Source organism: Girardinichthys multiradiatus, chromosome 17 (genome assembly GCF_021462225.1).
Source record: "Girardinichthys multiradiatus isolate DD_20200921_A chromosome 17, DD_fGirMul_XY1, whole genome shotgun sequence".
Lineage (NCBI taxonomy): Eukaryota > Metazoa > Chordata > Actinopteri > Cyprinodontiformes > Goodeidae > Girardinichthys > Girardinichthys multiradiatus.
In genome coordinates, this window is record NC_061809.1 from 4,195,579 (window position 1) to 4,339,757 (window position 144,179).

Sequence of the window (144,179 nt, forward strand, 5' to 3'; positions counted from 1 at the left end):
TCACGGTTCTGGTGGGGATGATGTTATCCACACAGAAGTTTATATAGTCGGTTACACACTCAGTCATGGCATTGATGTCCTCTCCATGTGGCTGGCACAGTGCGTCCCAGTCTGTAGCCTCAAAGCAACCTTGCAGGGCCTCTTCAGCTTCCTGTGACCATTTTCTCACAGTCCTCTTTATTACAGGTTGCCTCTGAACAAGGGACTTATATTTCGAGCAGAGAAATACAAGATTGTGATCTGATTTGCCTAGAGGAGGTCTTGCTGTAGAGATGCAAGAGTCCTTGACATTTGCATAAAACAAATCCAATGTTTTGTTTTCTCTGGTAGAGCAGCTGACAAACTGTTGAAACGTTAGTGTAGCAGAGAGTGAAGCATGGTTAAAATCACCAGAAATTGCCACAAAGGCATTGGGGTTTTGTGTCTGTAGCTTTGCAACAACTGAGCTGATGGCATCACATGCAGTGTCGGCAACAGCGGAAGGTGGAACGTAAACTGTTGCCAAAATAACACTGGTGAACTCTCTGGGTAAATAATATAGACGAAAACTTACTGCCAACAGTTCAATATCTAGACTGCAGAGACGACACTTCACAGTAACATGTCCTGGATGTCACCATCTATTGTTCACAAGTACTGCTAATCCACCTCCTTTACACTTGCGCTCCTCTTTAAATCTCTGTCTGCTCGTATGGTTAAAAAGCCCGGCAGAGAGACGCTGGAGTCGGGGATATAATCCTGCAGCCATGTCTCAGTAAAACACATGATACTGCATGCCCGGTACTCTGGCTGGGTCCTTTGTAGGGCTTGGAGTTCATCCAACTTGTTTCCCAACGATCTCACATTGCCCATCATAATCGACGGAAGAGATGGTTTGAACTTCCTCCTTCTCTCTTTTCTCTTTGCTCCTGCTCTGCATCCACGGCGTCTCCTTTTCAACTCATTGGGGATTTGGGGTTGTAGTTGAAGTATTATTTGAGCTTTTGAGATATTAATCAGCTGCTCCCGGTTGTAAGAAACAACCCCGTTGCCGTGGCAATGCATCATAACAAATGTCCAAAAATAGAAAGTATTAGGAAAAATCCTCCAAGCTGCACAGCATCTGACACCGGAGAGGACAGTCGTCCAAAAAAAATCAACTGTATCCACCACAAGAGGAATAGTTCCCAAAAAAGAATAAATCAGAATCAAAAGTAACAGAGCTACTCCAACCTGCTGCCACCTTGAGCGGCACAATTCTAGAAATATATAATAATATATAAGTTTAATATATAAGTAAGAGTCACTGCACGTGAGGGGAGAGCAGTGTCTCTGCAGCATTGCTGTGGGAAGTAGTGTACCAACTTGGGAGATGAAAATGGTTGTTTATCACAACTTGATGCTATTGAGTATTGTTAAAGATTGTTTTGGTATAGATTATATTAAAATATAATTTTGTCAACCCTAGCAGCTATATTCCAAAGCTGAAGTAAAATTAATCCTGGATTACTTATAAAGAAACAATATTAAACACCAGCAGAACAAGAAGAGAAGATGTTACAAACTGACAACAACTCAGGTGAACATTTAAACCCACGGTATTTATTTGGATTCTAAAAACTAGAATGACACGATTGATATCCCGGCTCAGGTCATTTCTAAACAGAAAAATGGACCAATAAATTAAGGAATCTGTCAGATTGTGGTTAGCTGAGCTGTGTGAGGAATAAACTAGAGACAAGTTGACTTAGGGACTGAAGCTACACGAAGTAATACACAGAGTGCTTACAAAGGTGGGTTCTGCTAACCTGTGAATTTGCTCCAGCTACTATGCTGGGCAAGATTATCACACACAGCACAAGCTCACCTGAAACTGAGTCAATACATGTTGGACCGTTTTAGTTTGGATCAGCAGAACCCAATCAAAGGAAGATACACAGATGTTTCAGCTGTTGAGCTTCCTTCTATATTACAATATATCAGCAGCAAATCCTGAACTTTACAGAGGATGGCTTTCTACTTCTCTGTTTACAACTAACATGGTTTAGTGCAATGAAGTAACCTCTGATTGTGTCAGAAAAAAAATCAATTTAATATTCAAAACAAGAGCTCATAAAAAAGTATGTTTGCAGCAGTTTTCATCATTTTTAAGTTGATGCTACTGTTGTACTGACGCATGAGAAGTGTGTTACCACAGCCGGTCAGCAGAACAGAACCCAGCACTAGGAAGGATTTCATGTTGATGATTTATTTTTACTAAGGGAACAAAAAAAACCTCTACATGATGGCCCTGTAGGTGGGTGGATGAGCAAAACTGTCAAATCTAACCGAACCCAGAGTCTTCTACTTACACACCACTTCCACTCTCTGATGAACATTTCATATAAGGTAATAATGACGGTGTAAACAAAACAAAGAGCAATAAATGTTTACTTGCGCATTAAAAAAGTATTAGTCACATTAATACAAAAATAAATGGCACATTGAATTCCTAATTTTAAAAGAAAGTGGTGCTTTCATTACTGAGGAGACACGTTAAATAAATTACTACCATAAATGTTACATACAAATCTGGAGTAGTATATACAAAGGAGTTGTTAGACACAAATAAACTACAATTTTTAGTTTTATGTTCAGACAGCAGTAGAAGTGTATGATACAAAGTAGGGGGTTGTCGTGAACAACTGTGGGCCGGAGTGGGTGGCTGCTTGTGGGTGGAGGAGGGGCTGTCTTTACAAACCATCAACCGTCCAGGAAACATTACCGGTCCTCTACAGAATTACCAGCTGTGAACTGGTCCTAGCCAGGTTACATCCAAGATGACGGACGTCTGGGGAGCAAATTAACACTGGGTTCAGTTTCACTTTGTAAAGGAAAATTCTGGCATCTTTCTTCATCCCAGCTCCAACTCTATTAGTGGAGTTCTGATTGTTTCGTTTCTGTTTCACTGCCGTAGGGGAAACACTGACAATGACTGATTTGTTAACTTGATATACTTTATAGGAAGGATTGGAAAGTGCCACTCAGGCTGGGCCTAAAGTGCAAAAAAAAAAATATAAAAAATACTACTCTGGTCAAAATGAAAAGATAAAATACCACAATTTTCCTTTTACAACTTGTTTCCAACAGCTTATGTCCATCCCTAAATCTATCTCTGACACATCACATAATATCACAGTATCCCTCATCTCCATGTCCCATCTTCCTTACCTCCTATAGATTGCTCTGATGACATGATAGAAATCCCTCCTTTTTCCTTCAACATCCCTTAAAAATCTCCATGGTAACAGTGGTTGGATAAAAGCACAGGGGCCATAAACAGAGTGGAGCTGAACGAGGAAACTTTGTGTAAACACTTTTATGATTCTGAATCTCCCACTGGTTCTTCTGGTTTGATTTTCACAACGGGTTCATGGCTTTCAGAGAATGCTGCCACCTATTGAGAGCAGCTAATGAAGGATTGCTCTTTCTGATACAAACGTCTGACTGTAAAAAAAAAAAAAAAAACTTTAAAAGAAAAGGAAATCCTTCATGAACCGTTATACAGCTCTCCTGTTCTACTGTCTCCACAGCAACATACCATCAGTGGGCTGCATGAGGCAGTGAGAGCAGAGCTTTATGAGGAATGTAGATGTTCCTCAGAGCAGATTTGGTCCATCAACCCAGCTGTTAGTCCGTGGGATTCTATTTTGGGCAGTCTAATAAGTTCAGTGTGCAGCTTGGCTGCCTCCAGCTCCTCCGTCATTCCTCCTTAAAGTGTGAGTGGGGTTAGTAAAGAAGGAGCAGGTGGTGGTTAACAGGTGGAGGGTCTGGAAGGATCTTGATGCTGGTCCAAGCTGCAGTAAACCTCCCAGGAACATGTGTTGATTTTGTGCATCTAAAACACAGTGTTCAGACTCATGGGGAGCTAGTCTTTCTGGGACTTTTCTTCTCGTTTATAACAGAAACAATGTAACATGTGACATCAGGTTATTAGTTCAACACTAGTGAGCAGTGGTGAAAGGCCCCATTCCCTCTTTGTTCTGCTGAGGCATCCATCAGGCACAGCTGCACTCCCCATTTTTGTCCTGGTTGCATCAGCTACTCAGTCCCAGCTCCTCTCTAGGCATCTGACAGGCTGCTCTGAATACTGTCCATCCACAGCTGTGCATTTGAGCTCTCCTGGGCACAGAAGTTATACACTCGTTTGGCCGTTTTCAGCTGAAAGTGGAAGAGAAAGAGGCCAGTTATAACCACACATACACAATGCTATGTGCACTACCCCACATTCAATGTATTTTACTGTGATTTCATGAAATACACCAATACAAACCAGTGCATAATTGTGAAATAAAAGGTGAATGAAAGGCCTCAGATGTTTGTTAGAAAACATTAGTGAAGAAACAGCATCATAAGGCCTGAGATACACAGCAGATTGGTCAGCAATGAAGTCCAGTTCAGCTCATTTCAGGGTTCTCGCCAGCGCATTTCAGCATAGCGGCCACTACACTGAAATGTATGCCGACGCGCATTTTCATGAGCGTGTCGGCCCTTTGACCGACATCTGGGCTCCCTCCGTGTGGTTTTTATGTCGACTATAGCGCATGCGTTGAGTCTGTAAAGCTTTTTAAAAATCATGTCAGCTTTGAAGGGTGGGAATAAACGGCGTCATATCATGATGGGCCTGCCGAAGAAAATCTTTTCTCGTCTAGTTGTGATTAACTGTCTCTGCAAACCTGTTTACAGAATACTACTACTTCCAGATGAGGATAAAAGCCAAATGTGGGTGGGTAGGTGGACAGATGGATGGATTGTCTGAAAACTGTTTGAAAGCGTTACACATGAAACTAATGGTAGCTTCATGTAGATTTTTCTTGGTTTTAAGAGCTGATTTGGCCTCATTCTTTACTAGGATGCCAGCCTAAACTAAAGCAAAAGTGTATGTGTAGTCTAAACACAATATCCATCTTACTGAGCTGAAAAGATGTTGGACACAGCTAGACTAAGACATTTGTTGCTGTTGTTTGGCTAATGACAGCTTCATGAATTTCTGTTTCTGACTATTATCTAAATCAACCCAACAAATGAGTGTTCCTGTGTTTCAGGACCAAATGTTTGCAAACTCACATCAAAGAAGGCTTTCTCCTCAACGTTTTTCGGTGATCCCATGGTAGGTGTTCCCACTGTGACTGACTCAACCTCTGACAGTTCAATCACACCTTTGCACACTTTGTCCTGTCTGCTGTCGTAGTATCGCAGCTGGAAATGGAGACATATTAGAGCCAGGACGAAGTCAGTTTAGGAAGGATTCCTATGGATACAGTTTGGGTTAATAAGGCTGCTTGATAAACTTCACCTGGTGTTTCGTTTTATCCAGCACGAACCACCTTGGTTTCCATGGTTTCAGCAATGCTCCTCTTTTGTACAAAATGCCTTCAAAACTCCTGATGGCAAAGACAGGTAAAATTAGACTGGTTCTGCTGAGGTTAAGGATGATCTCTTCTATAAAGTTAAATGGGCAGTTAAAACTGCATCATCACTTCACTACAGGTGCCTCTTAATTATCGTTGAAAAAACTTATTTTAGGGATTAAATTCAAAGCGTGAATATCATATTATATGTATTTCAAGTGTTTATTTCTCTTCATTATGATGATTATAGCTTACAGCTACTAAAAACACAAGACGTGGTAGGCCGATGCACTGACTTTGGACTTTATGAAACAGTGGATCAAACCCAGCAGATAACATGACTTCCAAAATATTCACTTGAATATTGAATATTCAAGGACCATAACAGTTGTAGCCCATGTCTTGGGTTAGGGTGAGGGTGGATACGTCTGTGTGTTACGATTGTAAAAGCTCTGTCTCCAGCTGCAGTCCACACCGTGGACTCCTATTAACTCTTGAATTGACTTTTTCTTCACAGTCATCTCCAGGCCGCAGTTACCCTGCTGGCTGAGCACATTTTTCTACCAAAAATATTCTTTCCAGTGAGCTTTCCATTAAGATGATTGGATACACACTCTAAGAGGTCAGCTTCTTTAGCAATAATGTTTTGTGGCTTACCGTTCCGATGATTGGCTAACCCATGACGGTGTAGGCTATAACATGGCCTCTCTGTATTCATTTTTATAGGGGTTATGTAAACCAATCTTCAGAGAAACTGACTTATTAGTTTTATTAATTTTAATAACTATTGCTCACAGCTAAGAGGGATATATGCTTAAAATATATCACTCAGAGTAACAACTCAATTTACTAGTAGATTTACTTTTTAAACTAAATTACTGAAGTAAATATGATGATATGCAAGTTTAGATGCATCTGTATTTTAGTAGGTTCTAACCAAACAGTCAGATGACCCTGTAGCTGAGATGTTTGAAGCACTGTAACTTCCCACAGAGAGCAGCTGTCAGCTCTGAGGTTGTGGCACAGACCTGTTCTCGCTCTCCGTGCTCTGGAACTGGCTGTAAAGTGTGCTGGTACTTGGCCGACCCGCGACAGGGGTGGATGTGGTGCTAGCCTCACAGTCCAGACCTAGCTTGATGGAAGACCCAACACCACTCTCCTGCAGACAGACACCGTGGGAACGCCGCTGGTGGCTGAGGTTAGAGGACATCAATAGAGAACTGGAGAATGATGGCTGTTAAGGACAGAGAGAAAATATTCACTGAGGCTGTTGCTAGGTAACAGTAACAATATGAGTATCTGGGTGGGAAAATGAAACCCTCATCTTACTTTGCTTTCCAGTTTGGACTCAGTCCTCTGTGTGGTCTTGATTTTGTCCCATGTGTCCTTCCACTTCTCTGACGTCAGGCCGAGCTCAGCCTCCAGGTTCTGCAGGTCTTGCAGCAGCTTGGTGATGGCGTCAGGCATCACCTTGCTCAGGCTGTCGTAACACGGCCACACAATGTGCCGCTGAGATTTTGGAGCACCGGTGTCAGCTTTCTCTACCGTCTCCTCTGCCAGACGCTCATGCCTGCTCCTCAGCTCCCAGTCGTAGGGAGGTCCCTCCGACAGAGTTTCCTCCAAGTAGAAGTCCCACACCTTCAGGTTGGAAATAAAGGTGTATGGCCGCAGGACCTGCAACACAACATTTCCACATCATGCCTGCCTTGTCTTCATGATTTAAGAACTCAGACTCCTAAAAGGATTCAGGAATGTTCCAGAGTCTGGAGGAACATGTTAATGTTTATTTAACATTCTGAATCTAGATTTCATTCAATCTTGTAATTAAGGCAAGAGGTTTAATCTTTTCAACAAAAGTCAGAAGCTGTCCTCACCTCCTCATCTTCTGGGGAATACATGTAGTTGTAGAAGATGGGTGCTTTCTTGTTGAGTCGGTCGATGAAGTCCCAAACAGACTTGCACACCTGAGGATGTTTCCTGTCGCTTTTTTCCTCGTACAGAACTCCTACATCCACACAGTAATCAGTGACACATAATCGCACAGCGAGCAAATAAATGGGCAGATCCACTGCAACTTTGGCTCACCTAGTTCGATGCGGTCATAGTCCGAGTCGAGCAGGAAGGTGCGGAAGCGGTTGGACATATAGTGGTAGGCCAAGAACTTCAGGTAGTACTGACTGAACTCAAACTCCATGGGGAACTGAAGGTGGATCTGAGAGATGGAAAAATATTGTAAAGATGACCACACAGTTCTCCTGTCAGTCGGCTTTCAACAAAGAAGCAGTTTTTATGCTACTTAGCTCAGAGAATCTCGAGATGCGTTGTCACGTGGGATAACTTGAATATTTTGCTTTAGATGTGTCATAACGGACTCAGAAAACGTTACGGATACCAAGAGCAACATCTCTCTGTAGGCAAAAAACCCTCCAAAGGCTCACTGATTCACAGAGAGTTTCATCATTTTGACTGCAGGACAGAATCAAGCCAAGAGTGGCCTGAGACGGATCAAATGCTGGGTACCAGGTCCTTTATTTACAGGCATTGTGTTGTAGATCCACCTCTGTGTTTGGATGAATTGTCATGTTGATGACTAGATTTAGGCCAAGCCTTTGCTGTCAGACAAATGGCCTCACATTTGACTCTTAGAATACTTGGATAAACAGAGGAGTTCACGGTCGGCTCAATGATTAATCTGTTGTCTGCAGAAATAATCCAAATCATCACCAACCCTATTGTTGGAATAATTGTATATAGATTTATCTTATATTTCCTCGTCTTCATTAACTTTACTATTTGACCTTTATAACCTTTCATGTTGTATGTGTAAATAAACATGTCATGAGTTGTTTGCAGGCAAGGAGAAAAGGTGGAATCGAGATGATGCAGTCACAGTTGAGGACATCATAAAGATGAAAGCTGATTGTCCTGAATAGAGAGCGCACATATCCTAAGAATATGGAGATTGTGCAAGTGTGTTTGTACAAGATCATGGGGTACATGATCTATGTCACGTTGCTACTGTTTGTTCCCCACCCTTAAAGAGCAGCAACGTTTATGTAACTAGGGAGCACCCTAAAGATAATAAAAAGAGGATGTCGGAGAGACGGTTTTCAGAGCGGTAGGAGATTTGTAACTGAAAGCACATCTTTGTCCGTTCTCCTCGCAGCGAGTAAGAAACTAATTCTCTTGTCTTTCTCTTCTTTTTGTTATGTTATAGGTATTTTAGGTTGGTTAAACCTGACACCTATACAACATTTAACAGATGGCATTTGCATATAATGCACAGCACAACATCTTTACTTTGGTCACATCTGTCTAAAGAACTGTGTTTCAGGAGGTCAGTTGTTCATCAAGATGCAACTTTAGTAAAAAATTGCCATGTTTGACTTAGGTTTGAAAACTACCATATTCTTCCAAGTTCTTTTTAGAGAGCAGAGGCTTTCTCCTGGTGGTTCTTCCAAACAAGCTGGACTTTTTTGTATTTTTCTAATTGTAGTATCATGCACAGTCTGACCTTGGAAAGAATAAGATATGTTGACCCCACCTGGTGTACACAGTCGAGGAATTGCAGAAAGATGGGGGTAAAGCCACTACTCTGGCTGCCCAGCGTCTGTGCACCACGGTGGCTGAACTTGTGGCCGAACGACAGCCACTCCTTTTCTATTAGCAGTCGGAAACCATCGAATGTTCTGTAGTATGGGTCAGAAAGCAGCTGCACCAGGGACACCACCTACAAAAACAATTTTAACTTCTGTAAAAAGCTGAATACATAAAGCAGATTTTGTCTTAAGCCTCTTTATTCTGTGTTTTTGTCTAGGTCCAACCTGTGTTGTAACATCCCAGCCGTCCTCCAGGCTGACCATGACTGAGGAGCCTGTGTCCAGTAGCTCCACCACCAACACAGACACCTGCAGCACTCTGTGAAGCTGGAAATACAGTGAACACAAAGCCCGAGTCACTACATGTCCCGACTGAGCATTTAAATTTATTTAAAGCTGTAAAACCAACGAACGCTGACCAGAGCCATCCACTCAGAGTCCTCAAGAAGGCGCAGGAAGCTCATATTAGGGTCTGAGGTTGGCGAGCTTGGCACACAGGCTTTCATCAGCTTCTTGAAACTGTTCTTCACCTGCCGCACGTCGCACACCTCGATGGGAATCACCTCCCAGTACTGGAAGGACTCCTGCTTTCCTCCCTGATGACAAAATATCATTCTTAACAATTATATTTAAAGCAGAATGGCATATTTTTTGCAACTCAAATACATACATTTAGTTTACATACAAGTTTCTTAAAAGTAGTGTGTAATGAGCACAAACACACCACATTATAGCTTTCACTAGAAGAACAGCTCCTCTTTAAGTATCAAGAACATTTTCCTTGGACCTTTTAGATTTATGGCATTCGTTAAAATATTAATGTTTTTATGACCCTAAAGTGTTCTGCTCAGATATAAAGTCTTGTCCAAATCCTTAATACTTAGTGATCCTATTTAGCTAATTTAGAAATTCAAAAAGTTTTTACAATAATACATTATTAGTTCATTTTAAATATTGGTTCATATGTTAAATCCTTAATGGGAACTCCTTATGTTTATACAATGAAATGATTAAAGGTTTCAAGGCTTGAAACAGACTTGGGATCTGTCTGTATGTTCGGATCAAGCTGACACCATTATTCTTTTGGCACCATAGAAATAAACTGCATTGAATTGAATGTGAAAAAAGCTGTAGCCTGGAGAAGGTTTATGGACATTATGGGTCTCGAGTCTAAAGAATGTGGTACAAAAAAACCGAACCCATTTCTTTTTGTCTGTCAAGCTCACCATGGCTCATATGTTTCCCAAGTCCAGTTCTGTCTGGTGGATCAGACCCACATGGGGTCTCCTTCACCAGAAGCTCCTACGTTCTACAGCAGCAGATACCACATAACCCAGCTAGGAGCCTGGCCCTGCTGAGTCAAAACTGAACCTGATCAAACTGCCAGGTCCGTTTGAGGTAAATGTTTTGTGTGCATCTTATGGTTTAGAAATGTTCAAGAAATTTCTGCATGAAATTCTTCAATATTCTGTTTAGTTTTACCTCCACAACTCTGACATGTTTAACATCACTCAGTGAATTGATCGCATTTTTTCCTTGTACCCAACTTAGTTCCAAATCTAAAATGAGGACAACCCAGAACCCCATCCAGAAAACTGAATCAGAACCAGAGTGACCTTTCACCTGAAACAATAGCTCTTCTGCTAAGTCTTCCAGTCGGCTGACCTCAAAAATGGAGTTTGGTTCTTTGATTTAATAATGATACGAAAATGTACGGTCATGATTACTGTGTGCAGATTCATCACTATTATTAATATTGTGCCAGAAAAGCTGCAGGTGTCGCTCCTAAGCTGCAATACTTAAGGTCCTTATTCTATTTGCTAAAGCAATGAAAGAATAGCTGCATAAACATCTTTAAAAAGGAGTGATAATAAAGCCAGCTGTGGAAGCACTCTTGCTTCAGCACAACTGACAATAATCAGAAGTCTTTCAGCACATCAGTCACACTGCGTGATTTCCCCAGAAAATCTCTGCACTGATCACAGTTGGTGTAGGTCATCGTTGTTGGGGAGGGCGCTAAAATGGCGGTCTGTGTGTCTGTCACGCTGAATGACCACAGACCGTTTATTTAACTCGCAACCAGAGATTTTTTTGAAAAGAATTTGAGACTTGAAGACTATGCTTTACTATCACATAGTTCTTCTGTGGCATTCTATTACTGGGATTTTGCGGTATGACTGGTGACATTCTTTAGCAATTTTCCTCTCACCTTGAGCTGGGCCTTGTCCCCGATGATGTAGAGGTAGGTTTTCTGCTGGCGCAGGAACAATGGATCGTTGGGTCCTCCATTGGGCTGTGGAGACTCTTTACCAGCCAAACGAGTCCCGATGTCTGGGTTGTACGCGCTTAGACGGCCACTGCCCCGGATGCTGCCCCATTTACCTGCAACGCATCCACAAACACAAAGTCAAGTCTTCCAAGTCATCATGATGTAAACAAGCCCTTTTTGTGTTTAGTAGCCTCTAAAGGGTCATTCTAGTTTGCTGAAAAAGCTGGAACAGTCCTTTAATGTGTCAGCATCCCAATGCTATCACACCCACAGCTACTGACAGCCAAGCTGGGAAACAAGGCAGCGACGAGTAAAAACTATCCAGCTCACTTTGCTATATCTATCAGAGTCGACTGCATCATGAAGATTATTCAGCAGAGGCAAGAATTAAACAGAAACAAACAAGACGCCAGACAGTACAACTGCAGCAACGGCAGCAGCATGCACACAATAAACACAAGCAGTAACAACAAACCTTTAGTCTGCAGAGACACTACTTTTCCAAGAATGACACCACAATGAAGCTACAGGTCCTTCTCAAAATATTAGCATATTGTGATAAAGTTCATTATTTTCCATAATGTCATGATGAAAATTTAATATTCATATATTTTAGATTCATTGCACACTAACTGAAATATTTCAGGTCTTTTATTGTCTTAATACGGATGATTTTGGCATACAGCTCATGAAAACCCAAAATTCCTATCTCACAAAATTAGCATATTTCATCCGACCAATAAAAGAAAAGTGTTTTTAATACAAAAAACGTCAACCTTCAAATAATCATGTACAGTTATGCACTCAATACTTGGTCGGGAATCCTTTGGCAGAAATGACTGCTTCAATGCGGCGTGGCATGGAGGCAATCAGCCTGTGGCACTGCTGAGGTCTTATGGAGGCCCAGGATGCTTCGATAGCGGCCTTTAGCTCATCCAGAGTGTTGGGTCTTGAGTCTCTCAACGTTCTCTTCACAATATCCCACAGATTCTCTATGGGGTTCAGGTCAGGAGAGTTGGCAGGCCAATTGAGCACAGTGATACCATGGTCAGTAAACCATTTACCAGTGGTTTTGGCACTGTGAGCAGGTGCCAGGTCGTGCTGAAAAATGAAATCTTCATCTCCATAAAGCTTTTCAGCAGATGGAAGCATGAAGTGCTCCAAAATCTCCTGATAGCTAGCTGCATTGACCCTGCCCTTGATAAAACACAGTGGACCAACACCAGCAGCTGACACGGCACCCCAGACCATCACTGACTGTGGGTACTTGACACTGGACTTCTGGCATTTTGGCATTTCCTTCTCCCCAGTCTTCCTCCAGACTCTGGCACCTTGATTTCCGAATGACATGCAGAATTTGTTTTCATCCGAAAAAAGTACTTTGGACCACTGAGCAACAGTCCAGTGCTGCTTCTCTGTAGCCCAGGTCTGGGGAATGCGGCACCTGTAGCCCATTTCCTGCACACGCCTGTGCACGGTGGCTCTGGATGTTTCTACTCCACACTCAGTCCACTGCTTCCGCAGGTCCCCCAAGGTCTGGAATCGGCCCTTCTCCACAATCTTCCTCAGGGTCCGGTCACCTCTTCTCGTTGTGCAGCGTTTTCTGCCACACTTTTTCCTTCCCACAGACTTCCCACTGAGGTGCCTTGATACAGCACTCTGGGAACAGCCTATTCGTTCAGAAATTTCTTTCTGTGTCTTACCCTCTTGCTTGAGGGTGTCAATAGTGGCCTTCTGGACAGCAGTCAGGTCGGCAGTCTTACCCATGATTGGGGTTTTGAGTGATGAACCAGGCTGGGAGTTTTAAAGGCCTCAGGAATCTTTTGCAGGTGTTTAGAGTTAACTTGTTGATTCAGATGATTAGGTTCATAGCTCGTTTAGAGACCCTTTTAATAATATGCTAATTTTGTGAGATAGGAATTTTGGGTTTTCATGAGCTGTATGCCAAAATCATCCGTATTAAGACAATAAAAGACCTGAAATATTTCAGTTAGTGTGCAATGAATCTAAAATATATGAATGTTAAATTTTCATCATGACATTATGGAAAATAATGAACTTTATCACAATATGCTAATTGTTTGAGAAGGACCTGTACTGTTAGACATCTGATTGGTTAGAGAGGAGTGCAGGAAGAGTGTGGGGGCGTGGCCTACTGTACCTCTAGGAGAGTTCCTAGCTTTGCCAGAGACTCTGGGCTGAGAGAGGGAGACGACTTTCGCCTTTTGACCAAGTGCTAAGGTCAATGACAGAGACGGCTAGTTAACCAACAGCGTTACACAATGGAGGATGGGTAACTGGTTTACTCACAAATTGACTGCTTCTAAACATGAGCTACAAGGGCAGTGATTGACCATCAACCCTGATCAGTTCTAATTTCAACATGAAGACACAGATTAGCAGCTCACCTCCTCTGCTGAAAGTTCCAGGGACGTCTTCCTTGTTGCCCAGAACCTGCTTCATCAAATCTCCAATCTTGGGCTGTCTGAGTTTATCAGATGAATCTGTGAACAGCAAACGCCATCAGACAACCAACAGGGGTCCTCTAACAGCAACATGTGCCATCAGTGTGTGTGTGTGTGTGTGCACTGACCAGAGGTGTTCATATGTGTGGATGTGAAGCCACTCAGAGTGTTCCGGCCTGTACTCTCACTGTAGGAGGGCATGGAACTGATGATGGCTTGAAGATATTTCTCCTGCTCGAGGCTCGTTGAGTCTGCTTGAGATGGCACTAATGAAGGTGAAAAGCAAACCAGTAAAACGTTACGCTGGAGCTGATCTTTATGACCTATGAATAACTCTGTTGTGGAAAGGCGTTGGCCTCCATCTTTCTGGTCAAACAAAGAGAACCTGACTAAATACAAATGATGACTTTATTTATAAAAGGGAACAAGCTATTCAAAACAACATGGCCTTTTGTGAAAAAGTAAGTGCCCCCTTAAGCTACCAGGTTGTGCTGTCCATGGCAACAATAGCTGCCATCAAGCATTTATGATACCTGGCAGTTAGTCATTTCCATTGCTGTGGAGGAATGTTGGCCCACTCTTCTGCGCAGAATTGTTTCAGCAACATTGGAGGGTTTTCAAACACGAACGGCCTGTTTAAGGTCATGCCCAAGCAACTCAATATGATTTGGGTCTGGAATTTGACTAGACTAGTCCAAAAACTTTATTTTGTTTTTTTATTCATTCAGAGGTGGAGTTGCTGGTGTGCTTTGGATCCTTGTCCTGCTCCCAAGGTTCCAAATTACCCATAATTAATTGATTCTTCCACTTTTTATCATTAATTAATCATTGTTTTATTACAAGTAGTTTATTTATCCGTCTGTTTACTTCATTTGTTCATTTTGATTGTGTGTGTTTTTAGTAGTTAAATGGCTTTCTGTTTTTAACCTCTGTAAAGCACTTGGCGTTACATTTAACTGTATAAAAAATCTACTATAAATAAAGTCCGTTTGATGGATTGCTGCATAAACCAAGTGCGCTTAGCCTGAGGTCAGGAACTGATGGCCTGAGATTCTCCTTCAGAACTTTCTTGTCGAGAGCAGAATTCATGGTTCCATAAATTATGGCAAGTTGGCTGAAAGAAGCAAAGCAGTCCCACATCATCACACTACCAAGACCATGTTTAACTGTAGGAATGCTGCTAATTTTGTGGATGCAACATGATGCAAACCTTCCTAAAAGTTTCATTTTTGTCTTGTCAGTCCACAGAATATTTTCCCAAAGGTTTTGGGAATCAGCAAGACATTTTTTAGCAAATGTGAGATGGACCCTTGTGTGTCCTTTGGTCACCAGTGGTTTTTACCTTCTAACTGTCCCATGGATGCCATATCTGTCCAGTCTCTTTCTTACTGTTGAATCATGAGCACTGACCTTAACTGAGGCAGTACTCTACATGTTGTTCTGAGCTCCTTTGTGACCTCCTGGATGAGTCATCGATGGACTCTTGGAGTAATTTTGGTAGACCAGGTACTTATTTTCTCATCTGATTATGAATTTTCTTTAGATCAGGAAATGATGTGTTGCTTTAGAGATATTTTTGCCTGTTCATGTTGTTGGACTTTTTTTTTTTTTTTCTTCACTCTACGGGTCTGGCAGAAATCAGACCTGGTTGTGGCCATAGCTGAACTGAGTTTAAAAAGAGGGTAATCACAATTAATTCATGATTTAACAAGTGAGGCAATTACTTTTCACATGGAGCCAGGTTGATTTGCAGTGCTTTCTTCCCTTAATGAATGAAATCAGCATTTGAAAACTGATGTTTGTATTTACTTGATAACCTTTGTCTCATATAAAATTAGTTTGATGACCTGAAACATCTGTGTGGTAAAAAAAAGAAACCACAGAAGACATCAGTAAGGGTTCAAAAACCTTTTCACAGAACTGTAAGTGTGTAAAGTTGAGAATGTGTTTGTTTTATCTCTGATAAATAACCCCCCCACTGATATAGCATCCTATTTGTACTGTGGAAGAGGTCACAGAATAAGGGTTATGTACTTTAGTGAGTGCCAGAGGTCTCTAAAGTCTAATCGCTAATAAAATAGAAACACACATGATGTACACTAAGGGAACGTCATGTTGCTGTAGATTGTCTTCCAGGACATGACAGTGCCTAAATAAAAGGCAACTGGTCTTTCTCTCTTTTTCTTGAAAACCACTTCTTCAGTTCTCAGAGCTTGAGCTTTTTGGGATGAGAGATGAAACATCTTCCAGAAACCAAGATAAGAAGTTCAGTTTCCTTCTTTCCAAGGAAGAACCAGGAAAAAGCCCACATTTCCATTACTTCACATAGTCATCCTGTTATAAATGTTTTACCTGAAGTTGGTGCATTGGGAGACTTGAAGAAGCTGACTACTCCCTTGGCATGAAGGCCCGCTGAGCGCAGCAGGACAGCCTTGCTTCGTGAATGTCTCCAGCACACAACAGGGAAGCGATTCTGTCGGTAGCAGCGGCAGATTCTATGGATGCTGGAGTCCGGGATGTTCTGAGGAATGATCAGCAAGCCAGGGTAGCTGGAACAGAAGAGGTTAGGCCATTTTTGCTTGTCCGTCTGGTTCCTCCATCCATGCTATGCACTTTGTACAAACATTCATGCCCCTTAAACATTGTTACATTTTGTAACGTTACAAATACCCAACAACTGACCAACCCAGTGAATCAGAATCAGAATCAGAAAAGCTTTATTGCCAAGTACGTTTTTGGACATACAAGGAATTTGTTTTGGTGTAGTCGGTGCAATACAATACAAATTAAACAGTATAAACATATCTACAATATAATATAAATATATGTGCACAGTTTTAAGTGAGTGAGAGTAAATATAGAGCAGTATAAGATGCAAGAGCAATACAACAGTGCAGATGATCATTGTGCAAATATGGCAGTGCAAGTAAAGCAGGAGTCCATGCTGAGCGTTAATGTAACACATAGAGTTACAGGTTACAGGTGTCCTGTCAGCAAAAAAGGGGGGGGTGTGGGGGAAAGGGAGAGTGTCAGGGTGGTTTCTGGGCTTTGTTAACAAGGCTGGTGGCAGATGGGAAAAAACTATTCTTGTGGCGTGAGGTTTTGGTCCGGATGGACCGCAGCCTCCTGCCAGAGGGGAGAGTCTCAAAGAGTCTGTGACCAGGGTGGGAGGGATCAGCCAGAATCTTCCCGGCCCGCTTCAGGGTCCTGGAGGTGTACAGTTCCTGGAGCGACAGTAGACTGCAGCCAATCACCTTCTCAGCAGACCGAATGACACGCTGCAGCCTGCCCTTATCCTTGGCTGTAGCAGCGGCGTACCAGATGGTGATGGAGGAGGTGAGGATGGACTCAATGATGGCTGTGTAGAAGTGCACCATCATAGTCTTTGGCAGGTTGAATTTCTTCAGCTGCCGCAGGAAGAACATCCTCTGCTGGGCTTTCTTGATGAGGGAGCTGATGTTTGGCTCCCACTTGAGATCCTGGGAGATGATGGTTCCCAGGAAGCAGAAAGATTCCACAGTGTCAATTGTGGAGTCACAGAGGGTGATGGGGGCAGGTGGGGCTGGGTTCTGCCTGAAGTCCATAACCATCTCTACTGTCTTTAGAGCGTTGAGCTCAAGGTTGTTCTGGCTGCACCAGTCCAACAGATGGTCCACCTCCCATCTGTACGCGGACTCGTCACCATCAGAGATGAGTCCGATCAGGGTGGTGTCGTCCGCAAACTTCAGAAGCTTGACAGACTGGTGACTGGAGGTGCAGCTGTTGGTGTACAGGGAGAAGAGCAGAGGAGAGAGAACACAGCCTTGGGGGGAACCGGTGCTGATGGTCAGGGAGTCAGAGACGTGCTTCCCCAGCCTCACGCGCTGCTTCCTGTCAGACAGGAAGTCAGTGTTCCACCAGCAGGTGGAGTCGGGCACACTCAGCTGGGAGAGCTTCTCCTGGAGCAGAGCTGGGACGATGGTGTTGAAGGCAGAGCTGAAATCCACAAACAGGATCCTGGCGTAGGTTCCTGTGGAGTCCAGGTTCCGGAGGATGAAGTGAAGGGCTAGGTTGACTGCATCATCTACAGACCTGTTGGCTCTGTAGGCAAACTGCAGGGGGTCCAGGAGGGGGTCGGTGATGTCTTTTAGGTGTGAGAGCACAAGGCGCTCAAAGGACTTCATCACCACAGAGGTCAGGGCGACGGGTCTGAAGTCATTAAGCCCTGTGGTCCTTGGCTTCTTGGGAACAGGGACGATGGTGGAGGACTTGAAGCAGGCTGGCACATGACATGTCTCCAGTGAGGTGTTAAAAATGTCTGTGAAGACTGGAGACAGCTGATCAGCACAGTGCTTCAGGCTGGCTGGTGAGACAGAATCCGGACCAGCAGCTTTCCGGGGGTTCTGTCTCCTTTCATTGCAATTATAGCTGCAAGCTGTTTGCGGTACCTCTCTACCTGCTTCTACAGGGCTTGTGATCGACGGCTACGGAGAGCTGAGTGTTTAGTTAAAAGCTGACACAAATAGTCAGGAGCCTAGCAATTTAGAGCCCTGTAGATGAGGACTAGAATTTTAAAACCAATTCTAAAATCCACTGTGAGCCAGTGTAAGGAGTACAGTGCCTTGTGAAAGTATTTGGCCCTCTTGAACTTTTCAACCTCTTGCCACATTTCAGGCTTTAAACATAAAGATATAAAATTCAAATTTTTTGAGAAGAATCAACAACAAGTGGGACACAATCGTGAAGTGGAATTAAATTTATTGGATGTGTCAAACTTTTTTAACCAATAAAAAACTGAAAAGTGGGACGTGCAATATTATTCGGCCCCTTTACTTTCAGTGCAGCAAACTCACTCCAGAAGTTCAGTGAGGATCTCTGAATGATCCAATGTTGTCCCAAATGACTGATGATGATAAATAGAATCCACCTGTGTGTAATCAAGTCTCCGTATAAATGCACCTGCTCTGTGATAGTCTCAGGGTTCTGTTCAAAGCGCAGAGAGCATCATGAAGACCAAGGAACACACCAGGCAGGTCCGGAATACTGTGGTGGAGAAGTTTAAAGCTGGATTTGGATACAAAAAGATTTCCCAAGCTTTAAACATCCCAAGGAGCACTGTGCAAGCAAACATATTGAAATGGAAGGAGTATCAGACCACTGCACATCTACCAAGACCCGGCCGTCCCTCTAAACTTTCATCTCGAACAAGGAGAAGACTGATCAGAGATGCAGCCAAGAGGCCCATGATCACTCTGGATGAACTGCAGAGATCTACAGCTGAGGTGGGAGTCTGTCCATAGGACAACAATCAGTCGTACACTGCACAAATCTGGCCTTTATGGAAGAGTGGCAAGAAGAAAGCCATTTCTCCAAGATTTCCATAAAAAGTCTTGTTTAAAGTTTGCCAAAAGCCACCTGGGAGACACACCAAACATGTGGAAGAAGGTGCTCTGGTCAGATGAAACCAAAATCAAATTGTTTGGCCACAATGCAAAACGATATGTTTGGTGTAAAAGCAACACATCTCATCACCCTGAACACACCATAACCAATGTCAAACATGGTGGTGGCAGCATCATGGTTTGGGCCTGCTTTTTGTCAGCAGGGACAGAGAAGATGGTCAAAATTGATGGGAAGATGGATGGGGCCAAATACAGAACCATTCTGGAAGAAAACCTGTTGGAGTCTGCAAGAGACCTGAGACTGGGACGGAGATTTATCTTCCAACAAGACAATGATCCAAAACATAAAGCCAAATCTACAATGGAATGGTTCACAAATAAACGTATCCAGGTGTTGGAATGGCCAAGTCAAAGTCCAGACCTGAATCCAATCGAGAATCTGTGGAAAGAGCTGAAGACTGCTGTTCACGAACGCTCTCCATCCAACCTCACTGAGCTTGAGCTGTTTTGCAAGGAAGAATGGGCAAGAATTTCAGTCTCTTGATGTACAAAACTGATAGAGACATACCCCAAGCAACCTGCAGCTGTAATTGCAGCAAAGGTTGGCGCTACAAAGTATGAACGCAAGGGGGCCGAATAATATTGCACGCCCCAATTTTCAGTTTTGTATTTGTTAAAAATGTTAGACACATCCAATAAATTTCATTCCACTTCACGATTGTGTCCCACTTGTTGTTGATTCTTCACAAAAAATTAGAATTTTATATCTTTATGTTTGAAGCCTGAAATGTGTCGAATGGTTGAAAAGTTCAAGGGGGCCGAATACTTTCACAAGGCACTGTATAAGACTAGGGTGATAAGAGAGAATACTAAATTACATAAGAAGTCTGGCTGCAACATTCTGAATAGCTTGGAGACATGAAATTGACGATATATCCAGACCTATAAAAAGAGTCCTCCCCATGAGGAGCATAGAAGAATACAGAGGAGTTGAAGCAGTTCCTCTGAGCTTCTTCAGTGTCCTCAGACCTCTTTTCTTCTTTATACTGGGATGAAATCACACACAGCAGAGCTCTATGTAACAAATGTAAATCAGAGATTTCTAGGTGCACCTAGATGCACTGGAATTTTTTTAGAGTCATCTAAGTGCAGGGCCTGAATACAAATTTTTTATATTTTTAGAAATTTAGAAAACCATGTATCATTTCCTTTTGCTTCACAATATTGCACCACCTTGCTTGGTTTGTCACATAAGATCCCAAAAAAATACACCAAAACGTTCGTTCGTTCGTTCGTCGTCTTCCGCTTATCCAGGACCGGGTCGCGGGGGCAGCAGACTCAGCAGAGACGCCCAGACGTCCCTCTCTCCAGACACCTGCTCCAGCTCCTCCAGGGGGAGCCCAAGGCGTTCCCAGGCCAGCCGAGAGACATAGTCCCTCCAGCGTGTCCTGGGCCGTCCCCTGGGCCTCCTCCCAGTGGGACGTGCCTGGAACACCTCCCGAGGAAGGCGTCCAGGAGGCATCCGGTATAGATGCCCGAGCCACCTCAACTGGCTCCTCTCAATGTGGAGGAGCAGCAGCTCTACTCCGAGCTCCTCCCGGATGGCCGAGCTCCTCATCCTATCTCTAAGGGAGTGCCCGGCCACCCTACGGAGGAAGCTCATTTCAGCCGCTTGTATCCGTGATCTCGTTCTTTCGGTCATGACCCAAAGTTCATGGCCATAGGTGAGGGTAGGAACGTAGACCGACCGTTAAATTGAGAGCTTTGCTTTTCGGCTCAGCTCTCTCTTCACCACAATGGACCGGCACAGTGCCCCCATTACTGTGGCAGCTGCACCGATCCGTCTGTCGATCTCCCGCTCCATTCTTCCCTCACTCGTGAACAAGACCCCGAGACCAAAACGTAACATGTGGAAATGTTCAAGGAGTATGAATACTTTTCAAAGGTATTTTATATTTGTGGACTGACTACTTATTTTTTTACCTCCTGCAGACACTGTACATGCGATTAGCAGTAGAAATCCTGAACGGCTCATTCTTAGATCGAGTCAGGCTGCTACTGAGCGTGCCCAGACCAAGGCGCTGGTAGTCACGGCAGCAGGCGCGCTCCACAATGTTGCTCATAGTCTGTCTGTCTGAAGAGCGGATGGTAGAGGACAGGGTCAGGGCGCTCTGATCGACTTCCTCTGAGACTGTGGAAAAAATGTGTTATTCAAATTTTAGACCCAATATTCATTTAAACAGCTGCAATTTCTAAAGTACAAAAAACTGGTTTTGTGTCAAAACATTGCTAACACAAACTAACATACAGTGTCATTTAACAAACGCCTAGCCAAGTGCTTTAAAGTAACTCGTCTGCTCTAAGATGAAGCAGCTTGTTAGATTTGTTAACGTAGTGATTCTGCAGCCTAACTTAGCTTTATTAAATTCTAATATAAAAAGCTGTAATGCGCCACGTTTTTCTCATCTGAGCTTTTATTTGACCTATTTGATAGATTTGTATTTGTAATACCTGAGATTTCATCTTCATCCAGCTCAGACTGGAGGCTGCTCCTGTTCTCCCAGGTGGGTGGAGACTCCTTCTTTCTGGTGACATACTGCCGACTAATTGTCCTCTTTGCATTCTTCACCAGGTTTTTGGAAAGAGTTCTGAAGTGGATAATGATAAAGATTTTTTTTAACAGGTACTATTCTGAGTAAATTACAGCTATTTCTTTGTGTGTGTGAAGTGAAAATCAGAAAATCTAAAAGTGAATTTAAGCAGTGCTGACAAGTTGTTATATGGATACACACTAAGAGGTTTCGATAATTCAGACATTTATTAGGCCCGAGCAGCAAAAGGCCTGTAAAGGACTACTGTATCTTAAAGATTTCTTATTATTCTTCTGCCCCTTAAAACGGCTTTTTGGAGGCCTAAACATATATCAAAACTCACCAAACTTTACCCAAAATTGTCCTCTGTGTAAAATTTTGGGTTTTTAATGGAATTAAAAATGGGCATGGCCAAACGGCTTTACAGCGCCTCCAAAAGTGAGATAGAGGAACTGGTAAGTCCTAGAGATTTGGAATTTGGTACACTCTTCAAATCAAGAAAAAAAAAGTCTCATGGGGGTATGCCCTCAGACGAAGAGGAAGTCGCCCATTTTGGGTCAAAGAGTCATTTTGGGGCGTTTTTGACGTTTCATGACGTCATGCCGTGGCCATACATTTGGTACTAATTTCCACATATATCGTCTGCTCTGCACCAAATTCAGAATGATAGATCTTAGTCCGGCCCCCAAAAGATATTCAGTTAAGTATTTGTTTGCATGTCATAATTCCTCCACAGCACCCTCTAGAACATTTGAAAAAACAATCAGCCCCAAGGCTTTGACCGAGGATTATGAAATTTGGTACATATATGCAACTTCTAAGGACCTACAAAAAAGTCTCTTGGAGCCATGATCCAATCCCCACAGGAATTTGGCCATTTTGGAATAAAATTGCAATTTTGACCTCAATTTTGTCATTACTTTGTATTCAGTTGGTGGTACCAGATGTGCTTGGTGCTGATGAAGTAAAAATTGTTAGGAATAACCTTTATTAATATGACTCATAGCTGTTTTTTCCCATTTATACCATAGTGATATAAAGTATAAGTTCTAATGTTTCCCTTTTGTTAGAATAGGATAAGAATGCTCATCGACACACATTATAAGGATAAATGGCCCATGGGTTGTCATGAATGACCTGAAGCTGGGGCACTGGGGTTGATAGTGGAGCAGCTGGTATAACTGGTTTGATTAGAAAGCCACAGCACACTTAGATTAAGGATGTACACTCGCTACTACACAACCTAACAGATAGACACCACAATGATGACATATAGTCTACTGATAATCACCGAGGGAGGGCACATTCATTGCATCGGAGTGCCAGATATAAAAACTAGATGTGATCTATGGAGGCTCTTCGTCATCCTTACACAGAAGGCGACGGTCTGAGACGGGAGCCTCAGCACTGATCTCTGTAATCATTCCTCTGCCTTCATTTAGATTAAAGGAGCTAAAAGTTAGAAACTGGTTGAGATTTGTTCATTTTAATGGTGCGTTCACACCGAACGCAGATTCTGCAAATATTTCGTGTCATTTGTGTGCTTTTGCCCTCTTGACATTCCACGTGAACTCCGCATTGCCATTTGGCAACAAGAGGCAACGCTTCGCCGCGTCATCAAATAGGAGGAGCTTCCATCTGCTGCTTGCTGGTTTCAACGGAACATGGCGGGCATGGATTTCACGGACCTAATCACGGTGTTTTACCTGTGGAGAGCTGAAAAACGCCGTCGACGTCCCTGGGTTCACCAGATTCTTCAGGGACGGCATTCTCCGTCTCCTTCGCACCGCGACGCGCCGCTCCTGAACGCGCCTCTAGATAGGGATAACATGTAAATGGGCCGCTCCTATCGCAGAATCCGCGTTTGGTGTGAACGCACCATAAGAGTCTTTAGATAGAGTGTGATTGCTTCTGGGGACCAAGGACCGGAGGGGCTCCGAGGCGTCTGACCGCCAACAGAGTGCGGTAGCTCGGACAAAATCATTTATCAATATGTCACTTGCCTAACTAATCAACTAATCAACAAATCAAGTGTTTGGATCTTTGTTTTGGGACCATTACTGGGGCATATAAATCCCTCTGCAGAGCATCTCTGGGTATGTCAGACCACAATGTTGTTTACCTCATTCCGACTTACAAATCCGTCCTGAAGAGACAAAAGCTGTAATGAAGATTGGTTCCTGTCTGGTCAGAGGAGTCTATTAGGCAACTTCAAGACTGTTTTTTTCCCCACTGATTAGGATGTTGATAGGACTTCCTGTGTGGTTTTAGATGAACTGATTGAAACAGTGTCTGCCTATGTCTCATTTGTGAGGAAACAATTATTCCTACAAAATACCTAATTATTTATCAAAATACTAAGTCTTGGATGACTAAATCTGTCAAGGAGGTCATTATACCTAGGAATGTCAGATTTAATCATGGAAATATAATAAATATAGGGACCTCAACAGACAGGTGAAGAAGGAAATTAAATTGGCCAAGTTGGCATATAAAGATAAAGTGGAGGTCTTGCTGGGAACTGGTAGCCCCCATCCTGCATGGAAGGGAGTTAAAAACATGATGGGAAAGTAGAACAGAAATTTTGCAATCTCCTTAAATGGCTGACCTGGAGCTCTCTAAGGAACTGAATGTGTTTTATAATTGTTTTAATATTCATGATTTTAGTGAGTCTGGATTTAGAGGTTCTGTTCCCAGTTCGGCACAGAACTATTTAAGCACTGACAGAGATATAGTCTTAAAGCTTATTCGCGGGGTCAAAGAGAGGAAATGTTCTGGACCTGCTGGTATTGGAGGGCGTGTTCTTAAAAACTCTGCTTTTCAACATTATTTTCCAGACGTCCTTAAAACTGCAGAAGGTCCCTAGCCTGTGGAAAGACTCAGTAATTGTACTGGTCCCGAAATCAAACGTTTCAACGTTACTTAATATTTCAGACCTGTGGCTTTCACATCTCTTGTCATAATGCTATTTGAGAAATTGTTAAAGGAGAGATTGTTGGACATGGTGCAGAACAAACTGGACCCCCTCCAGTTTGCTTATAGGCCAAACAGGGGTGCAAAGGAGGGGTCCCCAAACCCCCGACTCTGGTCCAAATCCAGAATCCAGAGAGCTTTTTGTCCGGACCACAAAGCATTTTCTCATTTACTACGTAGATATAGACATTTTATTGCTGCAGGCTGCCGCATCTGGCTTTTGAACAGGCGCGACGGCCAGCTATGTGGGTCGGCGACATTCTGATCCACACTCCAAGCCAGCTGGTGGCGGTAATGTTGTTGGTTTTGTTGAATGTCAACCACCAGAAAACAACAAAGAAGAAGCTATGCGGGGTCCTTGAACGCAGCTTAGGAGCTCATGCTTGCTGACGGTACAATGACTTGGTGAGTAAAAGAAGATGACTTTGTCAAAAATACGTAAAGTGGACTATGAAAATCACACATATAAAGATGAACGGACAGAAGCACACAGTTTACTTTTAACTTCCATCGGGTGTACGGGCAGTCTGCCTTATATGTTTTGAATCAGTTGGACTTATTAAGAGTGGAAATCTAAAGAGACATGAAACCAAACATAAGAACTTCAACCAAAGCTTTCCACCTGGTTCTGACTGTAGGACAAGGAGAATAAATGACCTGAGGGCACAGCATGAGCGAGCTACACAGCTGATAACAGTCTCTTACAGCACAACACCGAGCATACGAGTGTTCACTGCAAGTACCATGAATTTTAGAAAAAAAAAAAAAAAAAAAGTATTTCGCTGACTGGGAATGATCAAAGAGTGAGTGGAAGCTGTGGCAGAAACATTTTTCGATGGAAAAGCAGGACAACAGGGAAAGGTTAAGCAAATTGCCACGTCTGTCACAAGTACCTCAAGGAGAGCAGAACTGTTCTACCAGGATGAACAGACCCAGCTCGACTGTGTCATTAAGTTTGGTACTTAATTGCATTCCACTTTTCTGTTCAGCAGATGATTTCATGGCCATATAAATAATTGATCAGTAGTGTTAGTGTTAATAAAAATGAATGAAAATATATTTGTCAGTTGATTTAAAATGTTCGGATGATGTGTTTGGATGATGGAGGTACTGGTCCTCCTGATATTTTAGTTGGGGACCCCTGGTGTAGAGGATCTACTAGGAACACTTTTAAACTTCCGCCCTTGGTCAGACTTTCTTTTATTGACGTGTTTTTGGCTTTTAATTGGATCCAGCCTTATGTTTTACCACATAAATTTAAGAACTTTTTAATATCGACAGTGGTTTTATTTCTTGCCTGATGGATTTTTTCAACAGAGAGAAGACGAGTCCGAGGGGATAGTGTTTTATCTGTCCCTCTTTTCTTCTACTGGGTCTCCCCAGAGCTGTCCTCTCACCTCTTTTATTTGTTTTATACATTAATGACTGCCAGAGCCATCAGAGTGGATGCCACATTAATATATTTGCTGATGATGCTGTCATTGTGTCACTTGTTAGCAGATAAGTCTCTGAACATGGCTTGGCTGTCAATGACTTTTTAACCTAGAGTGAGGAATCCTTTATAAAAATTAATGTGAATAAAACAAAAGAAATGTGCATAAACTTTGGGGAAATCCCCACACTAATCTCTTCAGTGATGATCAATGACCAAAGAATGGAGCTGGTGCCACAGTATAAATACCTGGCAGTACTCATTGATGAAAACCTGAGTTTTGAGTCGCAGGTAGATTGTGTGGTAAAGAAAGCACACCAGCGTATGCACTTTTATCATAAGCTTCGTACTTTTAATGTCAGCTCTGTTTTTATGAAGACGTTTCATTCTTATTTTATTGAATCTGTTCACAACTTTGGTTTTACTTGTTGGTATGGGTCATTTTTCATCAAAAATAAGAATCACCTGCAAGTATTGTCAAGGTTTACAGTGAAATTGTTGGTATATCTCTTAATGGTTTGAGTGAACTTCATAATTCTAAGTCCTTAAAGAAAGCTAGGTTAATTTTGGCTGGTCCTAGTCAGCCTCTGTGGGCAGAATTCTCCCTTTTACCATCAGGACGGAGGTACAAAATGCCATATTGTAAGACGAACAGACTGAAAAAATCCTTTATCCCCGCTGCTGTTAGCCTAGTCAATTCCAGGTCCACATTGTAACGACTTAATTTTTTTGTTGTTGTGTGTCTGTCTGTCTGTGTGTATGTTTGTCCCTTGAGGATAATGAAATTTACTTGACTTCTTTAATTTCTAATTTCTTTAATTTTGCTTTAAACGCTTTTTGTCTCTTACTTTAATGACTGGTTCTTGTCCTTAGTTTTGGGCTCCAACACCAGCTTGCCACTTTGACCAACTGTGAAGGCAAAGGTGCCCTGGACATGCTGAGGAAAGCGCAGCTTATGTAGGTGTTTCCTGAAACTCTCAGCCAGGTCTGATGCAACCTCTTCATCAAATGCAATTTTCATTAGCTGTAGGCAAGACAGAAAGAGAAAGACATTTAATTCCCTGCGGGTAACAGGCATAAACTTGACAGACGGTGGTTGATTAGAGGTACTTGGAATGTGCAGGATCGGAGCTGTAGGCCCTCCTGGACAAACTGGTCCAAGGGTAATGTGACCGAGATCCTCTTCTCCTTGGTCAAAGAGGCGACGGGAAAGGAGCGAGTCACTATCTGTTCACCCACTGAAGGAAAAGGCACTTAATTAACCTGGCCTAGAATAATGAACCAAAAAATCAGCAAGCCTAAGATGATCTTTACTTCCTCACCCAATGCGTCACTTGGGGTGCCCTTGAAGATCAGACGGTATGTAGTAAGAAAGATGGCGCCCTCTGCAGGAAGAAGAGGTGGGCCTCCCATGTGTCCCGTTGCCTCTTCGCGGCCATCAAGGATGAGGTGGACCCGCATGCCATCCATCACCAGCTCCTCACCGGGCAGTAGAGTCGGGCTTAGCAGCTTGGGCTGCAGATGAAAAAAAAAAAAAAAAAAAGGAGATACCAGATAAATTGTTTAAAAGACGAAAAGCAAGAAACTAAAGAGAAAAATAGCAGGCTTGCAGTTTTTTAATCTTTGGATCGGTCCTTTATTTTGCACTCTTTCAGGTCTGTGAAAATAAGACGGCACCTCCTGTAACCGAAAAGATCCCTTTGTGTGTGAGCTTAAAAGTTAAACTGCTGACAAGACAGTGCAACTGGAAGTCATAGCATTAAAACTTGTCATTATAAAGCAGCGATTATTTCAGGTCTTCAGACGCTCCAAATATCAATACCATGCTTTCTAAATCATGCTCATGTTACTGTGATCCACATTAATTAGTCAGCTCAACAATGTTAAACTGATATTCTGACTGCGGAACAAAAAGCAATCAGATATGCATGGATCCTTGTAAATTTGATTTTATACCGAAGACCAGCTTTATGCTTGTTATATCTGACAATTATTTCAAAGGGAGATGGTAAAAAGTGTGAAGCTGGCCTTGTCTCCTTAACCATTACATCATTCATGTCTTCTGGTGAAAAATAAACACCACCTATTTAACTGAACGTTTCAGCTAAAAACACAATCAGACCCTTGACATAGATCCTTTTCTGTCATATTACCACCATACAATGCGTTTTACTGCGGTTTTATGTGATAGACCAAGACAAAGTAGTGCATATATTTATAAGGTGGAAGGAGAATGATACACACTATTCAAATTCATTCATTCATCTTCTGTACTGCTTATTCCATAGAGGGTCACAGGGAAGCTGGTGTCTATCTCCAGCAGTCTACGGGCGAGAGGCAGTGTAGACCCTGGACAGGTCGCCAATCCATCGCAGGACAACACAGAGACACACAGGACAAACACTCATTCACACCTAAAGGCAATTTAGAGAAACCAATTACCCAAACAGTTATGTTTTTGGACCATGGGAGGAAGCCAGAGTACCCGGAGAGAACCCACGCATGCAAACTCCATCCAGAAAGATCCCTGGCCGGGAGTCAAACCAAGGACCTTGTTGCTGCAAGGCAACAGTACTGCCAACTGCGCCGCTGTTCCAATTGTTTTGTAAATAAAAATCTATTCATCCTCTTTTAACGTGATGCTATGAAATAACATCCAGTGCAACCAGTTGTCTTTAGACGTCATAAGTAAACAGAATCCACCTGAGTATGATCTAATCTTAGTATAAATCCAGCTGTTCTGTGAAGGCCTCAAGGTTTGTTAGAGAACATTAGCGAGCCATTTGCAGTTCTGTTTCATTCCTTCCTGACTGATAGTGGCAGTAAACAATGTAGATATATCTTCTCAGCGCGGGTCGAGATTTAATGTAAACAAAGTTGCCTATGTTTGTATTGTATGTACAGCGCTTTGAGTGTCTCGTTACTGAAAAGCGCTATATAAATAAACTTACCTTACCTATGTGACGATAGCCTACCTGTGCGTCATTGCTACAAATAGCTCAAGGGAGGCTACATCTGGTCTCTTTGGTTCTGGATTGGGGCTGGGCTAGTTTCTCCCGCAACTGTAAGCAGGATGTTGGCATGCGCTTCTCTAAGCGGAGGATGGCCATGAGCCGAGTCCCAAGTGCTTTTGTGTGTGTCACCTTAGGGAGGCTCTGACTGACCCATGCATGAATCGGCCAGGAAAGAATTAGGCTCCCCATAGGCTCCTCCTGCGGGGTTATCGGGGTGCAGGAGCAGAGTAACCCCCAAAATCTCTCCAATAGAGTGGTTCACTTCAATAGATTTGAAGGATGTGTATGTCCATGTTCCTATCCATGCATAGGGGCACACTACTGGGAGATGCAGCTCATCCAGGGATCACGAAGGCTGTGTCCTCCCCGACAAAGGCGTATGTGACTTCGCTTATTTCAAACCTCGACCTGCACGGAGCTCGAGGAGACATATCTACTTTGTTTACTGCCACTGGGAGTAAGGAAGCAACGAAACATAACCATAATTACCACATAACTTCTGTTTCAAGCCATGTAAGAGAGAGTAAACATGAGGAGGAAGATGCTCCACTCAGATGGGACCAAAATATTACTTTTTGGCCTCTTTGCAAAGTGATGCACTGGCAACCCGTCCAGGGTCTATATGGCCTATCGCCCATTAACCACCTGAGATAAGAACCAACCTTTCGGCGAACTGGAAGGACCTAAACCACTCTCTATCCAATATGACGGAGCTTGAGTTATTTTGCAAAGAACACAGAGTAAATATTTAACCTGTAGTTTTGCGACACTGAGAACACTTTCATATCGATATCTGTAAAAGGTTTGAAAACCATTTATTAGGTTTTGTCCACTTCAAAATTTTGCTCTACTTAATGTTAGTCTATCACATAAAATTACAATTCATTAAAATTTGGGGTTGTAACATGACAAAATGTGATATATTTCAAGCAGTATTAAATGAATACTCAATACTAAAAGGCATTGACTCTTTATAATTCACCTATGCCAAAGTCCATCCTCAAGGTCTGGCGTACTGCATGCTCAAGATGTTTCAACACACCCGAATCAAATGAACTGTTCATTACCTGGCCCTGCAGAACTTGATGACATGCTGAGGTACTTCAGCCATTTAAATCAGTTTTGTTGAAGCACTGACACATCTAAAACATGGAGGGCGACTGTAGGGCTACAGTTAGATGCTACTGCTGGACCTACTCTGAAAACTAAGGATAGACAATGCTGACATGATACCATCTTCCTATACAATATCTACAGAAATGACAGAAAATGTCAAACGAAGCTCAGCATAGTCCCTATCTATTTTCAACACAATGCATGCATGCACCCTTCAGCATGAAGGCACTCAGCTCTGTAGGGTCACGAGGAGCTGACTGGGCTTCTCTGGCCTCTACAGAGATCAATCAGCAGGGTGAGAGGGAGACATCGCCCAGCAAGCACTGCTGAGCCATGCTGTGAATCACATCGTTGGACAGACATACCTGCCATGAAACTGTGGGCCTGAGCTGAAAGGATTGGTGGAGAGGGGAGGGCTGGCAGGGGTGCTGCATGGTCTTTTTCCAGTAGAACGTAAAAACAGGAATTGGTTACCTTTTGGATTGGAGGCAGTCTCTTACTCTCCCTGTGGACTGCATCCAGTGTCTCGATGTGCATCTGAACAATATCTGCAGACACATTTACTTTTAAAGCTCACTGCAATGCTCCTGAATTGTTCAGTCAGAGATCAGTGAGTGTGGGACTATACCTGGTATCATGGTGTGAAGTGCCTTCAGGTGCTCGTTCGTCACACCGCTCTCATTACACACTTTATCTACAAAGCGGTTGATAAAGCGCACCACTGAGTTGGCCACGTCTGAGCTCTCTGCATCTTCAAAGCCACTCTCTGTATCGTAGCTCTCTGCCATACTTCCTGCAATACTGCAAGATGTAAACATTTGTTACAAAAGTCTAAACTACAAATTTATCAGAGTCCAACAAATACTGTAATGCATTGTAATTCTGTTCCTTGGTGGCTGAGAGAAGGATGCAACTGTTTACCTGTTTGTGACGTAGCTGTTGCTGACGCTCTCCACGTCACCGAGGCCAGAACTCCTCAGCAGCCGGTTTTTGCTGGTGTCCAGTGGCAGCAGCAGGTAGCTCATCCTGTTGGCGTAATGGATGGCCTGGCTAAACACAGTGCTCTCCTCCTTCTGTACACGCTCCATCTGCAGCTCTTTGTTGAGGGTCGGCCACAGACGGTTTTGCTCTGCTGCAAGCTCCAAGGCGCTGATTTCTCTTTTGTTGGCTGACCCTTCCTGTTGGTCCTGCTGAATAATCAACAAATATTAAAGAAACTGATGCATTGGTGACCAGAAGCCTAACTTTACCGATACAAAATGTTCTGTCACATAGAGACTGGAGTGTAGGTGCTCACCGAGTCTTTCTGCTGGCCTCTATCCTCCATGTACAGAGCTTTAATGTGGTTCTGAACATCGCCGTAGAACATGGCCTCCCAGAACTGCATGTTAGTCCACACCATGTGTTCCTGTACACAGCTGTAGGCAAACTGAGTGACGCCTGCCCCCAGTTTCTATCCAATAAAAAAACATGTTCTTGAGAAGATGAGACACTTTAAACAAGATTCAGCACTAGAGAGAACACATTCTGAGGAGTAGCTATAATCTAGGTTCCTCCACGCCAAGTAAGAAAGAAAAAAACGACAGTAGCTCACTGTTTTAGGCAACTTTATGGAGTTAAGACTTTAATTCATGTGTATAATGAAGGAATGTAAAGAGACTTTCTCAGTCATAGTTTGAAACTTACTCTGCAGAAGGCAGTGACAAGAGGAAGCAGAGCAGCTGCAATACCATGTTCATCCATATGTGAACAGTCCTGCAGAGAAACAGAAGACACAGAGGAGTGAATGCTGCAGGTCACTGACTCGATACACAGCTTTTTAATCTGAATAATAAACTGAATTTGATCGCATAGTTTGATAACTAGGATTAATTGGAATGTATGTGCTTGACTTCTGTATTATTAGAGAGAACTGACTTTATAAAGTGCCATGATATGACGTGTTGTGAATTAACGCTATATAAAAAACTGAATTAAACTTAACAGATTATACAACTGCAAATTTAAGATAATGTTTATTTCATTCATTGTTTAATATTAATACAAAAGCTCCCTAAGAATGTAGGGATGAAGTCTGCTAATATAAGAGGAAGACACACAGATAGACAGGAAAGACAGGTAGGAAGGAGAGAAGGAAGGAAAGGACTCAGCAGGTCACATCACACTGACAGGAAGATGTACCCCACATTACTTAGATCCACACCCACAAGTTCAATTCCATGACATTCAACTCAGTGGACTCCAATTTTGCAATTCTATCTGTATTTTCCACAACACAGCCATTATGTGACCCCATGAGTTACACGTCTAAGTAATAATGTAGTTATTAAAAGCTGTATGCGACCTTAACAGATAACAGTAGAACACACCTTTAAGAGCATTAATGCTGATATTTGGAGGTGTGTTGTGTATATGCAGGCTCACCTGTAAAGTGCAGTTCATCATGCGAACAATGTAGTCAAACTGCTGGTCATCTAGCACAGCTCGGTTCTGGAGAACGTGCTGATTTAACTCCTGGGTCAAACAGACCCTTGCTGTGCGACCTTTTAACGCCCGCAGCACAGCTGGCATCAGCTGAACAGTAGAGATACAAAAGAACATTCAGACTACAAAACCATCTAATAGGGTTGTGGTCACTTAACAATTTCACACTTCCCACCTGCATGATCTGCTGTGTTGCTGTGCATATTGGTACATACATATGGCTGCTATCTTGTTGTCGACTTATGTTTCTTTTTGTAGATTTTATTTATTATTCTTGTTTCATTCTTAACTGTTATTATTTTGACCTACCAAGGTACTATAAATATGAATTAGCTTAGAGCTATTTATTTATTCATTTTTTATTCTCTTTAAATATTTAATTGCCTTTATGCCACTGCAATGTACTTTTCCTATTATGTTTCTTTTCTTTTTTTCATGTACAGCACTTTGAATTGTCTTGCCTTCCCTTGCCTTACAATCTGGAGCGGCACATCAAATCATGACTTTTATAACTGACCTGTACATTGTGTCTTGTACCCTTAAATTAAGTACACAAGTGAAGTAATTTCTGTTCATTTGAATAATTATGGCTTATAGTCAATGAAAACCCAAATTCTGTTTCTAATAACATTTAAATATTACTTATTATTATTATTATTATTAATATATATATATTTTTTTTTTTCTTATTTCAGAATTGTGATATAATTTTCTTAATTCATCCTAAAATGGCCTATTAGGAGAAATGTCGCAGATGCTATTTGTGAACCCAAAACATTCCTTGGTGTTTAAGTTTTATTTTAAACCAATTGCTTAAATTACATTTTAAAATGCTGGTGTTTGTCCAGCAGATGGCACTATTGTTTTTATCATGCAGCAACATTTTTGCCTTGCTACTTAAATAAGCGTTTGTCACTAATGATATTGGGAACTGGTATGTGTACAAAAATTGTGTATGTGAATGTAATATAGGTTTTATTTTTTAGAAAAACTGATGAGCTTTGTATATGTACTGACCTTGAAGACTTTCCTCCTTGCATTTTTTAAATCTATTCTGTGGATATTTTGGTATTTTTGGTTTTTTATTTTAAAAAAAACAAAAAAAAAAAGAAGCTGTGAATAAAACTTTGTAATGCTAGAAAAATATATAAATAAATTTGATATTCGTGTCATATTTCCTGATAGGAATTTTCCAGGCTGAAGTAGTTTTAGGATAAGATAATCTTTTTACAGCAGAATATGGGAGGCATTTAGCTGGATGCCACTCACTAACCCATGTCGGATAATAACAATAATAATATAATAGTAATCCTTAAAATTTATTTTATGGAACTTTTTTTGCAGATGACGCTGTCCTGCCAGCCCCCTATAGCCAAGACCTACAGCATGCACTGTGGCGGTTTGAAGCTGAGTGTGAAGCAGCTGGGATGAAGATCAGCTCCTCCAAGTCCAAGGTCATGGTTCTCGACTGGAAAAGGGCGGCTTGTTCTCTTCAGGTTGGAGGGGAGTTCCTGCCTCAAGTGGAGGAGTTTAAGTATCTCGGGGTCTTGTTCACGAGTGAGGGAAGAATGGACCGGGAGATCAACAGATGGATCGGTGTGAATGCCACAGTAATGGGGGCACTGTGCCGGTCCATTGTGGTGAAGAGAGAGCTGAGCCAAAAAGCAAAGCTCTCGGTTTACCGGTCGGTCTACGTTCCTACCCTCACCTATGGCCATGAACTTTGGGTCATGACCGAAAGAACGAGATCCCGGATACAAGCGGCTGAAATGAACTTCCTCCGTAGGGTGGCCGGGCACTCCCTTAGAGATAGGGTGAGGAGCTCGGCCATCCGGGAGGGGCTCGGAGTAGAGCCGCTGCTCCTCCACATCGAGAGGAGCCAGTTGAGGTGGCTCGGGCATCTATACCGGATGCCTCCTGGACGCCTTCCTCGGGAGGTGTTCCAGGCACGTCCCACCGGGAGGAGGCCCACGGGACGGCCCAGGACACGCTGGAGGGACTATGTCTCTCGTCTGGCCTGGGAACGCCTTGGGCTCCCTACGGAGGAGCTGGAAGAGGTGTCTGGGGAGAGGGACGTCTGGGTGTCTCTGCTGAGTCTGCTGCCCCCGCGACCCGGTCCCAGATAAAACGGAAGATGACGACGACCGAATTCTTTTTAAATAGTTTGTATTTTGATTATTTTTAATAAAAAGAGTGCAGCTATGTCAACATAGTGTCACTTAAAGGGTAAATCCTCAAAATATTGCTAATATTAATATTTAAGGCAAATTTAGTTTAATAGACTTGTTTAAAGTGGAAACAAAATAATTTTATTAATAATTTAATTTTCTATAGCAGCTTTTGGGAATCAATCTTTCCAATTATTGATTCATCTCTGGTCCCTATAACTGCAACAAGTAAATACTAATTAAAACATATTTGTTATTATTATTAACGTATTAGTAGTTTTAGTTGTGTATAATATTGTGTATAATATTTTCACAGAACTTTTTTTTTTTTTTCAAGGTGGAGATTTTTTTGTCCAAAGGAACAAGTGCGTTTTATTAATGGACCTCCTAAATATTAATAGAAAGCTGAGTGGAAGAAAAAAGCTCAAGAGGCAACATGGATGACCGCAGCATCGAGAGGATTATGAGGCAAAGCCCATTCAAGTGTTGAGGGGATTGAAAGAGAATGGGCTGCTGCGGGAATTAGAGCCACCAAACACACACAAGTATCCATTCGTTTCTAAACCACAGACAACCTGTGGCTCAGTGGTCCAAAGAACGTTTTTCAGATCAAAGTCAATTTTCCACTGGTGCTAAAGAGTAATTCCCACAAAAGAGGCCTGAACATGAATGTACTGTATAGTTCATAAACATACTTTCCAGCAGGCCCACATATCTATGTAAAAAATCTGTTTTATTGGTCTTATGAATACTCATATTTTCTGAGAAAGTGAATATAGGTTTTTCATTAACAGAGATAAAAATAACTGTGTGTAATTAAGCTATATGACGAGTTTCACTTGAATTATATTACTGAAATAAATTAGCTTTTTAATTATTAAAAAAGACTTGCAAATCAAAACGTCAGCTTTTGATGCAACAGCAACTTTTTTGACTCCTAAAGCTTCCATTCAGACACATTTATATAAAAAGTTGTGATGTTCCGTTTGTCTTTTCCTAAGCTTAAAGTTTAAAAACGACTTGCAGAAATGAGTCTCGCTCACCTTCTTTGCCTCCAGCATTTTATTTTCAAAGATGTATGTGATGCAGTTCCTGACCACCTCCAGCCTGCGAGCGCTGTTAGCCATCACATTACCGTTCCTGTCAACAATGTCTCCTGTGGAAAAATACCAGTTAATCATCATCATGGTAACCTCAGCTCCATCAAGGCTCTCTGACTAAAATGAAATATAACACAGGAAACTTGAGATACACATCTGTGTTTTTATTCTATAAATTCTATATTCCTATTGTGAAATGCACATCTGGTCCTCAATAGTGGTTTAAGTGGCTTAAATGTATGTATTATGATTAGGTCCCTCTTTCTGTTTCAGTCCTAAGGAACAGATGCAGGACACTATGATGTTTAGCTCACCCAGCAGAGGTCCAGAAGGCACCATGCTCTTGAGCTCTGCCTTGACAACAGGAGGTGCCGTCTTGAGCTTGGCAACAGCATGATCGATGAAGAGCTGTACTGCAACATCATCCAGAACAGGAAAGGGAGTCTGACTTTTGCCTGTGTTCTGGCTGTTTTCTGATGGCCTCTGGACCTTGTGCATCGCAACTGCGGGATAGGGATTCTCCTGAAAGGATGACAAATAAAAGCAAAGAGAGGAAAATATAAGACAAAACTAAGTCACCTAACTAAAAATCCCCTGAATACAGCAGAGGATGGCAAAGTTACTAGATGAAAGGAATGATGATGTCCTGATTTATTGGCGATCATACATTTTTAAAAAGTTGCTCTGCCAGCTCTTTGATATGATTCATGACTTTGTGTGGGCAGGCCTCCTCTTGTCGTATTCGCTCCACCTGGTTGGCAACAAGCTGTGGAAAAAAAAAGAATGTATCAGAGTGCAGAATATAACACATTTTTCATGGATTACTGAATCAACCAATCCATGCACCTGATATGCACATGCATGCAAATTAGAATATCAGCAGAAAATGTATTCATTTCAGTAATTCAGTAAAAACAAACTCCTATATGACTAGCATCATGGGTATGGACACACTTTTCAGTAGGGCAAATGTTTCTTTGTTAAAATCCTTTTTATTAGTCTACAGTAATCACAAGTTTTCACAAATGAACTAAAATACATAAACTCTGATATTTATCGGGGTGCACTTGGGAGTTTTTAAGAAATTGCTATCAGCCTTTCAGCAAAGGTCTTTATTTAGCTGACAAGACTTTATATTTATGCAGGAAGACTCACATCATCGAAGAGATCAGTGGCTCTGTAAGGAGGACCCCTCTCTGATACAAAGCCTGCAAATGCCATCCCGTCCAACACCTTCATGAGGAAGTCGTCCTCCGTCAGGGATCTCTGACCCAGGAAGGCCGCCTGTGCCAATAAAAGTAAGTTCCACTTTTATTTTTTTTTTTTTTACAATTGAATGCAAAGGTTTTTTTTGTTTTTTTTTAACAATGTATTTATGTACCTTATGGAAGCGGATTACAGGTTCTGGGTGAATTCGGATAATATGTAAACACCAGCGATAGCCTTGAAAAAGCTGAGCAAAGAGCCACAGGAAGACTGCTCGGATTTCCTTATCCTGCAGCACAAACAATTCAGGTCAGTTCATTTTAATTCAGTTTATTCGTATAGCAGTCTCAGGGCGCTTTACAAAAAAAAGAAGAAAAATTATGTACATAAATATATAAAGTAGTATAATAGTCCATTCAACCCGAAGTAAATTACAGACATTCTATTTCAATTGTAGTTATAAAACAACAGTCGAGTTCAGTTTATTGCTTTATTTGGTAAAACGTTTTCTATCTGAGGACACCCAGCCGACTGCATCGAGTCACAGCAATCACTCCTTCTAAATGAGCATGTAGTGACAGTGGAAAGTCAATTGCATTGTGTGGAACTGTATTAGACCTAGAAGGAAGCGCAGCAAACAAATTACTTGTTATATTTGACCCGTAGATTATTCACTTTACATCATTTAATAAATAAATCCAACAAGCAAAAATAACACAACTATCAAATTATAAAATATTTCCCCTTATGATTACCCTCGGCATAAATTTGAAAGTAGGGTCACTTTTCATAAACTGAACACCAATCTGAAGTTCTGCGTTCATTCTCTTGTGTGAGAAGACAAGAGCTCTTTGGGGAGGGTGTATAAAAATCTATATTCACATCTTTACAACAGTCTTTCTTACCTGGATCTTGAGTGCAGAAGGCTGAATGGACTGTGGGGGAAACGCCTGATCTGCAAACTCCAGCTCTGGATCCAAAACCTGCAACAATTTCACAAAGCTGTCAAAAATTACACACAACCACATCTGCCTTTGCACCTCGGTTTCTTACGACATGCCACATGTGATGAACTGATTTTAGAATCCATTCTGAAAAACAAAGTAACACACTCTGAACACACCATCCATGCTGTGAAATATGGTGGTAGTAGCATCCTTCTGTGGAGATGCTTTTTTCCGGCAGGGACAGGAAGCTGATCAGAGCCGATGGGAATCTAAATAAACTGCTCAAAAAATTCATGGAACACTTTGAAAACACATCAGATCTCATATGGCCATGCTGGATACCCTTAGTGATATGGAATGGGTAACTGGTTTGAAACAAAAAAAAAAGCTACATCATTTAATGAAAATGATCCACCCATAGAGGGTCACTGAGAAATTGAAACGGAAAAACTGACTGCACAGGTTTCATGCAGAACAAAGTGGTAAAACTCTGATCACTTGGCAAAAAAAAAAGAATGAAGATAAATCCTGTTTAAAACAAAATGAACAGTATCGGCCTAAAACATCGGCAATTGGCCACCCTGAGTTTTAAATATTGGTATCAACAATAGAAAATGCCATATTGTTCCACTTCAGTCTGAAGGGAAGGTTCACTTTCAATATGAAGTACATTGCCAGCGTTTGCATTTGGACACATCCATCATCTCATAAGGAGTATGCCTCAATGTTGTCAGAATACATACAAGCACATGGGGGGCCATACAAACTACAAACTGCCCTGTTGAATTGCACTGAACTTGTATGTCCTGAATGTGAAATGTCAGAGAATACAGGAGGTTACTTTCTTCAAGACTCGCCATTAGTCAGGAAATTTGTACCACATTTCGGTTTTGTTAAAAATGCCGTCTTTCAGGTGGTTTTTCCCTCCAATTTTTGCCGTGCAGGGCTGAAAGGGGCACATGATGAGTCTGGGCATGTTGGCGTTAAGAAAACTTATGACCGTGTCCTTGGACATTTTCTTTGGCCTCATTTGAAGAGAGAAACTTCCTCTTATATCAGGACATGTCATGTGTGCCAGTTAACTGCAAAACCAAATCAAACTTAAAACCTGTTCCATTGTCCCCAATCCCCGCTGCACCTGAGTCATTTCAGTACCTTATTGATTGTGTGGAGCCGCTTCCAAAATCTAAGTTCGGCGTGCTATTCGCTTACTGTTATGGGTCAAAGCACTCGCTATCCATCTGCCTATCCATTACGCACAATAACAGTTAATATCTACATTTGGCATTCCTAAAATAATTTAGTCTGATCAGGGCACCGATTTTTCCTCACATCTATTCTCTCGTGTTAAAACAGCTTCGAGTGCACACAATAAATCTACGGCTTATCATGCAGAAAGCCAGGGTGCACTGGAGCGTTTCCACCAGACACAAAATTTGCTTCTACGTGCCTCTTGCACCGACCTGAAGAGAGATGGGGACAAAGGGTTGTTGTGGTTGAAGTTGGCTGTTAAGGAGGTTACTCAAGAGAGAACAGGCTTTAGTCCATGTGAACATGTATTTGCACACACTGTTAAAGGTCCTTTAGCAGCTGTGGTGGACGATTGGAAGAAGTCAGAGCCTCCTAAAAACTTAATTGATTATGTGAATGGCTTTAGACATAGGCTGAGAAAAACTGTCTGCTAGGAAAAATGAAGTCTTTGTTTGACCGTGGTGACAAGGAACGTTCAGTTATGGCTGAGGTGCAAACACACCCTCCATTTCTGCTATCTGTGCGACCCCTTCTCTTTTCCAATGATTATAATCAGTCAGACAGAGAGAGGTATCCCTATCCTTGTGATTTTTAGTATAATAATGGCCTTCAGTGGGCTCTAGATGGACAAACGTTATCAGTTTCTTATTTTACTTAGTGCCCCTACATGTGGCCCATTCTGGGGTGGCCAGGCTCTGGCACTCGGTGATTTGGTCTGGCCTCCTCGGCGGCCCCGCGCCGTTCCAGACCCTTTGTGGGGTGCCTTGAGACGACATTGTTGTAAATAAGCGCTATATAAAGAAATAAACTGAAACTGAAACTATCTGTGTAGTTATGCTGCTATAGGCTTAGGCTGCTGGAAGACATCATGACCACTTTCACCCTCATTGCTACATTCTCACACTACTATCCAATTTTGTATTATTTGCAGTTATTTCAGTTTTTAACTTTATATTCTCTCTCTTTTCTCTTCCTAGAAGCTACACCTGGCCTGACTCTGTGTCTACCTGTGACACCTTTCTGGAGAGGGGCATCGTCCAAGCTTCTACTGGGAACAACTTAATGCTCCCCTTCTACAGATGATCCACATGGCCTGGCCCTGTCTTTTAGTGTTTAACCCTTTCTCTCTCCAAGACATGGCTACTGACTGAACTTCTACTGTGACTAACTATGTGCTCTCTTTCAGACTCTAACCTTGAAAACTGGCTCAGAGTTTATCTGTTCTTTCTTTCTAGATGAAACGACTAAAGGAGCTACATCCATTAACATTTACTCTTCCTTCCCATAGAAAGTACTCCTAGATCAGTGCTTCTTTGTTCTCTTTGTGTCTCTGCTCTGTTCTCTCAAACCCCCGGTCGGTCGTGAAAGATGGCCGCTCACACTGAGCCTGGTTCTGCTGGAGGTTTCTTCCTGTTAAAATTGAGTTTTTCCTCTCCACTGTCGCTACATGCTCATCCAGGAGGAAGGAATGCTGCAAGTCACTGACTGGATGCAATCTGCTGGGTTTCCTTTTATAGAAAAACTTTTTATCCATTTTGAATAAATAACTGAATCTGACTGCACTGTTCAATGGTTAGGACTAATTGGAATGTATGTACCTGACTTTGTGAAGTGCCTTGAGACGACATGTGTTGTGAATTGGCGCTATATAAATAAACTGAATTGAATTGAATTTTTGCCAGGTGATAGGGTCTTAACCTTGAGTCCTAATATCCCATCTCCATTGCAGGCAAAGCTTTCAGGCCCTTACACAGTAGATAAAAAACACAGTTGTGTCATGTACATTTGTTAAAGCCTTATTACACTTGTGCGTCTAGTGTACAGTTGAGTCCTGACTAGATTTGTGCAGCATGTGCAGCTGATGCTGTTAATTTAGGGCTTAATACTGGAGATGACACTAGCACCACGGACAGCGCCAATAAGGACGGCTGACTAAAAATTAGACAAAAAAAGCCTTGTTCTTCAAGTTGGGCATCCTGGCAAGTCCCATTGACAAAACATGCACACAAAATACCCGCATTTGTAGCGCCTTCAGATAGATTCTCCTACACAGTTATGCCATTTGGGCTTCAAAACGCTCCAACAATGTTCCAACATTTAATGAATCTTGTTTTTGGCGACATGCAAGGTTGCGCTGTTTATTTAGATGATGTTGTGATTTATTCTGACACTTGGGAACAACATGTGGTGTGCATCTAGGAGCTGTTTACTCGGTTGGCGGGGGCGAGGCTCTCGGTCAGTCTTGCTAAGTGTGAGTTCACGAACGCAACCGTAATCTACCTGGGACGTGTAGTTGGGCAGGGTCAAGTACGCCCGTTGCAGCCAAAGTAGAAGCGGTTCTACCAAAAAAAAGACCTCATGTGCTTCCTTTGTTTGGTTACTACCGCTGTTTTTTTAAAAACTTTTCTTTGGTAGTGGCGCCTTTAACCGGTTTGTTATCCAAAGATGCTAAATATGAATGGTCTCCTCTCTGCCAACAGGCGTTCAAGCATGTTTAACAGCTCCTTTGCTGCGCTCCTGTCCTGGCTCCGCCGCAACTTGAATATCCCTTCCAGCTCTATGTGGATGCAAGCCATGTGGGCACGGTATTGACACAGCTGGATGAACCTGGGCCTCTGCAGGCCAGTTAGTTACTTTTCTAAAAAGTTTAACAAACACCAATTAAACTATTCTGTTATTGAGAAGGAAAGACTCGCCTTAATTTTGGCGTAATTTTGAAGTATATCTTAGTAGTGGTGCTCCTGTTTTTGTGCACACAAACCACAACCTGCTCAAGTTTATGACCATTTTAAAATGTCCTACCCAGCGTTTGATCCGCTGGTCGCATTTTTCTTTCTCTTGGACAGAAGGTATGGCAAAGGAAAAGATAAAGTTGTCGCTGATGCGCTTTCCCGCAGATTTGTACTGTAGGCCAATAACATTAATATCAGTTATGGTTTTAAATTATTTAGAGCGTTAAGTTGCCAACAACTTAATGCTCTCCAACCGATGATACACATGGCCCTGTCTTTCAGTGTTAAACCCTATTTTTCTCTTAGACATAGCTACTGACTGAGTTTTTACTGTGACTAACCCTATGTGCTCTCTCTCATCCTCTAAACTTGAAAACTGGCTCAGAGTTTATCTGTTCTTTCTTTCTAGATAAAACAACTAAAGGAGTTACATCCACTAACATTTACTTTTTCTTCCCATAGAAAGTACTCCTGGATCAGTGCTTCTGTGTTCTTTTTGTGTCTCTGCTCTGTTCTCTCAAACCCCCAGTGAGTCGTGGCAGATGGCCGCTCACACTGAGCCTGGTTCCTGTTTCTTCCTGTTAAAAGGGAGTTTTTCCTCTCCACTGTCGCTACATGCATGCTCAGTATGAGGGATTGCTGCAAAGCCAATGCCAGTGACTGTCCACTGTCTCTACATGCTCATCCAGGAGGAGTGAATGCTGCAAGTCACTGACTGGATGCAATCTGATGGGTTTCCTTAGATAGAAAAACGTTTTAACCAATTTGAATAAATAACAATCTGACTGCACTGTTCAATGGTTAGGATTAATTGGAATGTATGTACCTGACTTGAAATTTGTATGATTCGATTGAATTGACATAGCCCATTTTAAAGTTACCCTCCTTTCATACAATGCAACAGGAAACAACACTCCAATTATTTTTACCTCTTCCTTCCTCCCTTCCTGTTGGATGGAGTAAGGGGGAGTCAGGTTTAGCCTAAAACCGGCTCAGTTATGGTTGAGGTGCAAACACACCCTCCACTTCTGTTACCTGTGCGACCCCTTCTCTTTTCCAATGGTTATAATCAGTCTGACAGAGAGGTATCCCCAATCCTTGTGATTGTTAGTATAACAATGGCCACCAGTGGGGTCTAGATGGACAAACTTTATCAGTGTATTATTTTACTTAGTACCCCTACATGTGGCCCATTCTAAAATGGCCAAACTCTAACACTCAGTAGTTTAATCTAACCTCCCCAACAACCCTACACCATTCCAAACCCTTTGTGAAGTGCCTTGAGACGACATGTGTTGTGAATTGGCGCTATATAAATAAAACTGAACTGAATTGAATTATTTTTATTTCTCTTTCTGCCACTATTATTCCTCCTAAAAGGTATTATAAGTGCACCAGTTTCTGGGGATGGGTAGTTGGTGAGGAAATTATGCTGAACTGGCCAGACTGGGAACTGGTAGACATTAAGCATATGGGGGCAATGTGCATGTTTATATATTTTTGTAAATATGGATAAAATGATAATAAAAAAATGTTTTCACTTGTTACTCTTTTGTTCATGATTCCCAGGGGGAACCCGAGCTTTGTGGGCGAGGTGTGACGGCCCCTTCTCTTTAAACATAGGGAGGATCCACCTTAAATATTGTCTCCTATAATATGTTTTTTTTTTTTTTTTTTTTTACGAGGTGCACCTGGAGTGTCAGCCCGCAGGATCTGCTAGGGCCCAGCGCCTCTTGTCTATAAAAGAGCTGTGCTTCTGTGTGCGAGGGGTGGGGTTCCTGCTCCGTCCTGCTCGTGCCAACTGGTCCACCCTGCAGCCACGCCAGCCACTGTGGACCGCAATCTCGCCTACCTTATTATTTGATTTTTGCAATTTCAACACTGCTTAACATTTCAGTTCATTCATGGCTTGCATCTACATCCACCTACATTAGCTCAACATATATACCGCTTACATACACACTGATCATTAATCATTGTTTTGCTCTGGATCAATAAAGATCTTCATTGGATGCATCCATGTCTAACCATCCTATTATTATGGCTAAAAGACCCGTAAGACTAGCTCTGCAAAAGACAGGAGGGTACGATGCAATGTGTGAAAACAGCAGCAGCAGTACTCTGCTGTCCAAAGATTTGACTGTTCAAAACTGAGTGAAGTGTTTGTCATTGAGACCAATTGCCTTACTTAAATGTAAATAGCAGCAGATTATTGGCCAACCTCTACTCTGGGTTTGCTGTGTTTATATACAGACACATTTGTTGCTACTTTTACAACTTATTAAAACAGCACTTAGAGCAATTCAGTTAAAGGCAATTGTCTAAAATATCAGATTATAACAGCATGCAGGTATTAATATGTGTCCAGGCCAATTTCATGTGCCCTACTATATGACATACTCTGCTGGATCAATAATCCGAAGCAAAGTCTCAGCTGTAATAAGGACGGAATAAACAATCAAGGATGCCATTAAACTTTTAGGAGTTTTGAATTATTTCAGAAAGATTTATTTTTTAGTTGTTGTGAAAGGGCACTAGCAAATTCACATGCAATTTGTAACAGGGGTTGCTGTGACAGAACTTATTTAACTAACTAACCCATTGACCCAGGTTGCCTCCCAAATGCCTGAGATATTATAGATGAAAATGAGTATAAATAGAATTATTTTGTTGTGAAACTCAGGGTTCCTGATAGCTTGTTGTTGTTGTCTTTCTCTCTTTGGCTCTGTGTTTTGTGGCCTAAAACCCAGAGACTGTTGTGCTACTTTTCTACATCTGAGTCAATGTGAAATGCCTGTGTTTGACATTTTTCTTCAGACAGCAGGGTTGTGTATGTAGACCAAACTGTGACATAATGTAAACCTGGAAATAAGATCTGGAGCTAGTGCTGCAAGTCTTTATTTAAATTGCCTTGCTGGGATGAATTATCTGCATCGTTGATGTAGATTCTATTGATTGTTGGGCAGAAACTCACAACCAGGACTTAATGCTTTTTGACTTGTGTTCTATTAGACTGTGACTCTATTTAGAGGCGTGTCCAGACAATTTAACGGCATATTTTAATAATAAAGTCCTAACCTTGATCTTATTAACTGTAGGTACCTTTTTATATTAAATAATTTGAGCAGACAGAAAAAAAGACTCCTGACAATAAATGAGATGAAATTTGCCCTTTTTTCTAGCTTCTCTGCCAGCCAGACAGAGACCCTACACACACACACACACACACACACACACAGTGTTTACACATACACTGAGCTGAGCTGTTTCATGTGTGTATTTAGCTGCACCAGCAAAGGAACAGGAGAGCTTTCCTGCAGCCTCGGATGCATTGAGAGTCCAGGAAGCAGAAGACATCTCTCCTGTGTGGAGAGGCAAAGGTTGTGAGCTCTACTAAACATACCCTGATGTTGTGTATGACGTATTTGTATACAATTTTTTTTTAGGTAACTGTCTCTCCATCACAACAACTAATTATGATTACGTCTTATTACTAGTTTAATATTCCCATTGAATGTTGATTCACATTCACATTGAATACGTTTGATCACACCATTTTATTAAATCGTCTCCAGTCTTGTGTAAATGTGAGACCATTCTGGACTAGTTGCATCTTATCTAAGAGACAGATCTTTCTCTGTATCTACTGATAATGAATCCTCCAGTTTTGTGAAACCTACCTGTGGTGGCCCCCAAAGGTCAGTTCTTGTTCTATTATTATTCTCTATTTAAATGAAATCCCTAAATTCCTTGCAATTTTATGTTGAGAAATGTTCTGTTGGACTACTTGCTCTTGCAGTTGTTCACAAAGTGGTGAACCTCACCAAAACCTTGCTTGTGAACACCTGAGCCTCATGGGGATGCTCCTTTTATACCCAATCATGACACTCACCTGTGTCCAGAATGTTTGAGACAGGTGTTGTTTAACATTCCTCAAAAGTCTTTTGTTGCCCCTGACAAAGCTTTATCAGTTCAGAATGACAGTTGATCAGTTTGAACATTAAATATTTTGTCTTGGTACGTTTTACACAATGTTCCATTTTCATTAGAATTGAGGTTGTAGATTAATATAGGTTTCATACAATAAAATGTCCACATTAAACTGATGTTGGATTTGTTCCTTTCAATAGGAAGATTTTTCTGGTATGTTTCAGCGATTTGTGGTAAATGTCAAGCAGGTGTCAGTGACAACACTGTCAAAGCCTCAGCTAATCAGGTCCTAACATATGTGCACAAACAAAGGTTTTGTCTACTACCCCCCAGACTCCTCACAGCATTAAACATATATTTTTGTCATATCTCTTTTTAGAATGCGAACAAAAGCCATATAAACAACCCGATCCCTGCATGATTAATACAAAAGCAAAAGGTCCAGGCCAAGTGACAGAAAGCAGTTGAGATTGCACCATGACTGTTAATGTTTTACAAGAACAAGCAACCTTACAATCAGATGATATAAACCTCTGTTGGTTCTGGTATTTCAGAAAAAACTGTTATAGACGGGAAGCAAACGTTTTGTTCCGGTGCCATAACTCAAGAGTTTGTGCAGCAGTATGCAATAAAGCTTGTATTCAACACGTGTGATTATCTGCACACCAACTGATCCATTTCTTTAATTATTCCCAGTCATTCTTTTGTCAACACGGAACATATCATACAAATCTAACAGCTTTTCCAGTACACTGATATCAAACACTGGGGGGGGGCGGGGGCTGCAGCACTTTACCTGAGAGAGTGATTGCAATAACAACATTTGTTATCTAACATACACAAGCAGTTCTAACAAGAGGAAACTAGAATAAAATAATGTATTCTGTAAATATCAATAGAGGAATAAGGAAGCTGGGAAATCCCACACCGTAACAAAGCATTTCTCAGAATGGGCTGTCACTGGAATACTGGAAGGGGCTGTAGCTGCTGGACACACTAAATAGCTGTATAAAAGTCGCCTCTTATAAAGACATAAAGCGGCAGAGACGAGGCTTTAAAATAGGATAATATAGAAGATAAGGTGTCTGTTGAGTTGGCTTATGTTTTATAATACTTATAAAACATAAGCAACTAAAAACAAATCAAAATAAAGATACACAGAGAATTCCAACAATAATTATAGGTTTAGAAAAAAAACCATAAAAACATAAAATCCCCAATCATTGAGTTACCTTGAACAGTGCTTAGAAATAACGAAAAAGGTAAGAAACGTCTTTAGTATGTTTTTGAACCACACAGATTTGTTTAGGGTTAGGGCTAGCCAATTATCAATGATACAGAACTACCACTATTACAACTGAATATTGTTCAATACCTTTCTCCATTTGTTGTCCATCCCAGTCATGCAATAAATAGACTAATACTAGAAATGCACAAATCAATCTGTCCGATATCAGAATTAGGCCTTTTGTTTTTGATCACTCTGGGTCAGCAGTTCAAACCCTGAAAACCTTTGGGTTTTAAATTCTGGTAAATAACTGGATTAACCAATAGCCTGTGCTTTGATGCACCTTTCTGAGTTTAATGAAAAGTAAATAAAGCTTAGGAATGTATGGTTTGATTGACATTGTAATGATACTTTTTTGAAATCTGCAGGTTTAACCTTGAACAAAAGCGTAAATCTGTGGTTTCCAGGAAAAGCCTGGTCAGTGCATCAAGAAGTTATATATCATGAATGTATTAAGAAAAACGTGGGGAACACTTTTACACATGGACCCATAAAGCTGGAGAAATAAATAATTATTTCGCACATAATAATGTCTCTTTGTAGAAGCCTGCTGTTTTTAAATGGGCCCACATTCAAAATTAGCATAAAAAGGAAGAAAATCAATTATTGTGGTACCAATGTTTCTTGGCAATATATCGAATGCATCTTGGAAAATCTGTTTTGTTTTCCCTTAAATGGGCCCCCATTGTAAAAAAAAATGTATTTGTGGGTGGGGCGCTGTAAACTTGCCAAATCCCCTCTTCCAATTCCAAACTTGTTCTGCTACTGACACTTGTTTGGTGGCATTCACTGGATATTTACATTAGGGGAAAAAATGTATTTTTTTAACAAAAAGGGGTCTCTGTAGTCTGTGGGAGAGTAGTATATAACTAAAACAGCCTGGCACATTCTCCTCATACTGATCACTAGTTTGGTCCCACACTGCTGTAGGAGGATTTCTAAACCAGCATCTGTTGCAAGTCAGTCAATGTGGCTTAAATATGGCTCCATTTAAGGGGAAAATCTGGTTTTCACATGGTATAAGTTACAACAAAGAAAAAACAAAATAGAATAGATGAATAGCTCTAAAACTTTACTAAATACTGCCAAGTCACAGAAGGGGGAATGATCAGTGAGAACTTTCCTGTCATCTCCTCTCATAAACCAGTACTGTATCATTTAATACTTTGTTAAAACCTCCCATAACACATTCCTGAGTGTGTTGTATAATAATGGGGTTGTGAGCAGGGTTCAGTTTGTAGCTCTTACCATGGAGAGGGCAGTCTGGGTCTGCTGCAGAAGAGGTTCAGGCAGCAGAGAGATGTGGAGACATTCAGGGATGGTAACTGTGCCTCCATCCAGGTCAGCGATGATTACATCCAACTGAAATCACACACACACACACACACACGTTTCATCATCACATGTGGGGCTGCCGATGAACACAGAGGAGATAAACCTAACTGGTAGGCAATGAGAAAAGATAAAGAAAGCGGTTTCTCTCAGCAGCTGTTCATTACATGACATCAGCTATCAGACAACAATAAGCTGACATTCAGACAGAATGGCTGCGCAGCCGATAGCCTCTGACCATAATGACTATTCCGACATTGAAAAAGGCTCTGGGAGGGATCTCATTATAAGCTGAAAAAATGAATCAAGTGCTGCAGTCACAAACTTTGACATGAGACATCATTATATTTTCAACAAGCTACAATCAGAAAGTGGATTATTACTTTTTATTGATAAGATTAAAACACTAATGACTCATATAACGGCTCTTTGAGGAAACCTTCGTAATATGAGCTATAACAACATTTAATTTCCCTTTGGGATTAATAAAGTATTTTTGAATTGAATTGAATTGAATATACATTGCTAGGATTCATTTATCAAGGCTGAAAAAGAACATTTTTTAGTCTTATGAATCCAAATGGTAGCAAGCAGTCAGACAGCAGCAGGATTTTCTTTTTACTTATTGTCCAACAGGTCAGCAGGTGAATCATGGTTTGATTCTGGTCCAATAAGTCATTCACCTCATAATCCTGGGATTACAGCTCAAATCTCCCTTCCATAACTGGAAAAAAGCTGCAGGTGTTTTTCTGTCTCAGATCATTTCTAGTCACTTCCCTATAAAACTATTATGTAAAGCTGATCTAAGCTGTCATCTGACACATTATATCCGCTGACACAGACACAGGCAACGCCAATCTAAAGCAGAATATTATATTTTATACAGTTTGAACATACAGATGCAGTCCTCCTAATGAATCACGCTTAACAGGTAACAGCTCACAAAGGATGCTCCAGGATTTAAAAGGCAGAATGATAAAATTATTTAAGTTGGATAAAGAAATGTACAGATTTTACACAGACAATTTGCAAAAACTGTTTTAAAATATGGACATGACTGAAATGATTATTTTCCTTATCAAAGAGAAGCTCACCCAGTCTGTTTTTAAATATTAAGTAAACCCTTTTTGCCCTCAAAAGACTTTTCTGAAGAGCAGTCTCTCAAACAAGATGTGTTACCCCCAGAGATTTGACATTTTGACATGATTTGAGTCGTATAGGTCAAATAAGGGTTTTATTTCCTATACAATACAGACACAAGAGAAAACTAAAATCACACTGTAGCTATATAAATCGAATAAATCAAAATTACTCTCCTGTCAAACTATTGTAATTCTGCCTTGTGTTGTAAGGGCGTACAAAGATTTAATGCCTACAAGCATCCTAGTCCGCTCTACTCTCCGCCCTAACTGCAAAGATTGTGGGACAAAATACCTGTCATCTACTTTACACACTTTAGCACAGTAGGTTTCTAGTGGGCTAAAAAGAAGACAGAAAGAAAACTGAGTTTATTTAAGAAATATGGTCAGGAGAGATAGAACTAGATAGAACTTTCTCTGTAATGATTAATAATTCTACCTCTTCTAGCGCTCCTCTTCCATGCAGGGTCCCACAAGGCTCCATTCTTAGCTCTCTTCAATTTTCACTTTATATGTTGCCACTTGGAGCTGATATAACTCAGCAGCAATTATCCTTGCTATGCAGATGATCTAAGAATCTACTTGTCTCTGAAGCCAGGTTGCAGTAATGCTCTCCACTCTCTACTGGATTGCATTACTGTTATCAAACAGAATGTTTTGGTTTTGAACAAAATGTATTTTGTCTGGAGGCAACGGCAATACAGATGTCAGTGCTTTGACTTTTAACAGGGTTTTCACTACATGTAATTGACCGTGGCGCACTGCCACAGCAAAATAAAAGTCGCCACACCTTCAGAATAAAGTTATTCTTTTCTTTTTGTTTTTTTAATGTTCAGAATTGGACCCAGTCAAATGCGGGACATTGTTTCAATTTGTGGGACACTGGGACAGATCATAGATTCTCTTTACCAACACAAACATTTCCTTAAGACTAGCAAGTTTCTTTAGTCATATGTTTGAATGTTTTTTAACAATTTAAACTCACCAGTTCTTGTGTCTCAGACCGGAAGAATGAATTGACACCAATGATGAAGGGGGTGGGAGTGCTCAGGACCTCCAGTAGTTTCCCGGGTAAAATAGGAACATAGGTAAAACTAAGACAAGAATAAAAATAAAAGGTTTAATGTGCACATCACTGTCAGTTGTATGGGCAAAGTTATACATATGTTTCATTTAGTTCCCAGCTACACTACTCTGGAAAGTGTTAAAGCAAATTGGTCACCTCACTTTGAAAAACAATCTACAGTCAAGAGATGTGTCATTTTCCAAGTCAACGTTTCTAATGCCTGAAATTAAAGTAACCTTCTCCCTTCTAGTCTGCCTAAAACACACAACTGATGTACGTTATGAATTCTAATCGTTATTCTTAAGCTTAATTTACACTTACATTTCAGTACTCTGTGTTTTTCAGATCATTCAGTTCAATATGGTAAAATACAATCCTGTTACTGCTGTGAACCATTTTGAAAAATATTGAGGAATAATATTTACCCCACAAAAATATGTCTATGCATTCCCCTGTTCAGAGAAAACTAGTAGAAATGGAGAAAAACCTGTTATGTTGTTTAATGTTGTTAATTTGTTTTGCAGATTCATTAGCGTCTTTGTAACAATGTTGGCCGAACAGTAAAAAAAAGAGAAGGTACATTTATTTAATTTAAAAATAGTCATTTCCAACAGTTGTGTTTGCAATCATTGTTTCATAACACATCGGTGTGATATGATACAGCAAAACACCAGAGCAGGTTATTAAAAGTAAAAGCCCATGGTTCGAGAACGTCCCTGGTTTATAAAACATCAAACGAAGCTCTAACAGGAAAACTTTTCCATCTGTGTCTAAACTATAGTTTGTGTTTTACCTACTTCGATGCTTGCTCAATAGTAGCATCATCACAAATAACCCTAATAAAAACCCAGATAAAGTTACCATGACAACCACTTATTTATATACATGATGGTAACTCAGAGGAGACAACATTATGAATTGACAGGCATGTTTCGGACAAACCTGCTTATGTTCAGCTCTGATTACATGACATAAAGATTGCTCATTAGATGCCCAGACCTCAAATCAAAGTCAAGTCTGAAGTCTTTGTTCTGCAATACAAGTACAACTAGAGTCCTCATCTCGAACATCTTCTCTGGAAATCTGATCAAAAACTTTTAAATAACAATGTCCAGGCAGTAGGTGGCAATAACACTGAGATAAACTAAATCCAAATGTTGAAGACAACCTGAGCATGGCTAAAGCAACAGAGCAAAGATAACAACTGTAGCTCATGTTTTCTTTGACATCTTTTACCCTTAGCATGCCTTCTCCATCTTAGAGTTAGAGGTCAATGGGGGCAGAGTCAGAAACATATTCAATAAACCTAACCTAATCTCTCATCAATAAAATAGATTGTCTGCATGTGGAGAGGAAGTACAACAAGCAGGAAATATTTGTCTTGCTACATATCCGTGTCAGAGTGAACTGGGCCTTAGATACTGCAGAAAAGTGAGCTTCCATTGCAGCTGCAATGCAGAGTGTATTTGAACCTGTATTGGAGGGGGAACATGATGGCCAGCAGCCCTCGGCAGGCGTCTGTTAGTCTCTGGTAGCTGCTGGACAAAAACAGGATCTTGTGCTCCGTCAGAGCAGCACAGAACAGATACAACACGTTGACTATACCTGAGGGAAAAAAACAAAGAACAGAAAAAATATGAGAGGCCATCTCTGCGAAAGGACTAGGTTTCACCAAAAACAACATATAAAACTAGTCAGTTCAACCAATAAACCCTGACTAGTTTAGAAAAGAAAAATGTTCTAAATATCCTGGTGTAGTTAAATGCCTTCCAAATATTAATGAACCAGACTGATGCATTTGTGACCACATTTTTTGTTAAAAATATTAATTGATAAAGCTTTTTCTGAGAACACTATTTTTGCTTCTGTCCTAAAAACCCAAGGAAGCTGGTTTAAAAGAGACATTACAGATTAGTTCAGATTTTTTTGAAGATAACTTTTGTGAAACTAGCAGTAATAGTCTCCTTTCCTGTAATAGAGAGAAGTCACATCACAGTGAGGAAGTCTGAAAGGTAAATCCAACCTAGGAATGGAGGAAGCTAACAGTGCAGGTAAACCTGCAGCATCAGGTGATTAAACAGAATAGCTCATTTCGAGTCAGATGGCATATTTGAATCTACAAGCACTGGAAAACATAGGAACATACCACGATGGATGCTGCAACACAAGTGAGAGTCAGAAACAAAATCTACCTCAGAGCGGACTGAGGAGTGATACACCAAGTAGCCTCAGCCAAGATAACTCCACATAGGAACGCAGACATGGTGCAGCTCAAGCCAACAGCACCAAACTGTCACTCTCCTATATTGGTAGTTTACAATCTATATTATATATTCTATATAACATAGCTTTACATCCCACTGATTTGATCATTTTCAGTTTGTTTCAAATAACAACTAGCTAAAACAGACATTGTACGCCTGACTGGCTCTTTGCTTCCATCACCTGCAAGGATGTACCTACGTTTCCAACAATGTCACAGTGACATGTTCTACTAAATTCCTAATTTTCTTTCATTTACAGTAACTTGCAAGAACAATTCATTCCCCTTGAACATTTTCCCATTTTGTCAAATTACAACAACAAACCTCGATGGATTTTATTTGGTTTTCTATCTGATCAACCAAACAGGTTTTACAAATAAAAACCTGAAATAGTATCCAGGATGCGCACACTTAAATATTGCAGTGAAACCAAATCCAACTTCACTGAGCTGTTTTTTCGCTACGTTTTGTACAAAAATAAATAGTCAGTTCATGTTCAGCTTTAGGTCAATACTATTGCAAGGCACATATACTACATGAGGGTGTTTTAATGTGCAGCACTAAGACTGAGGGAAAAAAACTAAAATATATTGGAGAAAGAAAAAAACTAAAAGTCCATACCAAGCTGCCTAAAGAGCTGAGCCACACTGCTGCCGCTGACAGGAAGGGAGTCATTGATGGGAGTCTGGATAACTTGTCGGTCGCCAGCACCTAATGTAATTGTCCTCTACATGTTAAGAAAGAGGAGAGAAAAAACAGAATTAAAAGAAATAAGAAAACCAAACAAATGTGATTTTCAAGAAAATCGTTGTGTGCATCCAGAAAACAGCGTGACCCTGAGACAGAAAGATGGAGAATACCCAAAGCTTAGCAGGTACACGACAAATAAAACCCAAGCCATTCCAGCTGATCAGGTGAATGAGGCTGCAAAAGACTCCATGCCAGCAACCTTACAGAAAAAACACCAGCAGCACGACAACAAAAGGTTCCAATGGACAATGAAAATCCAAAGACATTGCAGCTGTCATGCGCTGGGACTTCCCACTGCCATCCAACAGGGACTGACTAAATAGATAATTAAGGTCTGTAAAACATGGAGCAGAGTAATATCACCAACATTTTATTCTCCAAAAACTCTTCATCACAAAATCATGTTTTTTACTTTTTAAACAGCAAAACCTCCAGTGCTGATATAGAAAGTTTGAGTTGCATTTACTGACTGACTGTAGTTTATTTACCAGTACATTTAAAAGGCAGCTAGCTATAATTCAGGTTATAGAATCATTTATAAACAACAAGCAGTTAAAAAAAAGCTTAAAATCAGTCCGACTAAAACATCAGTTGATTACCTAACAGAGTACACCACAGGTGTGTGGTTTAGAACATAGAAGTTCACATTTATTTAGCACAGAAGAAGCTCCAAAATGCTCTGGATAGCTTGGCTCAGGAGGCTCTCCAGAAAACAGTGCAGCCACATCCCATGCACTCTACAGCAGCAGTGTCAGTAGCCTTGGATAAGCCATTCAGTCCTGTGGTCCAACATCTGATCATCAGGTGTGCTTTGATTCAGTTTTATGGATAGAAGAGCCTGAACTACATCTTTTCAGCCATTGTTTTGACATAAGGCTATTCACTTTATCTGTGTTACTTTAGCTAAATGGTATAGCTGTAAACTAATAGAAAAGTTGTCATATACAGGTGAATTACATCATGTCATTAATTGATAATGTGGTCAAAAAGGTAATTTATTTCAGTATTTAGTTTAAAACAAATAAAAGTCATTTTAAATGGATTTATAACACAGAGAGACATATTTAATAATTTATTTCTGTTAATGTTTGGGATTATGGTCTACAGTTAATGATATCCCAGACTTTAGTTTCTCCAGAAAAACTAAATATTACAAAAGCCAACTTTAGGCCACCAGTTTGCTGTCTTGATTAACAATCGTTTATGCAAAATGAGCCCTGACCAAGTACTGGATGTATATGCTGTATACAACATGGACATCATTTTTAGTCAGCCCACATTTATGTATAAAATATTCAATTTTTAAGAAACTGAATTATACATTTTCATTATTTGTAAGTGAGGGTCATCAATCTTTACAGAAATGAAAACCTGAAATATATATTTCTGTGTATAATGGATCTATATAGGATGCAAGTGTGACTTGAACAGAATCACTGAAATAAATTTACCTTTCAATGATATTCAATTTTACTGACCTACAAGTGCATGAAGCATTAAGTTGACTAGATCTAGTTTACTGGCAGTTCACTGAGCCAAAGATAGCGTATTTTGGTTGTGTAAGAATCTTGGTACAACAGATTTTTATTTTTTAGGAAACTCAAGTTATGTGACCTACACTAATCTGAAACTGCTATAATGTAAACTTACTGATTCAAGCCTTTTTGATTTCATTTCCTCATGACAGCTACTGCTGTCAGCACTGAGAAAACCAAACCTAGGTTCAGTTGTCAGACTTGTGCTTTTGTAAGATCAGGTGTTGTTCACAGATAGAAAGCATCTCCATTAGTTCTCCTACAACAGTGGGTGTGCATGGAAATACTGAAGGGGGTGAGTGGGGAAAAAAAGAAGCTGATTGGTACAGAGAGAGTGGAGATATGAAATCAGGCTGGCATACCAAACTGTCCTCTCTCTGCTCTGGACCCCGCTGCACAAGCATTCAACACACACAAACACACACACAGCAGGATAAGACATGTTGGAAGGGACTGCAATAGACAGTCATGTATCAACATGGCTGCACAAACATCAACATCATAGGATGGATACAAATAGACAGAACATTGGAAGAGACACATGCAAAAACAGATATTTGGTATTTTGGCAACAATAAAACGATCATTACTTCCACTAAAAATCAAACTATACGCATAAACAACAGGGCTGTTGCTTTTCACAAGGGCCAGGTCGTTTTGGATTAGGGTTATATTTGTCTGATATTACATTTAATTTGATGGTGTGATGAGAAAGCAAAAAAGTCAATTCATTTTTTAAACACTTTGTTACAATAACAGTGACAACTTGCTTAGAGGGATTGTTTTTATTCTGAGGCATCTCAATTCCAAAAGTGAAACAGTTGCATCAAGCATAGGAGGTACAGGAACTAAAACTTAACCTATGTGTCACGCTATTAACATTAGTAAGCTCATGTGATTAGATCAAGCAGAGTGCCACTGACCTCCAGCACAATGACTTTGTTCATTTTAACTGTAAGTCAGAGCAACTGGGACTGTGACGAAGGGTAAAAATGGGACCAGAATTCCCAGATTCTGAAGGAATATCGGTGACATATTTGTATGTGCTCCTTTAATGGATCAAGTTTCTACAAATAAGCACTAGACATAGCCTAGCCCACGGTTACTCTCACATGTTTGGTTCCGTTTCCCCACTGGGAACTCTGTCTGCTCTTTACCAACCCTTGCCCTTTACCTAAATGTCACCACCTCCCTACTGAATAGTTAATCCACACTTTAACCCATATCTTAAAGCCAACAGCTTTTAGTTCAAAAAAAGAAAACAATAGGTTTGATTATTTATCTTTTTGTAAGACAAAACTTTTATGCAAGTGTCAAAGGGAGGCCAGACAGCTTGTAATCACCGACCCCTGAATTAGACTCATTCTTGAAAGTATAGTTAAATATGAAACAATAGCTTTATATACTCCTCAGAGTATTAAATACAACAATGTGGGATGAAGACTACAAATAAAATTGACATGTATGGCCACAATGGCCATTACATTTGGAGGGAAAGCCTGAGAACACTAACCCAACTGTAAAGTGTGGGGGAGGCAGCATCATACTGTGTGGATATGGTGCTGTAAGAGGGACTGGTGCACTTCACAAAAATATATCACTTTATGAGAAAAAGGTCTTATGTCAAGATATTGAAAAAACACCTCAAGGTATCAGCCAGCAGGTTAGGCAAAAATGGGCCCTCCAGATTTGGACAATGACATAACACCAAATTATTCACAAAATGACTTTGGGGCAGTAAAGTAAATTTTCTGTAAATTTATTTTGGACAAAATATTATATAGCTCTTTTCTAGTCATACCAATCACTCAAACCACTTTACACAAGAACCACATTCAATCAGACGCTAAAAAAAAGCCATACACACATTCGTACACAGATCAGTAGAAAACCTGGGATCAAGTTCTGTGCGATCATACAGTTATAGGAATTTTTAAATAGGGGTTTATGAAAAATAGCAGAAAATTCAAACTATGCTTTTCAGGAGCGAGTAGTTTGTTGTTCGGGCCTGTAAATGTTTAATGCTGATTAGGTGTGATTTTCTCTTTCAGATGCTGTGTTGCCCAGCAGGAAGCCATCTGCTAGGCCATATGGTCACCAAGCAACTGAACTATGAAGTGTAGAGCAACCGCTTTGGATGTGTGTGAGTGGGTGTTCTACAGAATAATGAAACAATTATGGTTCTTAATATCTGGAAGAAATCAAAAATATTAAATGGCAAAATAGCAAAAATTCAAATGTGAAAGAACTGATATGATCAGGTGCAATCTGAATACAAAACAGACAAAAAAGCAAGTCAGACATAGCTGAAGTCAATCAATTATTCTTGATTTTGATGAGTTAATAAAATTAAAACACTGATTTGTTTAATTGACACAATCAATAACATGGAGCTGGTTGCTGATCGGTGAATCTTGCCGAACAGGAGCATTACCTGGAGACAGGCCAGCAGCCAGTCACAGGCCGGGGACTGGGGAACTTTGTCTAAACTACAAACTGGGGACTCATCTATCTGTAACACAAAGGAGCCAGTGTACAGAAGGGTGCACACACAATGGGATACCACATATCTGGAACTATAGCAAAAAGGTACAGCTCACACAGAATCAGAGAAAATACTAATTTTAGACCATTTGTGAACTCCCAATAGCGTCTTTGGTTAGTCTGCTGCCCCCGTGATCTGGTCCGAGATAAGCAGAAGACAAGTATGACTACGAGTTCGTTAGAAAGTGGGTAAATGCTTTAGAACAAACCATGCAAATAACAAATGCAACACTAATAACATCAAGAACCAACAACCACATTTTGCATGTCTATGTCCACCTTATTCCCAGCCGTGTTGCTGTATGACTGATTGCAGATGCAATGCCAAAAAAGATAGCAAACGTTTCAATCAACCAAAATTGTTTCGAAAGCCAACTGATGTAGACTGATGTATTTTTTAAATAACTGGTTTGCAGCTTAAATAAATATCTCCTTTTGTCTCTGTTTTCAACAATCACACAATTATAGACATTTCCCTTCAAAGCTCTGGTGCCCTGTTTGCAGATGCACATTTAAATGGACAAATCTCGCTTTAACCGAATTTGAATGTTGAACATGCACCCAAAGTAAAATGGGAATATTCCTGTGATCTGTTGTGCAGTTTCCATCTGTTCTGAACAGATGAAGAAGATGAGTGTGGCTGAAGACTCTTAATCGGAGCCAGTAAAAATCCCTGTTTATGTACTCTTTTCATTTTATTACCAAAAAACAAAACCCATTACAGAAAAAACATTGGCTTTTGAAAATAATAAGAACTGAACTGCTAAGAATAGATCAGGTATGATTATAAGCAGTGTGTGAAAATGGGTACATATACACACACATAATATACACTGCTCAAAATAATAAAGGGAACACTTAAACAACACAATATAACTCCAAGTAAATCAAACGTCTGTGAAATCAAACTGTTCACTTAGGAAGCAACACTGATTGACAATCAATTTCACATGATGTTGTGCAAATGGAATAGACAACAGGGGGAAATATTTGGTGATTAGCAAGACACACTCAATAAAGGAGTGGATCTGCAGGTGGGGACCACAGACCACTTCCGAGATTAGATCCTCAGACCCCTTGTGAGACCATATGCTGGTGCGGTTGGCCCTGGGTTCCTCCTAATGCAGGACAATGTTAGACCTCATGTGGCTGGAGGTTGTCTGCAGTTCCTGCAAGATGAAGACATTGAAGATATGGACTGGCCCGCCCGTTCCCCAGACCTGAATCCGATTGAGCACATCTGGGACATCATGTCTTGCCCCATCCACCAACGTCACGTTGCACCACAGACTGTCCAGGAGTTGGCAGATGCTTTAGTCCAGGTCTGGGAGGAGATCCCTCAGGAGACCATCCACCGTCTCATCAGGAGCATGTCCAGGTGTTGTAGGGAGGTCATACAGACACGTGGAGGCCACACACAATACTGAGCCTCATTTTGACTTGTTTTAAGGACATTACATCAAAGTTGGATCAGCCTCTAGTGTGTTTTTCCACTTTACTTTTTTGTGTGTGACTCCAAATCCAGGCCTCCATTGGTTAATAAATTTGATTTCCATTGATGATTTTTGTCTGATTTTGTTGTCAGTGCATTCAACTTTGTACAGAACAAATTATTCAATATTTTATTCATTCAGATCTAGGATGTGTTATTTCAGTATTCCCTTTATTTGTTGGAGCAGTGTACATATACACATGTTATATCATATATATATATTTTATGTATATATAAAATATGTATATACATATATAAGATTCTACTGTTTGTCTTTATATTGATGAACCTTTTTTATCTTAGCATATGTATATATATATATATATATATATATATATACATATTTTATATATATATAAAATATGTATATATATATATATATATACACACACACATATTATATATATATATATATATATATATATATATATATATATATATATATACACACACACATATTATATATATATATATATATATATATATATATATATACACATTATATATATAAATAACATATGAATCAGTACATCAGTGTTCAGTTCACTGTCCCTACGTGCATGCTCGGTTATAAAGATCGCTGCAAAGTCAATAACACCATGCAAGCGACTGTCCACTGTCTCTCTGTGCTCATCTAGGACAGGTGAATGCTGCAAGTCACTGACTCTGATACAACCTACTATTTAACCAATCTGAATAATAAACTGAATTTTACTGCATTGTTTGATTACTAGGATCAATTGGAATGTAAATACTTGCCTTGGAATATGTAAGATTCAACTGAATTGACTTTGTAAAGTGCCTTGAGATGGCATGTGTTGTAAATTGGCAATATATGAATTGAAGAGTGGCATTATTGGGCACATCTACATTTTTCAGTTCTTCTGCATCAGACCACTGCCAATCATATTTATCATCATAAAACAAGCCCTGAACAAAACAATAGGAAGTGCTTTTTCAAAATTGGCAGAGTAAACGCGATAGCAAGTCCGACTTTCTTAGTAACATAGTTATGTTCCTATATAACTAATAAGTAACAGTGCAAGACATCCTTTGCTTTCTATTGCTGACAGCATTCTCCACCTATACTTGAAATTTCTCCAATGCACAACTAATGCACTCTCAGCAGATTTCAAACCATAGAAAATCACCGATATATTTTAAATTAAATTCTAATACTACCTATATGACAATCCAGCTGCATGGCTCCAAGATCACCCCATTCCTACTATGCCTGAACAGCCTGCTGTGTGTATTTCTCCTGTTGATTTCACTAGAACCCTAGCCCGGTGATGTGTGCATTTAGGCGCTGACTAGGCATGAGCTTGTCTCAGACTTTCAACAAAATGTGAGCAACCTTTTTAAATAAATAAGTAAATACTGATATAGCTCATAGTTTCTCAGATTCTTCTCCATCCATAGCAGTGGAGTTAACAAAACTGCTAAATAGAAATGTAATCAATGGCATTTCTTCAGGTCACCATCCTCATCTTTGAAAGATAAATGTGCTGCTATTATATTATTGTACTAAAAGTGCACAAGTTGACAATCATGGCATACAGGATTTGGTCGGATACAGTAAAACTGTTTTTTTCTTCAGTGTCAACTGCAAGAATATGATGTGATGAGCTGGTCAATATAGTCCTGTAGGTTCCACAGATGTTTGCAGATTTTTCCCATTAAACTCATCATTAGTAGACTAATCAGCAATGTTTAAATGTTCATGTTCACAATCTCATTTACACATTAACTGCCTTATATTATGTTTGCAAATAACTGAATATTTTGGTAACTGTTGCATGAATGACAGCAATCCAAGTCAAAACAAGTAACATTTATCAGATTGACATGGCACTGGTATGAACTGCTCCAGTCAGTATTGAGAGAAACACAGCAGCAGTAAGCTAATCTCTGGTCAAAGCTATGCAAATGTAACACGAAGTTAATCATCAGTATTCATACCTGGGAGCCTCCGGCAATGGGAATGACACAAGTTAGAAGGTTTCCGATCACAGTTTCTAAGGGGGCTGAAAGGCTGTCTACATGGACGGTGTAGATCAGACCAAGACAGTTCTGTGGAATCAAGGCAGAGATGCAGAAGTTAAAGATCAGCAGATCAATGGTACAAAGCCAATAATGATGCATATAATGCTACAAAATGTTCCCTATATCTGTTCAATGTCTATTAATTTTAAATAAAAATGTCTCCATTAAGATGCGTGGAGAAACAAAGCCGTAGGTGTGTTACTGAGAAACCTGACCACGTCCTACCCTGAACGCCTCTGTGTAATCAAGTCGAGACACTACCACCAGGCTCTTAGGTGCAAAAACTTTAGGAGTTTGGACTACAGTTGGCTCCTCGTCTGCCTCATCAGCATCACCAGTCTCAGTCTTCTTCAGCTGAACACAAAGCAGAAACAGATACGGTGACGACATTAAACTGAAATAAATGCTTTGAGAAACCCAAAATTACAAGTTAAGTGTTTTTGTTAAGTCCTAACAACATTAATCAAACTAAACAGTATCCTCAAATGACCCTTTAAATACATATACGGTCAAAAACAAAATACACATAAAACATGGTGGGTCGTATTAGTGTTGTTTGGTAATCATGCAAAAATGAACCTGTAATCGTTGTTCAGCTATTGACATCCAACAGCTTTGTGTGTGATCATAGTCAAAGGCCAATGGGACTATGACTAGCTAGCATAAATCTCACCTGTGGATTGTCCAAGCCCTCCCAGAAAGTAAAGCAGGCACAGTAGTGACGATCCGAGTTGATGTCAGTCAACACCGCAACAAAGAAGGAGGCTGGCTGCCGCTCTGGAACCAGCTGCCAACCGCTGGGCTGACAGAACTAGAAAGAAAGTGAGAGGAAAAGCAGGAAAGAAAATACGAGTAAAGCTAAGACCAGAGTGCATACCAGGTTGGGTAATATCAGGTGCTGCAAAGTTTAATTTCATGTTTAAATCAAAATCTATTTAGTAATCTAAACAGAAGGTGTAATCTTTCAGATAGTTTGTATTGTCGGCTCCCATTGTTCAACAGCTTAATGACACAGACACGCAGACACCCATTATTGCTTCCGTAAACAGTGTGCTGCTGTGTGAGGTCTACATTCTCTTTCTGCGCATGCTAGTCGCTCGGGAGTTGCGAATTGTTCAAACTGAAGTCTGATAGTAGTCACATTTAACAAGTATTTTGAACGACCACTCAAAAAAAAAAAAAAAAACGGATTCAGCAAAAAAAAATATTGGAATTGAGCATTAAGACCTGCAGTGTGAATGCAGACAACGATTAGGTCATGGTGAATTCGACTTCTAATCTCATCATCAAAGATGAATGCTTAAACATACCAGTGGAGACATGCAACAAGCTTATCAGCCATCAGAAGAAGCATCTGGTTGCTCTCACAGCCAATAAAGGCTTTTCCTTTGATCAGTGACAAGGGTAGGACAAGTTCAAATCTATTTAAATTGTAGCAAAAATATGAACAACAGATTCTAGTCACATAATCATATAATTAGAATTGTTTTTGTGATCACTAGAAACCAAAATCTAAATTGAATAATACATGTGCTAAAATACTGATGCATTTGAGATGATTTTGCTGTAGCCTTCTCAAATTTGGGCTGGCCTCTAACATTCAGACACATCATCTAGCATGTCATTAAATACATTTGTATCCACAGGAGATCATAGCATAGGGGTAAGGTGGAAAGCAAGCCTAGAATATTAGCCCTGCACCACCATGCTTGACATATTGTGAGGTGTCTGAAGAGCTATGCTATTTAGTTTTTTCCAATTGTTCTACATGTCATTTCATCTCTATTTTGATTATATCTGTCCAAAGAACATTACAATTTCTCTGGTTTGATCTGACTTTGCAAATCAAAGCTGTGATGTTCAAGACCCTCTCCTGGCAACCCTTCCAAACAGGCCATACTCATCTTGGGTTTCTTTTTCTCTAATTTTAATGTGATTAGCATTTACACACAGATGGTTTGATCTGAGCACTGGTTGTAATACGGGATGAAGAAGATCTTGTTCCTTTCTCTCAACGTCCCAATTATTTTTTATCACTGTTTCTTATTGTAGTAAAAGCACAAGAACAACATTGCATCTGCGTCTCAATGTTGTCAGATCTATCTCAAGCGCTGACAGTTGCTAGTCATTGAGTGTAACTATTGTGCTGTCAGGGGAATTAAACCCCTAACCTTGACGGGGCTAAATTCATGTTGTGGCCACTGAGGTACACAGGAAGATGACAATCAGCATAGACTCACCAGTTCTATGCCTTGTGGGAAAGGGCTGTCCTCCCAGTCTTTCTCAGGAAACCGCTGGAGAATGCGACCCTGACCCTCACCCTCCACTGCAGGGAGACAGACAGAGGAGCAAAGGAAGAGGTCAGTCTGTGTTGTCTACAATGTTTGTTGTAATGTTCGTTTTCACAAATAAGCTTAGAAATCATTTAGGCACTATTTACATAATATTTGAAACATTCAGCTCTCATTTCAGCATGCAAGTGAATGCTTATTTATATGATCACAAACAGGTCATGCATGTTTTTTCTGGACAACCGGGTCCAACTATAAAGACAGCAGGCAAGCATAACATATCTAGGTTTTATAGATTAAAATATCACTGAAAATGTAATCAATTACATTGATTCATTTCAGAAGTGAAATATAAATCTAAAGTGAAGTGCATATATAGGATAAAACGTTCCTTTATTGAATCCCATGGTGTTATACATTTGTTATAGGAGAATCAAACTATTTGCAAATGAAGTAATAGAACATTATAAATACGTCCAAGAATACCTCTTAATAAGTAACATTAAATTAACAGCTACAGGTATCATGGTGCATGGCAGAGCTATCTGTATACACAAAGTACTACAAATGTTTAGTAGCACAACAAACGTTGGTCAATAAAATAATGATAATAATAATTATTATTATTATAATTAATATAATTATTATTGTTATTAGTATTAGTTGTAGTAGTAGTAGTAGTAGTAATTAAGGTCTAATTAATTGGGAAAACTCTGCAGACTCTATTGATTAAGGCTTAGAGCTGATAACCAAAATAGAGTACTCAGGAAATAGTAATATTACATGAGACCAATAAAAAGATATGTTTTTAAAAACAAATATTATATTGGGGAAGACTGCTGGCTTGACAGTTGTCCAGCAGAAAGTTACTGAAACCCTCCAGAACAAGGTTAGCAACCAAAGCCCACAGTCTTGCTGCGTCATTCGCTGCGGAGTTGTGAACCGCTGCACAGACACTCATGACATTTGGTCTCACACAGGTGAGCACACACTCCCACCAGTAAATACAGACCGCACTGAAAAAGATGTCGCAACCACCTGTAAAACAAGCTAATATATCTGTTTTTTTAAACACCCCCAGAGTTGTGACGATGGCAGCCCCAACTCTCTTACTCCGTATTCACTATAGAAAATACTGCTTCAAGAACCACTTGCTGCCCCTTACAAGCAGAAAATATCAGCATGCCACCGGGTGAGAGCCCTTGACCCGGCTTGGCTATCAGAGGGGAAATACTCCCCCTGGCTGTACAAGACTGATCTTGGTAAGTATGTGACTACACATATAACGAAGACAGAGATGGAGAGAAACAGACCGATGTAGAAAACAAAGCTGTAGATAAATGATAAATGTTTGTTATAGGTGTTCTTTTTAATAACTCAAATAATGTTCCATCTATATTGATTAAAGCAGCTGTTATATTGCTACTATTGAAAGAAAACTTCAAAATAATTTAAAGTGCTTGTGTCAGTTGCACCAACCCACCTCCCCTTCCTTCCCCTCAACTTTCCATTACTATGCTTAGATACAGCACTCAATGTTCAGCTGACCCTGTATGGCTTACTCTCCTTGTGGAGAGGCTCAACAAGTGGCAAGCCAGCAGTCTTCCCCCATGATTGTGTTGGCCATAACTTTTCTATATTATAAATCTTTTTTTACTGGTCTTATGTTTTTTTGTTTTTTTGTTTAGTATGTGCCTGAAACGTCATGTGGGGGTTTATCACCAGTAAGATGTGTTAAACTGTTACTTCCTGCTGATTAATGGGGCTATTTCTGCCAATGCTATGAGCTTGGCCTATTGCAGTAGCACAATAATACAACAAAGGGTGACTTTTGTAACCAACACAAGCCAGTCTTTCAGCTTGGTTCCAACTGTAGCCCTGCTGGCTGCTTAAAGGCACCATTCATCTACACAGAGAATACACTCAACTTCCAAATACAAAGGAAATGCAGCTAGAAACAAAAGTGCACAAAACCAGATGCTAACACATGCTAAAAAGAGATGATCACCAGTTTTTACACACGCTAAAAATCTACCAAATGATCCCTAAAAGAAACACTCTGTGGGACTTCAAGAAAAATTAAACAGACCCGCAAACAATACAGAAAAACCTTGAAATTAGGGCAGCGGCTGAAACTAGGGAAATCAAAAAGATGAGCAGACACTTGGCTCTCTGGGATGGATTAACCCACCTTTTTTTATTACTCTCTTCCTTTTTTTATCATTGCAAATTCCCCATCATTATTTTAAACATCTTAGCAACTAAAATATAAGCAAGGTGTGCTTTCAGGGCCGCTAGAGACCATTTAACTGGTCAAATATATTACTGACATGCAGTGACACTTGAAATAAAATGTCCAACCAAATATTGTATCCAAGCAGTGCTTTGTGATTGCGGCAATGCACACACTGATACTATGATGACTGTAATTCAATTTGTGCAGCCCTAGTTAAAAGTCTATATCCAGTAAATAGACATAAACTTTAATTATTCTTTGTAAGTCGTATATTTAGCCATTACAAAACAATATAACAGTTCCTGTGCAAGGGCCAAAATTAATCTGGACCATTTACATTGAATCAAATCAAAAAGATTTCAATCCTAATCCCTTCCTAATGATTTACTGTTGTAGCTGCTTTTAAAACAAAAACTGTGAAAACTTGGTGGAAACGCTCCGGTGTTTACTAGGACCTGGTGTAAGCAGTTGTTTTTAAAGCAGCAAACATGCGGCCCCAGTACAGCTCAATGGATGATGAGCTAAGCACACATTTATCACTGGGGTAGGCTATTCATTTTCCCACAGAGGCACCTAGTCTGGACCGAAGACTGAAACTGTTCCAATAATATATTTCACAAAAAAAAATAATCATAATTTAAATTGCTGCTGGTAACAGTAGACACTGCAACTGAACAATACAAAAGAAATCCTCCTACAGGAAAACAATTGTCAAAAAAGGGAAAAAAATTGCAAATTCTTATATTTCACTGTATGTGTAGTTTGATCATCAGTTTATAGTGTAACCCCAGAGAAGGGCAGTCTGTTCTCCACAAACAAAACCACTTTACCTTTGATTTGATGAAATAAAAGCAGCACAATATAACTGCACCATATTAGGAAATTGGACTCTCATATTATTGCTTCACACTCTTTGTGACCTTTAGCATGTTGGGCACCATCTGTGTCAGGTCTAGGCACCCACTGCAGTGAGTCTTAAAGCAGTGTATTCTTATTTGTGCACAAACTTAATTTAGTCAGTCAGTCAGTCATTTTCTACCGCTTATTCCATAGTGGGCTGCGGGGGAGCTGGTGCCTATCTCCAGCAGTCTATGGGCGAGAGGCGGGGTACACCCTGGACAGGTCGCCAGTCCATTGCAGGGCAACACACAAACAACCATGCACACACTCATTCATACACCTAAGGTCAATTTAGAGTGACCAATTAACCTAACAGGCATGTCTTTGGACTGTGGGAGGAAGCCGGAGTACCCGGTGAGAACCCACGCATGCACGGGGAGAACATGCAAACTCCATGCAGAAAGACCCCAGGCCAGGAATCGAACCCAGGACCTTCTAGCTGCAAGGCAACAGTGCTACCAACTGCGCCACCGTGCAGCCCACAAACTTAATTTATGCATATTTAATTTCAGTTTTCCTACTGACCAACGTAGGCCAATTAGGAACATCTAGGGGGCCGTATGAGGTCAAAAGAAAACGTCCAGCTCTGATTTAGGTGAGGTGAAGACTCCAGTAACACTTGAGGGCCACAAGCCGAAATGAATTGGTCTGCTAATAAAGTTGTTCTCTAGTATTTTAAGTGTTGTTCGAGTCTCTGTCCCTCTCCATGTACCTTGGGGTTGGGTGAAGCTGTGCCAGAAACTGTTGGATCTCAGGTCTGATTTAGGGTGAGTGTGCTGGCACCAACACTGGGCATATGACCACACGCTGTAGAAACAAGTAAAGCCATAGTCTCTCTTTCAAAGTCTGAACCCAGCTCCCTCCAGATACTGGGCTCATCAACGGAAAGTAACAGCAAGCCAAAGAAGCCCTTTTTTGTCACGGAGGCCTGATTCCCATTCTGCCTCAGGGATGTGAAATAGATGAATAAGTATAGTGTAAAGCTGTTGGTTTACCAAGCATAGGACACTTTGAATATAACTGCATCTGAATCTGTATGGTTGGATGAACCACTGCATGAAAGCAAAGCCACATTACAGTTTCAACTAGATTGAGGCACAAATTGCTATATATTATTATAATCCAAATTCTATCCATCAATTTATTGATTTAATAAAAAATTTAAATTTATTGAAATTGAAAGACTTTGCTTATTGTGTCCATTGGTTAATTAGTATCATTGAATTGTCCTTAGGTTCGTCCAGTGTTTCTTCTGTAAACACCAAATAAACCTAGAATACACAATAAAAATGTGGATCATCATTCAAGTAGCCAAAAATACAGCCATGGACGTACACTTGATCTAGTTTTTACTCTGCGCATGATTTTCACTTGCTTGATTTTAGAACATTTTATCTCTGATCATGAATGTGGGATGCAGTTCCTTTTCCCGAATTAATTAGCCCATAAGAACATGAGTAAATAAAGTCAGATCCATATTTATTTGGAAAGACATAACTTCATTTTTAATTTGGTTTCATACATCAGAACAAGAAAATGTAAATTAAATAACTCAGATGCAGTTTTAGTTTAGACCTTAAGCTTTAATTTAGTGGGTTGAACAAAAATATTGCATAAAAATGTAAGGAACTAAAGGACTTTTAACACAATCCTTTGATTTCAGGGGCTCAAAAGTATTTGGACAAATTAAATAACTGAACCTAAAATGTTCATTTCTAATACTTGGTTGAAGGCATTGGAACACAACAAAACACCAAAGTTCAAATGCACCCGATCTGAAGCGGTTCAAGAAAGACAGTTCTTTCGGCAGAAAAAACCTATCCAGTTAGTTTGCAGTTCTGGAATGCGACAGTACCGGAGGAGAATGGGTTCCCACTAGCTGTATGAATGATTCTTCTTAAAACTTTGATCGTTAATTTGCATCTTTTTTTTCCATCAATGCATTTCTTGAAAGAATGTTATTTATTTGCAACAAAACATTTTATGATTAAGGGTTTTGATGTTTCAGAGTAAGTTAAATATCTTTTTTTTTGCCACATTTTGTCTGAGGAATTGAAGCTACCTAGTGCAAACCTTGATTTAAGGTGTTAATCCGATTAGACCACAACCTTCCTCACTGCACAAATTCACATTAAATGATATGCCTAAATCCAATAAGCATTATGTACATAGCTTCAAGTTGGAAATATGCATAAAAATAGTTAAAATGGTCACTTGCCCAAAACCTGCACACACAGTGTATGTCAAGATCTGGTTTCAAATCACTGATTAAAAGTAATGTTCTGATCTAATTGGTACTGATCCGGTCAGCTATAAAGAGATGATCTTTTCTGCCTTTGGGACTTCTAGAAGTAACTCAGCTACTTCTAAAATGTATGCATTTGTTGGAACAAACTTGCATAACATTTGGAAAACACCTAAGACATCTCAGTACAATGACAGATATGGGTTGCATAATCCTGCACACACCAGGGAAAATATTCTCATACACACAGCAGCAAAGCTAGGTCAGATTGGACATTTATGTTTTCGTTTAACCCTGATTTTACTGAGTGCAAGACATTTAAAAACAACAACCGTTTTAGACAGTACCCATCTTATTACCGAGCTTTCCAAATTCAAAACTTGTTAATTTGTCAGTCAATGCTGATGATGGGTAAAATTGGCTACAGCCTGTTCAGCGAGGGGCATGTTGAAACAAGGAGCAGCACAACTGACAAGGACATACAGAACGAGAAAGACACAAATAAAAGCATTATTTTTCTTCTGATTTATTATCACCACCAAAGATATCATATATCCCTGTTATACAGATAGTTGCAGAAGGTTTTCAAATAGCATGACAGTATGCGGAGCTGTTCATGATATACGATAAAAGTTTCAGAGCACTCCCTGACAGTTTGTGTAATGTGAGAGGAATTTGAAACGAGTTGAGTGTCCTTGCATGGATATGACATGCAGTTGCTCTGAGGGGTTGCCTAACAGCAGCCAAATAATGACTGGATTCCTATCTTCAGATATTAAACCTAAAGTCTATAATACAGAGCTGACCAGCATTTATTGATAAAAGTCCTTGAACCCAAACTCCGCTTATGATCCAGAAGCACAGGTCTCTTTTTTTGGTAAACATATTCCTAACTAGGCTGAGTTTAGTACCATGTCCGGGGATTTTGCTGGCACTCACCACATCTTGCATGATAATTCAAAGTCTCTGGAATCAAGTGTTTCATTATGGAGACAAATGATTGCTTGTGATATAAATCAATTTCACAATTCCAGCAGTATTCCTGTTGTAAACAACAGCTTTTCTTTCCCTTTAAATTATTGGTGCTAGAGTTGAGAGAACTGTCTGCACCGTAACAAGAATAACAGAAACTGATAGAGCTGATGAGAAACTGGGTTATCTCATCAGATTTTCCCACCGTGGTGTCTCTCAGTAAGCTACATCTATCAGTCGGCTACTGTATGTCTGGCCATTAGGTTGTTTCTGGGACTTTCACACTGAACGTTGCTCCAACTCCACTGCACCCTGAAGTCCATTTATTTGTATTGCATACTATGCCCAACAATGGTTTTGTGTCGCGCTGCTCAGGTCACAAATGAAATTTGTTGAGCTCTGACTGGAATGCGCTCTGACAGATACTGCAGACGGAGACAGGATGTGTATCAAATCGGTCCAGACAGAGCAGAAAGTAGAGTAAGGCTAAAACAGTAAATCAGATTAATTGCTAATTGAAATAATCGCTAACTGGAGTGTACAGGCTCTAAAAATATGCCATTTGCTAAAAGAACATCACACTTAGAGAAGTAATTAGGCCAAAACTGTACAGAAAATATGTAAATTTTTCATTTAAGATGAAAAACCTTCTTTGTCCGGAAATATGCTCTATCCAGAACTACTCAAGGGGCATAGCTGTTTCTTCACCTGGTTCAGATTCTGTAAAAAATCTCCTATTAAGCACCTTTTGCTATCCAATTATTAATCAGAAAAAATACTTAGAAATTAATTAAATCGATAATCAAAATAATCTTTAGTTGCAGCCCTAAGGTGGGGGGTCAATGTGGAAACAGAACTTCCTTTCGCACTGTACCCTGTGGATGAACAGACCACAGCGCCATTGGTGTTGTGTTAGTTTAGGTGCATATAGAAAAATATTAGGTGGATGAACAGTGAGACGTAGACTGAACATTCCAAATAACATGTATTGCACATATTCAATACTTCTTACCCGTAGGCTATTCTTCCTTAGTGTTGGAAGCAGGATGCATTCAGCATAGAGAAAATGTGAGGGATCATTCACCATTCCCTGTGCTGGCCCATGGACTGACTGTTCATAAATTGTCTGGAAGGACTTGTACTCCCTTTTCTTCATCCCCATTTTGAAGTAAGATAGGAAGTAATTGTTGAATTCCTGACAGGCATCTAATAAAGATGACTGACAGCACTCAGTTACAAAAACATGGAAGAAGCCTCTAGCACTTCTAAATCATTTTTGTTGCAGCATTTTGGGTATTCTGTACAAAACAAAATGCTGACAGACAAGGTATACATTATTTGTGATAACTGTGAACATACTGCAGCTGGTTAACCATTAGCTAAAGCTAAAGCATGAAGCTAAATTTAGCATCTGCTAAGGGCTTCCGACTGGTGCTAAAGGACTGTTTTACCACCCTAGAGATAAAAAAGCACAAATAAAAGAATCTTTAAAACATAGTTTGTGAAAGGGACAACATTTATTTGTTAAAAACAAAAACTGCTTTCCATATTTTTAGTATTTAACAGAATATTTTGTTAGTCTTGTCTAATCTCAGGAACTCAATATCGTGTATGATCGTGTATGAAGTTAAAAGTAACACTTGAAGATTATTGGAGCAAGTTAAATGATATGTAAGCATATGTAAGCACATGACAACTACTAGTGATGCTGATTGTGATTGACGAAACCCATCTGCTCATAGGATCACTGTGGCATAGCATAGATGAAAGAAACATGCACGTTTGCTCAACCAGACCACAGCTTCTCGTTCATAAGCCTTCAAACCACAATGACACGACATCCTGATGTTTCCACAGTAACTGTAGCAGTTGGGACAAAACACCTCAGTTTAGTCAGTCTGAGATGTTGAACTGAGGCAACCTTAATTCACCAGAACCTTTAAAGAAAGAACGCTTAATTAAAGTGATAATGCACATGTTCATACAGCGACAACCTGAGCCACATAATACTGTCATTATAGAATTCTTAATATCAATACTAAAGCATCAAAAACTAAATTAAAACAGAAACAAAATATACTAATGGTTAGATCTATAGAAACACCTAATACATTTCTATGCAACAGCCACCTTCCTCTCCTCAGTCCACCTATCTGCACTAAAGATCACTAACTAAGCTGTAAATAGGCAGTTTCTGCCTCAGAAGACCAGGAAAGCTCTAGGAACTGATGGTATTTTCCTCGTCTGCCTGAAAGCCTGCACTCACCAACTGGCCCCCATCTTCACTGAGATCTTCAACAGGTCTCTAGAGCTGTATGAAGTTCTGTCCTACTCCGAGCATTCCACCATCATGCCAGTCCGGCGACTGGTGTTGAAGCATCTGAAGGATATCGCATTCCCCCTACTGGACCCCCTGCAGTTTGCTTACCGGGCAAACAGGTTGTCAATTTGGTACTACAATTCATCCCTTAGCAGCTCAACCACCCAGGGGCGTAACACCAGGATCCTGTTTGTGGACTTCAGCTTGCCCTTCAACACCATCAACCCAGGCGTTCTCCACCAAAGGCTCACCCAGCTCATAGTCCTGGCCTCCACCTGTCAGTGGATCATCAGCTTCCTGACTGACCAGCAGCAGCACCTAAGACCGATGAGCATCTTGTCCCACAAAGAACCATTAACACCGTCATCCTCCAGGGATGTGTTCTCTCCCCATTCCTCTTCTCTCTGTACACAAATGACTGCACCCCAACAGTGCTGAAGTTTGCAGATGACACTGCTGCCATTGGTCTGATCCTGGACAATGATAAGTCTGCATACAGACAGGAGGTGGATCGGCAGGTCCACTGGTGTGGTCAGAACAAGTTGGAGCTTGACCCGCTCAAGACAGTGGAGATCACGATGGACTATTGGATAACACCCTCCACACTCCCTCCCTTCACCATCCTAAACAACACTGTGTCCACTGCTGATCATGATCCTCACACATAGACAATGTTCATAAGAAGGTCCAACAGAGATTGTACATCCTGAGGCAACTCAAGAAATTCAACCTTCCACAGGAGCTGCTGGTCATCTTCTACACTGCCCAAATTCAGTCTGTCCTGTGTGTGTCCATTACCGTTTCATTTGGCTCATGCACAAGACAGGACAGGTCCAAAGTGCAATGACCAATTAGGTCTTTTACCTTCAGGTTGGCGCTATTTGCAAAAACCAGCCACCACAGAGATAGTTTCTTCCCCCATGCTGCCTCTCTAGTGAACACTTGATAGTTAGAGTGCCCAGATCGATCCCATGCATATTTGCACTAATTGAAACTTGTCTTGCTCTTATGTTAAAACACTTTATATATACATATTTACAAAAAAAACATTTCCTTTCGATTTTTCCTTTTCATATATTTATATTTAAAATGTCTTTACTGAGAGCAAAGGGGAACAGAAGTCAAATTCCTTGTCTGTGTGCACAAACATGGCAAATAAAACTATTCTGATTCTATTGTGCATTACTGTGTTTCAACACTATGTCATTATAAATTCAGGTCTGACATCTCACCCTCTGGGAATGTTTTTATTTGCTATTAGTTCCGTCACTAGTTCATTTCTTACAAAACTGTGTCAAAAGAATGCTTTTCTATTCATGCAAAGCTGCCATTTAGGAGTCCAACAGCAACAACAAAAAAAGCTATATGTGGCAAGCTCTGTAGCCTTGGACACAATGGTGGGGGGGACATTTTCTTTGAGAAAAACTTCTTCAGCAAACTCACATCCTTCCTTCAAAAGCTAATGCACCCTCCTCCCCCATACTACTCCACCATCCAAATCCTAAAACAAAAAGAAAGGCCTCAGAGAAAATGGCTTCAAAAAAGGAAACTGCAGCCAGAGTGGACACACGTATTTAGTTTTTCCATTTTAGTATTTAGTGGCCTGCAATTTCTCCAGACCTGAATCCCATAGAAAACCTATAGGGCCAGCTAAGTCACCGTCTAGAAGTTTGTAACTGTGCAACCCAGAACCTAGAACCTTAATGACCCGAGGGCCGCCCTTCAAGAAGAGTTGTATTCCATGCATTAGCAGACAAGTCGACTTGTGAACAGCATGAGACATCGATGTCAAGATGAAATTGATGATCAAGGGCGCTCAACATGTTATTGAGACACTGGCATTATCTGTTGTGATTTACCCACTATTGTTGTTGGCTTTTGTTTTAATAAATTGTTTGAGATGAGGAAATCACCATCACACGCTTCTACTTAAATTCCCTACTTTCATGATATATCACTGTAAAGTGAACTTTTACATTTTCCATGAATGTCGCCCAAAAGCCAAACATCCATAACTTTTTGTAAGTTGCGTGTGTGTTAGATCTCAATTGGAAAAAAGGTAATGCTGTACTTCCGTACTGACATAGAATGGATAATGTGTTAGAAACAAAAGGATGCCACATCATTTGATGAAAATGAACTTTATCAACCCACAGAACGCTTAACCCGGGGTCACGGTGAAATGTAAACTGAAAAACTGAGGCAGGCAAGTCAAGATTGCAAAAATGTCATTGAAGCAACTCAAAGTACTCAGTACTTTGTAAGGACCCCACATGGTTCTATGCATGCTACCAACACCGGGGCATGCTCTTTATGAGATGACTGATGTTGACCTAGGGTATTTCCTCCCAGATCCTGAGCAGGGCATCACTTAGATCCTGGAGAGTCAGAGGTATAAACTGGTGGCATCGAATGGACCTAAACATGATATCCCAGAGATGTTCTATTGGATTTAGGAACCCAGGACCCAATGCACTTCATTTCTTTCCCATACCTAATGGCAGTCAGGGTGCCATCGTTTATCCTGAACAGGTCTATGCGTCCCTCCATAGATATGCCTCCCCAGACCAACACTGACAGACCACCAAACCGTTCATGCTGAACAAGATTGCAGTCAGCATAAGGTTAAAAGCAGCTTCTCCAGACCCTTTCACTTCGGTGACATGAGCTCAGTGTAACCCTGCTCTCATCCATGAAACGTACAGCATGCCAGAGCAGAACCTGTCAATTCTGGTGATCTCTGGCAAATGCCAGTCGAGCTCCACGGTGCTGAGAATTGAGCACGGGCCTGCCTACTGGAGAACGTCGGGCAACCCTCATGAAGTCTGTTTCTAACGGTTTGGTCAAAGACATTCAGGCCACTAGCCCAATGAAGATCACTTTGTAGATAACAGATAAATGTAAAAAATTTTTTTATAGGTGTTCTTTTTAATAACTGTTAAATTATGCCAAGTCTATATTGATTAATGCAAGCAATTGTTATATTGCTGCTATTAAAAGAAATCTTAAAAATATTGTTTCCCGTAAGTGTTTGTGTCGTTTATACATCTACAAATAAAAAGCTATCCATGGTCACCTTCTCAAAAATAATGACACTAAACTAGAAATAAGCAGAAAAACAACAGTTCTACTAGAAAGGAAAAAGCTTTTAGTTAAAATGAAATAAAAGGGAAGGGTATTCGTCTTAAAAGTTGTGGGTTTCATTCCAGTTTCCTCCTGTGATGCCCTGGACAAGGCACTTACATCCAAGTTGCCTACTGATCTGCTCATCAGTGTATATATGTATGAACATTTGTGTTTCTACAACAAACTTGTAGATTTTGACCACAGGAACATTTACAATAAGGACTAAACATTACTATTAATAACTACTATCAACAGCAAACTTAAAAAATGTGGGATAAAGTTTGAACATTTGTCCTCCTCCATCGCCAAAATTAAATTCTGATCTAAAACTAAAAGCTAAAAATGTCAATAAAAACAGGGACTAATTAAAAAAGCACAAACAAATAAAAGTATTTCTTGCTACCTGAGTAACCAACCCAAAACAGGAAATGTATCATAAAACCAATACATATGCGCCTGCACATGAAACCAGTTGCAGGCTACAGCTACACATGAGACAAAGGAAGGAACCATTTATGGCACACTTTCTACTTTACTGAAACAAAATCAAGATGACACCGCTTTATTAATCCTGTAACAGTTACTTATTGCTTCTGATGTAAACATTTATGGGTTCCACAGAAAAAGCAGAATGGGAAGTGACTGAAAAAGCAAAAATAAATACTATTAAAAGATAAAAATGTCAAGAATCTGCTGATGTTGGACTTGTAAAAAAATGTTGGAGCCTTTATTTCTCATTAAATATAATTTTTTTAATTGACAGATTTAAAATGTAGTCAATCAGTTATTAAAAATGTTAGCAGCCATAGTACGCCATTGAGTATCACTCATCTTAACAACAAGCCAATGAGATCATCAAAAGTTGTCCCGATGTGCTGGACTCACCCATCAGGATCTAAATGATTGCTCCCTTTGAGGTCGAACATGCTGAGTGTGAACCCACTGACTAAGCCTTTGTCCTGAGAGAACAGCCAAATTCCACGATCACTATCAAAGCTCAGTAAGACTGCATTCTTCTATCCGCTGCTTTTGTAATCTTTAAAATCACGAGTAACCAAGCGTCTCTCTGCATTTAAACTGCCAGCAAGCAATGAATGTTTTTGTGGCATTTATACCATAATGGTTCATTACCTACAAATACAAAAACCAAATCCTTTTTTTTTAAATGTCCTTGCATTTAAAAAAAAAAGAAGACATTTTTCAAGCAGCTTTAATTCTAAAGCCTTCTGCCACCCCTGCAGTGCAGGATAAATTTGCATACAGCATTTTGCAAAACTACTGAGACTCTTGAAATTTTTCACTTTCAGTCACATAACAACCACAGACACAAACACAAGGCAGTTGTTGAAATGTGAAGGAGGAGGAAAGGGATACATGGTTTTCAACATTATTTACATATAAAAATTAATCAGAGAAACAGCCACCAGGTCCATGGTAACTCTGGAGGAGCTGCAGAGATCCGCAGTTCAGGCGGATCTATTGACAGGACAACTATTAGTCATGCACTCCAAAAATATGGCCTTAATGAAACAGTTTAAAGATTTTTGAATTGTTGAAAGAAAGCAATAAGATGTTCAGTTAGCAGTTCGCCCCAAGCCATGTAGAGTACAAAGGAAAGATGTGGAAGAAGGTGCTCTCCTCAGAGGATAACACAATTGAACTCTCTGTCCAACATCCACAACACTAGTTAAGGGGGGAACACACACTGGGCAATCCCGGAAGAAAACCTAGAATTTATGTTCACAGACACTATCAAATCTGATATACTTCAATGATATCTGATATTCTGCAAAGAATATTTTGCAAACATATTTGCAAAACTATGAAACCCTTTGTATTGGTCAATCACATAAAATCACAAAACAAACACTGGGATTGTGGGTAATTGACAAAATGCAATATTGCAAAGCTGTGCAGCAACCAAAATGAACTGTAGCAATACAAAAGAGCTGCCTAAAATGCATTGGATTACAATAAAAGTAAGTAGCATCGAGCAGGAAGAGAGTATGCAGACACAGATGGTTATGGCACAGTCATAAATGTGCAAGGCACACACCCTAAAACTAAAGCTGCATGATTAAAACTGCCAATTGTTTTAGACATCTGTTTTTGCTTCTTTAAATAAGAAGGGTTTTTGTGTAAATCCAAAAAATCTAATGTGGACGAGTTTTCTTTTTCGACCAAATGAAGGATGCAAACAGCCCCATCCGCACACAATACAGCCCCAGGTACCAATAACACAAGCCCATTGAAGAAAAGGACAAATAGCAACATTTAATCTGTAGTCTGAATGTGTGAGCTAAATGAAGGTTACCGAGGTAAATAAGAAAATACTGTGTGTGAGAAGCTGCCAGCAATGCCCAAGCAGGCAGACCATCTGAGAACAGCTCATGCCAGCCGACTTGCACAAATACAGACATCTGTGTGCCACAACCACGGCTGTGACCCAGCATCACTCTGTGCCCCCATGAAAGCTTCATTGTGAGGATTATTTCTGGAAGGCCTGAATAGCTGCAACCCTGTTCTGAAGAGGAGGAGGAAGTGGCCGACCATAGGCAGCAGCACACACACTACTACACACACACCCCAATGTCTAGGCTTGCCTTCAGTCTGGGAGGTTTCTGGGTTTGCTGTATATTTATGTATAACTTCCCATGATTTGATCTTTTAGAAGAAAATAATATTCTTTAATACAATAGGACTTACTTCCTCAGGACAGACGTCTGCATAAAAAATCTAAATAAAGCAACAAGAACAAAACCAGAGACACCAAGTGACTGGCAACATTCTGGAAACAATGTCCGTATATACATATATATATATATATATATATATATATATATATATATATATATATATATATATATACACACAGGTCCTTCTCAAAATATTAGCATATTGTGATAAAGTTCATTATTTTCCATAATATCATGATGGAAATTTAACATTCATATATTTTAGATTCATTGCACACTAACTGAAATATTCCAGGTCTTTTATTGTCTTAATACGGATGATTGTGGCATACAGCTCATGAAAACCCAAAATTCCTATCTCACAAAATTAGCATATTTCATCCGACCAATAAAAGAAAAGTGTTTTTAATACAAAAAACGTCAACCTTCAAATAATCATGTACAGTTATGCACTCAATACTTGGTCGGGAATCCTTTTGCAGAAATGACTGCTTCAATGCGGCGTGGCATGGAGGCAATCAGCCTGTGGCACTGCTGAGGTCTTATGGAGGCCCAGGATGCTTCGATAGCGGCCTTTAGCTCATCCAGAGTGTTGGGTCTTGAGTCTCTCAACGTTCTCTTCACAATATCCCACAGATTCTCTATGGGGTTCAGGTCAGGAGAGTTGGCAGGCCAATTGAGCACAGTGATACCATGGTCAGTAAACCATTTACCAGTGGTTTTGGCACTGTGAGCAGGTGCCAGGTCGTGCTGAAAAATGAAATCTTCATCTCCATAAAGCTTTTCAGCAGATGGAAGCATGAAGTGCTCCAAAATCTCCTGATAGCTAGCTGCATTGACCCTGTGCAATGAATCTAAAATATATGAATGTTAAATTTTCATCATGATATTATGGAAAATAATGAACTTTATCACAATATGCTAATATTTTGAGAAGGACCTGTATATATATATAATAAAATACTAAAAAGAATGTTTTCTATAAATTAAAGCTGCTGGCTGGCGGAGCTTGAAAACAATCATCCTGCATTCTGTTTAGAGTCCAAACTGCAATGACCAACATTCTAACAGTGCAGTACACAGATGGAGGTGTGGTCCGTTTGTGTCGTTCACTGTTGTTGAACAGATTGCTTCACACAGATACACTTTGCTTTCCTGGTTTCCAGACAAGCACAAGGGGACAATCTGGATTCTCACTTTAAACTTAAGTTTCCCTTGAGTCCTCTTCCCAGCATCCTGTTTCGGCTTCAGATCATAAATCCTATTGGCTGCTGGATGCTCAACAAAAGAGGAATAGCTGTCAAAACACAGAGGCATGCTGTAGAGTTTCTCAAGAGCCTCTTAGATGGACAACACCCAGGCAACTTTGGACTCTCCTCCACCCACAGGGGGCAATGGTGGTCCCAAGATCCACTGCTAGCATACATTTGTACCCTCTGGCCACAGGTTAGCAACTTTTAGCAGGCATAAGTGGCGACTGTGGCTCAGTAGGAAGAGTAGTTGTCTTGCAATCAGAAGGTTGTGGGTTCGATTCCAGCTTTCTCCTGCCATATGTCGATGTGCCCCTGGGCAAGGCACTTAACCTCAAGTTGCCTACCGATCTGCGTATCGGTGTATGAATGTGTGAGCGTTTGGGTGAATGTGTTTGGGTGAATGTGGCTCTAGTGTAAAGCGCTTTGAGCGGTCTGTATGACTGGAAATCGCTATATATGTTCAGTCCATTTACCATTTATAAACAGGTTACTGGTTTTAGTGTATACCAAAGTTTTCAACAAAACTACTAATATTTTCATGCATATTGTTCATATATTTTAAAGTGTTGATTATGAGATATAAGTAAAAGCACTGGAGCGACCAGAGTTTCCTACAGCTGTCTGGATCAGAGCACTGCCCCTTCTATATGCGTTGCAGCACACATCTGTCAGCTACTACTGTAAACTTGGACATTTTCAGTTACTTTAAAAGGTGACTGCTCTAAACATTTGCTTAATTATGTTTTATATCAAAATAACAAATACAAACAGAAGCAAAAAAGTAATTTTGTTCTTATGTAATACAACAAATCTAGAATCTTCTATCATTTCTGGTCGATGAAGGCACCAACCAACAGGGCGTACTATGATGCAGTTTTCTGAGTCTAATAAAAATCTGAATTAGTTTAGTGACATATGCTTTCAGTCACGAATGATCAAAAGACAATAATATTGTCCTATCATTTTCTGTTGGATTCAAAAGTTCTATCTCTATCAAAGAAACTGCAACCATGTTTATCAACTTTTAGTCAGTTCGGTTTTTAATTCAGTTTATTTATACTGCATCTGTTCACAACAAATAGTCTTAAGGCAATTTACAAAACAAAAAAAGGAAAAGAAAGTCGGTTCAATCATACAGAGATATTCAGAGTCAATTGCATACATTCCAATTCGATCCCAGTTTTAAAACAATGCAGTCAAGTTCAGTTTATTCAGATTGGTAAGAAGGTTTTTTCATCTAAGGAAATCCAGCAGATAGCATCAAGTCCCTGACTTGCAGCAATCCCTCATGCTGAGCATGCATGGAGAGACAACAGGAAGGAAAACACCCCTTTTAGCCAGGAAAACCCTAACAGGTTTCCCTGTATTACAACTATAATAATCAATATTCTTCTTTATTATAGCAACAGTGGAAATAAATTACTGCTTTTCTGTTTAAAATCAGAAAAAAAATGTGTCTTTTGAAACTGTGGTATAGATTATTATATCATGTGAGCATTTTATACGGTTCACTGCCTAACTGTTAGCCAAACAAAAATATGCCAGTTATCAACCATTTTGGGAAATTGACCCAAATGGTTCCTGTTGGTAAATGTGCAGCAGATGAGCCGCAATGACGTCCACTCTGAAAACCTGTCAGTGCCTACACTTGTAAAACATTCCACTGAATGACAATTAGCAACCACAGTCACACACAAGTACAGAGAATACAATGACTGGGAGAGAATGGATGAAATATTTAGACACAAACGGAAACTCAACTGTACAGACAAATTCCTTGTATTCTTAGGATCAAGGACAGCTCCTGCTTGAGGAATTGCAAAAGATTTACTTAAAGTCTTTTTCTCAACACTATGAACCTTTTTCACTATTCTGTGTGTTTCTGAACTAATAAGATATCAACCCTAGTTAAACAGTTAGTGCACTAGTTTTGAAGAAAAATGAACAACTGTCTGACAGGGAAAAGGAAGTAGCTGAAAACTCACCTGCAAATGTAGTGTAGTGGGAAGAAGAGCAAGGCTGTACACATACTGTAGCAGCACTATGGCTTTCTATGAAAACGTAGGACTATCACAGTGATTTTTTCCCCGAGACAGACAAGGAGCCATTAACGCTGTTGTCTGGACACAAGGGGGTCTATGAGCGGAAAGATTTGGTACGTCCAGCTGACTGAGCAGCTGAATGAGCTACCAGTGCCAGGCAACCCAGATTGGTAGGTTGTCATTTGTGTCATCTGGTGTTTAGTAGGAAACTTTATTTTCTCTGGTGTCTTTATGTTTTGAGACCACACTATTAGTTCTTTGTTGTTTCCTATAGTCGCACTCAATGAATCCACTGTCAACCAATTTGATTATTTTTCCTGCAAATGCAGCTCTGTATCACTCCTGTTGTCCCTGTACACAATGACTAAATATTTACACCTGTAAGTATACTTCGCTGCTTATTAACAGTGCCTTGGGAAAGTATTTGGCCCCCTTGAACTTTTCAACCTCTTGCCACATTTCAGGCTTCAAACATAAAGATATAAAACTCAATATTTTTGTGAAGTATCAACAAGTGGCACACAATCGTGAAGTGGAATGAAATTTATTGGATGTGTCAAACTTTTTTAACAAATAAAAAACTGAAAAGTGGGGCGTGCAATATTATTCGGCCCCTTTACTTTCAGTGCAGCAAACTCACTCCACGAGTTCAGTGAGGATCTCTGAATGATCCAATGTTGTCCCAAATGACTGATGATGATAAATAGAATCCACCTGTGTGTAATCAAGTCTTTGTATAAATGCACCTGCTCTGTGATAGTCTCAGGGTTCTGTTCAAAGCGCAGAGAGCATCATGAAGACCAAGGAACACACCAGCCAGGTCTGAGATACTGTGGTGGAGAAGTTTAAAGTTGGATTTGGATACAAAAGATTTCCCAAGCTTTAAACATCCCAAGGAGCACTGTGCAAGCAATCATATTGAAATGGAAGGAGTATTAGACCACTGCAAATCTACCAAGACCCGGCCGTCCTTCTAAACGTTCATCTCAAACAAGGAGAAGACTGATCACAGATGCAGCCAAGAGGCCCATGATCACTCTGGATGAACTGCAGAGATCTACAGCTGAGGTGGGAGAGTCTGTCCATAGGACAACAATCAGTCGTACACTGCACAAATCTGGCCTTTATGGAAGAGTGGCAAGAAGAAAGCCATTTCTCCAAGATATCCATAAAAAGTCTTGTTTAAAGTTTGCCAAAAGCCACCTGGGAGACACACCAAACATGTGGAAGAAGGTGCTCTGGTTAGATGAAACCAAAATCCAACTGTTTGGCCACAATGCAAAACGATATGTTTGGCATAAAAGCAACACATCTCATCACCCTGAACACACCATCCCCACTGTCAAACATGGTGGTGGCAGCATCATGGTTTGGGCCTGCTTTTCGTCAGCAGGGACAGGGAAGATGGTCAAAATTGATGGGAAGATGGATGGGGCCAAATACAGGACCATTCTGGAAGAAAACCTGTTGGAGTCTGCAAGAGACCTGAGACTGGGATGGAGATTTATCCTCCAACAAGACAATGATCCAAAACATAAAGCCACATCTACAATGGAATGGTTCACAAATAAACGTATCCAGGTGTTGGAATGGCCAAGTCAAAGTTCAGACCTGAATCCAATCGAGAATCTGTGGAAAGAGCTGAAGACTGCTGTTCACGAACGCTCTCCATCCAACCTCACTGAGCTTGAGCTGTTTTGCAAGGAAGAGTGGGCAAGAATTTCAGTCTCTTGATGTACAAAACTGATAGAGACAAACCCCAAGCGACTTGCAGCTGTAATTGCAGCAAAGGGTGGCGCTACAAAGTATGAACGCAAGGGTGCCGAATAATATTGCACGCCCCAATTTTCAGTTTTTTATTTGTTAAAAATGTTAGACACATCCAGTAAATTTCATTCCACTTCACGATTGTGTCCCACTTGTTGATTCTTCACAAAAAATTAGAATTTTATATCTTTATGTTTGAAGCCTGAAATGTGGCAAGAGGTTGACCAGTTCAAGGGGGCCGAGTACTTTTGTGTGGGTGATTTCTGGGCTAAAACTGGACTCCACAATGGAAATGGTGGGTTTTGGCATATTCACGACTAAACAAACAAGGAAACCAGAATACAAAGTTTTATGAGGATGGCGATGGAAAAATCTCGAACCTTTCCTTACATCTTGCTGTGCTAGCAACAGAGGTTTTATCCTCATGCAGCATTACTTTTCATATATGATAAGGATGAGCATTTTGGCCATTCATCTCACAATGCAATTTAAAAGTATTTTTGACATGCTTATCTTTCTCCAAACTAAGACTGTACAGTTAAGTACTTGCTGATTCATTGAAAGTCTTATTGTCAACATGAACAGGACTGCACAATATTAGAAAATCATGAGAAAGCAATATTATTGTTGAATATTAGGTTAAGGAATGGGTACCTTTGACATTTGAACCGGTACCTGGGAATCGGTATCAGTACTCAACGGTACCAGTTTTTGGTACCTGTGTGCATGTTTATATGGTAATAAATGTTAATTTGCTTAATAATAAAATCTCAAAATTTTTCAATCCAACATATTTATTTCTCAACATATAAACTTGAATGTATCAAAACAACATCCATCTGTTAGTACTGTAACTTCCCAGTTGTTTCAAAAATTTCTTCTCTTCATTGAGTTAAGAAAGTTATGTGTTATCTTTTGCCTTGAACATTGCATCTAATTTTTTTCCACACAAAATGAATTGTAATGTTTGTGTCCTTCTTTAAGACCCTGGTCAATATTTTGGGAGCATGTTCCACAATTAAAATACTACCATCTTGATCTTCCATTTGTTTTAGAAATCTGTATGAAAATTACACATTATAAGCCATAAACAAACATAAGCAGCACATCATATTATACATGCCCCAATTCAGAATTTCTGGCTCAGGAACCAATCCTGGTACCTACATATAAGCATCGACAGATACAAATATATACTGATCAAGGCTGTTTCTGTTGTGTTTGGTCCTGGTGTTCTTGAGGCAAACATGAATTAACCACACATTCACTGTCAGCAATACTGATACAATTTGTGCTCAAGCCTTCATTTGTATTTGTATCTAAAGGAGTGATAATTACATAATAGGCCTCAGAGTGATTCTGTTATGGACATATTCACATCCTTGTCAGCTGCAGAGATGATACATCTGAGGACAAACCGCTGGGCTAACGAATGACAGGAAAACGATCCTCAGTATTTAATGGTTGTTTCAAAAAAACTCAATTCTGTGGTTGTTTCTACATGCTAAAAAAGCCTCTATGCTCCAAGGCAGAGTGAAATTGAAAGTAAAAAAGAAAAAGCTTCGCCTTTTTTTTTTTTATCTGCTAAAGTTTCATTTTCTTGTTCCTCCTCTGCAGAGCTTTGGATTCTATCATCATTTATTATTACTATAATAATCTAATATGATGTGTATTGCTCGACATCTTTGCATAAAAACACATTTTCAACACTAAGATACCGCCGAAGAAGGTGATGGTGAGAAAAAGAGAGAGGACTCTGCATGAGGCAGCCTGTGGTCTAGCAGCAGGCTTCTACTACAAGCTCCACCCATATGTTTAAACTTTATATACTGTGGCAAAAAACACAGCAAATGATATGTAGGAATCATATGTTTATACCCACATTATGAGAATACTTTTTAGATTTGAAGTGTGCAACATAAACAAGTGATTTGTTTTTCACTAAATACGAACAATAAAAACAGTTTTACAAAACTAGTGTTTGAAAAGTACACTTAAGAAAAAATGGCTATTTCAGCTGTTTGTATTTGTATTGCTGACATCACAAGAGGCACAAGAACTGAGCTGATCCATTGGCATTACTAAACACTACAGTGGATGAGGCATTTATGCCAGATTTTGACATAGATTCAAGTTCCTTTCAAGTCTGCCTGGTCTGATCCTCTCTACAAACTCCATCCATGTGTTTTACTTCAGGTTACAGGATATTAAGAAAAATCTACAATATATGACAATGTTGATAATGGTCATGGGAATGATGTGAAATGCAACAAATCCAACAATTAATAGTGTTCATGTCATTCTGCGTTGGGTTCATTGCGAACGAGCACAACGTGTAGTTTCTTAATGGTTTACCACCTTGCTTCGCCTTCTAAAACATTAATGCGGCATTAAACCACAAGCATCACCAAATAGATTACTACTAGCACAGACAGCCTGAATGCATGGTACTTCAATAATTAGCTAATATTTATTTAGCCCAAACAGTCCTTTATATTGATTTTGCTTACAGTGACATTGCAATAACAATTGTAATATATTGTACAGCCCTATTTTAATTTTCCTGAAATCTATGCAGTGTTCTCAAAAACAAGTAAACACATAATCTCACAAAAATAATTAAAAACAGGTGAATAAGGTGGAGAACAAAAGCAAAAAAGATACAAATGGGCAAATCTTTAAAAAACTTTACACCTTATGTGATGTCAGTAGAGGCACATAGGCGCTTGTGTTTGGGTTGGTAGATTTTATTTTGGTTAAAAAATGTTTTAGAACAAAATAGCAAACAAATGAAAACAATTGGCCATGACGTGTTACACAGGTGACAAACTTTACCTAAAGTGAGCATAGAAAAGTTTGATCAGTAGTTTTTAATTTCTAAAGTAAAATCAGCCAAAACATAACCTGGAGCAACACAGAAACATGACTGGAATCGGTGGATAGGGCATTAGCCTCAACCCAATATCAGATCCAAGAATGATTTCTATATTAGGTCTGATACTGACAGTGGATTGGATCGGTCTGATCTCTACATGATACAAAACGTTGGATCAATGGAAATCAGAAAAATTTCTCTGCAACTAGAGATGTACCACAAAAAATGCTCTGATCTAGAAACCTAATGAGTGCAGTAACTATAAACACCGAGGCAACAGCAGCACGATGCCAACAATCATCGTCAACCATAAGTGCTTGTGTTTTACAGGCTCTGAGAGCTGTTATCGATTAAAGCCACTGGGGCTTTTAATGCGTGTTTCCAAGATGCCTTTAACAGGCTTGCACTACCTTGCATTGCCTTCAAGCAGTGTAGAACAGGAAGGAACGTTTCTGCAGTGCTTGCAGTGTCCACCTTACTACATCCTGTGTTCAGCCCTTCTGTAACTAAAAGATGCAATATGTCAACTCATGCAACAAGAAAAGGGATGTTGGCTGCTCTTGCATCACTAAAAGCCGGTCCCTCTGCCTGTTTTTAGCCACAGGGGCCATGTCATGTTACAATCTGCCACTTAATAAATCATAAGACAAACTCCACTCCAATGAAAAGTTACAAGTTGCATTCTTTAATGGGATGGGCAAGTTGAATATTTCATGATTAAACAGTTAATTATGCTGCTGAGATCTAGGCCAAGGCTAAGACTGAATGAAGGGAGGGGGGCTCAGATAACGGTCCAAGCCCCGTCCCAACAACGCTAGCTCTGGGGCGGGAGGGGGATGGGGGTGGGGGGGGGGAGCAAGCCATCTAGGTTAATCCACACAAAACACATACAAAAAAAAAAACAATAGGCAACGACGAGAAGAAGTATCGATTTCTGTTTGAGTTTTCATGCTGGGGCTGACTCCAAAAACCGAAACCTTAAAACAGCTTTATTTGTCTTTTTTTCTGAAAGTTCTGTGGTAGTTACTAAGTGTCCAAAGAGATGCTTGCAAAGAGAAACAGCGGGTGAAATGATCAATAAATCCGATTCAAGTTATATTCAACTCTACAGCTAGCCAGGTTGTTGTTAGCTCTTAGCAAATTAAGTTAGCTCAAGTTTACTTTAAAAAAAGAATGGATGTTTTATTAATGCTAACCAGTGTTTCAACGCAAAGACTTCTAACAGGCCTGTGATTTTAGTGTGTTCTCCCGTCAGAAATGCGTGTCAACATCTGACAGTGTCGCATTCAAGTACGCTAATCCCCCTGAGGCCTCCGAGTCCCCGGCCTCAATTTGACGGCTTAGGCTACTGACAGCGTCTAATATTAGTGAGCTGTAAATGGCGTACAGGCCGGTCCCCGCCTCCTTGCCCGCCTCCTGTTTACTCACAGCTAATAATACGGAGTTAAGGCTAACAGGGCTGGCAAACTGGAGCACCCACCTCGGTTGTCGAGGTCGTAACCAACCACAACAAAGTAGTCCGCGAGCCTGGCCATGTTCAGAGCTCAGGACGACAGGCCGTTCTCGCTGAATCCTCTTGTCTCTGCGCCGTCAATAGTCCATTTACGTGCTGCCGGCGATAGAAACATCATGGGAGACAGTAGCATCCTTCCAGCTGCACTCCGCCGCCATACTGTCAAGTTGCCTTGCCCTGACAGCGACAACAGTGCGCCTGCGCACTGAGGGACTAGCAGGGAGGGGCTGCTCGGCAAGAATGTCCCATGTGGGGGAACCGACTCAATTAAGAGACCAAAAGTCTGACCAAAGCCTATGATTAAACCAGTTCAGCTTCAACTAGGCCAGCAATGCAGATGTGAGGGGTAATGTGGGCTTTCAGGACCTCTAAAGAAAGAGAACACACAAACGATAAGGCACCACAAGTTTTTTTGAATAGCACAATTCACAAGGTAATTCAAAGTCTTCTAAAGAAAAATAAAAGAACAGAGTTATAGACAAAGTGAAAACACAAAAAACTCTTAAACGGAGCCTTCTGCACACCTTAGGTTTTCCAGGAGTTGGTTCCAGAGCTGAGGATCATTGAAACTAAATGCTGCCGCCTCTTGTATGGCTCTTGTTATGGGGACACTGAGTGAACAAGTCTCTGACGATCTGAGGGGTCAAATGTGACCAGGAACTTTGAAATGGATTTAGGCCCAAGACCCTTCAGTGTCTTATATTTGATAAACAAGTTTTAAAAATCAATCCTTTTACAAACATGGAGCCAGTGTGAGGATTGAAGGACTGGTGTGATATGATCCAACTTCCTGGTATTGGTCAGGAGCGTCCGCATTGTAGATAAGATGCCATGTCCTGATTGATTTTTTATAGAGTCTGGTAAAAACACTATAACAATACTCTAACCTACTTAAAAAATAGCAATGCACTGTTTTTTTCTCTGCCCTGTTTTATTAGCCAGATTGCCAACTTGAATCTAATAGAGAATCTGTGGGGGGAGCTAAAGATTAGGGTGATGGCAAGGAGGCGTTCCAACATCAAAGACAGGGAGCCATTCCCAAAGATAAATTGTCAAAATACCAGAGGAAACATGCAAACATTTTGGTCAGCAATTATAACGGTCTGATTTCTGGAATGCAGATAAAGATTTGTCAGTGGATTATTTGACATGGCATTTTTAAATTAAATGTAAATAAAAAAATATCTTTTTTTTTTTCAAAATTTGTTCACTCTTCACATTCTTTTCTATTTTGAGAGACTTCTGTCTCAATTCCTTCAGAGTAAAAATAAGCCTTTATATAGCCAGGCAGATCCTATTGAGATAGACCATCTCTTCCTCCAGGACGTCCTGGTTGAGATAGTAGTATAAACATGAACTAAGACAATTTTAAGTGGAAAAATTGTTAGAAAAGTTAAAAGAAGAAATTGAAACCATAAGTATTAAAATAAATTAATAATTAATAGAGACAATAGAAATTTTAATAGTTTAATTTTTCAACAAAACCTAACAAATAGCATCACCAATAGAAGGTATTTCCTTCAGAGCAGTTTTAAGAAATCGACTGCAAATATGAAGAGAGGGAAGTGTATAAAGATTGGTGATATTTTGAAGCTAATTTCAATGCAAAAAGTGTGACCTATTTCTAGTAAGCTAATTCTATCATAAAAACTAGTTTGGTACAGAAGGATGTATTACACAACAAAGCTTATGCAATAAACACCAACATGTGCATTTTCTCATTTGATTTAAAGAGATATATACTAAAAATGGCTGCATTGTGCAATAGTGAGTTTAAAAGTCTGACGAAGGCAAAGCATGCACAAACTCATATTCAGTAAATTAGAATATTATTGAAAAGTTAATTTATTTCAGTAACTCAACTGACTAAGTGAAACACATTATATAGATTCATTACACATAGACTGATGTTTTCAAGCATTTTTTTCTGTTAATTATGATGATTTTCTGCTTACAGCTAATTAATAACACAACATTTAATATTAGAATATTACATCAGACTAATTAAAAAACATTTTAATGCAAAAATGTGAAAGGCTTGTTTAATACCTGCTTAACAGTTGGTATTTTCAAAACGTACTTTTATTCTGACAAACAAGCCTGTTAATCATATTACTATAGTCCATAGTTTAAACTTGTTTTGCTTACAAGGGGAAAGCACTTTTTAAAATAAATTTTAAAAAACTACTGTTCAGGTCTTAGCTTTTAGAAAAATAATCAATGTGAGCATTAAAAGTTAATTTGTCATTTATCACATTTTTAAGTGTGTACATGTAAATGTCCTAAAATGTCCTAAAAAATACAAAATACAATAGGGGCTAAAATAGATCCTTATGGAAAACCCTTAGATATTTTATGTAAAGCTAATGTATTGTTTTCTACAGTAATGCACTTCTGTCAGATAAATGTTTTCTAAGCCAGTTCAGGGCCAATTTACTGAGTCATATACAGCACAGTCAAGTCTTTTCAACATACGATTATGATCTACAAATTGAAATACTCAATTTCAAATTTATTAATAACATTGAACAGTGGTGTTTATTGTCAAAGGAGTCGATATTATTTGCAACTGGCATTCCTGCTCTCATTGTACAATGCTCCCAAAGAATATTGCCATCTGAAAGAATTGCTCAGTAAAAGATTCAAAACGTTTAGACAGCAACGATAGTCTGCAATTTAACATTTAAGACAAAGGAGTCAGCCGTTAACAGTAACATTATCTGTCTACAATGCATCCTGGACTGTCATATATTACAACTTAATGTTGTGTTTGGGAGGTAAAATATAAACAATTAATCAATTAGGAGTTTTTTCTGAGGTTTTAGGTTGTTTTGGAAGCACTATTTTACAATAAAAGAAGTTGTGATTATCCAAGCCTCTTTGGTCAAACCCTGACTCTCTTTAATGACCTTTAGCAACAATGTTTTTAAAATATCAGAAAATGAGCTTGCTGAGGAACAGGTCAAATTATGTTTTGTAAGGGTTTTTTTTATGGCAGAATACTGGAGTTGCAGTCATGGATGTGGAGATAACATTTGAGCGGGATGAGAGGAAGGCCTCGTGCCTCATATCCGTGTGGCCTGTCCTTGGCTGTCAGCTTTGTCATAACCTCAGGAGATATCCAGCCCTTCCTGCACTTTGACTTTTGATCCAAAGTACATACACACCTAAACTCTCTGGTTGTAAGCAACCCTAGGTTGAATGGGAAGTTTTTCATTTAGTGTTTTTTTCCAGTGGAAACATCCATGCTGTCTTTTTTGTCACATTTATCTATGATTAAACGACCACTATTAGATTAACCGAGCTTCTGACAACCAAAGCTGTGCTAACAGGAGATAACATCCACTACAACCTGTTTTTACATGACAGTGATAGTGCAGTAATTGGAGCTTCTCAGCCTGCACAGAATGTGGCAAGCTACTGTTAGTAGAGTAAACACCAAAAAACCCTAATTCATCATAAGATTTTACCAATGACACATAGATAAAGGCATCACAGTAAAATGTGTGTGTAGCCGGCTTTTTTGAATGATAATTGTACATAGTAGTGTATAAAAAAGGATATCCTTTGCTAAATCTTCCGTTTTATGATACTGTTCTGATTTCAAAAATTTTAAAAAAGTTAAAATAAAATCAGGCTTCAGTCCAATAAGATTTTTAGGCATTTGTTTGTGCACACCTCGGTTCAAGTCCCAAAACTGGATTTTATTCCAGTTGAGGTCTGGACTTTGACCAGGCTATTGCATCATTTTTTATAGTATAATTTTTCTGCCATTCTGTTCTGGCGTTGGTGCTTTATTGGGATCATGGCCTGTTGATCACCCAGTCTGGAAAGCGCACCAGCTCTCAGACAGATGGCCTCACTTTTAACTCTTAAATACATTGGTATACAAAGGAGTTCATGTCTGACCTAATGGCTGCAGGGAGTCCAGGTCTTTCTGTTATAAAGCAAGTCTAAATCATCAGCCCTCCACTGCCATGCTTGCACGTTTTCGAAGCACTTTATATGCTAAATAAAATTGCAGCTGTACCAAACATCAAAGATCATTCATCTTTTTTATTACACGGTTTTTTGAATTTTGGAGTGTAAAATTTCAGTTTAAAACATGCATAAAGGTTTTGTTCTATTTTTTAGAGATAAAAACCGCCTTCACTACTTTCTCTAGGATTTTAAAGGGATGGTGTCAGCGAAGGGCTCCTAATTAGATGACACGATTGACTCATCAACAGCAAAGAATTAAGGCACAATATTGCTTCAGCTTTCACCTCTTGAGCATACAGTTGTGTGTTAACGCTATGCCAAAGTGAAAATATATCAGCTATGGCCTTAGAGAACCAATTGTTTTGCTCCCCATCAATCCTCACTTCTATGATACAAAAAGAAAAAAGATTACTATAAAGTGGAAATTATTTAAGCTATAATTCTTCTGCTTACTTGGCAAATTCTTCACGCTGTCAAACTTTGCAATACTCAGAGAAACTGTGGAAGAAATTTTATTAGAGCACCATCATAGTCTCGGCAGCCCTCATTAAATAATAAAGTTCATGACAATACAGTTAGAAAAGCACTGAGCAAGTGTGTATTGTCGGAAATGGTTCAGAGGACAGCCACTTGTTTCTAAAAAGAGTTTGGCACAACAGATTTACAAACTTCCATCTAATACTTCAAGACGACAAACCAGACTTTCAAAAAATACATTTTTGCAAGAGAGAAAACAATTGTGGGGATAGTTGGTCATAACCCCCAGCGAAAAAACAAAACTACCAAAATCTAACGCAGTAAACCAGCAGAAACACATCATAGTAGCTGTCAAGCACGATGACAATGACCCCAAACGTAGCAGCAAACCTTCACCAGAGTGTCTAAAATGGAAAAGAGTTAATGGTTTGCAATAGCCCAGCTAGGCCTGATCACACTCTTACTGAAATGTTGTAAGAACTGTGCATTTTCTTATACTTGAATAACCGATGCACTGATGTAAAAGAATGCGCTAAAATCCCTCCATAATATCTTAAATGTTTATACAAAGAATAATCCCCTGACATTTTTATATTGAGCTTTTATTAACACTATACAATTGCATCTTATTACAGTTTTTATTATGTAAAAAAACAACACGATGAAATGCAACATGTCTTGTTCACATAATGTTGTATGTAAGTTTCATGTCACGGAGCTGAGCGCAGGTTTGTGTTGTGTGTACAGTTCCTCTCTCACCTCTTCCTGCAGGGTGCGACAGGCAGGTGCAATCACACAGCTGAGGATCATCAGGGCAAATCAAGGAAGAGTTCTTGGGCAGCAGGAACCCTGAAGGCCTCCGTCAGACAATACAGAAACAGTAGGTCATTTTAAATATCTGGGCATGTGGTTAGACCAAAAGGGAACATGAAAAATGTATATAGAAAAGATGGAATCAAAATGCAAGAAAATCATAAACCTGATGAGAGCTGTAGTGGGGACAGACTGGAGAGCAAATAAACAATCATTGATGTATATTTATAGGGCTTTAATGAGATCAACACCAGATCATGGGTGCTATGAATATAGAGCAACAGCTAAAACACATTTATTGAAAACAGAATGTTATTATTAAAGCAATGAGGATTTGTGCAGATGCAGTAAGATCAACAACAACGAATATATATAGGTCGAGTTGGGAGAAATGCCTTCAGACCTGAGAAGAGACAAACTCATGCTTACATAATGGTGCCATTTACATGGTTGTGGGGATGAAAACCCTGCAAGGATTGTTATTCTGGAGTGTTGGAAATACAATTCTTTTAAAGGTAATGGTTTTGGCCGGGTAATAAAGGCTAAATCAGAGGAACAGAGAATAAATGGTTTAACTCCCCTAAACCTATTAGTAATATCCCCATCTGGTTGTTTTCAGAAACTGAAATAGATTTAAATATGATGAAACTAAAGAAAGAGTGGGCAGAGAGTAGGAAATGATATCTGGCAAATCAGCACATCAGAAGCAAATATTACAGTTATTTAGACATCCATACAGACGGGTTCGAAGATGAAGCAGATAAGGTAGGAATAGGAATATACATACAATAATGAATGTAAGTATTGGTAAAAGATTACCTGATCAGGTGCATATGGCAGAGATGATGGCAAATATTGTAGGATTCCATTGGGTTGAAGAAGTAAAACCAGACAGACTGATGTGTTGTGATGCTTATTTAGCAGCTCTTTACAGTATTCAAATTATAAAATCTAACAGAAGAGTTTTAATGCTAGAAATCCACCAACGTTTATTTAGATTACAGAGGCTTTAAATAGATATAAGATTTTGTTGGGCACCTGCCCATGTAGGTATAAAAGGGAACGAGGGAGCAGACAAAATAGCTAAAAGATCAATCAGAATGAACAATATTATATATATACCTACTGACAAAGGAGAATCTAAGGTAATAATCATGACAGGACAGGTGGGACATGGAGGGGGTAAAGGAAACACAGAAAGTTCTTATGCAATATCTGAAAAACGTAGGGATATATAGGATTTAGTTAGTTTCAGATAGATTTATTTATTTATTTTGTAATTATTTCCTTTTTTTCTAATGATATAAAGTAATCCCATCAAACATAATTCACTCTACATACTCCAATATAGTTGTTGGCGGTATGCACCTTAAAGTCATGGTTGCAATCTGCCATAAAACTAAAATAATAATAAGAAGGATGAGCCAGATTGTTAACACACCTGAGTGGTAATCAGACCAGCAGACTAGCTCTGTTTCTCTTGTTTTCCTGACCGTATCTCTTACCTGAGTTTTTGTGCTCCTCTCGCCCAGAATGGATTTACCTTAAAGACTCAGACCTGGATTTTGCCCCGCTTCTGGTACATGTCCGAGTTTGTGTTTGGATGGAAGTACTTCACTGTGCTTACCTGACCAAGAGCCTCCTTTCTCAAGGGTCGTGTCTCATGCTACCTTATGTAAAACATGTGCAATATCTCTCACCATACATGTGCTGATGACACACAACGTTATATGAGTCAGTGTATCTGTTATAATAATGTCTGGATGGGTTAGAATTCCTTCCAGCCTAAAGCAGATAATACAGAAGTTATTGTTTTTGGTCTCAAAAATGGAACGATAAAGATCAGCGCTCAACTAGACTCGAAGGGGCTAAAGACCAAAGACCAATCAAGAAACCTTGGCATCATTTAGTAGTCAGACCTACATTTTAACAACTACATAAAGTATGTTGGTATATTCACTTACTATCATGTAAAAAACATTGCTAGAATAAGGGGCTTTCTATCAGAACAGGACAGAGAAAAAGTTGTGCATGCTTTTGTTTTGAATTCCTTAGGTTATCATAATAATCATTAAAATGGTGTCTCCGTAACAAACCAATCGGGCAGCTTTAATTCATCCAAAATGCTGCTCCATGGTCCAGGCCAACACCAGGAAAATAGATCATATTACACACGTTCATAAATACAAACTCTAGACAACAGTACATTAATCTAAGCACTATATACATAGAAGGAAGATGTAAATGAGGTGAATAAGTATTTGCTGTATTACATGAGGATGTCTGCAGCCTAAGCCTAAATGGTCATCTACAACGCTCCCCTGTTTGTGGAGAAGTTCTCTGGTTTGCTTCAATCTCCTCCTTCTCGAGGCAACAGGCACCAGAGCTGCTCACAGTTCAGGCTGGTGCTGAAAGCAGCGGGAGGAAGGCTCTGCTATTCTGTCCAGTTTGGTTTTCTCCACCTCTGTTTTGGTCATTTTACCAAACTAAACCTCATTATACAAGAAGGCAAGCACTGTAAAATGCAGAATTTTTATGTTAATATGAAATTATTAATATGAAATGGATGCAGTATGAAAACGAACAGCATGGCGAATAAGCATATCCATCCATCCATCCATCCATCCATCCATCCATCGTCTTCGGCTTATCCGGGGTCGGGTCGCGGGGGCAGCAGCCTAAGCAGAGAGACCCAGACTTCCCTCTCCCCAGCCACTTTGGCCAGCTAGTCTGGGGGAATCCCAAGGTGTTCCCAGGCCAGCCAAGAAACATAGTCCCTCTAGCGTGTCATGGGTCATCCTTTGGGCCTCCTCCTGCTGGGACATGCCCAGAACATCTCACCAGGGAGGCGTCCAGGAGGCATCTTAACCAGATGCCCGAGCCACCTCAACTGGCTCCTCTCAACATGGAGAAGCAGCGGCTCAACTCTGAGTCCCTCCCGGATTACCAAGGTTCTCACCCTATCTCTAAGGGAGAGCCCAGACACCCTACGGAGGAAACTCATTTCGGCCACTTGTATCCGGGATCTCGTTCTTTCGGTCATGAACCAGAGCTCCTGACCATAGATGAGGGTAGGAACGTAGATTGACTGGTAAATCGAGAGCTTCAGCTCTCTCTTCACCATGACAGACCGCATCACTGCTGATGCAGCACCAATCCAGTCTATCGATCTCCCACTCCAATTTTCCCTCATTCGTGAACAAGACCCCAAGATACTTGAACTCCTCCACTTGAAGCAGGACCTCCCCCTCAACCCGGAGGAGGCACTCTACCCTTTTCCGGCTCAAGACCATGGCCTCGGACTTGGAGGCACTGCTGCTTCACACTCGGCTGCAAATTGCTCCAGTGAGAGCTGTAGATCACGAGCTGATGAAGCCAATAGGACCACATCATCCGCAATGATGGATGATGTAAGCAAACATAATAATAAGCAAACCGCAATGATGGATGATGTGAGTAAACATAATAATAAGCAAATCAAAAAAATGATGAGCCTGTAAATAAGATACGTTCAAACATATTGAAGCTGTGTGACAAATAATTACATTTTGCTGAGTTTAACATTATGATTTACACATTTCAGAATCCAGTCTAAATTATTTCATTGGTTAATTTCTCTCCTTTAATTACTAGGAGGGTATTTGATTTTTGTTTGTTTGTTTTTTGCAACCAGCAATTACAGCTCTTAGAAGACAGCGTCACTTACCATTAACCATTTACCATTTTACACATCAAGTCTGACCAGCTTCCCTTTCCCTGCTGAAGAATGCAACAGTGGGTCCATCAACAAATTGAACCTTATATATTATTAATAGAATGTCATCAAATATCTGTAATATCCCTTTACCATTCTCAAAAAGTCTTTTGCATACGTGGAGCATTAAGTGAAATAATTTGCACAACTCCTGACTTTGTGTTAAAAAGTTAATTTTTAATGTAGATTGTGTTTCTCTAACAATTCGTTGTTCTTATGTTACTTATGCTCAACGTTTTTAATTAGAACATTGGAATTATCAAAGTGAGCAGCTAGGCACACTTTGATAATTTACTATTTAATGTGCTATCTATTAATGTTACTGCTTTCATTTTCAGGAATCAAAGAAAAGGAAGCTGGTATGTCACTCTGCCTACCACTTCTTCAGGCATTAGAGTCATAAAGCATGCAGCTCAATCAGAGCATGAACCCACTCACAGCAGGATGCAACAACCATGTGACTTCCTGTAGACTAATCAGCACACAGGAAGTGGTTTAAAGGCCTCATGCACATCAACGCTCTTTAAAAGATAGTTCCATCAGCCACCTTTTTATCTGCTCAGGTGAAGCAAATCGTCTGAAAATGCATTGCTGAGCAGCTGTCTCTAAAAGTGGTGTATTTTTTCTCAACTAAACCTAACACAATCTTCACAGTATTGGTTCTATTTCATTTTGTTGAACATTTTGCCAACACAGATACAGTTTGCCTATATTTTGTGTTACATAATGTGTCATGTAAAAACAATTATGTGTCTTAGTGCAATAATTGGAGCTTCTCAACAGCAGCCTGCACAAAAGCAATGTGGCAAGCAGTTGTTATTACAGTAAACTTCACCAAACCCTAAACTGCCCCATGTGTTTTATCAACAGAAAGAGAAACATGTAAGAGAAATGTGACGGTTCTTTCTTTGATAATATCAATTTATAGCTGTACCTAGTTGTGCTTTAAAACATAAGTCCCATTCTAAAGAATTTTAAAAGTAATTTTGGCTCATTCCTCTTTGTAATTCTTCAGTGCAATAATATTTTTGGAAATCTGTTTGCCCAACCTTTTCTATTTTATTTTTCTAATATGTCCGGTCCAGCAGAGTAACAGATTTACTTTAATAAGTGGAGCATTACGGCTCTCACTATAATGCTCCGCTTCATATATAAAAAAAATCTTTATTAGAAACTGCCTTGGGATTATTTCAAATGCAATGGACATGGAGACGAAAATGAAAGGGAAAAAAAAAGAAGCAAGGAAGAGAGAGAGGTGTGGCAAAAAGGTAAAAGGGAGATGGGGAGAAAAGGATAGAAGGATAGATAGAAGAGAGAACGGAGGATAAAGAAAATACAAGATAACACCCTAGACGACAGCTTCTCCACCTGAAAATATGCATATACAGGGGTTGGACAATGAAACTGAAACACCAGTCATTTTAGTGGGGAGGTTTCATGGCTAAATTGGACCAGCCTGGTAGCCAGTCTTCATTGATTGCACATTGCACCAGTAAGAGCAGAGTGTGAAGGTTCAATTAGCAGGGTAAGAGCACAGTTTTGCTCAACATATTGAAATGCACACGACATTATGGGTGACATACCAGACTTCAAAAGAGGACAAATTGTTGGTGCATGTCTTGCTAGCGCATCTGTGACCAAGACAGCAAGTCTTTGTGATGTATCAAGAGCCACGGTATCCAGGGTAATGTCAGCATACCTCCAAGATGGACGAACCACATCCAACAGGATTAACTGTGGACGCAAGAGGAAGCTGTCTGAAAGGGATGTTCGGGTGCTAACTCGGATTGTATCCAAAAAACATAAAACCACGGCTGCCCAAATCACGGCAGAATTAAATGTGCAGCTCAACTCTCCTGTTTCCACCAGAACTGTCCATAGGGAGCTCCACAGGGTCAATATACACGGCCGGGCTGCTATAGCCAAATCTTTGGTCACTCATGCCAATGCCAAACGTCGGTTTCAATGGTGCAAGGAGCGCAAATCTTGGGCTGTGGACAATGTGAAACATGTATTGTTCTCTGATGAGTCCACCTTTACCGTTTTCTCCACATCCGGGAGAGTTACGGTGTGGAGAAGCCCCAAAGAAGCGTGCCACCCAGACTGTTGCATGCCCAGAGTGAAGCATGGGGGTGGATCAGTGATGGTTTGGGCTGCCATATCATGGCATTCCCTTGGCCCAATACTTGTGCTAGATGGGCACGTCACTGCCAAGGACTACCGAACCATTCTTGAGGACCATGTGTATCCAATGGTTCAAACATCGTGTCCTGAAGGCGGTGCCGTGTATCAGGATGACAATGCACCAATACACACAGCAAGACTGGTGAAAGATTGGTTTGATGAACATGAAAGTGAAGTTGAACATATCCCATGGCCTGCACAGTCACCAGATCTAAATATTATTCATCCACTTTGGTGTGTTTTGGAGGAGCGAGTAGGGAAACGTTTTCCTCCACCAGTATCACGTAGTGACCTGGCCACTATCCTGTAAGAAGAATGGCTTAAAATCCCTCTGACCACTGTGCAGGACTTGTATGTCATTCCCAAGATGAATTGACGCTGTATTGGCCGCAAAAGGAGGCCCTACACCATACTAATAAATTATTGTGGTCTAAAACCAGGTGTTTCAGTTTCGTTGTCCAACCCCTGTATAACAACAATGAACTAATGAATTCAAGGCGTATTTAGTGGTAACTACGGCACAATATAGAACATCAGTTCATCTGTTAACAGCTGAATCCAAACACCTATGGGTGTAAGTGTGAGCGTGCTTGTGTTTATACGGTTTCTGCATAAAAATATGCAGCAGTGGGTGTGAGGAGCCACAGACCTGCCTCCTAGGACCCGAGACTGAAACGGAGGAGATCAGAGCCACAGGCCCCCCAGAGCACGGGAGCCACAGTGCAGAAGCCCCAGGGAGCTACAACGATGAACCAACAGTCCCCTCTGGCAGCCACCTACACCGGAGCAGATCCAGTCATGGACCCAGAGACCCGAGGCCCCGGGGAACATTACCCCAAGCAGAGCCCCAACGGAGCCAGGTGGCCCAGGCCCCGCCAAGCCGGCACCGGGAGTGAGCCGGAACACACCAAAGCACCCAGCCCCGGACATAGAGAACCACCAATACACCAGTGGGCGCAGCCCAAAACAGGTGCATACAGTCACAATCACCGGTTCCCACCCTCATGCGCACATACAGGTCCTTCTCAAAATATTAGCATATTGTGATAAAGTTAATTATTTTCCATAATGTCATGATAAAAATTTAACATTCATATATTTTAGATTCATTGCACACTAACTGAAATATTTCAGGTCTTTTATTGTCTTAATACGGATGATTGTGGCATACAGCTCATGAAAACCCAAAATTCCTATCTCACAAAATTAGCATATTTCATCCGACCAATGAAATAAAAGTGTTTTTAATACAAAAAACGTCAACCTTCAAATAATCATGTACAGTTATGCACTCAATACTTGGTCGGGAATCCTTTTGCAGAAATGACTGCTTCAATGCGGCGTGGCATGGAGACAATCAGCCTGTGGCACTGCTGAGGTCTTATGGAGGCCCAGGATGTTTCGATAGCGGCCTTTAGCTCATCCAGAGTATTGGGTCTTGAGTCTCTCAACGTTCTCTTCACAATATCCCACAGATTCTCTATGGGGTTCAGGTCAGGAGAGTTGGCAGGCCAATTGAGCACAGTGATACCATGGTCAGTAAACCATTTACCAGTGGTTTTGGCACTGTGAGCAGGTGCCAGGTCATGCTGAAAAATGAAATCTTCATCTCCATAAAGCTTTTCAGCAGATGGAAGCATGAAGTGCTCCAAAATCTCCTGATAGCTAGCTGCATTGACCCTGCCCTTGATAAAACACAGTGGACCAACACCAGCAGCTGACACGGCACCCCAGACCATCACTGACTGTGGGTACTTGATACTGGACTTCTGGCATTTTGGCATTTCCTTCTCCCCAGTCTTCCTCCAGACTCTGGCACCCTGATTTCCGAAAGACATGCAGAATTTCTTTCATCCGAAAATAGTACTTTGGACCACTGAGCAACAGTCCAGTGCTGCTTCTCTGTAGCCCAAGTCAGGCGCTTCTGGCGCTGTTTCTGGTTCAAAAGTGGCTTGACCTGGGGAATACGGCACCTGTAGCCCATTTCCTACACACGCCTGTACACGGTGGCTCTGGATGTTTCTACTCCAGACTCAGTCCACTGCTTCCGCAGGTCCCCCAAGGTCTGGAATTGGCCCTTCTCCACAATCTTCCTCAGGGTCCGGTCACCTCTTCTCGTTGTGCAGCGTTTTCTGCCACACTTTTTCCTTCCCACAGACTTCCCACTGAGGTGCCTTGATACAGCACTCGGGGAACAGCCTATTCGTTCAGAAATTTCTTTCTGTTTCTTACCCTCTTGCTTGAAGGTGTCAACAGTGGCCTTCTGGACAGCAGTCAGGTCGGCAGTCTTACCCATGATTGGGGTTTTGAGTGATGAACCAGGCTGGGAGTTTTAAAGGCCTCAGGAATCTTTTGCAGGTGTTTAGAGTTAACTCGTTGATTCAGATGATTAGGTTCATAGCTCGTTTAGAGACCCTTTTAATGATATGCTAATTTTGTGAGATAGGAATTTTGGGTTTTCATGAGCTGTATGCCAAAATCATCCGTATTAAGACAATAAAAGACCTGAAATATTTCAGTTAGTGTGCAATGAATTTAAAATATATGAATGTTAAATTTTCATCATGACATTATGGAAAATAATGAACTTTATCACAATATGCTAATATTTTGAGAAGGACCTGTATAAAACCACTCACACCCAGACACCCAACATAAAGACACACAACAATAGATGGCGTACATTCACTCGTACTTCCATACATACTCTATACCCCCAGGTCCAAGTCCCGATACCAACCAGCCCCCAGACCCAGGAGATGGTCCCCTTCATTGGAGACAGGCAGACTGGCCGAGACAACAGTCCAGACTAGTGCCGGCACTGCCCGGACCCGAACGACCCTGGCCCAGACCCTGATGCCCTGGCCCCTGTCACCATCCAGAGAGGGGGCCACAAACAAAATAGGGGTCCACCTGGTCCAAACGACCCTGTCAGGGTCATGGGTTTGGAGGCAGGACCGGGATGCAGAACATGGCGAGGAGGCCGCATGGTGAGTAGATTAAGTTTTAATATTGTAGGTGCACACAGACTTACAGGCAGGTAATCCCAAGAGCACAAGATCAGAAGGCAAACAGAAAACATCCACTAGGAGGAACTCGGGAAGATGACTTGGGAGTGGACGAGAGGAACCAGCGAGGAACAATGAAAACCAGGAAGCTAATATACTGAGGGACGTTGAGTATGAACCAATGAGAAAGGGAGGCAGGTAATAAGAAGAATAATGAACAGGTGTGAGGACAAGCTGCACGGAACTGAGGGAGAAGGTTGTTATGGCTACAGGTGCAGCGGAACACAGAGACCAGGAAAGAACGAGACTAATGATAAACCTAGGGAAACAGATCTATGGAAAACCATAATCACGAGAAATACAAGAATCTAAATACATAAACTAGCTGGGAAGACAGGGACAAGAGGAACCTAACTAAACTGAATAATAAACCTAAAAATAAACGATAATATATAACAAGCAACTCTAGAAAGAAACAAGTAACAAAATAAATCTAAGGCCATGGGGGAAACCTAACTGGGAAAAGTAAACAAATACAAAACACTGAGACAGATCATGACAGAGCCTACCAAAGCTGTCCCTGGATGAAACAGTCCCAAACCCCACTAAATTCCGATCTCAACCGCATGAACCTCAACATGAATCTCCCTAAAGGGCCACCCCTACCCTGGACATTGATATTGAACACATGCCCCCGAACCCACAGGGGCACACCCCACCAGAGAGACCCACCCCTGAAAAGCTGATGAAGACACCTCCATACAACACAAGCTCCGCACACAACCCTGCTCCAAGCACCCCCGCCAAATCCCACCTCCCACCACACAGTACGCTACGATGGCCAGGCCTACCTTTTTTAAGGTCCAAAAACCCCATTTCACCCATGCTGCTGTGCATAATAGCTAACAACTATTTCTTGCCTTTCCAAATGATATTGCTTACACATGCTTGACTCAATGGGTTTCATCACAAAACAGTTCCAACATGAACCCATAAAAAGAATCGTAAACCTCTAGCTGTTCATTTATCATCAACCAAGCTGGCAAAGCCCCCCAGACAACTTTGGTTAAAATCACCAATGTTCTCCTGATTGCTGCCTACTCATACTCCTCTGACAGCATATCTCATCACATCCTTCTCAACAGATTGTCTTCCATTGGTTTCTCTGGCACATTTTTCAACTGGTTAAAATCTTACCTGTCTGACTGTCAACAATTTGTTCAACTGAAGAAGTTCAAATCTCAGTCTTCCCCAGGTGTGCCTCAGGGTTCACCTGTTCTTGGTCATCTGCTGTTATCATTTATCTTCTTCCACTTGGCTTCATTTTCAGAGTATTTGGTATTTACTTTCACTGCTATGTAGATGACACCCAGTTCCACTTCTCAACTAAGCTCAACATCATCCTTCCACCATCCTTCCTTTCAGACTGCCTCTGTGAAATTAAATCTTGGTTTAGTCAAAACTTCCTCAAAGTGAACTGCAAGAAAACTGAATTTTCCTTGTTGGCACCAAGTACTCCTTAACTAAATGTAACAGTTTCACAGTTACAGTTGATGATTCCACAGTTTCTCCCTCCTCTCAAGCTAAGTGTCTGAGTGTCATCCTCGATAGCACTTAATCTTTTGAATCACATGTCAATACCATTACTTGATCTGCATAGTTCCACCCATGACACATCAACCATCTTCGTACATCTCTTACACCCACCAGCACAGCCATTCGTATCAATGCACTTGTCACTTCTCAAATAGATTACTATAAATCCCTTTTTTCAGGTCTTCCTCTCAAAATCCTAAACTTCAGATTGTGTAGAACACTTCTGCTTTGATTATCACTAGAACCGCCTCCTTATAACACGTCACTCCTATCCTTAAACATCTTCACTGGTTACCCATCAAATATCGCGTTGAGAACTAGATTCTCCTTCTCACTTTCAAAGCTCTGAATAACTTGGCACCTCCTTACCTCACTGATCTTCTTTGTTATTACACATAAACTCCCAAACTCTTTCTCATCCTTCCTTCCTGTTACACCTTGAACCATACACTCCAGAACCTTCTCTCGCACAGCCTGTCTTTGGGACTCTCTCCCACCATACATCAGTGGCTCTGATTCTCTGTCTTCATTTAAATCTCATCTCAAAACTCATTTAATTAAACTTGCTTATTTTCTTTAATCTAAAGACCTGGCCTCTTTTTTTCTGGCTGGCATGGGAAAATAGCTAATTAGAGATATTTAATGTGATGACAGTCCTTTACATGAGAATTGGTGTTTTTTTGGGTATTTTGTTTTTGATAAATGTTAGAAATAATGAGATTGATGATGTGTGTCCACTAATTTAACTAAGTGACTAAATCAAAAACCTCTAACAACTTTTTGACTTCAGGGATCAGTTTTGATCAATTCAGTTCAGTTTATATGTTTATATTTATAGTACCAATTTACAACAAATACCCCAAGGCACAAAACAAACACATCCAATTTATATACAAGAATTCAATCCAATCACGTAGACAGATTCTAGTTTTAAATGCAATCAAGTTCAGTTGTACACATTATAAAAAACATTTGCCATCTAAAATTAGCTGATTACCTCAAGGCACCAACTTTGCAGCAACCCCTTCACCTGAACAAGCATTTAATGGCAATGTACAGTTGATTGCATCATGTCATTAACTTTACAGCAATTCTTCTTGTTCTTTAGGGGTTTGGGGGTCAGTCTCTGCCTCAAGCGGAGGAGTTTAAAAATCCTGGTGCTGAGTTCACAAGGGATGGTAGGATGGAGCTGGAGAAGAGCTGAGCCAAAAACTGCAACTCTCAATTTACAAGTTCATTTACGTTCCACCCAGTGGTCATGAGATATAAATTATAATGAAAGAAAGAGACTAGCTGACAGACATTTGGAATAGAGATTCTTCTCCTACACATCAACAGGTGTCAGCTGAGGAGGTCCCTGCATCTGACTGGGATCCCTCCTGGGTGCCTCCCTTTAAAGATTTTCCCAGCATGATCTACTGGGAGAAGCTGGATGAGCTATATATCCCTTCTGGCCTGGTAATGACTGAGGTTGCAAAAGAATGAGCTAAAGAGTTTTACTGTGAATTATGTCTGGTTTTTCCTTCATAGACCTGTTACCCCCGATACGATCTCGGATAAGGCGAAGACAATGGATAAACAAACATAAGAATTAGTGTAAAGCCAGTATTGTTTGGCTCTATACTGATGTTGAGAAAAGTGAAGTCTGGTTCATTTTTCACTGTTCCAATTCATCCTAGGGGTCTTCACGTGAAGGTATGTCAATATTCCAATCTCCCCAATCTAGGATAGATTTGTTTTTGGTAGTGGCATTACAAATCTGCATAATTTCTTGGACTGTTTTTTACTAAATAACATTTGATAATTTGCTAACTCTAATCATATATGATTGCTGTCTCTTTAACAGAAGGGGCCATTGGCAGCCCTGTCAGTCTGTGACTGTGTCTTTTTCTTTTCCAGGCAAAGCCACTGATGTGGATTTTAGGACCCAAATGCAGTAAACACAGTTGTGCAAGCATGGCAGAACATTTTTTTAATAAAGATCTTCAAAAAATACAAACTGAGATGAGAACGAGCAGGATGTGAAACCGTGGTGAGCATAAAGGAAGAATCCAGCACTGAACTAAAGGAAAATCATGTGACTTAAATACAGAGAAGATGTGATCGTTGACATTTTGAACCAGGTGAGTCTAATCGGTGGAATATTGAACGGCTGGAGCAGAGTACGTAGTAGAGGAAAACTGAGGCAAGGAGAGCAAGAAACACAAAAAACAGAGAGGGAGCTAAACCAAAACACAAAAGGAACCAAACACCAAGTGGAAAAAGACTAACACTAATCTAGGGGAATAAATCTAAATGCACTTAGAACAGAATACAAGAAATAACCAAGAAAATTAACACACCGGATGAACCTATTTGAAAAGACTAAGACTAATAATTATAAACAACGGAGTACAGCAAGTCCTTACTTACAATGATAAACAAGAAATGATAATAAAACCAACACACAAAAAAACAAAACACCTTTGGATCATGACATTGATGGAGCTAATACTGCAATTAATAAATTTACATTTTGTTTTAAATTGGTGAAAATAAATAAACAGAACTGGGCAAAACTGATTTGTAATTACAGTTTTTGTTACTAAGTGCCTTCATCCCTGGTATCAGCTCCATCTGACCTTCACATCTTTCTCACAGTGAAATTTAATCCCTTATTTGTACACAACCCTGATAGTTTTGTGCTCTCACTCATATTTGCGTTAAGCTATTTCAAACAAACCTAACTAGATAAAATCTCAAAGCCTGTAAATAAAACAAGACGATTAACAAGATGACAGTGGGAAAGTGATTATTTGAATGGGTTTAATGTAGGGAATTGAAGAACTTATTTTCAAATTCAAGACATCAACATGAGATACAGCTTGTATTTGTTTAGATACACATACAAAATGTATATTTTATCTTATCCTTATCTGAAGGATCATACCCAATTCATTCTTAGCAGCTGCAGCACCAAAGTGTCTCCTGCTAGTACAACATGGGGTTCACTAGGGGGCAGCAATTGCTACAACTTTGTGGTTTCTGCTGCAGTGAAGCGGGTTTTGTGAGAAAAAGGCCATAAAGACACAAACTAAACTATTAAAATTTATATTAATTCAGTGTTACAAGATGGAGTTTTACCCAGTGGACTAGTTAAATTAGATATTTTACCTGGAGGGAACACAGGTGCATCTAAATAAATAACAATATAATCAAAAATATGTCTTTTAGTAATTTAATTAAAAAATTTGAACCCATATAGAATTGTTATAGGGATATATTTCAAACATTCGTTCCTCTTAATTTTGATGATTCTGACTTACAGCTAATAAAAGCCCAAAATTAAGTATTGGGTTTCGGGGGCAAATAAGGGTATTACATGATAAAAAAAAATGGTCTACACAATTATGGAAAAGACTGCTGACTGAACATTTGGAGGTTAAACCACAAGGGTCATTGCTGAAGTCTCTGGCTGTTTCCAAGTATACTAAAACAAAGGTTGAGTGGAAGGAGAAAGTGTGGCAGAAAAGGGTACAAAAACAACAGGGATAACTGAAGCCTTGAACTGGAACGCAAGGCTTAGAGAATCGTTGGGGTACTGTCAAAAAGGAGATCACACATACCAGAATCAATAATGCAGATGAGGTAAAGGCTGCCTTAAATGACGTCTGGGCTTCCTGAACACCTCCATGCCACAACACACTGATGGCGTAATTCAAGCAAAAGGAGCCCCAGCCAGCTATTAAGTGTATATACTCTACAGTACGTGGACACTTCATCATATACTAATCTGTTGAAATGTACATTTATCATATTTTATTAGACTTCTTATGAATTCAATCAACAAAGAAATAAGTGTTGGTGGAAAGTGCATGTTTGTGAACAGCAGACCAAAAAGCGCAAGAGAATGGTCTCTTTTCCAATGGTTATGGTCAATCTGACAGAGAGAGGTTTCCCAATCGTTGTGGTTTTTAGTATAACAATGACCATCAGTGGGCTCTAGATGGACAAACTGTGTACTTTTAAGGCTAGGCTTAAAACTTTCCTTTTTGATAAAGCTTATAGTTAGAGTGGCTTAGGTTATCCTGAGCTATCTCTGTAGTTATGCTGCTATAGACTTAGGCTGCTGGAGGACATAATGACCACTTTCACTCTCTTCGCTACATTCTCACACTACTCTCTAATTCTGCATTATTTGCTGTTATATCAGTTTTTAACTTTATGTTCTCCCTCTTTTCTCTTCCTAGAAGCTACACCTGGCCTGACTCTGTGTCTACCTGTGACACGTTTCTGGAGAGGGGCATCAACCAAGCTTCTGCTGGGAACAACTTAATGCTCAGCCTCTACCGATGATCCACATAGCCCTGTCAGTGTTTAACCCTTTCTCTCTCCTAGACATGGCTACTGACTGAACTTCTACTGTGACTAACTCTACAGGTCCTTCTCAAAATATTAGCATATTGTGATAAAGTTCATTATTTTCCATAATGTCATGATGAAAATTTAACATTCATATATTTTAGATTCATTGCACACTAACTGGAATATTTCAGGTCTTTTATTGTCTTAATACGGATGATTTTGGCATACAGCTCATGAAAACCCAAAATTCCTATCTCACAAAATTAGCATATCATTAAAAGGGTCTCTAAACGAGCTATGAACCTAATCATCTGAATCAACGAGTTAACTCTAAACACCTGCAAAAGATTCCTGAGGCCTTTAAAACTCCCAGCCTGGTTCATCACTCAAAACCCCAATCATGGGTAAGACTGCCGACCTGACTGCTGTCCAGAAGGCCACTATTGACACCCTCAAGCAAGAGGGTAAGACACAGAAAGAAATTTCTGAACGAATAGGCTGTTCCCAGAGTGCTGTATCAAGGCACCTCAGTGGGAAGTCTGTGGGAAGGAAAAAGTGTGGCAGAAAACGCTGCACAACGAGAAGAGGTGACCGGACCCTGAGGAAGATTGTGGAGAAGGGCCGATTCCAGACCTTGGGGGACCTGCGGAAGCAGTGGACTGAGTCTGGAGTAGAAACATCCAGAGCCACCGTGCACAGGCGTGTGCAGGAAATGGGCTACAGGTGCCGCATTCCCCAGACATGGGCTACAGAGAAGCAGCACTGGACTGTTGCTCAGTGGTCCAAAGTACTTTTTTTGGATGAAAACAAATTCTGCATGTCATTCGGAAATCAAGGTGCCAGAGTCTGGAGGAAGACTGGGGAGAAGGAAATGCCAAAATGCCAGAAGTCCAGTGTCAAGTACCCACAGTCAGTGATGGTCTGGGGTGCCGTGTCAGCTGCCGGTGTTGGTCCACTGTGTTTTATCAAGGGCAGGGTCAATGCAGCTAGCCATCAGGAGATTTTGGAGCACTTCCTGCTTCCATCTGCTGAAAAGCTTTATGGAGATGACGATTTCATTTTTCAGCACGACCTGGCACCTGCTCACAGTGCCAAAACCACTGGTAAATGGTTTACTGACCATGGTATCACTGTGCTCAATTGGCCTGCCAACTCTCCTGACCTGAACCCCATAGAGAATCTGTGGGATATTGTGAAGAGAACGTTGAGAGACTCAAGACCCAACACTCTGGATGAGCTAAAGGCCGCTATCGAAGCATCCTGGGCCTCCATAAGACCTCAGCAGTGCCACAGGCTGATTGCCTCCATGCCACGCCGCATTGAAGCAGTCATTTCTGCAAAAGGATTCCCGACCAAGTATTGAGTGCATAACTGTACATGATTATTTGAAGGTTGACGTTTTTTGTATTAAAAACACCTTTCTTTTATTGGTCGGATGAAATATGCTAATTTTGTGAGATAGGAATTTTGGGTTTTCATGAGCTGTATGCCAAAATCATCCGTATTAAGACAATAAAAGACCTGAAATATTTCAGTTAGTGTGCAATGAATCTAAAATATATGAATGTTAAATTTTCATCATGACATTATGGAAAATAATGAACTTTATCACAATATGCTAATATTTTGAGAAGGACCTGTATGTGCTCTCTTTCAGACTCTAACCTTGAAAACTGGCTCAGAGTTTATCTGCTCTTTCTTTCTAGGTGAAACGACTAAAGGAGCTACATCCATTAACATTTACTTTTCCTTCCCATAGAAAGGACTCCTGGGTCAGTGCTTCTGTGTTCTTTTTGTGTCTCTGCTCTGTTCTCTCAAACCCCCAGTCGGTCATGGCAGATGGCCGCTCACACTGAGCCTGGTTCTGCTGGAGGTTTCTACCTTTTAAAAGGGAGTTTTTCTTCTCCACTGTCGCTACATGCATGTTCAGTATGAGGGATTGCTGCAAGGTCAACGCCAGTGACTGTCCACTGTCTCTACATGCTCATCTGGGAGGAGTGAATGCTACAAGTCTCTGACTCGATGCAATCTGCTTGGTTTCCTTAGACAGAAAAACTTTTTATCCAATTTGAATAAATAACTGAATCTGACTGCACTGTTCAATGGTTAGGATTAATTCAATTCAATTCAATTCAATTCAAAGATACTTTATTGATCCCCAAGGGGAAATTAGAATTCCAGTACAACCCATCCAAACATACATCATGACACAAGACAAGGGAGATGGGTCACCAAGGCTTTGCTGCCCGCTCACAGGCGCTGCCCTTGCTAGATGAGAAAAGAGGCCACATTAGGTAAGTAGAGGGGAAAAAAATCATATTTCACACTTTATCCTTAGCAGGATACAGTTTGAGATTGCAAAAAACCTCAGCACAAAGAAGCAACAAATTTACAAAACAACATCATGTCGGGAACGGTGAAGGTGGTGTGAGGGGGTGCATATGTTTATCTTGAGCATGTGTGTTTGTGCAAGTGAGTGCAAGTAAGTCCATGAAGCACTGTCCCAGAGGCCATTGTCCTTGATGGTTCGTTGGAATGTTCAATTCAATTCAAAGATACTTTATTGATCCCCGAGGGGAAATTGGAATTCCAGTACAACCCATCCAAACATACATCATGACACAAGACAAGGGAGACGGGTCACCGAGGCGTTGCTGCCCGCTCACAGGCGCTGCCCTTGCTAGATGAGAAAAGAGGCCACATTAGGTAAGTAGAGGGAAAAAAAATCATATTTCACACTTTATCCTTAGCAGGATACAGTTTGAGATTGCAAAAAACCTCAGCACGAAGAAGCAACAAATTTACAAAACAACATCATGCCGGGAACGGTGAAGGTGGTGTGAGTGGTGCATATGTTTATCTTGAGCATGTGTGTGTGTGCAAGTGAGTGTGTGCAAGTAAGTCCATGAAGCACTGTCCCAGAGGCCATTGTCCTTGATGGTTCGTTGGAATGTTCAATTCAATTCAAAGATACTTTATTGATCCCCGAGGGGAAATTGGAATTCCAGTACAACCCATCCAAACATACATCATGACACAAGACAAGGGAGACGGGTCACCGAGGCGTTGCTGCCCGCTCACAGGCGCTGCCCTTGCTAGATGAGAAAAGAGGCCACATTAGGTAAGTAGAGGGAAAAAAAATCTTATTTCACACTTTATCCTTAGTAGGATACAGTTTGAGATTGCAAAAAACCTCAGCACGAAGAAGCAACAAATTTACAAAACAACATCATGCCGGGAGCGGTGAAGGTGGTGTGAGGGGTGCATATGTTTATCTTGAGCATGTGTGTGTGTGCAAGTGAGTGTGTGCAAGTAATTCCATGAAGCACTGTCCCAGAGGCCATTGTCCTTGATGGTTCGTTGGAATGTTCATCAACCAGCCAGTTCTGAGCAGGTCCACAGATGTCCTCAGGGAAGGGAGGGGGCAGAGGGAGCAGAGTGTCATGTTTACATAACTTCCAGGAGAAGTTGAAGATAGCCAGCCATCAAGGCCCTGCAGGGGAGCCAGATTCAGAAAAACAATAATTATTTGGGTTAGGCTGACTCTTAATTTTCCGTCAGCCTTGAGAGTCTCGCTGGTGCTTCTCAAAGGCGAATCCAAACAGCCAAATTCCTGGTCTTTCTGCCAGATCCGAGCGAACAACTTTCTCCAAGATTTATCCCATTTCACCCCTGAGTCCTGGAACCGCAACCTGCCTGCGATCCTGTGTAAAGATCCCATCCAGTCTGCGATTCAGCTCACGTAACATCTCAGTCTGAGTGTTGATCGCTCTGAAGATCCCATCACACATGCCAGGCAGCCTTACAATGGCCAGAACAGCTGCTGACATTCTCCGAATTTCTCGATATGCCAGGTAACTGCTGACTCCAAAAAGCAGAAATCCTGAACATCTAATTAAACACATGCTTGTGTTTAATTGGATCAGGTTCATACATTAATTGGAATGTATGAACCTGACTTTTGTGAAGTGCCTTAGGACGACGTGTTGTGAATTGGCGCTATATAAATAAACTGAATTGAATTGAATTGAAAAATCTTCCAGGATGCAGGAGATGTAGACAGTCTGAACACATTTTGCCTCAGAAATCTTTCTATTTTTGAATAAAGGTGGACTTTAAAGAAAAGGAAAACATTTTCTGCATTTGTTTACATATTGGGATAAATATGTGGAGGTTATAAAACGGCCATTAAGCTTATTTCTTTGTTTTTCTTCGCATCTCATTTAGCAAGGACTAATTGGCATTGGTACCCTTACATGTATTCTGCATGACCACAGCAGAATACTCCTCAAGTTGTTTATGAACAAAAAATAAACTAGTGGCTCAGTTCAAGTGAAGAATTGTATTTCCAGCAGTAGGCACGCAATCTGGACCTCTGACCAATGATATCAATAGTTCTCAAATTTACATATGTATTAATTAAAAAGGAAATCATTATCAAATAAAAATGTCTTATTAACAAAATTTTATTTCACTTTTTTATGTAACAATCTGAGTTACAAATGTCGTAGAACGCCAACAAATGAAAAATAGAAAACGATTGAGATAAAGCCCTGATTTAATTGGTCTTTGATCAACTGACTGCATCTTCTCAACTATTCTTTTTCCAGCATGTTCCAAAGCCATAGACAAATAATTCTGTGCCACAATTATCTGCATCACATAGCACTGAAGTCGTGTTCACTAATTGCTGGCAAAAAAAAAAGTAAAGAAAGGCCACGACTGTAAAGAGGAACCATGTGTTCAGAGCTCAAAGGGTACCGAATCTGGAGATGAAAACTCTTGATCAACAAATCAGTTATAGCAAAGAAGTGGTTTGTTTTCTCGGCCAGCTTAGACTGATAGCTAAATAAGTTACCTTCAGATATCTGGGCTGGGATTTTTTTTTATGTCATCACTAATCAATAGGGAGACCATGGGTGAAGGTTGTTGTGAGAATAAACATTCACCATTGAGTATGACTGAATCAACACTAATGCTGTTTTGTGAAAGAGGGTGAATAATCAGACTCAATAACACTACATGAATGATGGTGATAAAGTGGTAACACACCTTAAATGGCTACTTCTGTGAGATTTTTTAACTCAGATGGCATTAGGAATGTAATCAAATGGATGACAATTCCAACAAACCTTTAGTTATCATGTACTGAAAATAGAATATAATGGTTTCTGACCTCAAAGTCAGAGCTAAGGTCCATTCGGATTCTCAGAAGTACTCTGCAAATCCTTAAATGGATATTTTTCACTTACCATTTATGATACATGTTTTGGTTGTCTTTAATGGCAGTACATATTTCCCCCTGAGCAAATAAAAATATAACTCTGAGAAAATTTTATAACTGTAGTTGAAAGGTGAAAGCATATCTGCTTGCTTTTCAGTGTCATACGACGACAAATAAATCTAGACTTTATTGGTCTCACAATGGAGAACTTGTCTTCTGCATTTAACCCATCCCTTAGGAAGCAGTGGGCTGCCGTTCTGCGGCACTCCGGGAGCATTCAGGGGTTGAGGGTCTTGCTCAGGGAGCCAGAGTGGCAGGCTGTGGGATTCAAACCAGGGCACTTGAGGGCTGTCCGGGACACAAATGCCCTGCTCTCTAACCACTAGGCCACCACTCTCCACAAGGTACTTAAAGTAAGTAAAAGTCCATAATTTCCTTTCTACTTAATAAGATAATATGATAATATACTGAAGCATACAAATTAAAAATTGTATTACAACATTTTGAAACATTCCTGAAAATAATGTCACTTATCCTCATGCTATGCTATGCAGACATTCTGCACTGATTAAAATCACCTCATCGTGGATGTCTGAGGCAGCTGCAATGGCAGTTCAACCTATTTTGTGACTAATTCAAATGATAATCATTTGTCCATCTGGGGGCATTCAGACTCAGCATACAGCATTGATGGTGACATCACAGCAAAAGTGACCCACTCTGTCATGCTGCTGCAGCACACTCTTTTACACTCTTCATTCCAATACACATGCAACATACAAAATTTAGGAGGCATCCTGAAAGCACATACTTTATAAATCTGGCATGGCTTTACATTCCACAAATTGTACTTTATATGTCCGCATCAAATGCACAAAAAAATGCATTTTTTAAAATATGCCAACATATGAGGCAAAATAAGAAATGGTGTTAATGTCTCAGTTTGTGCCACCACAAATAAGGCTAAACAATCCTGACTTTCAACATCTTTGTTTAAACTGAAGTTACTATAAATATTTCAATTTATTTCAATTATTAATATAGTACCACATAACTTTACAAGATAAACATATTGAGAAAAATACTATCACATCATTCCAAACACATAGAGATTCAAACGTAGTTACATACAATACAATTTGATTCTAGTTATAATACAGTTCACTCAAATCACATTTCGTAAACAGCTTCACATGTGACGAGCCCCAGGTGATTGCACTGAGTAACAGTAAGAAACATAAGATAAACTGAAGGAATTTCCAACATATATTTCTAAGCTAAATAAGGAAGATGACTGACTGATCACTCACTGATGTCTACAGACCTCTGTGTTTGGTTGATTAGCAGAATAAGCCACCAATCAGTGATATTTTAAATATTTATCTACTTATTAGATTAACAAATGGATAAACAAACCAAAAAATTAAATGGATGTGTGGAGAGCCACTGATTTGCCTGTCAATCACCCATCGCTCTTAGGTTATTTCAGCTACACAAAATGGTTTTTATTAGACCATTGACAATATCCTTATCATGGTTCCCAAGAAACTAATGTTGGATAACTGCCTTTGAGGCAGAACCAGGTGTATTTATTATCACAAAGAGAACGAAAGAGAAAAAAAAAAAAAAATTCCTGCGAGTGAGATCTTAGTCATTACTAGAAATTGTAAAAAAAAAAAAATTTAAAAAACATGTTTAAACCTGCACTTTACTTGCACCTGCATGTTTAATGTGTGATTCAATGAGAAAGCATGCAAACAACCTTTTCCATGCTTTATGGCTTTTGCTGAATCATGCAAACAATAGGCCAATTCCTAGCAGGAACTGCAAAACAAAACCTGACAAGAGCAATAAACTACAGGAAGTAAAGGAAATGTGGAGAAAATTAACAGTGATGCCTCTTAATGATATACATGGTTGAAAAGTAAAAGCATAGGGGAGGCAGTGGAAGATTTATGCATCCCATCATATCTGTGCAAAACACTTGGTTTAAGGCGATGATAAGAGATAGGAGAGGGGTTTGGCAGAATTTCTTGAAAATGAGGCTTCATTTCTCAAGTATGCATATGGTGGATTATGATAGCAAAAAGTACGCAGGAGTGAATATACCAGTGCTTATAATGGAAACCTGTCCAAGGTATATGACATCTCTCATCCAATGGCCACTGGACATAGGCACCAGCCCCCTCAATACCCTGTAAGGATATACAGCTAAAGGTTATGAATAGATGGATAGATAAGGGCAATACAATGACCTATTAGCAACAGGAAGTCTTTGATTCCTAATGTGTTTTTGTCATATTTTATCATATATTGTATACTGTAGAGAACTGTGGTTCAGGAGTATCCTTAAGTAAGTTTTGGGCAAGTATTGGCTGAGATGATTTTCCTAACTATTCTAAAGTTCCTACATTACTGAAAGTCTAGTATTTGATATCCAATGTTCAGTCTACAGCAACTATAGTATAAAGCTTTCACACTCTTAACATCCTGTTGGAGTTGGTCTGAACTATTTCTACCACTCAACTCTTACAACAATCAGCTCACTTTTCCAAATGTTTGCTATGACTTTTGGTGTTCATAAATTTTAAATCTACTTTTTTCTAAAAATACATGTTCCCATAGAAAATGATTGGGTAGGCTTATAAAAAAAGAAAATGTATAGCTTGTCAGATAATGCAACTTTTAAATAAATGTTTCAGAGATTTTGAAATGTATGCCTCTGATGAAAGAAAATGTCATCGACCTCTGCCTAATGCTAAAACCAGAGCAGCTTTTTCTGACACAGCAGGCTGAACTGTTACTTTGGTTTACTTATTCATCAGGGATAACTATTTTAATGTGCTTTCAGCTACATTTAATGTTTTTCTCATTTTTGAGCTCATCCCTTTTTGCTTCCAGCTATACACAGTGGTAAATTTTCTCAAGAATGTGAAATACTGGTTACTTGAAACTCCGCCCACTCTCTATTTAAATCCACTATGTCAGTCAGCACTCAGCTTCACACTAGAACTTGATCTTGACCAACAGGATTGGATTCATGGGAATAAGAAGACTTTTGACTGAATCCATAATCTGAGCTCTATCTTAAAGGTAAGACATACCTCATTTTGATAATGAGTGGATATGTATTCAGGTAATTTTTCAGACAAAGATTTTCTATTTCAGTTTTTCAGCAGAAAGTTAATGGGACATTCAGTTTATATTAGAGGGGAAAATCTGCCTATTTAAATGCATGTTTTGACGTTTGTCTTTTAGCATAAAAAACTTTTTTGCATTTTTGTTCTTACTTTCTTTTAAAGTTTTCATTTGCCACAGTTGGAAATCTGAACCCAGCTTCAACCTTTTATTATTATTATTTTATTTATTGTTCTCCCTCCTAGTTACACAGAGAGTGCTTGTCCGGAGATGCGGTCCTTCCTCCCGCTTGTCGTGTATTGCATCAGCCTGCTTTCCCTCCGGCAGCTGTCGGCTTCACCGGCCGGGGAGCGTCCTGACGCAAACAGGTAAGACAAGCTTTACCACCGGCTAATAATGCTTTACTACTGTTTCTCAACTTTCTAAGACTAGAAAAAAAGTCCCCCCATATTGGCTAAGGGGAAAAAAAATGAAATGAACGCCCCTGTCTGCTGTACGTCTAGTTGGAACTGTCACAGCTGGGATCTCATGAAATTGTATGAACAAATTACTAAATGCTCTGTTATGGTTTTGTTTTTAATTGTAGATGTTGAAACACGCATTTTCTCCCAGTTTGGTGATACAGAGATGGTGTCATTTTTTAGTTCAGCTTAATTGTTAAAGTTTCGTTAAGTCTAACTTTCTGCCAGCGTGTCTGACGAGTCACATGAGGGTGAGAGTTTGTAGATTGTTGCTGTTATTTCGCGCAGCTCACAGATAATGAATTCCACAAGGTCAAAGGCTGTCTAGAAATCCAATAAAAACATTTTCTCTTTTATTAACACGATTGGCAAAATTAAAATAACACAGGAATTTTAAATGCTTAAAAGAACACAACAGACAACCCCCGTTTGATCAAATTTAATGATTGTTATTGTATTGTATCTGAAATCTTGAAGTGTTTGTGACCTCATGATATTTTATTGCTGTTATCTCTTCTGGAAGGCATTATCATTCCGCTTACAGAAGTAGTGAAAAAGTTTTCTAGTGTTTTTTGAGATCATGGTTTTAAATTAGTTTTGACTTAAAATAATAATAATTTAACCGTTTCCAAAATTCTACAATTTAAAGCAGATTCACTGTAACCGGGACCAGTTTCCAGGTTTTAGGTCAAAGTGCACTGGATAGTAAATCTGTATGTTTTTTTTTTCAGTTTTTCCATTTTCTTCCTCCATCTTTAAATCCCCAACACTTTCACATGAGTGACAATTTATATGAGGTCTTATTTGAATTGACCACCCAGCGCTTATACAAGGTGGGAAAACCAGTTTGTATGAATGGAGCTCTATAATGGACTATTGTGAAAATGAATGGCACCTGTTCTTTTCCGCCCTTTTTAAACCGCAGGGGTTTTAGTCGAAAGCCCTGCCAAAAGAGATTAGGCAATAGCTTCTAAATCAACCTGTGTGCTTAGAAACAGCCAGTGTCCCCCTTTTTATTGTGTGAGCAGGGTCAGCCAACTTATGGTGTTGCAATATCATCACAGCGGATACCTTATGTGAATTAATATAGATAAATGAGTGTAAAGGGTGCTCTCTACTGGTGGAGTTTGATCTGTGCTCTGTGACATATATTTGTCATTTTCCCTCATAACCAACTTTTTCTATATTTCCATCCATTTTGTGAATCATCAAAGCAACTAAAAACTGATACAGACATCTTCATGTACCATTGACTATTATGAGAGAGTAAGGCAAAAGATTTTCAAGTCATATAAAGTTTGAAGAAGTGAGACAGAAGAATTAACTTATTTCATTATAGCAAAAAAGATTTTTCCGTTGTTTAATTGCTTTCATTAAAATGGCTCGCTAGCGGTAGTTTTAGAACAGTTAGTAAGAGTAATGGGTGGCATTCTTTAGTTTCCCAATGTGTGTTTTTCTCAATCAGAAATACTTCCAAACAGCTAAATCTATCTTTCTCCTAAGCGTAATAAGCTGCCTTTTTTATGCTCCATCTATCTGGAGATAACTATGTTCATTCACCTGCTTCTCATTAGAAGGAATTGAAACTGTAGAAATGCTTTGATGGGAAATATTTAATTTATGAAACTGCATCTTTTTAAAAGCTTTGTATACTTTGAAAGCAGAAACCAGCAAAGGCTCAATTAAAATAAAATCTCTGACCCAAGTTGGAAATGACAAGGTTTTGTCACTGGAAAACCTAAATATAAACCTTGGAGATAATTAAAATACTCAATAAATTTAGAGAATTTTCTTTTTTCTTTTATATCTTATTATGTGATAACTAAAGAACTAAGAAAAGTCAGAGAAAAATCTCCAAATAATTAAACATACATCACACACTCGACACTATAAAGCAAGAGTGATTGGCAGAATAATAATCTTTTAGCAGTTAACTTCTGTGCTGATAATTGAACATTGTAGGAAGCATAACATTATCACACAGTGCCCTCTCATTTCTTATTGATGTTTGTGACCAAGCGCTGAACACCTGCTGCTGAAGCCTTCACCTGCCCAGCACTGTAATCCCCTCAAAAGAGTCTTAGTCCCTCCTTGTTTCCCAAAGGCACATCTTTTTTGCAGTTCCATCCAGTCCACCTGTTCCTTGGATGCTTTCCCTTTCCTCATCTTCCTACATTGCTTTTTTATTATGACGCTAAATTCTTACTCCCAACTCAACTGAGCAAATGATGTCCTGTTACCATCACACGCTGACAGAAGAATAATAACAGACATAACTATTCTACACTTCTTTCGCCTGCTAGACGCTGAGTGGATTTGAACTTGGATTTCTGTCATTCCTTCCATGTTCTGTTTCTGTCCACGTTGTGTCTCTGTAGCCTGATAAGGTAATTCCAAAACCCTGCAATGAAGTCGTGGCAATGCAGAACTTTCCACACTAGGAGAGATTGCATGTTCTTCTGACCACATGCAATGAATCCTCTTTTTTTTCTTCTGAAGTAACCTTTTTTTTTTTTTAAGAGAAAATACTCTCTAAACACTGGACATCTTTTAGATGTTTTTTTAAAGGCTGAATAGTCCCTGTCTTTTCTTAGGCCAGAAAAATGTGTAAAAAACTGGACTTTTGGCTAATAGCTCCCTTTCAGATGAAACAAACAGAGATGTTGAAAAACTGGCCTAATTAGCCCATTTGATCAACTCCAGCCACCTTTCACCCACATTTCAACATTTTTTACTACCTTTTCACATTGTTTAGATGGAAGATAATGTCCTATTTTCTGTTTGTTCAGCAAATCTTTTCTCAGATGGGTAAGTGGGATGTGCAACCAAACAAGTTAAATGGTGCTTTGGTTGTCAAGCACTTTGCAATTCAGATTACAGAAGTGGCAAACAACTCATTGTTTCCAGATGAAAGACATGCCAAGCAGATTTGCAGTTGGACCCATTTGGGCCCTGCTGTGTCTGCATCAGTGTACAATAACATGACAAATGAGTCTGTGTGCTTATGTTGTGCTCCAGGTTTGTTTAAGCATCTGCAAGGTTGCATGATGCCATGTTTTTCTCTATTAAATCATTAACATAGACGGAGTGATCTACAGACCTTCTGAGAAAGAGATAGAATTACCCTCACACAGGGTGACATTCTGACATTCTTTTTTGTCTGTGTAGATATACTCTGCACAGATTTAATAGATCTTAATTTGTATTATTATTATACTAGGATTTTAGCTGAGGCTATTTGTGTTAGTGAAACCATTTTTTGTGGGTCCGATTGAGCAGTTATAGTTCAGGAGCGCGAAAGCAGCGACCAAACAGGCAGAGAATTCCACTCTGGATTATCGTCTTAGACCAAAATTCCAACCTTGGCATTCATAAAGAGCTGCTTTCCACACCACATGGAAGCCCTCACTGTTTGTAGGGGCATGACTTTACATCTGTGCTGTGAGTGTGTGTAAGAGGAGCAGCAATTGTTTCAGAAAACAGAGGTGGCATGTAGCGGTAGCTCAGCTGACGTGGTTAAATGTTTAGTTTATTTATTACAGGGTTTCAGAGATGCCTTTGGATTCATCTCTTTTACTCACTGGCTGCAATCTACTCTATGCTAGTTACTATTTAAACTTTTTACTTCATCTGTCAAGACCACAGGGCGAGAATCATCAGCACCACAGATTACAGTTCTGTCTTTGTATAAAAATGGCATCAGTATATGAGTCACATAAAATATTACCAATGTAAATCCACAATGAAAATAATTTCAATGCCAAGATGCAATGGTGATTGCAGCTGGAGAAAGACACTAAACAAGCATCCAGTAACTAAAATAAAAGTCCCACTGTTTAGATGGGTGATGTGGCTCCATGGCACACCAAGTCTGACCTGAAAATATTTCCTGCCAGTCTCTGGCGCCCCATTATGCAACTGTCTGTCCTTCAACAGCCTCCTATTTGGTCCAAAGGTCTTCATCAGTACCTGTTTGGCTGAGTAAATCACAGCCTTCACATATTGGAGAGGAATGCCAAACCTACTGTACAATGGCTAAAAGCAAGCTCAGCCTTCAGCCTCTCAGCAAGAGTGAAGGTTGGGTGCTAGTGTTGAATCAACACAAGTCAGCATTTCACATGGAGTTATGTTATATTTAGAACAGCTGTGGTGTCTGCCACAGAGAACTCGGTGCTTAATTTTCCTTTTAGATGGAAAAGCAAACATCTGATGCATTTGCTGGGGTGTAGTAGTCAAATGTCATTATGAACATACTTGCTACAGTGCTGCTGACATTAAAATCTCAATAGGTTTACTCCATGTCTGCCAGGTGCAGAGATTTTCCTGTTTGTCCCCCATCCAATTTTTTATCAGTGGTGATGGGTTAGATGCTTAGGGGTTTGACTCTTTTACTGATGAACTGCCTGGTCAAGTTGTAAGAAACGTTCTTGTTCAAACAATGAACAGATGGTAGATCTGTTTGTACTGTTTACCGAGAGGCCAGTACATGATGGCTTTGTTGACCATGTCCTTCCTAGCAGAGAAATTGTCCAAATGTCCACGTTTTAAGCATGGATCACTGAAAAGTAATACAATCTCCAAATAACGGTTAAAATAAAATACCAGTTTTAACTTAACAGGAGTCATTACCATGCACAATTTCACTACAAGAACAGTTAAAACTCCACTGATTGACTTTATATTTTTGCTGTTTTCCCTGGAGCCCTTCAGCAAACCTGAAACAAGTCTTGTCAGGTCTCTTGAGATCCCGTGTCTCTGTAAGATGCCCTGTTTCAATAAAGCGAAACAAAAATCATACACAGAGACTAGAAGTCAGGTGGAGACCTACACAACCAAACCTGACCAAAAGGACAAGACCAAAGAAGCAAGTGGCTGATATAATCTTGACTTTGGATGGCTCTGTTCAGCTTTAAAAAAAGGATGGGGAGCTCTATCATCAAGGGGGATTTTTGAGAAAAGTAGCCCATTGAAAGAAGTTAGTTGATGTGGTTTGGACATCTGATCAGGATGCCTCCCTTAGGTTTTCGTAACACGTCTGACTGGGAGAGGGCCCAAGGCAGAGATGGGTACCTTTCACATTTGAACCAATACAGTTCAGATTAGAAGTATTCCCACCGCTGGTCTTGCACTTTGTGTCACAAATATTGCAGCCAGCGTAATCTGCATCGCATTTTGAAAAGTGGAGCTATACTTTCGAGCACTTTCTATCAGCCATGCTTTGTCACTGTACCAGTGGCAACTGGTACCGAAACATGGTACCGAAACATGGTATCGTTTGATTTTACGTAAATAGGTACTTGGTAGCCCCGACGGAATTCGGTCTGTACCTATAAAAGTACCAAATTCAGTATTCATCTCTAGTCCTAGGGCAGACACAGAAGTTGATGTAGGGACTATATCATCTTTTTTGGACTGTGAATGCCTTGGGATCCCTTAGAAAAAGCTAAAGAGTGCCTCCTCACTCCCAATACACTTACAGGACTTAGCAAATACAGAAAACGGGTAGCAATGTAACCACCCATGAGGAGGCATTGTCCTTGTCTAAGAAGTCTTTAAGCCTTTAGTCCTTTGCATTTTCTGTGGTTTGGCACGATGCATCATAGTGCTTGAGGAGGCTGCCACTGCTGCAGTGTTGCTTTGTGCTGTGGATGTCTGCATTTAATGTTTGCCACTACTGCATTGAGGTGTTGTGTTTTTGGACATTGTTGATACTGATTACGTGACTGTTTTTTCTTGAAAATAATTTTTTGTATTATTTTTTGCTCATTATCATTTGTCCTTCCGCTGCTGTTTATTTTAAGCCAAACGTACACTCAAATTACAGAAACCGAAAAGAACACACTTTAACCAGCTTTCTTTGTTGTCTTTTCAGACTGAATCATGTCAACGAACCTATCGGCCAGGAAAAGGAGATCTCCCCTCCATCAGATGGAAAGTCAAACAGTGTCTCAACATCTCCAGCTACAAACAAATCTCAAAAATGGCTCTCAAGCTTCCCGCGGCACCCACCGGCAACAGGCGTGAGGACGGCCCCTCCTAGCCTGACATGGGCACAGGTCACTGAGGCTTTTCAGATCAAGAGAAGGGCTAAGAGATCTCGTGGTCACTCGAGAGGAGGCAAAAACCACTCTCAGCATGCCCAGTTGAAGAGAGGTTGTGCCCTAGGAACATGCCATATGCAGAACTTCAGCCATCGTCTTTATCAGCTCATTGGTAAGAACGGCAAGAAAGATTCATCCCCCGTAGACACAAGGAGCCCTCATAGTTATGGATGAGCCAGGCAGCACCTAAAGCATGTCTAGGCAGGTATTTAGTCCACAGATATCCTGACCTATTTTAGAAGTCTGTTCCTTTTACTGTTTACTTGATTGATTAATTTTTAAGGTTAATTTTAAGATCACAATGGGCCAAATCCACTCCAAGGCTCTTCAATGCCCTCCACTGGTGTAGTTCTGGTTGCCAACCGACTCCCATAGCATAGTATTTTGCTTTTCCCTGATCATACACTTAAGCCCCTAATATGGATTAGAAGTTGCACCATGTGCTGGAGACCTGTCAAAATCAATGTACTTCTGAATACTTTTTCAGCAGCCAAATTAACCCTTTTACCTCACTATCGGCTTTGAAGTTCATACGCAGTTAAGATGTGAACTTGGGGATCACCATAATAGTTATAGACGTTTGTAGCTGAACTAGGAATTCATCCCTCAGAAGGACTTTATGTTTCTGGATTCATTTTTGAATTTGAGATCACTCCCAAAAGGGTCTTTTAACAGAATCAAACATTGTGAATTAAGACTTCAACACCCTACGAAGGAAATGAAGAGAGTCAGCATACAAGGAATTGGTTACTGAGTCCAGAAAAGATCTGTTTTCAATTTTGTGCTTCACATAGTTGAAAAAGTGGCAAGGTGAACATTATAGTAAGATTAGCATTGCATTGCTTGAATGCTTACTCACCATATGCCAAAAAAAAGTATTTTAGAGATTTAAAAAATACATTTTGTAAACATTTACATTGCAACAACCCTCTTCATTGTACAGCTTTGTGGCCCAGCACATGATGCGCTTCCAGTTTTCAACAGTTTACAAGCTAAACTCTTTTAGTCGTTTATGTCATCCAAGTCGAATCCACTGCAAAGATGCAGTGGGCAAAATCAGAAATAAGTAAAATACTCTAGTAAAACTTATACTTTGAGATTTGCTTTTCAACTATGTAATGTGGTGTTACAAAGTGGGTTTGAAATGAAAGCCACACTGACCAAAATGTTAGATGTAACAGTGCCCAGTTTTAAATATGAACACAAATAGCCTAGCACCAACAAAAATGCATGCCCCAACATTTTGTTGTCTTTTATTTCTGTCTGTCTCTAAAATGGTGGGCAGATGATGGAGTAAAAATTGCTGGGGAAAAAGATCTTATTTCACTACCATGTTATAATTTGTTATGTCTTAAAGTTTCCAATTACCCAGCCTTCCGTTTTTATATCCACTTAATCTTGTTTAGGGTTGTCAGATGGGCCCTATCCCAGCTATGAATGGGCAAGTAGCAACAGCCTGTATGAGTCGCCAGTCCATCATGAGGCTAAGGATTTCATCCTAGAGCTAGCCATTGTATCACATTACCACTACTAAAGTTTCCACACCCACCATAATAACCTAATCTCATAAGTTTGAGATGCACCAATAAATAGGCCAGATGGTAAAATCAGCCTGATTTCCCTTAATGGACCCTGAGTGCTTGGAGGTTGAAACAAACAGGGAATGATTCAAAATCTGAATCAGCAGGTCAGACCTCAACAAAACCTGGAAATCAATATTAGCCAGCAGGAGTCTGATTGGTGCATCTCTATTAGCATTACAAGTATATATTTTATTAAATCTAGAATGGAAGACTTAACTATGTGGTATTGTTGGGGTACTATTTAAGTAGGAGCAATTATTATTATTGTATGATATTTAGTTTACTATGTTTCCGTTTAAAAATTTAGAAATCCTGAAAGAGCATTAGTTAAATCTCACCAAATACCTGGAAATACTTGACTAATGGAGTGGCCTTACAGTATGTGACCCACATGATATGAGAGCATGTTTATTTTTGTCTTATTGTATTTTCCGCTGTCTTTATTTTTTCCATATTCAGTTTATTTTTTTTCATCCTGGCTGTAATCCATTTAGACAGGAGGTCAAATGGTAATAGCCAGCTTAGTCTTCAATCTAATCTGTTCAACGGCTTGCCGAGGTAAATCATGCCTTTCTCTCGTAATGAAGCTAATCAATGTCTCGTGACAGATCATTAAACGGCTTTTGAAATACCAACCCAAAAACATCTCTCTACTTTTTAAAAATGTATGTTTTCAGCCACCCTGTGTTTGGTGAGTTTGAACTGCTAGCCTTATCACTGTTTTGCTTTGAGAGTATGTTTATGGGACGTCACACATTGCGTCATATGGAGTTGTGTTAGCGAACTGCATCACAGCCGATAGAAAACAGGCACAGCATTTTCAAGGTTATCCATACAACTTGAATCTCAATGTTGAAGAGCTAGTGATGGCAGGATGAGGTGCTTCCTGTAAAAGTTGCCTTGTTAGATTATCTATGAATGTCTGCAAAGATATATGTGCACCCATGTGGCGTGAGGAGGACTGTCGAGTGCAACCTTTTAATATATATTATGCTGTTCTATTTATACAATGTATGTATTTAAGGATTTAAGTTATCTTTGTATGACAATGCCTAAATGTCATCGAGAACTATTTATCTTTTGTTTCCATTGCTCCTTATCACAGTAGGAAATATGTTTTTGACTGTAGTTCAAATGTTACTGTTTCACCATGTTCTTCAGTCTTTAAAATAAAGAACTATACTGTGGAGTGACAGAGTGCTGAGTATATTTTAAGTGTTTGTGCATAAACTTATTATATTTTTCATGTTACCTATAAAGATGATTTTGAAGTTGAAGGAAAAGACATTTGCTTTTTTAAGATTGTACAAATAAAACTGGGTTTAGGTCTGAACTTTGACAGGGCCATTTTAACACACAATAGGTATTCTATTGTAGCTCAGGCGGTATGTTTATGGTCGTGGTTCTGCTGAAATGTGAATCTCCACCCATGTCTCAAGTCTTTTGCAGCCTCTAATAGGTTTACTTCCAAGTATAAAAAATGTGCCTACTGAAGAAAAGCATTCCCACAGCATAATACAGCCACTACCATGTTTCACAGTGGAAATGGGATGTTTAGAGTGTCGTGCAGTGTTATTTTTTTCCCCATAAATAGTATTTTGCTTGTAGTTTCAATTTGGTCTCCTTTGACCACAGCACCTTTAATCAGTTTTAATTTCCTTGAGATGGCATGTGATATACTTCATGAAGTTATTTTTAGACTCTAGTGGCCTTTATTATTTTTTCAAAGTATTTTTTGACAGTAGTTAGACAGGAAATGGTTTGGAAAGTGTGTGGTAAGGGAGTGCAGAAAGCATCAACGGATCGGGATTTAATCCCACAACAGCCTACGTCGAGGACTGAGGCTTCCGTACATGGGTTGCGCGTTTAACCCCCCTTTCACCACCTAAAATCCCAATGAAATACATTAAGGTTTGTGGTTGCAATGTGACCAAATTTGTAAAAGTTATGATTGAATTTGCAAGGCGCTGTAAAGACTTACAGTATGTGATACCTCTTCCTATTGTTCATTTTGACTGCCCTCCATATTTCCATGCCTCAATTGCACCGACTCAAATGTCACAACTAAAGTCAATCATTACATAATTACGTCTAATGGAGGACACAGAACATTGTGAATGAAAGATCAAGAGATCAGGACATGGTCTGATAGCATCCACACTCGTATGACGGCACCTGGTTAATGAATGATGGAGGGACTTTGACCAAAAGCAGGACAGGGATTTGGTGTTCAGAGGGAGGTGGGATTAAGGGGGAGGGGGCTGAAAGGTAAGAAGGGACAAATAGATGTGTTAACCCTTGACAGGTTTGAGAAATGTTCCTTTTTGACATATTTCTTGGAGACAAATGCTTTGGAAGGTGGATGTAGTGTTCATTTGCATCATTTCCTGACAACACTGTGCTTAATTAATTTAGTCCAGTTAATTGCCAAAACATTTCAGTATGTGATATTTATATGTTTGCTACAAACAGTTGTCTTTCACTGCCTCATTCTGCCTTGCATCACATATTGAAAGGTTTGGTACCAATTGGTTCTTGTCAAAATTATGTAGATCCTAAGAAGTTGCTTCAATGCTGCATGCAGCCAAAAATATTGTAAATTATACTTGATTTTCAAATTTTGTTTTTTAATAAGAACCAATAAGCAAAAGAGGACAATGCACTTTTTAAGTAAACATTATAGAGCTTCTTTTTAGAGTCATAGTTGAGCTGGAGTTCATCTCAGCAATAAATTTGCAAAAGATGGATTTTGATCACGGCCTTTGCTTGACAAAGAGCTGCAGCAGATGACAATATACACAAATACTATACACCAAAGACATTATTATGTCATACTGTCCACCCTGGATGCATGTCTGCCAGCAGAAACTGTTGCAGAGAAGTGTAAATTATCTCCTTAGATTTAAAATGAGGCTTTCTGTTAACTTTATAACTTTAAAAATCAGAATACTATTATAAAATGTGATAATAGTATTCAATTCATGTCTTAGCAGGTGATGAGAGGTGAGAAAGCAGTGCAAATCCCCTAAGACTGTCACTTATTGAAGGATTTGGTCAAGTGACTCCATGTATAGGTGACTTATTGCTGTGGTTTCTGACCTGGTGGAAACTCACAGCGAGATGTTTATGCTGCCTAATGGAAAAAGAAACAACATTTGACACATGGCAGATTTGCACAAGGTTTCCTCCTGTTTAGTTTCCACAGCAATTAGGGGATTCCAGTCTTACACAAAATGTTTTTTGTTGGACCCTAATGACAACTGATCAGGATTACAACGTGTGCAGAGTTTTACCATAAAAAAAGCGAATTTGAAGATATTCCCATAAATTATTAAGCTTTCTCTCAGTATTTTTATTTATCAAATTAATGAAGAAGGTTGCAAATACAGATCAATGAAACAATACTTGCCTCTTGAATCTTTCTGCTGTACTTGCTTTTTTGTCTCACTTAAATGTTCCAGATCATCAAACAAAATTTATTATTAAACATAAATAACTTGATTAAATAAAAATGCAATTTTAAATAAGAATATAATTTATTAAGGAAGGTTTGTGCTATCCTTGGCAGCAACAGCTGCCATTCCATTTTGTAATGACTTGCATTGACCGTTTTACATCTAAGTGGAGGACGTTTGACCTAGTCTTCCTCGCCAGATTGGAGGGATTTTGAGTGGTCTGTTAAGGTCATGCCACAGCAAATCAATTAGATTTAAATTGAGTTCCTTTGGATTTAAAATTCTTGGTTACAATAAATGATGGCATGCTGATTTACATCCTGAAGCAGAAAGACGACCTCAGACCTTCATACTTCCTCCCCACATATAACTGTCTGTATGATGTTTTCCTATTCTGAAATGCTGTCTTAGTTTTGTACCAGATTGAACAAAATGCTTTTGGTGCTTTGGTGACAATTTGCCTATCACTGTCTTGAGCATTAAATACAATATAATTTGGAAAGAACTGTAACTCTACACAAATTACACACTGAGCTTAGACTGGTTCTCTCCTTAGCTGGCAAGGTCCTCTTAGGAAATACCTAAACACTGAGTGTGTACAGGCCAGCTTGGAAAACATCTTTATATTTCCCTGGAACAAAGTGATCATCAATCCATATTGCGACATTTTAATCAGCATTTACCCCAACATCCCAATCATATACTGTCACATAATAAATATGATTTTGTAAGAGCTAAAGTTATTTAAATAAAACCATACGTATGTATGCATACACACCAGATTCCACACTGTCATTATTCATTAAAACAATGATGAAGTCCCAATGGAACAACTTTGTGTGAAAAGTAAGTACACCCTCGTGAATTCCACTGGGATTTGAGAGAGAAAGCAGATGCTTGTCTGGATTGGTTCCCAAGAGGACGCCTCTATTCTCTAAAAAGAATATGGCAGCATTACTTTGGTTTGGAAAGTTATATCTCAGTGAACCACAAGACTTCTGAAACAAGCTTCTTTATGCTGAGGAGACCAAAGTAGTGATTTACCATAAATCACAGTGCTATGTTTTCAGAAAACCAAACACACCATACTTACATCATTACACTGTGTGTAACAGACTCTCAGTATAAATGCAACTGGTCTTTGAAGGTCTCAAAAGGATGTTTAGAGAATTTGTGAACAAAAAGCATCAGGAAGCACAGCAGGTAGAGAAGGGACAAAGTTGTGGAGGGGTTTCAAACTGGAGTTAAGCTATAAAACAAAATCTCAAACTTACAGATGCACTGTCTGAAAATGGAATGAATTTGGCTCTGCTGAAAAGCTATTAATAAAAGGCCATACATTAATCAGTAAAGCAGTCAAGAGATCTCTGGTAACTCTGGCAGAGATCTGCAGCTCAGGTGGGAGAATCTGCTCACACAACAACTATTAGTTGACTCTTACTTGAGCAAATATGGCATTTATAGAAGAATAGAATAAAGAAAAGAATAAGGCCATAGTTGATATAAAGCCGTAAGAAGTCCTGATTCCATATTGGAATATTTACAGGTAATGTAAGGAACACAGCAAAGAAGGTGATACACTCAAAACTGAGCTTTTTAGTTCTAAACTGAAAAAGCTATGTGAGGAGGGAAAAAGGCATTCCACTCTGAACACACCCTCTCATACTCCAAGCTACAGTAGAATGGTTTAGATCAAAGCATTTTCGTGTGTTAGAACGACCCAGTCAAAGTCCAGGCCTAAATCCAATTGAGAATCTGTGACTTTATAATGCTCTTCATCCAGTCTGACTGAGCTTCAGGTATTTAAGCTCTGTATGTACAACACTGTATTTATATTGAAAGGTGGTTCTGCAAAGGATTCACATGCTGGACTGAATAATGCATCATTATCCTTTTAGGCACTACTCTACATGAAATGTTTCTGGAAGTAATGTGACAAAATGTGAACACTGTATTTCTCAACATGACATTAATTTGCATTGCTAAAAACTGTTGTTAATAAATCTGTGTTTAGTGTTTTGTATACCTGGCATTGCAGAGGGAGTTTACCAAACTGTTTTGTCTTTGAGTATGCACTACTTTGTGTTGGTCTATAACATAACCCCCACAACAAAATGTTTTTGGTTACAATGTGACAAACTCTGAAGAAGTTCAACGGGTATTATATATTTTTTTTGCTAATTACTTTCTGCTATTGTAGAATATGTATTCTATCAAATCCAAGGATGCATGCGATTCTCCATAGGGTGAACAGGAGGATCCCTGCTGATTGGTGCAGTTTAGACAAAGTTTATCTTCCTGACATCTCATGGTCAGGCAGACAGACAGAGTGAATGAGAAGCCATCAACTGGTCCTGCTAAAAGCTCCAGAAAGACTATTGAGAATTCAAACATGGACACATGCAGAACCCTCCAGCTCACTTGAGTGGTGCAACCCACTACATATAATTGGTTTTATGGCAAACAATGACCTTTCAATGAAATGACAGTGTTTTTTACCGTGTCCTGTCCGGCAGAGTATTGCTCAGAATTGTTGTCTGAGTGCCAAGAAATTGCCCAACATATTTACTTTCACAGGCAGAGCATCACAGCTAATGCTTTAAAGCTCTGCTTGATATTTATAAAAGAAACTTTATGATAAACGTCTTTGGGAATATTTCAATTGTTACGGACACGGAGACTGAAATGAGAAGGAAAACGGAAGCTTGAAAAAGAGAGAGATGGGGCAAAAGGGAAAAAGGGGAGAAAAGAAGGAAAGAGTGGAGGAAAGAAAGAAGAATGAAGAGAATACAAGATTACACCCTGCTTGCTTATACACCTGCAGCTGTTTTTTTATTTTTTATTTATTTTTTTAACAAAATAGCACACAGTATTTATGAATGTAAAATGTACTTAGTGAGAGGTGCAGCCCAATATAAAACATCTGTGTATCTGTCAACACCTGAAGCTTAACACCTGTGAGTATGAGTGTGGACGCGCTTTTGTATACAAGGTTTCTCCACAGAAATATGCAATAGGGAGTTTGAGGACCCACCGACCTGCCCCGTGGTCCCAGGGCGGACACTGAGGACATCCGAGCCACAGTCATCCAAAGGCCCCCCAAAGCACAGGAACCCCAGGAGAACCACCGCCGGGACTACCGCAATCCCCCCAGAGAAGAGCAGTGGAGAGTCCCGGGGGAGCCACCCAGCAGCGACAATGCAGAAGGCCCAGGGAGCCGCAGCGACGAGCCCACAGGCTCCGCCGGCAACCGTCCACGCCCGAGCAGATCCAGCCATGGACCCAGAGACCCAAGACCCCGGGACACACCACCCCCGAAGCAGAGGCCTGACAGAGCCCAGGGGTCCAGGCCCCGGCAAGCAGCCACCGGGAGTGAGCCAGCACACACCAAAGCACCCGGCCCCGGACACCGAGAACCACAAGTACACCAGCAGGCAGAGACTCCAACACAAAAAACAGGCACTCACAGTCACAATCACCCACTCCCACCCTCATGCATACACATAAAATCACTCGCACCCAACGTAAAGACAAACAACAATGGACGTCATACACTTATTCACACTCCCCATGCATACACTATACTCCCAGGTCCAGGCGCCGGTACCCCCTAGGGGCAACCAGCCATCGGACCCAGGAGGTGGTCCCCTTCCCTCCTGGGGCAGAGACAGGCAGGCAGCACCTGTAAAATACATTTACAGTATTTTAATAGATTCTGTGATTTTAAACGAGAGCATTTTTGCAAAGTGCATTTGCACATGACTGTTAAAATCAACACATAATTTTTCTTCATGAACATCACTGAATGCCAACAAACCACCTAACACAATTACCTGGTCTACAGAATATTCCCCTGGCCACCAACACAAGTCCATCATCTCTGCTACATGCCATTTACCTTTGAAGTCCAAACTTCAATCTAGGAATGACATCACGTCCTGTATGCTGATAACAACTTATAATACCAGACCAGTTCTGCTCAGTGATCTGAAGGTGCTGGTGGGGTGGTAGGCAGGTAATTTTTGGTCGCACAAGCACCAAAAAAAAAAATAGGACATACAGTATATATCCATTTATCTTACAGTTGCACCCTGAATTAGTTTTCAAGTGCATACCTGCAAGTCCAGTCAGTTTGCTTTTTCAATCTCTGAGTACTGGAGGGCAGCATCAGAACATGAAGAAAGAAAAATGTCTGAAAAGTGGACTAGAACAACTGGGATCTGGATGTTAGGAGTAGCTCTGTGGGATGTGGGGTGTGGTTTCTGCTTGCTTCCCAGAAATGCCATCAGGCGTTAGTTAATTGGTATCTGTGAAATTTGGAAGCTTTGTTTACACCTCAGAGCCTTTGTTGTTTTCTTGGACACATTCCTAAGCTGTTTTTGGGAAACTGGCCACTTGGCTGCTTTGTCAGCCCATACAAAATGAAGGAAACTCAAAAGCACTTAAGCCAGCAACACTTTATAGCATGAGATCATGACTAACAAAACCATATCCCAGTGAAATGTGCCAAATATTATACTCTTGTCTGTCCATGTATGGTCATTGTTCAATTCAATTAAATTCAATTCAATTCAAAAATACTTTATTAATCCCAAAGAGAAATTAAATGTTGTTATAGCTCATATTATGAAGGTTTCCTCAAAGAGCCATTGTAGATGCTGATGGCTGTGAGCAGGAAGGATCTCCTGTAGCGCTCCGTCTTACAGCAGATCTGAAGAAGCCTCTGACTGAAGACACTCTGTTGTTGTAGGACAGTCTCATGAAGAGGATGCTCAGGGTTCTCCATAATGTTCTTCATTTTATGAAGAATCCATCTTTCCACAATGATCTCCAGAGGTTCCAGAGGAGTCCCCAGAACAGAGCCAGCTTTTTTTATCAGCTTGTTGAGCTTTTTTAAGTCCCTGGTTCTGATGCTGCTTCCCCAGCAGATGTTGGCAGAAGAGATCACACTCTCCACAACAGACTTATAGAAGATATCCAGCATCTTGCTGCAAACACCAAAGGACCTAAGCTTCCTCAAGAAGTACAGTCTGCTCTGTCCCTTCTTGTAGATGGCTTCACAGTTGCATCTCCACTCTAGTCTGTTGTCCAGGTGAACACTGAGGTATTTATACTCCTCCACCACCTCCACTTCTTCTCCCATGATAGAAATAGTTTTTGACTTATTCCTGTTTCTCTGAAAATCTACAATAATCTCCTTTGTTTTAGTCACGTTCAAAATGAGATGATTGTTTCCACACCATGCCACAAAGCGGTCCACCACCTTCCTGTACTCAGCTTCTTGTCCATCTCTGATCCACCCCACGACTACAGAATCATCCGAGTATTTCTGCAGATGACAAGAGTCTGTCTTGTACTGGAAGTCTGAGGTGTACCGAGTGAAAAGGAATGGTGAGAGTACAGAGAATGGTGCTCCTGTGCTGCTGACTACCTGGTTAGACTCACAACCCTTCAGTCTCACAAACTGTGGTCTGTTTGTCAGGTAGTCTTTGATCCAGGAGATTGTTGAGGCCTCCACCTGAGTCTTCTGGAGTTTCTGACAAAGCAAATCAGGTTGGATTGTATTAAATGCACTGGAGAAATCAAAGAACATGATCCTCACAGTGCTGCTGGCTTTGTCCAGATGACAGTGGGTTTGTTGAAGCAGGTGTATGATGGCATCTTCAACTCCAACTCCACAGCGATAAGCAAACTGAAGGGGGTCCTGATGGTTTACTGTTTGCTTACTCAGGTGGGCCAACAGGAGTCTCTCTAGGACCTCCATGATGTGAGATGTCAGGGCAACAGGTCTATAGTCATTGAGGACTGATGGGTGAGAACAAGACATGGAGAACAATGGGAACAAGACAGGAGGTCTTCCACAACACCGGAACCTTCTTCTGGGCCAGGCTAAAGTTGAAGAGGTGCTGCAGAATCCCACAGAGCTGCTCTGCACAGGCCTTCAAGACTCTAGGGCTGACATGATCTGGACCTGCAGCCTTATTCCTATTCAGTCTCTCCAGTTGTCTCTTCACCTGACTTCTTGAGACACACAGGTGGAAGGGGGAAGCAAAGGAAGCATCAGCATCTTCTGATATGGTTGAAGGCAAACATGTAGAAGCAGAAGGGTCTAGGGCTGAGGTGCTTCTGTATAATCCTCAATAATTCTCTGTCTCCCTCTCTGAAGGCTCTTTTTTTCTTGTTAAGCAGGTCCTTCAGGTCACTGGTGATCCAAGGTTTATTATTGGGGAAGCATCTCACGGTTCTGGTGGGGATGATGTTATCCACACAGAAGTTTATATAGTCGGTTACACACTCAGTCATGCATTGATGTCCTCTCCATGTGGCTGGCACAGTGCGTCCCAGTCTGTAGCCTCAAAGCAACCTTGCAGAGCTTCTTCAGCTTCCTGTGACCATTTTCTCACAGTCCTCTTTATTACAAGTTGCCTCTGAACAAGGGGCTTATATTTTCGAGCAGTTTTGTTTTGTTTTCTCTGGTACAGCAGCTGACAAATTGTTGAAACGTTGGAAGTGTAGCAGAGAGTGAAGCATGGTTAAAATCACCAGAAATTGCCACAAAAGCATTGGGGTTTTGTGTCTGTAGCTTAGCAACAACTGAGCTGATGGCATCACATGCAGTGTCAGCAACAGCGGAAGGTGGAATAACTGGTGAACTCTCTGGGTAAATAATATAGACGAAAACTTACTGCCAACAGTTCAATATCTGGACTGCAGAGATGACACTTCACAGTAACATGTCCTGGATTACACCATCTGTTGTTCACAAGTACTGCCAGTCCACCTCCTTTACATTTGCCGCTCCTCTTTAAATCTCTGTCTGCTCGTATGGTTAAAAAGCCCGACAGAGAGACACTGGAGTCGGGGATATGATCCTGCAGCCATGTCTCTGTAAAACACATGATACTGCATGCCCGCTACTCTGGCTGGGTCCTTTGTAGGGCTTGGAGTTCATCCAACTTGTTTCCCAACGATCTCACATTGCCCATCAAAATCGACGGAAGAGATGGTTTGAACTTCCTCCTTCTCTCTCTTCTCTTAGCTCCTGCTCTGCATCCACAATGCCATGAGTCTCCCTTCCTCTCCTTTTCAACTCATCAGGGATTTGGGGTTGTAGCTGAAGTATTATTTGAGCGTTTGAGATATTAATCAGCTGCTCCCGGTTGTAAGAAACAACCTCGTTGCCATGGCAATGCATCATAACAAATGTCCAAAAATAGAAAGTATTAAGAAAAATCCTCCAAGCTGCACAGCATCCGACACTGGAGTGGACAGTCATCCAAAAAAAATCAACTGTATCCACCACAAGAGGAATAGTTCCCAAAAAAGAATAAATCACAATCAAAAGTAACAGAGCTACTCCAACCTGCTGCCACCTTGAGCGGCGCAATTCTAGAATGTGGCCTTGTTATTTATGTGATTTATTTGTTTTATTTGATTTATTTATTTATTTGTTATTTATTTATGTGGCCTTGTTATTTTGTGACTTTTACAGTAACTTTGCTTAGTCAGATTTCAAATCAGGGAATGACGTCACACCCCACCTGAGCATGTTCTGGTTCCAAGTTAGATATGGTACTGAAAATGGTATTGTTTTATAACCTTTTACCACTATGTTAGCAATACAGGTTGATGTATGGGGTATGTATTTTTCACCCTATTCTGTCAGTGGTTATAAATAGTTTACACCTGCAACTGTTATTACGTTTTTATGCACTGCTAAATTATGTAACACTTTAACTCTTCATCTTCTCCTCAGGTCATCCAGACTCTTATTTCCAGTTCCATCCTGCAGGGAGTGTTTAGTAATGGTGAGGCACACAGTCGAAGGCCTTGAGGGCGTCAGATAAGAAAGCTGCAGAAGTCTCTGTTTCACCAACAGAGAAGACTGTTTGGTCTGTTGTTTGTGAGAGAGCGCTACATTTCATAGCTTTGATTATGACAGATGATTGTGCTTTACTTTTTAATGAATATGCTGTTCTTGAATGGTAAGGACAATTATGCTTAGACTGTATCTGAACATTGATATGGGTACAATGATCATTTTCATGTTTAAGGTGTTTGAAGTGTGGTTTTTATGGGTTTATTTGTCGTACCCACCGAGGTTGTGTGTAGGAGGTTGTGTTTGTGCTGATTTTTCTCTCTCCCTACAGGGTGTGATTGGCAGGTGCAGCTTTGCAGGTGTTATTTGTTGACCCCAATCAAGAGGGCTTCTTTAGGAGCAGGAAGCAAGAGAGAGGCGTCCGATCGTTATCTCTGCCAGCGTGGTAACCTGAGCGTTGTCTGCAGTTCTTCTGTGTTTCATGAGCCTGCTCTTACCCGAGTCTCTGTTCCTGCCTTTTACAGATTAGATTCCTCTGCTAACCTGTCCTGCATTCTATGCCCCTGTTCTTTGTGTTTTGCGCAGGCGAGCTCCTTGGAACTCCTCCCTGCCGATCCTGCCATGAGTCTCCCTTCCTCTCCTGTCTCCTGCCCTATGAATCAGAAAATACTTCCTGAAAACTCCAAAATATTGATCGCCTGCCTGTCCACCCTCCAACACTGCTCACTCTGCTCAAGTGCTGCCACTCAGAGGATCATACAAAGAGAGATTCAGAACTGAGTACCCCCGTGCCACTCCTGCCAAACTCAGCCTCTGTAGGGGAACTTACCTCCCCCAACAAGCCTTTGTCCACCGTCTACAGTGAGCTAGTCTCACTCCTGTCCTGCACAGCCTACATTGAATTCATCCAAACAAACAATAGCCTCTCACCTCTCTTCCTCAGTGCCAACCCAGACCCCGGTGTTCTGATTCAACCCTGTTGTGCTTCAATAAACATGTTAAATTGCTATTCTGCCTCTGTGATTGTTTCCCATACTCACAGTCATTTAATTAACCATATGACAGAACAATCTCACCATCCAGACACAATTACAGAGTGCCATTTCCCACCAAGGCATATTACTCAGACAGCATGAGTCACTTCTCCATCCCCTGAAACAACAACAAATTGTTAATTACATTACTTACCAGGTCCAGGATGTCGTTTCCACGTTTCCTTGTCTCCTTGTCTCCCTACTAACCCTGCTCCATGTTTCCTTCGGCCCGGCCCTCTGTCAGCTCAATCCAGACCTAACCAGCTGCTTGTGAAATAATTTCACCTCCCCGTGAACCATTCTCTGGGGACCCCAAGAAATGCAATGCACCCTTCTTTTCTGGCACTCTCCCCACTTTTTTCTGAACACCGCAAGCAAGATTTTGTACGTCATTGATCTACTAAGAGACAAAGCATTAAGGTGGGCAGAAACTATCAATGATGAAACAACCATTCAGTACTACTCTTTCAGCGGAAGGGAATCAGTGATTACTGAAATTATTTAAACAGACCTTCTTCCTAAACTTGAGTGAAAAAGAAGCAGCGAAGAAATCATGGATATTAAAACTAGGCACCAGGTATGTGGCTAAAATGGCCATTGAGCTCTGCATATTTGCCTCTGAGTCTGGTTGGAACTCTCCCGCTCTTAAAGGAGCCTTCCTAAATTCACTCAATGATAAATTGAAGGATGAACTGGCCTGCTGTGATTTAGTCCTTACAGGAATGAATACATTTATCGATCTGCATAGATAGATAAATCTATGAGGGAGAGAACCAGGGAAAAGAAGACCAAAAACAGTTCAGTTCCTAGACAGCTTTTACTCGTTTACCTCCTGTGACATCATCAAGTCCCAACTCTCAGAGAGCCGAAAACCATGAGACTCTTGAGCCTTTGCAAATAAGTAGTGCCCGGTTATCCCCCGAAGAAAAACAAAAGTGTCTGAACGCCGGTCAGTGTTCCTACTGCGATGTTTCTTGTCATATTCGCCTCAATTGCCCAGTGCGCCCAAAAGGTCTGGCCCGCCAGTAGATCCAGGAGTACTGGTGGGCACTATTCATCAGACCGATCACCTCCGTTTCCATGGGGATATGTAGCAAAGCCCTTTGCTGTGATGACTGGAATATTAACCTTTGGCCAACACTAACTGCACCTCTGGGAAGTTCTTTCAAGGCACTTTGGAAAACCCTTTCTGGTGACCACCTCATAAAGCTCATGGAGAGAATAACAAGAGAGCAAAGCAGTCAAAGCAAAGGGTGGCTAGTTTGAAGAATATAAATATACCATGTTTAGAGTTATTTTACATTTTTTGTTTACTTCTTAATTCTATGTTAATTCATAGCTTTGCTGCCTTTAATAAAAAAATCTACAATGTGAATAGTCATGTAAATACAGAGGCCCATTAAGTGAGAAAGTGTATCTAAACCTTTTGACTGGTAGTGTATGCCTTTTCAACTAGAGCACTCTGTGTCCCTTTAAAGTTTTGGGCCAGATCTTCAAAAGGTTTGCATGTGCAAAACCACACAAATCCTTAAAAATTGCTGGCAACACACCCACTTATTGCACGTGCAAGTTTTGTCTATTACAAGTAATTTAGCGCCCCCTATTTGGGATCTTTGAAGATCAGGGCCTTTGTGTGCTATTACCTTCCATTCCAATTGCATTTTTGACTGCACTAATATTAGCAATTAAAATTTTTATTTTGTTTTCCATTGTGTGAAGATATTTCTGTCATAGTTTTATCGATTGTTTTGACCCACATGCAGAAAGCAATCAGGAGACCGATGAAGTTTTACAAGAGGTTTTATTTTACAGTGAGCAGGTAAAGGAAAGTGGAGCTGAAACCGGAAGACAACTGCAAGGTAAGTAGACAGAGATGGTGAATGTAACAAAATAACAAAATCTGTCTTACTAGGGAGTGGGGTTGATCCGCCAGGAGGGGGTGAGACAACAATGGAACTGCACACTGAGATGAACGGAGCTGGTAGGTACTTGGACTCACTTTGAGGTACTCTGAGGTTCGGCTGATGATGTTATTGTGTGGGAGGGTGGACAGGGTTCGCTTGTGGTGGTCTGTGGTTGTTCCAGGAAAGGCACCGTCAGAATAGCCACCAGCTAGTAACTTAGGAAGCAAAGTGTTGGCAATCCAGGTATAATCCACGTGGCTAGGAAATCCTTCTCCAGTGACAAAAACATCCAACTTGATGAGGATTCTTCAAAGACAAGGTCAGGCATAGGAATCCAGTCTGCAAAGAGAATGCAAAGAGAATAACAAGCTTAGGCAAACTGTGTCTTGAGTCAATACCACTGAGGGCAACACTCTGGCGCTGAACTGCTGGCGGCCTCCATCTTAAGTACCCTCCAGGGATGATTAGGGAATATGGGACACCTGCCACCATTCCTCACAAACCCAGATAGGGTAGACAACTTTTTTTCAATTCAATTCAATTTATTTATATAGCGCCAATTCACAACACACATCTCAAGGCACTTCACAAAGTCAGGTACATACATTCCAATTAATCCTAATCATTGAACAGTGCAGTCAGATTCAGTCATTTATTCAAATTGGATAAAACAGTTTTTCTGTCTAAGGAAACCCAGCAGATTGAATCCAGTCAGTGACTTGAAGCATTCCCTCCTCCCAGATGAGCATGTAGAGACAGTGGACAGTCACTGTCGTTGACCTTGCAGCAATCCCTCATACTGAGCATGCATGTAGAGACAGTGGGAAGGAAAAACTCCCTTTTAACAGGAAGAAACCTCCAGCAGAACCAGACTCAGTGTGAGCGGCCATCTGCCACGACCGACTGGGGGTTTGAGAGAACAGAGCAGAGACACAAAGAGAACATAGAAGCACTGATCCAGGAGTACTTTCTGTGGGAAGGAAAAGTAAATGTTAGTGGATGTAGCTCCTTTAGTCATTTCACCTAGAAAGAAAGAACAGATAAACTCTGATCCAGTTTTCAAGGTTAGAGTCTGAAAGAGAGCACATAGAGTTAGTCACAGTAGAAGTTCAGTCAGTAGCTATGTCTAGGAGAGAGAAAGAGTTAAACACTGAAAGACAGGGCTATGTGGATCATCGGTAGAGGGTGAGCATTAAGTTGTTGCCAGCAGAAGCTCGGACGATGCCCCTCTCCAGAAAGGTGTCACAGGTAGACACAGAGTCAGGCCAGGTGTAGCTTCCACGAAGAGAAAAGAGAGAGAACAAATTTAAAAGCTGGAATAACAGCAAATAATGCAAAATATTTGTTATTTCTGTGGGATTAAGCTGTGAGATTATGAGAACTAAACTATTTACCTATCCACAAAAGACTGAAATCTAAGTAATTTAGAATATACAAACAGTTCTTGTAGGAAAGTTAATGATCCCTTGAGTTGCCATGAGAGTATGTTTTCTGATTAACAAATTAATTTAAAGTTAGGAAGTCTAGTGTGTAGAATTTGTGATCTAATGAGAGAAACCTGCAGCTTGGCAGTGGGTCTGCTGTTTGTAACATTCTCTACACTGAATATCACAGACCCACTCATGTTAGATAAGAAGAACAGCATGCACAGTAGCTATCTTGCAGCTGAAAACAGTTTGGGCTGTTACAAGAAGACAAGAGACTGTTTCAGGGTTTTTCTCCTAATCTCCAGCCTTCAACTCATGTGATGCAAACTTGGCTTGGACCCTGGCTTGGAGTCCTCACAAAACTGTTTGAAGCTATAAAGTCTATTCTTTTTGATGTGATTTTATGTGATAGATCACACAGTGGCACAGTTGGTAACACAACAAGAAGCTCCTGGGTTTGAACCCCAGCCTGGTCTCTCTGTATGGGAATGGCACACGTGGGTTCTCTCTAGGTACTACGGCTACCTTCCACCACTCAAAAAACTGGACTGCTAGGTTAATTGGTCTCTCTAAATTGCCCTTAGGTGTGTGTGTGTGTGTGTGTGTGTGGACTGGTGACCTGTCTCAGGTGTACCCTGCGTCTCTCTCTCCAGAGACTGCTGGAGAAAGGCACCAGCTCCCCCGTGACCCTGACGGACATGTATAGAAAATGGATTAACTGAATCACTTTTTAACAACAAACATTTGAAAATTGTGCAATTACAATTCTTTTGCTGTATGCCTCTACCAGCTATGCACATCCAAAAACTAAAATTTCTGTCCATTCTCCTTGCAAAAAAGCACAGGCACAGTGGTCATAAAGTACCAGTGAATATCAATGAATGAATATCAATTTGGCACTAATTTTTAATTGTATGTGCAGTACAGACCAAAGGTTTGGACACACCTTCTCATTCAAAGAGTTTTTTTATTTTCATGACTATGAATATTGTAGATTCACACTGAAGGCATCAAAACTATGAATTAACACATGTGGAATTATATACTGAACAAAAAAGTGTGAAACAACTGAAAATATGTCTTATATTATAGGTTCTTCAAAGTAGCCACCTTTTGCTTTGATTACTGCTCTGCACTCTTGGCATTCTGTTGATGAGCTTGAAGAGGTAGTCACCTGAAATGGTTTTCACTTCACAGGTGTGCCCTGTCAGGTTTAATAAGTGGGATTTCAAGCCTCATAAATTGGGTTGGGACCATCAGTTGTGTTGTGCAGGAGGTGGATACAGTACACAGATGATAGTCCTACTGAATAGACTGTTAGAATTTGTATTATGGCAAGAAAAAAGCAGCCAAGTAATGAAAAACGAGTGGCCATCATTACTTTCAGAAATGAAGTTCAGTCAGTCCAAACAATTGGAAAGACTTTAAAAGTGTCCCCAAGTGCAGCCGCAAAAACCATCAAGCACTACAAAGAAACTGGCTCACATGAGGACCGCCCCAGGAAAGGAAGACCAAGAGTCACCTCTGCTGCGGACGATAAGTTCATCTGAGTCACCAGCCTCAGAAATCGCAGGTTAACAGCAGCTCAGATTAGAGAACAGGTCAATGCCACACAGAGTTCTAGCAGCAGACACATCTCTAGAACAACTGTTAAGAGGAGACTGTGTGAATCAGACCTTCATGGTAAAATAGCTACTAGGAAACCACTGCTGAGGACAGGCAACGAGCAGAAGAGACTTGTTTGGGCTAAAGAACAGAAGGAATGGACATTAGACCAGTGGAAATCTGTGCTTTGGTCTGATGAGTCAGAGTTTGAGATCTTTGGTTCCAACCAGCGTGTCTTTGTGCGCCGCAGAAGAGGTGAACGGATGGACTCTATACGCCTGGTTCCATCCATGAAGCATGGAGGAGGAGGTGTGATGGTGTGGGGGTGCTTTGCCTGTGACACTGTTGGGGATTTATTCAAAATTGAGGGCATACTGAACCAGCATGGTTACCACAGCATCTTGCAGCGGCATGCTATTCCATCCGGTTTGCGTTTATTTGGACCATCATTTATTTTTCAACAGGACAATGACCCCAAACACACCTCCAGGCTGTGTAAGGGCTATTTGACCAAGAAGGAGAGTGATGGGGTGCTGCGCCAGATGACCTGGCCTCCACAGTCACCGGACCTGAACCCAATCGAGATGGTTTGGGGTGAGCTGGACTGCAGAGTGAAGGCAAAAGGGCCAACAAGTGCTAAGCATCTCTGGGAACTCCTTCAAGACTGTTGGAAAACCATTTCAGGTGACTACTTCTTGAAGCTCATCAACAGAATGCCAAGAGTGTGCGGAGCAGTAATCAAAGCAAAAGGTGGCTACTTTGAAGAACCTAGAATATAAGACATATTTTCAGTTGTTTCACACTTTTTTGTTCAGTATATAATTCCACATGTGTTAATTCATAGCTTTGATACCTTCAGTGTGAAGCTACAATATTCATAGTCATGAAAATAAAGAAAACCCTTTGAATGAGAAGGTGTGTCCAAACGTTTGGTCTGTACTGTAGGTCTGGACTAAAGGCCATTCCTTCACATGACTATACTTTGATCAAAACCATACCGTTGTAATTCTTGCTGCATGTTTAGAGTTGTAGTCCTGATGGAAGGTAAACCTCCACCCCACCTTTAACAAGTTTTCTTCCAGAATTGCCATGTATTCATCTTTCCATCAACTCAGACCAGCTTCTCTGACCCTGCAGAAGTAAAGCATCTACACAGCATGATGCCGCCACAAGCAGAATAACAGAGCACCAGATTTGCTGTGATCCTACATGGCTTTTGGCAAACTTTAAAATGAACTTCTTGTTGCTTTCTTTCAACAATGTATTTTTTCCTGGCACTCTTCTGTTAAGGCTGGATTTGTGGAGTGCAAACTTCTAATTGTAATGTTATTGTTTTTCTTCCTGAGCTGTGTGTGTATGTTTCTCCTTCAGAGTTACTATGAGCCTCTTGGCTCATTTATTTATTATCTTTGCCCCACCTATCAGTTAAGGTGAACACTCATTTCTATTTCCCTTTTTGATTGAACAGAGTTCTGGGAGATGTTAAAAGCTTGGGAAATTGTTTTCTAATCTAACTCTGCTTTAAACTTCACAACTCTCCCCCTGACCTGTCTACAATATTCCTTGGTCTTCCTGATACTTTTTGTTCACAAATGTTCTCTAAAAATCCTAAAAAGCCAAAAACCCAACAGTTGGATTAATGCTGAGATTATATTACACATAGCGAGACTCTGTTTACTAATTAGGTCCCTTCTTAAGGCACTTGATTAAAAAAGGTGAAAAGCATATGTATATCACACTTTTTAGTCATTTCACAGCATCCCTGTTTACTTACCGTAATTTTCTAACAATCCTTGGTGAATTCAGTGGTATGTTTTAGGTAATTGTCATCATGAAGGGTCCAGTTTTACTTTAGCTTCAATTTTCTTTACTGATTAGCCCCTTTTTAGCCAAAAGCTCTGGGGATTAAAGCCCAGGATATGTTTTACCCAGGTAAAATGTAATCCTCAGAAAAGCCAAAGATTATTTCTTTAAATCAGCCTGATGACGTATGGGGACGTTGTGAAGAAACTGCATTACTCCTTCCTTTCCTTAAAAGACTCTTAGCTAATAAGTGATGTTTTTGTTTCAACTGTTAGTTAGTAGTAGATGATGAGCAGCTTTAGAGTTATACAGATGACTAATTCCTTCCATTTTTGCTTAAGCTGCTCTGGATCCATGAGCACAAAAAGTTTAAATTATTAGTTTACATTTAACGTTTTTACCAACCTGCATCTGACCAGAGTTGTTGTTTTACAACTGCATGAATTATTTACAATAACTACTAAACACTGATTAATATTTATTTTTCATTAATTATCATCAGGCAAATTCATTTCAGGTATCTACAGCACAAACAGAAAATGATTTTGGTAAAAATGTTATTAGAATTAAAACAAATCACAGGTCCAGAAATATAGGAAATTAATACCTTAACTGTCTAATCATTAGTAAGTATTCATATAAATTAGAAGATGTGTAGACAGTGAAGCAGAGGACACAAGGGTGAAGAGGATCACAGAGCTTTTGAGAAACTGCATCCAGACCTTGAACTGTAGTCTCTCCTCCTGCAG

General features: G+C 40.3%; 2 protein-coding genes and 1 long non-coding RNA gene across 8 annotated transcripts; 2 read left to right on the forward strand and 1 right to left on the reverse strand.

The window, feature by feature from the left end:
- Positions 1-1,561: 1,561 nt before the first annotated feature.
- Positions 1,562-87,908, reverse strand: sbf1 (SET binding factor 1). 6 transcript variants are annotated; one of them, XM_047390432.1, is made up of 43 exons: positions 87,687-87,908; positions 63,724-63,809; positions 62,157-62,294; positions 61,709-61,837; positions 61,400-61,510; positions 57,836-57,913; positions 55,764-55,793; positions 53,738-53,843; positions 52,325-52,457; positions 50,772-50,880; positions 48,564-48,677; positions 38,073-38,150; positions 37,343-37,456; positions 37,117-37,245; positions 36,629-36,727; positions 36,276-36,483; positions 35,905-36,017; positions 32,634-32,783; positions 31,896-31,964; positions 31,507-31,662; positions 31,131-31,396; positions 30,838-31,010; positions 30,684-30,757; positions 27,402-27,594; positions 27,190-27,317; positions 26,928-27,103; positions 21,595-21,731; positions 21,067-21,274; positions 16,055-16,251; positions 13,831-13,968; positions 13,646-13,741; positions 13,399-13,473; positions 11,178-11,350; positions 9,388-9,564; positions 9,194-9,295; positions 8,914-9,099; positions 7,455-7,581; positions 7,244-7,374; positions 6,699-7,043; positions 6,398-6,603; positions 5,315-5,402; positions 5,086-5,217; positions 1,562-4,179 (listed from the first exon to the last, which is right to left on the reverse strand). In XM_047390432.1, the coding sequence occupies exons 1-43, from the start codon at positions 87,739-87,741 to the stop codon at positions 4,081-4,083; spliced, it is 5,832 nt and encodes a 1,943-aa protein (XP_047246388.1). In that variant the 5' UTR covers positions 87,742-87,908; the 3' UTR covers positions 1,562-4,080. The 6 variants fall into 6 exon arrangements, with proteins under 6 accessions (XP_047246388.1, XP_047246387.1, XP_047246391.1 ...); XM_047390431.1 differs by having other exon boundaries at positions 31,131-31,399; XM_047390435.1 differs by lacking the exon at positions 57,836-57,913 and having other exon boundaries at positions 31,131-31,399.
- A 28,600-nt stretch (positions 87,909-116,508) lies between these two features.
- On the forward strand, positions 116,509-122,974 carry adm2a (adrenomedullin 2a). Its single transcript, XM_047390527.1, has 2 exons — positions 116,509-116,606; positions 122,572-122,974. Exons 1-2 carry the CDS (start codon positions 116,509-116,511, stop codon positions 122,972-122,974), a joined length of 501 nt encoding a protein of 166 aa, XP_047246483.1.
- A 12,229-nt stretch (positions 122,975-135,203) lies between these two features.
- LOC124883356 lies at positions 135,204-136,658 on the forward strand. The gene is made up of 3 exons (XR_007042173.1): positions 135,204-135,823; positions 135,989-136,102; positions 136,243-136,658. It is a non-coding gene; the product is annotated as an uncharacterized LOC124883356 (long non-coding RNA).
- The last annotated feature ends 7,521 nt before the right edge of the window (positions 136,659-144,179 follow it).

Excerpts from the sequence above, each read along its gene's own strand:
- sbf1 (XM_047390431.1), bottom strand. The coding sequence starts at position 87,741 with ATGGCCAGGCTCGCGGACTACTTTGTTGTGGTTGGTTACGACCTCGAC. Across the intron at positions 38,151-48,563 it reads CCCAGACTGCCCTCTCCATG|GTTTTGGATCCAGAGCTGGA; the intron begins GTAAGAGCTACA and ends AAATTGTTGCAG. Across the intron at positions 21,275-21,594 it reads GGATGAAGATGAAATCTCAG|TCTCAGAGGAAGTCGATCAG; the intron begins GTATTACAAATA and ends TTTTTTCCACAG.
- adm2a (XM_047390527.1), top strand. The coding sequence starts at position 116,509 with ATGCGGTCCTTCCTCCCGCTTGTCGTGTATTGCATCAGCCTGCTTTCC. Across the intron at positions 116,607-122,571 it reads GAGCGTCCTGACGCAAACAG|ACTGAATCATGTCAACGAAC; the intron begins GTAAGACAAGCT and ends TTGTCTTTTCAG.